The 144,179-nt window shown below is 43.8% G+C and overlaps 2 long non-coding RNA genes across 4 annotated transcripts; both read right to left on the reverse strand.

The window, feature by feature from the left end:
* Positions 1-57,799: 57,799 nt before the first annotated feature.
* LOC123331825 lies at positions 57,800-110,504 on the reverse strand. 2 transcript variants are annotated; one of them, XR_006640633.1, is made up of 3 exons: positions 109,998-110,504; positions 58,369-58,569; positions 57,800-57,955 (listed from the first exon to the last, which is right to left on the reverse strand). It is a non-coding gene; the product is annotated as an uncharacterized LOC123331825 (long non-coding RNA). The 2 variants fall into 2 exon arrangements; XR_006640632.1 differs by lacking the exons at positions 57,800-57,955; positions 58,369-58,569 and adding exons at positions 75,296-76,137; positions 84,340-84,463 and having other exon boundaries at positions 109,998-110,246.
* On the reverse strand, positions 62,276-72,805 carry LOC123331826. 2 transcript variants are annotated; one of them, XR_006548618.2, is made up of 3 exons: positions 72,605-72,805; positions 69,609-69,711; positions 62,276-62,541 (listed from the first exon to the last, which is right to left on the reverse strand). It is a non-coding gene; the product is annotated as an uncharacterized LOC123331826 (long non-coding RNA). The 2 variants fall into 2 exon arrangements; XR_006548619.2 differs by having other exon boundaries at positions 69,599-69,711.
* Positions 110,505-144,179: the final 33,675 nt, after the last annotated feature.

Here is a 144,179-nt window from a genome sequence, read left to right on the forward strand (position 1 = left end):
GGTAGGTTTATGGAGAACGGTGAGTATACAGGGGTGTTTGGCCCAGTGGGGGAGGGCTAGTTAACTATGGTTTCTCATTTCCTTAGCAGTTTGGGAGGCAGGGTTGGCCCCCACATTGACATCCTTTTCCTGAAGCCTGGGACAGGCAGGGTAATGACCATTATACTCACTGAAATGATCCTCTGAGTGTTGCAAATCATATCCTTATAACACTCTTAATGACATTATGATTTATCTACATTTTTCATGTATTCCGGGGAAGGACAAGTCCCCACACCACAACCAGAGAGATATCCCTGCTTGCTGCAACTAGAGAAAGCCTGTGTGAAGTAACAAAGACTCAGCACTGCCAAAAATAAATAAATAAGTAAAACAAAATATACGGCAGAAAAAAGTGACTTGTATCACAATTGGATCATACAAGTCCTCGGAGAGGTGAATGTCTTTGGAGTTATGTCATGAGTCTAAAGGAAGGCTTAGGAGATCCAGTCCATCCTAAAGGAAATCAACCCTGAATATTCATTGGAAGGAGTGATGCTGAGGCTGAAGCCCCAATACTTTGGCCACCTGATGAGAAGAGCTGACTCATTGGAAAAGACCCTGATGCTGGGAAAGACTGAAGGCGGGAGGAGAAGGGGACGACAGAGGATGAGACGGTTGGATGGCATCACTGACTCGATGGACATGAGTTTGAGCAAACTCCAGGAGATTGTGAAGGACAGGGAGGCCTGGTGTCCTGCAGTCCATGGGGTCGCAAGGAGTCAGACACGACTAAGCGACTGAATGACAGCAACAAAGCAGGACTTTCTCATGACACCACATCACAGACAGGGATCATCTGGCCTCCATGCCCATCTGAAGTCAAACTTCATCCAAATGTAACTGTTGGGTCTTTCCCAGAGGAGCATGCAGTACTGATTCCTCTTTGGTCCCTAGTGGATTTGTACTAACAGAAGAATAACTACCTGAGAGTCTCTGCCATGGCCAGGTGTATGAGTGTAGAGGCCAATGGCTTGGGGTATCTGAGGTAGATTAAGGTTTCCAATCAGAGTCTCATCTAGGTGCCGGAACGGAGGTATTCAGTAGATGTGACCAAGCCCATCACGAGATGAATGGATAAAGAAGATGTACTCCATATATACGGGACTTCCCTGGGCTTCCCTCCTGCATCAGAGGTTAAAGCGTCTGCCTGCAACGCAGGAGACCCGGGTTCAATCCCTGGATCGGGAAGATCCCCTAGAGAAGGAAATGACAACTCGCTCCAGTATTCTTGCCTGGAGAATCCCATGGATGGAGAAGCCTGGTAGGCTACAGTCCACAGGGTCACAAAGAGTCGGACACGACTGAACGATTTCACTTCACTTCACTTCACTTCCAATACACAGCTAGTGGTAAAGAATGTGCCTGCCAAGGCAGGAGACAGAAGACACAAGGCTTCGATTTCGGTCCGGGAAGATTCCCTGCAGGATGAAATGGCAACCCACTCCAGTATTCTTGCCTGGAGAATCCCATGGACAGAGGAGCCTGGTGGGCTACAGTCCATGGGGTTGCAGGGGGCTGGACATGACTGGAGTGACTTAGCACACACAGTCCATATATACACATGAATATTACTCAGCCAAGAAAGAGGGAAACTTTCCCATTTGCAGCCACATGGATGGGCTTGGAGGGCATTATACTAAGTGAAATAAGTCAGTCACTCAGTTCAGTCTCTCAGTCGTGTGCGACTCTTTGCCGCCTCATGGACTGCAACATGCCAGGCTTCCCTGTCCATCACCAACTCCCAGAGCTTGCTCAAACTCATGTCCATTGAGTCAGTGATGCCATCCAACCATCCCATCCTTTGTCATCTCCTTCTCCTCCTGCTTTCAATCTTTTCCAGCATCAGGGTCTTTTCCAGTGAGTCAGCTCTTCGCATCAGGTGGCCAAAGCACTGAAGCTTTGGCCTCAGCATCAGTCCTTCCAATGAATATTCAGAACTGATTTCCTTTAGGATGGACTGGTTGGCTCTCCCTGCAGTCCAAGGGGCTCTCAAGCAATAAGTCAGAGAAAGATAAATACTGGATGACATCACTGAATGAAATGATGCCATTTGAAGCCACATGGATGGGCCTGGAGATGATCATAGTAAGTGAAGTAAGTCAGATGGACAAAGACAAATATCATATGATATCACTTATGTGCAGCATCTTAAAAAATGGTTCAAATGAACTCATTTACGAAACAAATGGAGGCACAGATGTAAAAAACAAACCTATGGCTGAGCACCAAAGAATTGATGCTTTTGAGCTGTGATGTTGGAGAAGACTCTTGAGAGTCCCTTGGACTGCAAGGAGATCCAACCAGTCCATCCTAAAGGAGATCAGCCCTGGGTGTTCTTTGGAAGGAATGATGCTAAAGCTGAAACTCCAGGACTTTGGCCACCTCATGCGAAGAGTTGACTCACTGGAAAAGACTCTGATGCTGGGAGGGATTGGGGGCAGGAGGAGAAGGGGACGACAGAGGATGAGATGGCTGGATGGCATCACCGACTCGATGGACGTGAGTCTGAGTGAACTCCGGGAGTTGGTGATGGACAGGGAGGCCTGGAGTGCTGTGATTCATGGGGTCGCAAAGAGTCAGACACGACTGAGCGACTGAACTGAACTGATGGTGACCAGGGGCTCAGGTGGGAGAGGGACAAATTTGGAGATGGGGATTGACATATACACACCACTATATATACAACAGATGATTAATATGTTCTTACTGTATAGCACAGGGAACTCTACTCAATACTCTGTAATGATCTATAAGGGAACACAATCTAAAACAGAGTAGATACATGTATAACTCGGTCACTTTGGTACAGGAGAAAGTAACACAACATTGTAAATCAACTAAATGCCAATAAAATTTTTAAAATAAAAAAGTAAATAATACAAATGAATGAACTAACAAATCAGAAACAGACTCACGGACACAGAGAACAACCTTCGGGTTAGCAAACAGGAAAGGAAGGGAGGGATAAATTAAGAGTTTGGGACTAACATACACACACTCAAACTGAAAGTCAGTTAGTCATGTCTGACTCTTTGCAACTCCATGGACTACGTATTTGCAACTCCATGGACTAAGTCCACAGAATTCTCCAGGCCAGACTACTGGAGTGAGTTGCCATGCCCTCCTCCAGGGAATCGTCCCAACCCAAGGATCAAACCCAGGTTTCCCGCATTGCAGGCGGATTCTTTACCAGTTGAGCCACCAGGGTTACCAGTTGCGCCACCAGGGAAGCCCAAGAATACTGGGGTGGGTAGCCTGTCCCTTCTCCAGGGGATGTTCCTGACCCAGGAATTGAACTGGGGTCTCCTGCATCGCAGGCGGATTCTTTACCAGCTGATCTATCAGGAAAACATACACACACCACTCTGTACAAGACAAATAAATGACAAGGATCTACTATGGAACACAGGGAACTAGAGTCATCGTCCTCTGCTGCTGCTGCTGCTAAGTCGCTTCAGTCGTGTCCGACTCTGTGTGACCCCATAGACGGCAGCCCACCAGGCTCCCCCGTCCCTGGGATTCTCCAGGCAAGAACACTGGAGTGGGGTGCCATTTCCTTCTCCAATGCATGAAAGTGAAAAGTGAAAGTGAAGTTGCTCAGTCATGTCCGACTCTTCTCGACCCCATGGACTGCAGCCTACCAGGCTCCTCCGTCCATGGGATTTTCCAGGCAAGGGTACTGGAGTGGGGTGCCATTGCCTTCTCCGCAGTATCCTGTGAGAAATATTCAATATCCTGCTTTTTTCCATAGTGGAAAAGAACATGGGCAAGCATACCTATCGCTCAATCACTTTGTCGAACATCTGAAACTAAGACAACATTGTGACTCAAGTAGACCTCAATTTAAAACATAAACTATGGAAAAAAAGAAGTCTACCATCTTCGTTGCATCATATTGTTGACGTTGCCGTGATGGTCCGTGGTTCTCAAAGTCCGGCCCTCCACACCTGAAATGATTGTTTAACGTTTTCCAGGTACTGCAGTTACGTTTCTCCTCTCTGAAAGGCGTTTGCTTGGTTCCTGTTGCCTACAAATGTGAGCGTCATTTATCCTGGCCACCAGCCTGTGCTCTGCTGTCTATTCACACGTCCTTCCATGGAGGTTCCCGAAAAGTCTATCTACGCCTCTCCAAGGAGAAGGCTGTTTAGCCTATGTGGGCCTCTCAGCCTGGATTTTCCAACCCTCTGTCATCATTTTTAATCGTGTTTTCCTTTTCATGTTTAAACTTTTTTTATTTTCTTTCTTTCTTTTTTATTATGAAAAGGTGATTAACAAATGTAGAGGAGACTTGGAAAATACAGAACAAGGCTACATATACTTCCAATGCATATTGCAATGTTTTTTAAGTAGATAAATTAAGGGTTTTAATTAGAATTTCAATATCAAACTCTTTAAAATTAACCATGAATATAAAGAGAAGCAGAAGAATACAATAGACCCGGATAAGCGGTACGAACCGATTCAACATAAAGAAGGTTTATACAATTTTCACACAATAACGGGATACAAATTGTATTCAAGTTCCCATAGACAACAAACCTGGACCCACTGGAACATATACAGGGACATAAAACTCAGGGCAAAAATTTCATGGTCTCAAGGTGTTGAAATCATATAGAACCTGTTTTTCTATCAGTATAGAAGCGTGTTATAAATCGATATCAAAAGATGCTGGAAGATAACCCACATATGTTCAAGTACAATGGGACATTTACCATAAGACATCTTTGACACAGCCATCGAAAGCCTCAAGAGTTAAAAGACAGAAGAAAAACCAGAGGGTGATGGCAGAGAAGAAAGCATTGAAATAAGAAGTTGATATCAAAATGAGAAATTAATTTCAAAGCATGCTTTTGGTTCAGTTGACAATGTCTCTTCTCTGGGCTGCTTCTTTAATAACGATCAGGTCTCTACCTTTCAAAAACATTGCATCTGAGAAAGCTGAGATGGACCCAGTGTGAACATGGTCCCACACCAGACCTATTTGAATAACAGCAGCAAAAACCAGGCTTTGTTTTCACCAGCAGAGGGATCCATTCAGAGGGTGCAAAGCTCTGCTTTCCAAATGTAGAAAACCTGGAGCTTAAGGCAAGACTGAAGACCATATAGTATCAGAAATGTAGCAAAGTGCTTCCTCAAATACTTAGGGTCTAGTCATGCTCCTGCAGGGAATGGCCCCACTCCAGCATGTTTAAAGGAAGTTGCTTTGTTTCTATTATACTTTCTAAGTGGGTATAAAATTTACCGAAAGAACCTCAGTAACGTGTGTGCTCAGTTGCAGCCGACTCTTTGCAACCCCATGGATTATAGTCCACCAGGCTCCTCGGTCCCTGGGATTCTCCGGGCAAGAATATTGGAGTAGGTTGCCATTCCCTTCTCCAGGGGATCTTCCCAGACCCAGGGATCAAATCCATATGTCCTGTTACGGCTGCATTGACAGGTTGATTCTTCACCACTGAGCCATCAGGAGAGCCCACTAAAAGGAATTTGCTGTTCAGTCGCTCAGTCGTGTCCGACTCTGCGACCCCATGGACTGCAGCCTGCCAGGCTTCCCTGTCCTTCACCATCTCCCAGAGTTTGCTCAAATTCATGTTGACTGAGTAGGTGATGCCATCCAACCATCTCATCTTCTGTTGTCCCCTTCACCTCCTGCCCTCAATCTTTCCCAGCATCAAGGTCTTTTCCAATGAGTTCTCTTTTCACGTCAGGTGGCCAAAGTGTTGGAGCTTCAGCCTTTCTTAGAACCCAGGCTCTTACAACTCCTGACCTCCTCCAGACTCCTGTTGAAACACTTCTCTCCATGGGATCAGTCCTGCCAGTGGTAACGCACAATCTCCCAAATGCTTTGGTATGAAACTTCACTTTTCGATTTGCTTACATTGCTAAAAGACAAGCTAATGAATTCCTGGTGAGCTGAATTGAATACTTACATAGGAATTTTTATTAGAAGGTTTTACAACAAGATCTACAAATCACTGTTACGATGGGTCATTTGCTGGGGTGCAGAAATAGCTCTTTAATACAGAAATGGATGTTATAATGGTAACTATTCATATGATGCTGAGTGTAATGTTTTATTTCTATATAATCTCTCTCATTGGGATATATTTTACTTGCTTTACAAATATAAAATGAGAAAGTGTGAGAGCCAAAGACCGTCAACTTTTCAAGTCCGTGACCAAGTTCAACGCTGACTCTCTTTTCCGTGGATGATAAACTGGCTAATACCGATTTTCTGAGCTTTAATTCTTCCATCTCTATGATAGCTGAGAAAGCTACTTCTCTCATAGAGATTGGGCTTCCCAGGTGGTTCAGAAGAAAAAGAATCTGCCTGCCAATGTAGAAGACCTGGGTTTGATCCCTTGGGTTGGGAAGACCCCCTTGGAGAATGAAATGGTAACCCACTCCAGTATTCCTGCCTGGGAAATCCCACGGACAAAGGAGCCTGGCAGGCTACCATCCATGGGGTCGCAAAGAGTCAGACATGACCGAGTGACTTGGCATGCACCCACAACCAATATGGTAATGTTTCTTCTGCGTCCCCTTTGGACTCTAACAGCTCTTGTAATTGTTTTCATTTCTTAGGCATCTATTTTTATTAGTTTTCTAATTTTAACTCCATAAACAAACTGTTTAATCACCCTTGCGTATTTTGAAATTTAAATCATAAGCAATTTCCATCAAATCACTGCCTCCTACCTGTAAGAAATAGGTATGACCATCAGTTGGTTATATGGTGGCTCAGATGGTAAAGAATTTGCCTGCAATGCAGAGACCCAGGTTGGATCCCTGGGTCGAGAAGATGCAGTCCATGGATTTGCAAAGAGTTGGGACACCGCTGAGTGACTGCACTTTCATCCTATACCTGCAGACAATATGTAGATGACTTGATCACTGATCTTTTCAGATACCTATTACTTGTGTTGTTGATGTTTCTGTGTGGGTTTCCTGTTTTTTTAATTTATTGATCTCTGCTCTAATTTATATGACTGATTTTCTTTAATTTACTGTAGATCTAAATTCACTTTCTTTCTATGCTTGCCTAAGACACTTAGGTTATGCTTTCTCTCTCTCTCTCCTTATCTAATATGTGCATTTGATATTGTAAAAGCCCCATGAAACCCAGCTTTCACTGCACCATACATGTTTCAATAAGCTGAATTTTTTCCCCATGAGTCATTCAGAACTGTGTTATTTAATCTCCAGTGAATTGAGAATTCTCCATCTATCTTTCTGTCCTCGATTTCTAATTTAGATCCGTGTACGCTAGGAACCTATTTTCTATTTCTACCCTTTCACTCTTGGTATGTCATGTTTTATCACCCAGAATGTGTGCTCAGTTGCATGGGAACCTGAGAAGAATGTGTCTTCTGCTATGGTTGGATGGACTATTCTATAAATGCCACTGAGATCAAGTTGAATGATTCAGCTGTGATGCTGAGTGATGCCCTTACTGATTTTCAGCCTGAGGGATCCATCAGTTATCGATGAAGGTAAGTGGAACTCTACAGCTAGAAAGAGGGACTTTTTCTATTTCCTCTCTCACGTCTATAAGGTTTTACCTCCTATATTGTTATACTCCTGGTGAGTACACATTTCCGATTGATAAATCTCCAAGGAGAACTGTCCACTTTAACATATTTTCACCCTCAATACTTTTTCTTGTCCTGAAATCTGGTCTCTCAAAAATTAATGCATCTTTTGATTTCTTTTTCATTGATTAGTGCAGCCCTGCTTTATCTTCATTTTATCCTATTTCTGATTTTACATTTCAAATGGGTTTCCTTTAGACAATATATATGTGTCCCTTAAAAGAAAATTACATATGCTCTTACAACCTCGTTCTCTTAAACACTATATTTAAAACCTTAACATTTAAAGCAATTACTGATATAGCTGAAATAATATCTAAGATATCTGTGCTGCTTTAGTTGCTAGGTCAGGTCCGACTCTTGAGACCCCATGGACTGTAGTCCGCCAGGCTTGTCTCTGCATGGGATTCTCCAGGCAAGAATATTGGAGTGGGTTGCCATTTCCTTCACTTCATTTATTCTATTTGGGTTTTAAAATATTTCCCTCATTTGCAGCCTTCTGTTTTCATTTGAGGGTTTAAAACCATTTCACTGTCTCTTCTCTCAACATTAAGTTGGATTCTAATATTTCCCCAGGCATTATCAATATGCATTTTTATCTAATATAGCTCTGTCTTCAAATACCACTCTATAGACTCCAAAGACAGCCACAGCAGGGAAGAATTTTATCATATTTATCCTGACGGTTTGCCTACATTAAGAGCCTCTTAATTCAATTCTTTCATTAATTCAATAACATTTAAAGAACACCGTCTCTACTCTAGACATTTTCCTAGGTGTTAGGCAAACACTAGAGGAGGAAAAAAGATTGACAAAGACCTCTGCACTTGTGGGAATTGTTTTTGAGTTACAAGACATGGAGAGTATAACAAATGCATTCTATGATATCTTAAAAAGTTATGAGAGTTGTGGAAATGTATACACGGAGTATGCTGCTGCTGCTAAATCGCTTCAGTTGTGTCCGACTCTGTGCGACCCCATAGACGGCAGCCCACCAGGCTCCCCCGTCCCTGGGATTCTCCAGGCAAGAACACCGGAGTGGGTTGCCATTTCCTTCCCCAATGCATGAAAGCGAAGAGTGAAAGTGAAGTCGCTCAGTTGTGTCCGACTCTTTGAGACCCCATAGACGGCAGCCCACCAGGCTCCTCTGCCCATGGGATTTTCCAGGCAAGAGAGGGACCAGAAACGTAAGGATGGGGGTGGGGGTGTCAGATTTCAAACAGCATGATCAGGATAGGACTCTGAAAACAGGGTGTTTGGGAGTTCCCTGGTGGTCCAGTGGCTAAGACTCTGAGCTTGCAATTTAGGGGGCCCAAGTTCGATCCCCGGTCAGGGAACTCGAGTCTATATGCTGTAACTGAGGGTTCGCGTGTGGCAACTAAGACCCAGAGAAGTCAAATCAAGGCATAATGAAATGCATTTTTTTTTAATGGAAAATGTGATGTTTGATGCGAAACTTGAAGAGATAAGAAAGTTGAGTGTGACTCTGGTTCGAGGGAGACGTTTCAGGGAAAATAAATAGTAAGGACAACATCCAGAGCTGCAAACGTGGCAGGCTTATTTGACCCACAGCTGGGAGGTAAGTGTGGCTGGGACGTGGTGGCCAGTAACAACAGGAATGGGTGAGGTCAGCCCCGTGGTCATTTAGATGGCTTCGGCTCTGACCCTACAGAAAGAGTGATCCACTGCAACACTGTGGAAAAGGAGGGACGCACACGGCTTTTGCTTTCTGAAGAGGAACCCCGGGCACAGGACTGACAAGAGGAAAAGAAACAGTGAAGACAGAGAGGCCAGTTAGTTGGTAGGTTGATCGAGCTGGAGCTGCTGGAGGGATCCACCCACGGGAACCAGGACACAGGCTGCCTTGGTTATGCCTCTGGGGTGCGGCTAAGGGATGCAGCAGGCAAGAGAGACATAGAGATGGACAAAGACCCAAAGGATACTTTGGCTGAGACACTGAAATAATATATGGGATTGCCAGGTGGCCCGGAGGATAAAGAATGTGCCTGCCAATGCAGGAGACACAGGAGACGTGGGTTCAATCCCTGGGTCAGGAAGATCCCTTGGAGGAGGGAATGGCACCACTCCAGTATTCTTGCCTGGAGAATCTCATGGACAGAGGAGCCTGCTAGGCTACAGTCCATAGGGTTGCAAAGAGTAGGGCATGACTTAGTGGCTGAACACACACACACACACACACAGGAAAATAAGAAAGTACAGAGGTATTTGCATCTAGTTCATCAATGATACTGGCCTCTAATTTTTCTTAAGTTCTTTTTTTTTTTTTTTTTTTTGGTGATATGCTTATCTGGTTTTGGCATCACCAGTGGGGAGGATGGGGGAAGGGATAGTCAGGGAGTCTGGGATGCACATGGACACACTGCTGTATTTAACATGGAGAAGCATCAAGAGCCTGCTGGACAGCACAGGGAACTCTGCTCAATACTCTGTAATAACCTTATGGTTCCCAGGGGGAAGGGATAGTCAGGGAGTCTGGGATGGACATGGACTCACTCCTGTATTTAACACAGAGAACCAACAAGGACCTGCTGTACAGCACATCGGACTCTGCTCAATGTCAGGTGGCAGCCTGGGATTAAACCCAGGTCTCCTGCATTATAGGTGGGTTCCTTACCATCTGAGCCACCAGGGAAGCCCACTGGAATGGGTGGGCAGCCCATAAATCCTTGATAAATCAATGTGAAAAAGACTAATTTGGCACAGGTCATTAATGAGGGCTTTATTTAACTTCTATGCAGAGTACATCATGAGAAACGCTGGGCCAAGAAGCACAATCTGTAATCAAGATTGCTGGGAGAAATATCAATAACCTCAGATATGCAGATGACACCACCCTCATGGCAGAAAGTGAAGAGGAACTAAAAAGCCTCTTGATGAAAGTGAAAGAGGAGAGTGAAAAAGTTGGCTTAAAACTCAATATTCAGGAAACTAAGATCATGGGATCTGGTCCCATCACTTCATGGTAAATAGATGGGGAAACAGGGGAAACAGTGTCAGACTATTTTTCTGGGCTCCAAAATCACTGCAGATGGTGACTGCAGCCATGAAATTAAAAGACGCTTACTCCTTGGAAGAAAAGTTATGACCAACCTAGATAGCATATTCAAAAGCAGAGAAATTACTTTTCCAACAAAGGTCCATCTAGTCAAGGCTATGGTTTTTCCAGTGGTCATGTATGGATGTGAAAGTTGAACTGTGAAGAAGGCTGAGCGCCGAAGAATTGATGCTTTTGAACTGTGGTGTTGGAGAAGACTCTTGAGAGTCACTTGGACTGCAAGGAGATCCAACCAGTCCATTCTCAAGGAGATCAGCCCTGGGTGTTCTTTAGAAGGACTGATGCTGAAGCTGAAACTCCAGTACTTTGGCCACCTGATGTGAAGAGTTGACTCACTGGAAGACTTTGATGCTGGGAGGGATTGTGGGCAGGAGAAGAAGGGGACGACAGAGGATGAGATGGCTGGAGGGCATCACCAACTCAATGCACATGAGTTTTCGTGAACTTCGGGAGTTGGTGATGGATAGGGAGGCCTGGCGTGCTGCGATTCATGAGGTCACAAAGAGTCGGACATGACTGAGTGACTGAGCTGAACTGAACTGAACTGTACAATGTAGGCAGTCTGACTCAGTCACCTGAGATTCAGTCACCTGGAACAAGAAGGCATTCCAAGTACTAGGTTGGTAGTGAAATCAGTGCCAAGAAGCAAATGTGTAAGTTAGAACTCACTGGGAACTTGAACGCATGCATGCGTATTAAATTGCCTCAGTTATGTCAGACTCTTTGATGACCCTATGGACTGTAGCCCTCCAGACGCCTCTGTCCATGGAATTCTCCAGGCAAGAACACTGGAGTGGGTAGCCATGCCCTCCTCCAGGGGATCTTCCCCACCCAGAGATCGGACCCTCATTTCTTATGTCTCTTGCATTGGAAGGCAGGTTCTTTACCACTAGCGCCCCCTGGGACTTTCCTGGTGGCTGAGACGGTAAAAGCATCTGCCTACAATGTGGGAGACCAGGGTTCGATCCCTGGGTCGGGAAGATCCCCTGGAGAAGGAAATGGCAACCCACTCCAGTATTCTTGCCTGGCAAATCCCATGGACGGAGGAGCCTGGCGTGCTACAGTCCATGGGGTCACAAAGAGTCGGACACGACTGAGCGACTTCACTTCACTTCCACCTGGGAAGCCCCCAAAATAGAAGCCTAATTGATAACGTGAATGTTACGTCTCTGATCAATGCATACATGAGCTCTTGTGTGTTGTGGGTTAAAGGACCGAGGTTCAGACTTCCCTGGTGGCCCAGGGGTTAAGACTTTGTGCCTTCCAATGGAGGGGGCGCAGGTTTCATCCATGGTCGGGGAGCAAAGATTCCACAGGCCTCAGGGCAATAAAATCTAAAATGTAAAACAGAAGCAATATTGTAACGAATGCAAAAAAGACTTTTAAAATGATGCACACTTTTTTTTTAAATTACTAAAAAAAAACAAGGGACAGTGTGGCTTTTCCTTTCACACGTGCTAGGCTGCTTCATGAGACTGGACCGTGCCTGAAAGTCATGGACCTTACAGATGAGTGGAAGGGAAGTTCCCATGGCAACCAAGGCCAGCACACCAGAGCATGTGCTACAGAGCGATTCGGAGAAAAGCTGCCTGCAGCTGTGAAAAAAAAAAGTCCGAGACGGAAGTAACAGCAATGCGGTCTTTTTTCCAACTGGGTATCCGTCAAGTGTTCTATTCAGGTAGCCACTGATGAACCCCAATCTTGTGCTGCGAGCTGAAAGTTAGAGAGACTGTTAAGTCCGACTCTCTGTGACCCCATGTACTGTAGCCCGTCAGGCTCCTGTGTTCATGGGGTTCTCCAAGCAAGAATACTGGAGTCAGTTGTCATTTCCTTCTCCAGGGGATCTTCCTGACCCGGGGATCGCACCTGGGTGTCCTGAATCGCAGGCAGATTCTTCACCACCGAGCCACCTGGGAAGCCCCAGTTGAGAGGATAGAGCTCCTCTGTTCAACCGCCTATCCATCCATCCATCCATCGATGGACAGTTGGTTTGTTTCCGCCTTCTACCTCTTATGAATAATAATGGGATGCATGCTCCTATGTAAGTTTTACTCTGCGTTTCTCTTGGGCACACACCGGGGGTTAAATTGTTGGCTTAGGTGTAACTGTGTGCTCACCCATTGAGAAAGTCCCAGACTGCCTTCTAACATTGCTGAGACAAGAGTCCAGAGATAAAGAGGTGATTCTGCTGGAAACACGATCAAAACGAGCATCAAGAATTATTAAACGCTTCCAACACTTGAATTATTACCATATGTTTCCTTTTGATTTCTCGTTGATATTCTATAAATCACAAGTAGCCATTGACCCAGATCATCTGGGTGATGTCCTAATTGATCTCCCAGGGATCTGATTTATCTACGAAGCTTAACGGAGCTCCTTCAGTGGGACACAGTGGATGTGTTAATGAGAGTGAGAATACCGTTTTTCTTCTACAATCAAAAAAGGCACACCTCATTACACAGATACAAAGAAAAGATGGTGATGGTTAATCTAATGTGGATAGAAATGAGCTCCAGTAATCATTTCTTATTAAATATATTCAAGTTGAAAGGAGAAGTGTCAATTTAGGCTAAGACGGCATGATATCCAATGAAAGAAATGACTCTATTAAACCGCCTTACTTTCCTGAGGACTGAATGATGAGATAACAGAAAAGGTGCGTATGTGTACTTATGAAAGTGAAAGTGTCCGACTCTTTGCGACTGCATGGACTATACAGTCCATGGAATTCTCCAGGCCAGAATACTGGACTGGGTAGCCGTTCCCTTCTCCAGGGGATCTTGCTGACCCATGGATCGAACCCAGGTCTCCCACATTGCAGGCGAATTGTTTACCAGCTGAGCCACAAGGGAAGCCCATTTATACGTACGGACGCTTCACATTGATGTACGGCAGAAACCAACACAACACTGTAAGGCAATTATCCTCCGATTACAGCTTAAAAAAAAGATAAATCCTAAGGATGTGATGTACAGACTGGTGTCTGTAACTAACAACACTGTATTGTGTATTTGGAAAAGACTCTGGTGCTGGGAGGGATTGGGGGAAGGAGGAGAAAGGGGACGACAGAGGATGAGATGGCTGGATGGCATCACTGACTCGATGGACGTGAGTCTCAGTGAACTCCGGGAGTTGGTGATGGACAGGGAGGCCTGGCGTGCTGCGATTCATGGGGTCTAAAAGAGTCGGACACGACTGAGCAACTGATCTGATCTGAACAGAGTGGACCTTAAAATTTCTCATTATAAGAAAAGATTGTATCTAGGTGAGGTGATGGATGCTAACTAGATTTACTGTGGTCATCATTTTGGATATATACATATATGAAATCAGTATGCTGTACACCTAAAATTAATATTAATACAATATTATATGTCAGTTTTGTTCAGTTCAGTCGCTCAGTCGTGTCTGACTCTTTGCGACCCCATGGACCGCAGCACGCCAGGCCTCCCTGTCCATCACCAACTCCCGGAGTTTCTTCAAACGCATGTTCATCACATCAGTGATGTCATCCAACCATCTCATCCCCTATCTTCCCCTTTTCCTCCCGCCTTCAATCTTTCCCAGCATCAACGTCTTTTCCAATGAGTCATTTCTTGGCATCAGGTGGCCAAAGTAATGGAGTTTCAGTTCAGCATCAGTCCTTCCAATGAATATTCAGGACTGATTTCCTTTAGGATGGACTGGTGGGATCTCCTTACAGTCCAAAGGACTCTCCAGGTCTTCTCCAACACCACAGTTAAAAAGCATCAATTATACGTCATATGGAGAAGGCAATGGCACCCCACTCCAGTACTCTTGCCTGGAAAATCCCATGGATGGAGGATCCTGGCAGGCTGCAGTCCATGGGGTCGCTAAGAGTCGGATACGACTGATCGACTTCACTTTCACTTTTCACTTTCATGCATTGGGGAAGGAAATGGCAACCCACTCCAGTGTTCTTGCCTGGAGAATCCCAGGGTTGGGGGAGCCTGGTGGGCTGCCGTCTATGGGGTCGCACAGAGTCGGACACGACTGAAGTGACTTAGCAGTAGCATACGTCATATATTATGCATCAGTTATAGCTTAATAAAACTAGATTAAAAATGTTGTATATGTCATGTATTATACATCAGTTGGTTCAGATGGAAAAAGCGTCTGTCTACAATTCAGGAAACCAGGGTTCAATCCCTGCATCGGGAAGATCTCCTGGAGAAGGTAATGGCAGCCCAATCTAGTGTTCTTGCCTGGAAAATCCCATAGACGGAGGAGCCTGGTAGGCTGCAGTCCATGGAGTCACAAAGAGTCGGACATGACTGAGCGACTTCACTTATATCTTAATAAAGTCAGATAAAAACAAAAAAAGAGGTTACTTGGTATTAGAAACAGAGAGAAAAGATGTCTGCTACAATGAAAAGATGGACTAGAAACTTGCTACATATATTTTTTTTTAATAATGTGGAGACTTGGAAATAAATAACCAGGAAGAGATGAGCAGGAAAGGGGGGGTGCCCTTTTACAGGATGGGGCCAAGTTCTCCTGACCCTAATAACATGGGTGTTATTAACTGTGGTACCCAATTAACCACACTTGATTATGTCCATAACTGAAGGTGTTCAGAGGGGTGACTCCTGGATCTGTAAGAGTTCTGCGTTTAATTACTCATCTGCCCTTTTTTAAATGAAACAAATTAGCCATTATCTCATCAGAATAGTCAACCAAAAATGTCTATAGAGAGATGATCCTGATTCTTTTCACATCTAAATATATGTGGAAATGGCTAGGTGCATATTTGATGGGCCTTCACAGAATTTCGTGCAGGAGAAAGAACACACCCTTAGCACATGCCACGTGATTCTCTCAGGGTTGGGTCTGTATTTCTGGGAATTTATTGGCTGTGTACTGAGTACTGATGAATTGAGTTCATTAATTCAAGAAATCCGGGCTGACATGGATGGCAGTAAAGACTATGTCATACTCGCCTCTGATTGACATATATCCTTAAACTTTAGACACCAGGCGTTTTGAACGATCAAAAGTGGCTAGTCCTAGAAAATACAAAACGACTTGGGAAAAAAAAACATTTTAATTGAACATGAATTATGATGAGGGAATACGAACGTATGGACAACTAAGCCCACGCGTCTTACAGCCCACGCTCTGCAAGGAGAGAAGACAGCACAGTGAGAAGCCCGTCCATTGCAGCAAGGAGTAGCCCCATGCGCCCCAGCTAGAGAGAGCTCTTGCAAATGCAAAGCCCAGCACAGCCATAAATAAATACACAGACAGAACTCAAATGAAACATTGATGAGGCATGGTGCAGACCAACAGGAGCATAGTATAGGCATAAAAAGACGAAACAACCCAACCAACAAGACAGTGGGTTTGGTTTCGGTATCAACAGATCCATTAAATTACACTGGATATTTATGGTCTCAATATTCCAAATTCTATTAAACGAACATATGTCTCGATTACATTAAAGAAACTAATTGCGATTATATACGCTGTCTACTCTGTCAATATTGAAGGTATACGAGAGTAGCTACATTCTAAGTACAAGAATAGAAAAAAAAAAGTGTCATGCAAATATTAACTACAGTCTACATAGAAGAATAGAAAGAAAATATGCCATGCAAACATTAACCAAGGAATAATTATTCTCATGCTAGACTAGGAAGGCTTCAGGGTAATAAGGAGATTTTATAAAGGATACCGACCCATTCAGTAGAGAGAGCACTATCTTGGAGTGAGTGATTTCAACACAATGGTTACAGATCCTGATAGTAATTAATGGGGGTGGGGCGAATAGCCAGGATAAAGAGCATTTAATTGATAGGTTAACAACATCTGTCAAACTGACTGAACCAAAAATAGAGTATGCATTCTTTTAAGGTATGCTTGTAAAAACCATGTGATTTTTATATATACTAGAAATATACTAGAACATAATTCATGTCAACACACTGACAGCTGATATTCTACAGTCTTGGTAAAATTAGGTTAAACATCAATGAGAAAAGGATGACACATTTGCAATTATTTGAAAATGAAACAGTGCATTTCCAAATAACGTACTGATCAAAGAAGAAATCTCTATGTAAATAAAAATTGGAATATATAATAATAGTAAAACATATAATTAAAACACTATGTATGAAAGCAAATGTTACGGACTTCCAATTGCATGTGTTCAAAATAACTCTGACACTAATGCATACGTCAGAAAAAGAGAGTCTGGAAAATTATCTTGGGGTTAGGCTTGTATGCATGCTGCAAAAGCAAACAAAAACACACCCCCCCCCAAAAAACAGAAAATGTAATCCAAAAGACAGTGAAAGTGAAGTCCCTTAGTTGTGTCCGACTCTCTGCGACCCCATGGACTGCAGCCCGCCAGGCTCCCCTGTCCATGGGATTCTCCAGGCAAGAGTACTGGCGTGGGTTGTTGCCATTTCCTTCTCCAGGGAAGCTGGGTGTCCCACACGGCAGGCAGCTTCTTTACCGTCTGAGCCACCAGGGGAGCCCATTTTTTTGGGAAACAACATGTACTTTACATATCTCTCATGAGGTCACAGCAGAATAAAAGAAAGATGACACCAATTCTAAAGTAAAAACGACCAAAGACAGTCTCTTGTATACACGCTGCTGGCAGGGGTGATATATTCAAAGGCCAGCATGTGCAGATTTATGCTAATTTAATTGAAAGTTTAGATGACATAGACACCTGCATTTTATAAGTTATAAACACAGATCACTGAAGAACAGAAACTCACTGACTGCCATTCCCTTTGCAATGATTTTTTTTTAAATGTTATTTTTAAAACTGCCACAAAAGCAATTCCCAACCCAATGGATAAAGAGTGGTAAATTCTTCTGGCATTTAAGGAAGAAACAAATTTGCAGATAACAGAAAGAGACAAAAAAATACCCCCCCACTTATTTTCTGAGGATGTTAACAAATGTGCTTTCTGCTTATTTTATGAGAACTATACATGATCCTAAAAGCACATCTGAAAATGGCATTAAATAAAATGTCCCTCAAGCATGGAGAGACACATATCGTAGATCAGATATTAGCAAATTAAATCCAGGGGTATTTACAAGCAGAAATGTATCTTATTTAAGTAGGTTTTGTTTGAGGAATGCAAGGCTGATTTATCACTTAAAAACCTTCAATACAATTCTCCACACAACAGAAGCAAAAATACATATAAATAATCTTCTAAAGAGATGGAGATAAAGCATTTGATAATATCAATCGCTCATTTCTAATAAAACTCTTAGCTATGATGATAAGAAAAAAGTTTCATCTGACAAAGGGTATTTCCAACATCTGCATATCTAGAATTATTCCTAATAATTTATTAAAGATTTTCCACAAAAATTTGAAACGGGACAAGGATATTTCTATTTATATCTATACTGAGGTGTTTTTCAATTGGAAGTTTGTAAAGCAAATTTTGAATGCCTACATGCATGCAACCAACTTAATGGGCATGACTTTGAGCAGACTCTGGGAGTTGGTGAAGGACAGGGAAGCCTGGTGTGCTGCAGTCCATGGGGTTGCAAAGAGTCGGACACGACTGAGCGACTGAACAACAACAGGTATAACTTGGACTGCATATACTATTTTAAAAGAAATATATTATTCATAGAGGCCATGAAGAGCTACACAGAGCATATAAAAGAATCTGTAGAGACACCGCTAGAAATAATAAGCTAATCTAGTAAGGTTTCTCAACGGAAAGCACTATAAAAACATCAATTTCTACTCTAAACTGCAAAACACATTGTAAAGAAAAAAAGAATCTAAATTAAGGGAGGAAATTACCCTCTTCATGAATTGAGGTATCTCTCCCCAAAATTTATAGAGTGAGCCTAAACTATTAAAAATGTCAGTTTATTAAATACGTATTGGTAAATTTAGAGCAAAACTCACATGGAAATATAAAGAAAGGTGCATACACAAGGTATCTTGAAACTGCAGGACTGTATTAAAAGATTTGTACAAGCAGCTATGTCTAAGCTATTACAATTCAATGGTGTTTTATGGCCAGAAATGTAAATTAATCGATTGATGAAACAGAGCAGAGAGAAACAGATATGATCTGAGACGTAAGATCTATGATGACTTTGGCAGCCAACTGCAAAGAGGAATATGGCCTTGAAAATAGATGGTAGTTCAACACGGCAGTCTTGTGGGCGAATACGCATCTTTACTAGGATTTTACATCTTTTACATCAATTCAGTCGAGTTGGACTGTCACCCAAAGGCACAATATAAAGTAGGGATGGATTCTGGAGAAAACAGGAAACAGATTTATGACACTGATGAGGTAAAATTCCTGAAACAGAGCGGCCTCGTGATAACCATGATGGGAAATGCTGATAAACCGCATTAAAATAAAATCAAGCTCTTCCATTTATCACACACACACACCACTGCAAGAGTGAAAATGCAGCCCACCAGGTGGGGAGAATACAAGCTTGAACAGATATGTGCAACAAAGGATTCTTCTTTGCTTCCTTCTCTCTACCTGTGTTCTGATCACTCTACAATCTGCTTATCATCTTTTTACCTATTATCTATGGGCTTCCCTGATAGCTCAGCTGGTAAAGAATCTGCCTGCAATGCAGGAGACCCTGGTTCAATCCCTGGGGTGGGAAGATCCCCTGGAGAAGGGATAGGCAACCCACTCCAGTATTCTTGGGCTTCCATGGTGGCTCAGCTCGTAAAGAATCAGCTCACAGTGTGGGAGACTTGGGTTTGATCCCTGGGTTGGGAAGATCCTCTGGAGAAGGGAAAAGCTGCCCACTCCAGTCTGCTGGCCTGGAGAATCCCATGGACTGCACAGGCCACTGGTTTACAGAGTCGGACACAACCGAGTGACTTCACTTTTCTATGTAACACCACCCAGCATCCATCGGTCTATCCATCCATCCATCCCTCCTATGAAAACCTCATGAGAAGACAAAGACGCCAATGGAAGTGTAGAAACTGACATACCAAAAGATACGTATGGATGGGTTGTCCATGTTACTTGTCACCGAGGTAACGGGATTTAGGGGCTTCCCTGGTGGCTCAGTGGTAAAGAATACGTCTGCCAATGTTAAAGATAGGGGTTCCATCCTTGGTCTGGCAAGATCCCGCATGGCATGTAGCAGCTAAGCCTACTGAGCGAAAGTGCAGCAATTGCTGAAGCCCGCAGGCTCTAGAGAACAATAGAAGCCACCGCAATGAGACGCCCCTGCACCCCAACCAGAGAGCAGCCCTCGCTCCCCTCAACTACAGCAAAGCCCCGGCAGCAACAAAGACCTAGCACAGCCAAAAAAAAAGACAACGAAATTTAAAACAAAGTAACAGTACTACACTGTTATGGAGAGCGTGGGGATACAGTGGTAGCCAGTACCAAGTTTTAGGGAGGGTGACGTTGAACTGGAACTATCTTACAAATGTTAATCAAAGAATAACATGGTGCATGGTGAAGTCACAATGTATCGACAATCCTTTTCTTATGCACTGTGATCTAGCAAGGGCAGTTCAGTTCAGTCGCTCAATCGTGTCCGACTCTCTGAGACCCCAAGGACCACAGCATGCCAGGCCTCCCTGTCCATCACCCACTCCTGGAGCTTGCTCAAACTCATGTCCATTGAGTCGGTGATGCCGTCCAACCATCTCATCCTCTGTCTAGCAACCCCACCCTTTAGTATATAGCTCCTAGAAATATATCCATTTGCCGGGAAGCTTCCCTAAGAAGCTTTCCTGGTGGCTCGGTGGTAAAGAATTTGCCTGCCGATGCAGGAGATGCAGGTCTGATCCCGGGTCGCGAGGGTCCCCTGGAGGAGGGCATGGCAACCCACTCCTGTATTCTTGCCTGGAGAATTTGGACAGAGGAGCCTGGTGGGCTACAGTCCGTGGGGTCGCAAAGAGTCGGACACGACTCAAGTGAGAGCACAGAAAATGCAAGCTGCCCGCTCCAGTGCTCCCCGGGGCTTGCCGTGGAGGAGGAAATTTTTGAAGCTGTATCGACTGGATGAGGCCCCTGGGTGACCACGTGGGATGCCAGTGCGCTCATGTGCCATAAAATACCTTAATGGCCTGAAAAAGTTAATGCATCTCTCAAATTGCCTCCAGGAGAAGAAGAGAATCATGGCCTGAAACAATTGGGTTGAACGCAGGACTCCCCTGGCGCCTCCCACACAAGCAGCAGAAACCTCACTGTCACCAGCTCTTTAGGAAATGCCGACGTCCCCAGCCCCCAAGGCTGGTTCAACACGTCAGGCCCACCTCAGGGACCCGTGAGCGGAAATCTGAAAACCTGGCCGAGAGAGAAACTTGGCCACAGTTTCTCTGAAACAAAGAAAACAGAGGTCGACCCGGTTTTCTCACTCCCCTAAATGGACATCAGGCTTCAGATCCATTTCATTCTGAAGACAAAATGAAATGCCGTATTTAAAGGAGGGGGGTTTGCAGGAGAATGGATACATGGTCTATGTACGGCTCAGTCCCTTTGCTGTTTACCTGAAACTATCACAGCATTGTTAATCGGCTATACTGCAAGGCAAACCATTTTTGGTGTTAAATAAATAAAAATAAAATTAAAAAAATTAAAGTGCATACAGAGAACTATGGTCAATATTATATGACAAATCATCATGAAACAATGATTTTAAAAAGAATGTATATATGTGTATAAATGAATCACTTTGCTCTACAGAAGAAATTAATACAACATTGTAAATCAACTGCACTTCAGCAGAACAAATGCAAGTTGTGTTCAACTCTTTGCAACCCGATGGACTGCAGTCCATGAATTCTCCAGGCTAGAATCCTGGAGTGGGTAGCCTTTCCCTTCTCCAGGGGATCTTCCCAACCAAGGGATCGAACCCAGGTCTCCTGCATTGTAGGTGGATTCTTTACCAGCTGAGCCACAAGGGAAGCTTAAGAATACTAGAGTGGGTAGCTTATCCTTTCTCTAGTGGATCTTCCCGGCCCAGGAATTGAACTGGGGTCTCCTGCCTTGCACTAAGATTGTTTACCAGCTGAGTTAGCAGGGAAGCCCAACACTGTCAATCAACTACACATCAATAAAATAAAGATTGATTAAAAAAAAAGTGCTTAGTGACTTCCCTGGTGGCTTTGCCTTCCAATGCAGAAGGTTAGGGTTTGATCCCTTGAGGAGCTAGGATCTCACGTGCCTTATGGCCAAAAAATATAAAATAGAAAGAATATTATAAAAAACTCAACAAAGGCTTAAAAATTTCTTTTAAAAAACATTTAAAAGGTGTAAAGAAGACTGCTTAGCATATAGTTGAGAGTTTCATGAATACCTGCAACTCTTACGAATTCAGAAAGCACTTTTGAGAACTTATGTATGGTCCGCTGTCCATCTTGGAAGACACAGATAGGGGATGTAGCATCTGTTATAGTGCTTCTGAATCAAACAAGATTTTTTAATATAATTCATAGTAGAATTTTAGCTTTTAAAAATTTTAATGGAAGAACAGTTGATTTTCAATGCTGTGTTAGTTTCAGGGCTAAAGAGAAGTGACTCAGTTATATATATACATATATTCATTCTTTTTAGATTCTTTGCTCATATAGGTTATCACAGAATACTGAGTCGAGTTCCCTGTGCTATACAGTAGGTCCTTGTTGCTTATCTATTTTATATTTAGGAATATGTTAATCCCAACCCCCTAATTTTCCCCCCACCCTTTCCCCTGTGGTCACCGTAAGCTTGTTTTCTAGGTCTGTGGCTGCTTCTTTTATAAATAACGTTATCTGTATCACTGTTTTTAGATTCTGCATATAAATGTATACTACAATATTTATCTTCCTCTGCCTTACTTCACTTACTATGATCTTCTCTAGGTCCATCCATGTTGCTGACAATGGCATTATTTCATTCTTCTTTTTATGGCTGAGTAGAAGGAAATGGCGACCTACTCCAGTATTCTTGCCTGGAGAATCCCAGGGACAGGGGAGCCTGGTGGGCTTCTGTCTATGGGGTTGCACAGAGTCGGACACAACTGAAGTGACTTAGCAGCAGCAGCAGCAATATTCCATTGCATACATTTGGAATGTATTTATCTGTTTATCTACATCTTCTTTATCTGTTGATTAACAGTTAGGGATTTAACCACTTCTCGAGGTCGCAGCTCGGGGTGGGGTGGTACTGGCATCTGGTGAGAAGCATCAAGGATGCTATAAAGACTGCACAGTGCAGAGGCCGTACCCTGCAAACAAATGATTCTTCTGCCCAAATAATATTAACAGGGCCACTGTTTAGAAGTCTGATCCTGCAGGTGGCATTACACTCAGTGGTCGTAGAAGCTGCTGAAACACAGCTGGTACAGAGAAGAAAAGGAGACAGTTCTCAAGTAGGTGAAAAAAATCCTTCTTCACAAAGTGATGTCTTCCGCTAGGACTAGCCAAAGAACAAATTTATCATCTCTCCTGAAATAATGTTTGGACAGGAAATGCTAAAAACCAAGTTGATCTTGGGCAATAGCATCAGTGTTTTGAAATCTCATGAGTTAGTGCAAAGAATATGCAGAGGAAGTCAGAAATCCAACATTTCTCTGGAGGTCAACCTGCTCACCAAAGTGTGAAGAGGAGAAAACATTTGCATGCTCCTGCAATTATTGGTTTTCTTAAAGAGTCTGGTTAAATCACTGGGCAACTATTTTAGCTACAGTGCATTTCATTAAAAGACGAGCTTATCAGGGTTGTTCATGAGTAAAGTCATCCAGTGGCATATGTTAGCTTAGGATTCAGTATTAACCTGGCATGTGACCAAAGTCAGCTTCTTAATGTTATGGGTTAAAGCGAGTCTTCCATAAAGATATGCTGAACTCCTAACCGCCAGCACCATGAACCTGACCTTACTTAGAAAACTGGTTTTTGCAGAATCAACTGTGTTAAAATGCGGATATCTGGGTGGGCTTTAAAAACTGATATACGTGGGCTCTTTAGGAAAAGGGGAAACCTGGAACAGCTTTGCAGACGGAGACAAAGTTATATGAATGGAGTGATGCCAAAGAATGCCAAGGATTTCCTACATTTTCCAGCAGAGAGAAAAGTCAAGGAAAGATTCGCCCCAAAGTCTCAGAGGGTTAGAGTTACTTGGAGCATGTTTAGATTTCAGACGGCTGGTTTGCACAACGGTGCTGTTGTGGGCAATCCAATTTGTCATATATTGTTACAGCAGGCCCAGGGAAAATGATGGACTTGAAAAATACGTGCATGCCTGCTAAGGCGCTTCAGTCATGGCTGACTCTTTAAACCTGCATGGACTGTACCCCACCAGGCTCCTCTCTGTCCATGGGATTCCCCAGGTAAGAATGCTCGAGTGGCTTGCCATTTCCTTCTCCAGGGGATCGTCCCCACCCAAATATCAAACCCGTGTCTCTTATGTTTCCTGCGCTGGGAGGTGGGTTCTTTACCACTAGCACCACCTGGGAATTCAAAAAAATACATACATGTGTACGTGTGTGTGTGTGTGTGTGTGTGTGTGTATATAAATATACATATTTTTAATATTATTTATTTCAATATTTTTAAAAGCCAGCGCTGTTTCCTAACTTTAATTTTATTAACACACAGATAGACCTGAGTTCATTAAGTATATTCAAAGTTATATAGAAATTTGGGCAAATACTTAGCTTTAAAATTCTACTTTACACTTCACTTACAGCCATAATATTTTTAAGTAAATAAATTTATATTAAAAAAATAAAGTGAAATAAAACAAAAGCTCTGGTTTTAAAACAACATAGGTATATTGTGACATGGTAATAATTTTATCTGTAACTTCAAGTGGGAGAACGAATATAGAAGCGAAACAGGAAGAGAGGCGTTATCAGATCATGCAACTTGTGGATTTCGGCAAGCAAACAGAATCTTGACAGAACGGTCCATTTTGGATCTGAAAATGTTGGCAACAATGTTCCAATCTCAAATACAAAGTGAAAAGTAAATAATACCAGGAAATCTAATGCAGGATTGGAATGCAGACACTTCTTAAAACTGGAGATTTATTTCTGTCCAAGTGCAAATAAGGATAATCCTTGACAAATTCAGGGCTTCCCTGGTGGCTCAGAGGTTAAAGCGTCTGCCCGCAATGCGGGAGACCTGGGTTCGATCCCTGGGTCGGGAAGGAAATGGCAACCCACTCCAGTACTCTTGCCTGGAGAATCCCATGGACGGAGGAGCCTGGTGGGCTACAGTCCGTGGGGTTGCTGAGAGTCAGACACGACGGAGCGACTTCACTTTGACCAATATATGTTTGTCTTCTGGACTCCTGAGCAAGATTTAAAGAACTGAGAATCAGAACATAAAATAAGAGAAGTTTTCCGACTTCTGGAATCCTCCTGGAAGGTGTGGGCTTCCCCAGTGGCTCAGATAGTAAAGAACCTGCCTGCCAGTGGAGGAGACCTGGGTTTGATCCCTGTGTCGGGAAGATCCCCTGGAGAAGGAAATGGCAACCCACTCCAGCGTTCTTCTCTAGGAAATGCCACGGACAGAGAAGCCTGGCGTGCTGCAGTCCATGGGGTCATCGAGAGTCGGATATGACTGAGCGACCGAACCACAACCCGGAAGGCATAAACCCAGATACACTGTTTGCAAGACCCAACTCTGGTTTAGAAGCAAAAGTGTCCGCAAAGCTAAAAAAATATCTGTTCATAAAAGAATACTACTAAAAGCTAAGCTGTGCCATGCTCAGAAACACAAGCTGTTCACTGTTCAACGTGTGTTAAATCAACGTGTTGCTCTTGCAGTTACTGAAAGCAGAAGAATAAATGAAATGATTTGATTAATTTGAATGTATTTTTTCTACGTTGATAGTGGTGATGCCCCTGTGGAAAAAAATGCAACAAATCAGTATTAATGTAACGGGGAAGCCTGATACAACGGTAGACAGTATTTTAATGAATATTTGCTTTGAACTTCTGATACACTAACAAAATTGACATGAAACACATTTCACTCTAACTTCTTTGTGGTTCCCCAGTTGCTGAGTCATGTCCAACTCTTTGCCACTGCATGACTGCAGTCCCCCAGGCTTCTCTCTCCACGGAATTGTCCAGGCAAGAATACTGGAGTGGGTTGCCATTTCCTCCTCCAGGGGATCTTCCCAACCCATGGATCAAACCTGCATTTCCGATGTAGTGGGTGGATTCTTTATCACTCAGTCACTAGGGAAGCCCCCATGTTAACTTTACCTCCTCTATTTTTTCATATGCTTTGACTCTTATGTAAATATTGTGACATTGTTGATATTAGATGAAATAATGACTATCAGTTCAGTTCAGTTGCTCAGTCGTGTCCGACTCTTTGCGGCCCCATGAATCGCAGCACGCCAGGCCTCCCTGTCCATCACCAACACCGGGAGTTCACTCAGACTCATGTCCATCGAGTCGGCGATGCCATCCAGCCATCTCATCTTCTGTCGTCCCCTTCTCCTCCTGCCCCCAATCCCTCCCAGCATCACAGTCTTTTCCAATGAGTCAACTCTTTGCATGTAAAGTGGTCTAAATAATGGATCCAGATCAAATAGTAATAAAGCAAGTCGATTTCCATCAACATGGATTTCCATCCACATGCTCCCATATTCTCATGGTTCATAGTCTCAGATTTTCTCCTACTCAACAACTGAAAGACCTTTCGCCAGAGTAGGAAATATTAAGAGGTCAGTCGAACAATGATAAGTAATAATAGAATCTCTATCTCACCAAAAGTTACACACGTTAGATGTCCGGTCACAGAATTTGTTGCAAGTACCTCTGAGTATTCATAAATTAATTTCCACAAATGTACAGCAAGTAAAGTATTTGTGATGATTTAACTCTATGAGCCCTCAAGGTACTCAGATATTTGGCCAGTCTTTGTGATGGTTTAACTCTATGCACCCTCAAGGTACTCAGATATTTGGCCAAACACTAGTTTAGAGGTTATTTTAGAGTTTAGAGGTTTAGAAGGTATACTCTGAAAGTGAAAAGTGAAAGTTCAGTTGCTCAGTCGTGTCCGACTCTTTGTGACCCCATGGACTGTAGCCTACCAGCCTCCTCTGTCTATAGCATTTTCCAGGCAAGAATACTGGAGTGGATTGCCATTTCCTTCTCCACAGGATCTTCCCAACCCAGGGATCGAACCCGGGTCTCCCACACTGTAGGCAGACACTTTACTATCTGAGCCACCAGGGAAGACCTTATGATGAGTCCTTAAAGATGAGACTGAGATTTAAATTAGAAGGCTGGGAGTAAAGCATATTGCCCTCCATAGTATGCTGGTGGGTCACATCTTCTCAGGTGAAGTCGTTAAGAGGGGGGAAAAAAAAACCCTAGGCCCCTGATGGAAAAGAGAATTCTGCCACCAGACAGACTTCAGACTTGAACTGAAATATTAACTGTTGGGTCTCTGGACTGCTCGTCTGTCCAGCAGATTTCAATGCATCAATCTCCACAATCACGTAAGCAAACTCCTTAAAATAAATGTATCTCTCTCTATATAGGAAAGCTACAACGAAACCAACAGCCTATCGAAAAGCGGAGACATCACTTTGTTGACAAAGGTCCATATGGCCAAAGACTTATGATTTTTCCAGTAGTCACATATGGACCATAAAGAAGACTGAGCGCCGAAGAATGGATGCTTTTGAACTGTGGTGTTGGAGAAGACTCTTGAGAGTCCCTTGGACTGCACGGAGATCCCACCAGTCCATCCTGAAGGAAATGAACCCTGAGTATTCACTGGAAGGACTGGTGCTGCAGCTGAAGCTCCAATACTCTGGCCACCTGATGCGAAGAACTGACTCACTGGAAAAGATCCTGATGCTGGGAAAGATTGAAGGTGGGAAGAGCAGGGAAGGACAGAGGATGAGACGGCTGGATGGCATCACTGACTCGATGGACATGAGTCTGAGTGAACTCCGGGAGTTGCTGATGGACAGGGAGGCCTTGGCGTGCTGCAGTCCACGGGGTTGCAAAGAGTCAAGAATCACATAGATGCACAGATATTCTGCTTCTCTGGAGAACCCTGACCAATATAGTAGCTAAAAGTCAAATTGTTGGTATGAGACTTGATATATTTACAAGATTTCATTGACATTTCTGATACAGACAGTGCTATTCTACATAATTGGCCCTGAAATCAACAGACACAACCACTGAAGGAAACTCATTTTCCTGAAGTCTCAGATGACTTTGCAGTACTTCATGACATTTTCTTCTCCACATACAGCTTTCATTACAGTTCTTTAGAAATACAAGTAAGCAAACAACGCTCTTTAAATAACCCGAGTGGTGCTTGGAAGTGATGGGAATTTCAAGTTACTGAGTTTATTTCTCCCATATGCTGAGGCTGGCCTGAGGCATGTTATTATGTGCATTCAACAAGCTCTTTATTTTTTCCCTTTTTTTTCAGAGGGTATAAATCCCCCAATGTCTTGACATTTTGGAAGAAAGGGAAGAAGTGGAGGGTGGTGGGGCAGGGAGGAGGGGCTGTTAGAGGAAGTCAAAACGCAGCCTGTATACTCTTGAGAAGATGTCCTCGATGTTCTGAGCTGGAAAGTGTGAATTTTGAATTCAAAGAGGTGACGCGCTTTAGGAAGCTTACTGAACTGTTTACATCAAAGTGGATGCTGAAGAATTGTGACTATATATGCTCAGTCATGTCTGACTCTTTGTGACCCCAGGGACTGTAGCCCACCAGGCTTCACTGACCACTCGATTCTCCAGGCAAGAACACTGGAGTGGGTTGCCATTTCCTTCTCCTGGGGATCTTATTGACTTACGGATTGAACCCACGTCTCCTGTGTCTCCTGCAGTGGCAGGCAGATTCTTTACTACTACATCACCTGGGAAACTCCCAAGAATCATGAGTAGCACTAGGAAAATTTAGTTTGAAGCACTCCACTCAAAAGTCCAGTGCCACATAGAGATAATTAACTATGCATTGCTCTCCACTGGCTTCCCTGTTGACTCAGCTTGGTAAGGATTCTACCAGCAATGTGGGAGACCTGGGTTGGGAAGATACCCTGGAGAAGGGAAAGGCTACACACTCCAGTATTCTGGCCTGGAACGTTCCATGGAGTGTATAGCTCATGGGGTTGCAAAGAGTTGGACACGACTGAATGACTGTGAGTTCACTTCACTTCCTCCAGCTATGCCAGTTGGAAGAGCAGTCACGGGATAGTAATTGCACATCAACGCCCAGGTGGCTTATTTTAATTGCTACATAAGAGACTGGGATACTTTGTAACCTCAGCCCCTTAATGATGGAGACATTGATGATGGTATCTTTACTGTGACCAATGAGGAGTGTCGGGGACTTCCCTGGTGGTCCAGTGGTTAAGAATCCACCGTGCAATGCAGGGGACATGGGTTCGATCCCTGGTCGGGGAACTAAGATCCCACATGCCAGGGAGCGAGTAAGTCCGCACTCTGGAACTACTGATGCCGTGCACAACTCAGGCGTGTCCGACTCTCGATCCCATGGACTAGTCAGTCCATGGAATTCTCCAGGCCAGAATACTGGAGTGGGTAGCCTTCCCTTCTCCAGGGGATCTTCCCAACCCAGGGATCCAACCCAGGTCTCAGCTTCTTTATCAGCTGAGCCAGAAGAGAAGTCCATGTAAACCGAAGCACTTCAAAACAAGGCCAACTTGGAGTAAGTGCTGACGTGATAAACTGAGTCATCAAATCTCTTTTTATTGTCCTTTGCCAGAAACTGGAGTTAAATCAGAATGTCATGCTTTTAGACACTGGTCGGAACTTGCGGCTGGCGGTAGAGACAACAGAAATGGCCAAGGGTCTGTCTCTTCTTACGACTTCATATGTTATTCATTTTATTACAGCAGTAAAAAAACAACGGCAGAAAAAAAGTAGCCGCAATTTTGACGAGATACTGGGATCCTAAAAACTGCGAGGCGTGCTACGGAGAATCATTTTATTTCCCACTCACAAAGGGCATCTTGGAAAGGTGCTTAAAACCATACAAGTGTATCTAAATTCACAAACGTAAAATTAGACGCTATTTCTACTTCCGTGTTCAATGTGTAGAGGGGAAAAAAACACTTGGTGGTAACTGTTATCTGCCTGCCGCTTCCGATCAATATTCTGGGCTCTTTGATTTTTTAATTTTATTTTCTGGCTGTGCTGAATGGCTTATGGGATCGCAGGTCCCTGAGCAGGAATCAAACCCAGGCCCTCGGCTTTGGAAGCTCAGAGTCCTAACGACTGGACCATGGGGAATTCCCGTTACTCTATATTCCTTTACACACATGGCTCATTCCTTTGTTCCTTTTTCTTCCAAGTGGTTGAGAGCTTACAAGTATGATGACCACAAGAGCACGTCCTACCCCATGAAACTTACGCAAAATGCAACGATCTAATCAAATAATCTGATAAAGACATAGCAGAACATGTTTAGCAGTGTTTTCAAAATAATTATCCCTTTGAACATATTCCCAAGACCCATTTCTATATTTATATATGTATTCCAACACATTTTAATCAACTTATTCATTGAAAGTTGTTAGAAATTTCCCCTTTCAGTTATATAAAAATTTCAGTCAAAACTTATTGGGGAAAGAAAAAATCTTTACTCTAACATTCAACACAGCTTTGAATTAAAATAAATAAATAGCTCTTTAGTTATTTAAATCTGCCTGCCTTAAAAATACACTGAATTACAAGTTTCTTTCTATATTAAGTCTGTAAATATCGTACACATGCTTTTTTTTTTTTAAAAACTTCTCACCAAAAATTAATAACATTCATTTATTTTTTAACCTGTTGCTGCATTGTAATAGGACTTCAACTCTGCCTGGAACTTTTATAGAAGTAGGAAGTGTAATAAAACCAATGAAAATGATTTTCCTGAAAATACAACTTAATGAGATTTCAGTGCAAAGTGCAGTCTCTTATAAAAGTACAAGGTGGGAGATTTTAGTAAACTCACTCAGAACCACTTAACTATTAACACTGGTTTCAACACACATGGATGGAGGAGCCTGGTGGGCTACAGTCCATGGGGTCACAAAGAGTCGGACGTGACTGAGCGACTTCACTTTGTTTTCTTTCAACACACACTGTCAAACCAGACAAACTTTTCATTTTGTAGGACAAGCAAGGGAACATTCCATTAACACAACTGTATCTGTTACCTATTGCTAAAAATCAGAGGATGAGATGGTTGGATGGCATCACCGACTCGACGGACTTGAGTCTGAGCAAGCTCTGGGAGTTGGTGATGGAAAGGGAAGTCTGGAGTGCTGCGGTCCATAGGGTCGCAAAGAGTCGGACACGACTGAGCGACTGAACTGAACTGAAAATAGTAATGTTTCCAATATCGAGCATACTGGCCAAGGGATCTTCCAGACCCAGGGACTGAACTCAGGTCTCTTGCGTTATAGGTGGATTCTTTAGGTTCTGAACCACAAACAGTAATGTTTCTGACAATTTAGCGTGCCGGCCAAGGGGACATTCCCCACCCAGGGATAGAACTTGGGTCTCCTGCATTGGAGGCAGATTCTTTACCATCTAAACCACAAATAGCAATGTTTCTTTTATCTAGCATGAAGACAATGAAGGTTTTAATTTTTGGTAGAGATTTAGAATCAGTGAACAGGATTCTTTTCACAAAAGCATATTAAGACAGGAGTGATGTTGTATGTGTGTGTTTATATGTGTCTGCTAAATTGCGTCATTTTTGGGACCCCTTGGATGGTAGCCCACCAGGCTCCCCAGTCCATGGGATTCTCCAGGCAAGAATACTGGAGTGAGTTGCCATTCCCTTCTCCAGTGGATATTCCCAACCCAAGAATCGAACCCACGTCTCCTGCATCTCCTGCATTGGCAGCTGGATTCTGAAGCATTTAATCATAAAGCACAACATTATAATTTTATTTTGTTGAGTGCTTAGCTTATATGCACATCCTTTTAGGTTGTGCTAGAAAAATGTATAGAAAAACAGACACTACTTTCTTTCCAATAAACATTGCATTTCCATTTGCAATCCACCAGGACACAGGTCAGCAAGCCTTTTATTTAAGGGGTCAGCATGCACATAGACACAGTAGTCATCCCAGGACGGTTTCTGGTTGCAGCCCAAGAATGGAAGTCCTAAGGCTTCAGCTCAGGGCAAGGAAGATGCTATGCAAGGTTTGCATTCTGAGTGCCGCAAGGAATTCTGTTCCTAACGGAAACACAAAAACCCCGACTCAGAAATCATGATCGGGTCTTTTCTCCTCTGTCCTCACTTGCAAATTTACACGTGTTTGATAACGCGCTTCTTCTTCAGAGTTCCTCGGACAGCAAGGAGATCAAACCAGTCAACCCTAAAGGAAATCAACCCTGACTGTTCACTGTTAGGACTGAAGCTGAAGCTCCAATACTTTGGCCACCTGATGGGAAGAGCTGACTCCTTGGAAAAGACCCTGATGCTGGGAAAGACTGAAGGCAGGAGGAGAAGGGGACGACAGAGGATGAGACGGTTGGCTGGCATCACCAACTCGATGGACATGAGTTTGTGGAAGCTCTGGGAGATAGTGAAGGACAGGGAGGCCTGGCGTGCTACAGTCCAAGGGGTTGCAAAGACCTGGACTCGATTGAGCGACTGAATAAAAACATTTCTTCTAATGGAAACTTTAATAAATCTCACCACTTTGTCTGCAAAGTGTAAAAGCTGCTTTCAGTAGCTGGCATTTAAGGATGGATGGTGATGTAATAGTCTTCTTTGTTTTTTTTTTTTTTAATTTGGCAAGGGGGCTCAGATTTCCTTTTCTCTCCTACAGCAGGCGTGTATCAAAGAGCCTTTTATTTCCACAGCCAACTTTTGTTGGCGTTATCTCCTTCTTTCCTACCCTTATCTTTTCTTTGCAAACTTTAACCACCAAAATGCAACACATTTTCCTTTTTCAATCCTTGTGTTCACTGCTATCTACCTTAAGTTATCATTTAAGCTTTCTTTCTTTGGATGAGAGTTGAGCTTTAGAAAGAAAGAAGAAAATAGCCCTATCTTACTTCTTTGCTGTGATCTAACTGGGAGACTCTGATATCTCTTGGCATCCGTGACCTTTCAAACCATCTCACCCACACTTATTTACAGTAGACAATCGGTTCTAGAAATAAGTACGATTCTATCCACGAAAGCTTATATACTGATGTCACACCTTACAATCAAGTGTCACGTAATGACCATAGAGCTCGTCCAATGAGTTCCATTAATGCCAAGCTCAACTTCCTTTTTTAGGCAAGAATACAGTGTGGGTTGCCATTTCCTCCTCTGGGGGATCTTCCCAAGCCAGGGATGGAACCCACGTCTCCTGCATTGGCAGATGGGTTGTTTACCACGGAGCCACCAGGGAAGGCCTCAGTGGTGTTTGTTAACTCCATAATGAATGAAAATATAAATGACATATCTCAGCTTTAATTCCCAAATGGCCCTGAACTATTGCCATGACCATTATCACGCTTCTAATGATTGTTTTTCTTACTTAGCAAACCCAGTGTTCTGACTTGCATTGTTCAATAACCGAAATGAAAATGAAGGCTAGATCTGGAATTTGAAAGCAGTTCCATTCCCTCTGTATTTCACAACCAGCCCTCTAAATGCTTAGAGTTCTTTATCCAACACTTGTGTGATTGAAAAGAATTGTAAAAACCGTGACCCCTGACAGTCTTGTGTTTCTGTTCTCATCGTGTTAATCAAATCCCAGTGGAAGCATCTTGTTATCTTCTAAATGCTTTTATTATTTTTTTTAATATTACTGACTAATCAGGTTTAACTGTTAAGAGTCATTTAGTTCAATGTGAAGAGATCTCTTTTATATACATGGCGTGTGTGCTCGGTCACTCAGTCGTGCCCGACTCTTTGCGACCCCACGGACTGTAGCCCACCAGGCTCCTCGTCCAAGGCATGCTCCAGGGAAGAACACTGGAGTGGGTTGCCATTCTCTCCTCCACGGGATATTCCAGATCCAGGGATCAAACCCAGGTCTCTTGCAGCTCCTGCATGACAGGTGAATTCTTTTATAGCTGACTCATCCCCAGGGAAGCCTCTAAGTCAGTTTTTCTTGGCCAATTATATTTATTTGGATTTAGGTGGATTTTTGTTTTTTGTTCTACAAGTGTATCATCTCATTCTGATGAGTTACTCCGTGTTAAACCAACCATCTATTCCTATGTTTAAACCCAACCTAGACACTAATTTTTATACATTGCTGGACTCCACTTAAAATATTTAGCTAAGGATTTTGACACAAAGATTTACTATGGGTATTCATCTACAGCTGCCTTTTATTGTGATGTCTTTTTCATGCTGTGGTAGTATAATACGCGCCTCCTCGAAGGAGTTAGAGAGCATTTTCTCATCTTCTATTTTCTAGATGACTTTACATGCATTCTGTATTTTTATTCCATAAATTTTCATTTCATGTTCCACCTGATAGGCCATGTCTTCTTCAAGTCTTCTTCGGAAACTATTTTTTTTAAACTGCAAATTATATTTGTTAAATATACATAGGCTTATATGCTTAATGTTTTCTTCTTGCATGAGTTTTAGTAATTTGCATCATTAATACTTCTTGGTTGATTCTCCAAGTTGTCAGATGTATTGGTGTGATCTTGTTCATAATATTCACTAATTATTACATCAATATTTATGAAGCCCTTAACAGTGATCCTATTTCACCAATTTTTGTCTGATCTTTTATTTTCCTGACCAGACTGCTAGACACTACATAATTTTGTTGAACTTTCCCAAGACCGGCTTTTGATTTAATTGGTTTCATCCACTGTTTAACAGTTCTGTCTCTCACTGATTTTTTTTTCCCCTCTGGTCTTTATAATTTCTTTCCTTCCATTTATTTGGGATTTAATTTGCTCTTATTTTTATGGCTTTAAAATCAGAAGCTTAGCTATTTTCTCTGAGACCCTTCATTTTTTTTCCTAATGCAAGAACTCCAAGCCCATTTTTTTTCTGCACCTCCTAAATCACGGTGCCTTTTGTTTTCATTTTCATTCAGCTCGAAACAGATTTCGCATTACAAATCCCATCCCAAATACACTCACTTTTATGAGAAAAAGAAAGTGCAGCTCCCTCATAAAATAACAGAAGAATAAAATTTACAAAGGGAAAGAAAATGTCACAGACCACCAGCTCCAATTCTTTCCAAATGTTTCAAAAGGAGTATTTGTTTGGGGGCTTTCCTGATGGCTCAGGTGGTAAAGAATCTGCCTGCCATGCAGGAGACCCTGGTTCAATTCCTGGGTCAGGAAGACTCACTAGAGAAGGGATAGGCTACCCACTCCAGTACTCCTGGGCTTCCCTGGTGGCTCAGCTGGTGAAGGATCCGCCTGGCAATGTGGGAGACCTAGGTTCGATCCCTGGGTTGGGAAGATCCCCTGCAGAAGGGAAAGGCACATGGGCTCAGTAGTTACAGCTCCCAGGCTCTGAAGCACTGGCTAAGAAGCTGTGGTGCATAGGCTCAATTGTCCCAGGGCACGTGGGATCCTCCCAGACCAGGGATCGAACCCGTGTCCCCATCAGCAGGTGGATTCTTAACCACTGGGCGGCCCGTGAAGTCCCTAGCACTAAAGCTTGTGAAAGACAAGGGCAACTGATGACTAGCTTCCAGTCTCCCAATCAGCAGACAGGCAGCGGGTGAAACATTTAATACCCAGGAGCCAACCCCCGCCAAGCGTTCAGAAATTCCTTCGAAAGGAATGGTTTTACCAGGTTATCTTAATTGCGGATCACACCACAGTGAGATAAATTACAGGCTGGTGTTTTGACGTGTAAACCAGGTTTGAGGTTTGCTACTCTCAGAGAAGAAATATTTCTCCCCCTAGGGTCTTTTCCGCTTCCTCGACTCCCCGCAGGTGAGCGCAGAGTAACCCGTTCCAAGAAGGATGGTGATGATTATCCAGTCTGACTGGCTTCCCTGTGCCGTAGAAACAAATGTAAGCAGAGGAAAAACAGAGAACAATGGCCAGTCAGCGTCTCCTTACGCTCTGCTCTCCCCTAATTTACGGAGTCCTGGGTGAAAGACGGATCTGTGAGTCTACGGGGAGGGCGCTTTCTGCAGGGGGCTTCGAGCCATGCTCTTCATCTGCATTTATCCCTCAGGAATTTCTTTTTTTTTTTTTTTAAATCAGAATCTGTGATTTTCAACTATAGTTCAGTGGACATTTTTCCCTAGATCTTTGTATCAAGTTAATGCATGTTTTTTTTTATTATTATTACTAAAATTTTTATTGGAGTATAGTTGATTTACAACCTTATGTATTTTCAAGTATACAGCAAAGTAAATCAGTTATACATATATCCACTTTCTTAGTGGATATATGTATATACACATATATACATATGTATGTATATACATACAGATTTTTAATTTTCTCGTATAGGCCACAACATGGTTCTGAGTGAAGTTCCCCATGCTATACAGTAGGTCCGTATTAATTATCTATTTTATGTAGTAGTGTGTACATATCAGTGTCAATCTTGCAATTAACCTCTCCCCTCCACTTACCTCCAGGTAACCATAAGTTTGTTTTCTATATCAGTAACTCTATCTCTATTTTGTAGATAAGTTCATTTGTCCCCCCCCCGGCTTTTTTTTTAGATTCCACATATAAAGTTAATACATTTTAATAGGGCAACAAAAAAGATACCCTACATTCAACTTGTAGGCATTTAACTAAATGTGGTTGTTCAGTCACTAAGCAGTCTCTGGTTCTTTGAGACCCCATGGACCGCAGCACGCCAGGCTTCTCTGTCCTTCACCATCTCCCGGAGTTCACTCAAACTCATGTCCATCGAGTCAGTGATGCCATCCAAACATCTCATCCTCTGTCGTCCCCTTATCTTCCTGCCCTCAATCTTTCCCAGCATCAGGGTCTTTGCCAATGAGTCAGCTATTCACATCAGGTGGCCCAAGTATTGGAGCTTCAGCTTCAACATCAGTCCTTCCAATGAACATTCAGGACCAATTTCCTTTAGGATGGACTGGTTGGATCTCCTCGCTGTCCAAGAGACTGTCAAGAGTCTTCTCCAGCACCACCATTCAAAAGCATCAGTTCTTTGGCACTCAGCCTTCTTTCTGGTCCAACTCTCCCATCTGTACATGACTACAGGAAAAAATCACAGCTTTGACCATATGGACCTTTGTCAGCTAACTGATGTCTTTGATTTTTAATATACTGTCTAGGTTTGTCATAGCTTTTCTTCCAAAGAGTAAGCATCTTTTAACTGATTTTGCATTTACTTAAATAAGTGTATTTATTCAATTGGATTTATTTCAATCCAAATATTTGGATATATTTCAATCCAAATATTTGGAGTTTTTCAATTCAAAATTTAAATAAATGTATTAATCCATAAATAACTCAATGTTGCCATACTTTCAGCATTAAGAAATAACACACCACATTGCAGATGTCTGAAGACTTGTAATACTTGTTGTATAATAAAGTAATAATTGCTGTATCACATATGTGCCACAGACATCATTTTCAAATTGGCTTAAAATTCCTAATTCTTTTTTAATGTGTTGTTCTTCATACCTTTAAGGGAATTTATTTTTACTATTTATTTCAGCTTCATTTAGGAATAAATGAGAAATAAAATCCTACTTCTATATATAAACTGTACAACATGATCAAATGGTATACGTACACATTCTGAAGTGATTACCACAATTAAGCTAATTAACACATTCAGCACCTCCCTTTGCTACTACTTTTTTCAGTTAAGGGAACTCTTCATCTTGATCTCATGTCCATTTGGGATTAGGAATAGACTGATGATGCCAAATAGAATCTCCACATAAAAATACACATTGCTCATATTTTCAGACACCCTCTCTACCGAGTGCAGTGTAACATGATGATTTTAAAGGAGCGGTCATTTGATAACGAGAAAGAATGAAGCTCAAAAGGTAAGTTCATCTGCACTTGGGGAAACCGGGTAACGTTTGTTGGAGCACAACACATAAATCGCAAAACTTGGTAGAAAACGACACAGCAATTTGGGGTTAGGTATACAGACCCCCAGAGAAGGCGGCTGAAACGGTAAAGAATCTGCCTGCAGTGCAGGAGACCAAGGTTTGATTCCTGGGTGGGGAAGATCCCCTGGAGAAGGGCATGGCAACCCACTCCAGTATTCCTGCCTGGAGAATCCCATGGACAGTGGAGCCTGGAGGGCCACAGGCCATGGGGTGGCAAAGAGTCGGACACGACTGAGCGTCTAAAACACAGACACACATTTAAACAAATACACGTACATGGCTGCTAAGTCTGCTGCTAAGTCGCTTCAGTCGTGTCCAACTGTGTGACCCCAGGGATGGCAGCCCACCAGGCTCCCCTGTCCCCGGGATTCTCCAGGCAGGAACACTGGAGTGGGTTGCCATTTCCTTCTCCAATGCATGAAAGTGAAAAGTAAAAGTGAAGTCGCTCAGTCATGTCCAACTCTTAGCAACCCTATGGGCTGCAGCCCACCAGGCTCCTCCATCCATGGGATTTTCCAGGCAAGAGTACTGGAGTGGGGTGTCATTGCCTTCTCCGACACGTACATGGAAGATCACACAATTGGGATGCATGATAGTGAAAGCTGGAGGCAGTTCAGATGATCATCAACAGATGAGGAATATACCAAATGTGATCCGTACCTTCGATGGAATGCAGGTCACACACAGAAAAGTGGGTCGCTACAAATGTTTTGAAAACACGCGCTGAGTTACATGAGCCAGACACATAAGAGCAAGTCCAGACACACAAGACACGAGGAATAATTGCATTCGTATGGAACGTCCTCCAGAAGGAAACCCACAGGGACAGAACACACACTGCTGATGGCCAGGGGCTGCAGAGGTTATTTTTTCTGCAGTCAGCCACGGTCCCGGAAGATCCCACATACTGTGCAGCAACTAAGCTCGCACACCAGAACGACTGAGTCCGCTTGCTGCAACCACCGAAGCCCGTGTGGCTACAGTCTGTACTCTGCAACGAGAAAAACCACCACAGTGAGAAGCCCAAAGCCTGCACGGCGAGAGAGACCCAGCATGACCAAAAATGAGCGGGTGATGAAAAGAAAAGAAAGTCGTTCAGTTTCCTCTTCGCCAGCTCCAGGCAGACCTTGGTCTGCCGTCCCATGTCCTTGGGTTCGGCGGTCCTACAGCTAAAACAGCAAAGTCCTCACGCGCTCACCAACAATGACAAAGTCAGAACAGAATGGGGAAGACCTCACGGCTTTCTGAATGCAAGCCGGTAACGTCAGGAACGGAGGAATGTTCTACACGAAATGTTACTATACTTTCAAGAAAGGCACAGCCCACCATGTAGAGAGCTTCCCGCTATATTCTGACCTGCCCTGGACTATTATAAGAGCATCCTGAGAGCCATGTTTGTGTCTAAGAGCAGAAGGGGGATGATCTTCTTCATTTCCAATGGCATGCAATCGTGAAGCCAGCTGCCATTCCATCCAAAGTAAAACAGACTTTGTCTCCTACCCTGTTGGTGGGGATGCAAATTAGCGCAGCCACTATGAGCAAGAGTTTGGAGGTTCCTTGAAAAACTAAAAGTAGAACTATCGTACGACTGGGCATCTATCACACAAAACCATCATTCAAAGAGATACATGCATGCCCATGTTCACAGCAGCAGTGTCTACAACAGCCAAGACATGCAAACAACCTAAGTGTCCATCAACAGATGAATGGATAATGCAGACGTGATACAAATATACAATGGAACGTTGGTTTAGTCACTCAGTCATGTCCAACTCTTGCAACCCTGTGGACTGTAGCCAGCCGGGCTCCTCTGTCCATGGGATTCTCCAGGCAAGAATACGGGAGAGGGTTGCCATTTCCCTCTACAACAATGGAATATCACTCATTAAAAAAAAAAAAGAATGAAATAATGCCACTCGCAGGCACCATGGATGGACCTAGAGGTTGTCATTCTAAGCGAAGTAAACCAGACAGGTAAGATCAGTATGATATGATATCACTTATACGTGGAATCTGAAAAGAAATGATTCAAGGAACTCATAGAAGCTGTTTCTCAGACTTACAGAATGATTTCATCGTTGCTGAAGGGGAAGGATGGGGGAAGGGATAGTCAGGGAGTCTGGGATGGACATGGACACACTGCTGTATTTCACATGGAGAACCAACAAGGACCTGCTGGACAGCACAGGGGACTCTGTTCCATGTCATGCGGCAGCCTGGCTGGGAGGGGAGTTTGGGGACAATGGTTACATGTGTATGTATATCCCTGAGTCCCTTTGCTGTCCACCAGGAACTATCATGACATTGTTAATTGACTATATACCACAATACAAAATAAAATTTTAAAAAATTTAACAAAAAGGAGTTTGTGTTATAACATTATGGTGTGATGGTCTCTGAATTGGATTTTGTCAAAATATGCTGTGGATTCTCAGACATTTCAAGATCAAACTGTCTGCAAAAGAATATTGATTTAATGCAAACCAAAGCACTAGTGAACTAAAGCCCAATGGAGTTACACACAATCACGAATCACTTCATCGGAAAGATTCTCAAGTGTTTTTCTGTTACATGTTTTAATAAGAATTCCTCCTTTATCCTTAGGGTTCACTCTCATAAACAGGAGAAACATCTAACATTAAGAACTACGCAAAAATAGTGCAATTTCAAATATTCCTAAATTCCATTTTAATTAAAAGAGTCTCGATTTTGAAATTTTATTTACGATGAAACCATTTGAATACTTTCTCTTGATGAGCCTCTCCAAATGTCTGTTCGGGCAGTGTGTTTGCACTGATTTTCAAATTTTAAAGTTGCTCATTTTGTTGAGGCTGTGAACATTTTGTACTGTGAAAACATTTAATGGTTCTTCAGGCTGCTCCTAAAGCTACTGAAAAGATGGGGAGGAACACGCACAGTGGCGGGACCCTAGGAGATCATAAAGCCTACATTTAATTCTAGAAGATGAAGTTCCATTTTAACATTTGCTCTAATCTACTTTTCTAATTTACGATAAATAATTTCTCCCAGTTAACTGGCCCGCAGTCTCTAAACAAGCTATAAAGCAAATTTGCTACGGGTCCAGAAGGCTCAGAAACACCATCCATGCAAACTGCTATGCATAAGATAAATAAGGTACAACATAGAACACAGCCAATACTTTGTAATAAGTTTAAATGGATTATAAGCTACAGGATACTGAATCACCATGTGGTCCACCTGAAAGGGATATCATATTATGAATCAACGACAACGTTTAAGAAGTCCATAACATCAAAACCAAAGACTCTGTTGGACATCCACATGAAACGGGGCGATGCTTAACCTTTCGGAAAAGGATGTGGATACTGAGGAAGGTCTGGGTTGGAGAGTCTGGGAGCAGGTTTTGGAAGAAGGAGTTGAATGCACAGCGTTAGCAAAGACGTTACCAGGATGGATGTACGAGATTAAGGCAAATGTTACGATTCAGAAGGAGCTGGAGCTATTCCAACATTTTGGGTCTTCCAAGGTGGCCGTAGCGGTAAAGAACCCAGAGGCCAATATGGGAGATGTAGAGGACGCAGGTTCGATCCCTGGTTGGTAAGATGCCCTGGAGGAGGGTATGGCAATCCACTCCAGTATTCCTGCTGGAGAACCCCATGGACGGAGGAGCCTGGCGGGGCTACATTCCATGGGGTCCCAAAGAGGCAGACACAACTAGGCGACTAACATAAGACTAACTTTGGTAAAGAATCTTTCTGCAATGCATGAGATGCAGGTTCGACCCCTGGGTCTGGAAGATCCCCTGGAGGAGCGCATGGCAACCCATTCCAGTATTCTTGCCTGGGGAATCCCAGGGACAGAGGAACCCAGTGGGCGGGCTAAAGTCCATGGGGTTGCAAAGAGTCAGACATGACTGGGCATGCATGCACGCACACACAGAGACAGCATCTTGAGAAGGATAAGGGAAAGCAGAAGCAGGTTCGACTACAAAGAAACCAGGTAAATACACGTTGAGACAGGCTTGTGCAGGTGTTCATTACGATCTATCGAGAGGGTGAAATCCAGGAGAAAATGGAAATGACACAAAAAGAGAGCCCAGATGTCGTTCCCTGATTATCACGAGCATCATCAAGAGTGATTCCTTCAAAGCAGTGAGCAAAACACAGGTGTGGAACAAGGAAGAAGGGCAGATGGTGGGGAAAGAGGTGAGGGCCGATGTGACTGACATTTCTGTGGAACTGGGAAGTCTGGTGTTGGCATGGTCTGGACTTGCTATGAAAGGTGATCTTGTGTGACTGGTGATCTTGTGTGTAAAATGGAAGCTATGACCTGGGGATGTTCATAAACGGAGTGCAAGCTCAGAAAGAAACCAAGGAGCAAGGATGAAAAGAGCAAGTATGCAAGGAATAGAAAAATGATATCGAGAAGGGAGTTCTCTTGTATTGTGGGTAGAAATACAAGTTGGTCCAGCACCTATGTAGCGCACTATGGAGGTTCCTGAAAAAACTAAAATATAGCTACCATATGACTGACCCAGAAGGGCTGCCCAGGTGGTCTTAGTGGTAAAGAACCCACCTGCCAATGCAGGAGACCCAAAAGACATGGGTTCATTCCCTGGGTTGGGAAGATCTCCTGGAGGAGGGCATGGCACCTCACTCCAGTACGCTTGCCTGGAGGATCCCATGGACAGAGGAGCCAAGTGGGCTACAGTCCATGGGACTGTAAAGAGTTGGACATGACGGAATGACTGAGCGTGACCTACCAATTCGACCCTTGGGCATATATATGGAGAAAACTGTAATTCAAAAAAATACATGCACCCCATTGTTTACGGAGGAACTATTTAATAGCCAAGGCATGGAAGCAACTTAAATGTCATTCAACAGATGAATGGATAAAGATGATGTGGTCCATATAGACAATGGAATATGACTCAGCCATGAAAAAGAAAGAAAGAATGCCATCTGCAGGCACGTGGATGGACCCAGAGATTATCATCCCAAGTAAGTCAGAGAAATACAAAAATATATGACATCAGTTATATGTAGAATCTAAACTATGACACAAAGGAACTTATTTACAAAACAGAAAGAGACTCTCAGACATCAGAAATAGAGTTACTGTTGCCAAGAGGCAGAAGAGAAGAGGGAAGGATGAACTTGGGGACTGCAGTAAGCAGAAGCCTACTGATGCATTTAGAATGGATAAACAATAAGGTCCTACTTTACAGCACAGGGAACTATATACAATATCCTCGGATAAACCATAGTGGAGAAGAATATTAAAACAGGAATATGCATATCTGTGTATAACCGACTCATTTTGCTGTATGGCAGAACTCAACGTAGCATAATAAATCAACTATAATGCAGTAAATTAACTTTAAAAAAAGAAAAAAAAATCCCACCAAGGAAAGAGTGAGGCTCATTTGATCCAGTGGCTTTTGTTGAATCCTCTGTAGTCCAGTTTATTATTTTTTCTCTCAAGGCTGATTTCCAATGAAAATTCTTAAATGTAGGGAAAGCAGCGTGGTCGTCTCGCTCCTCGTCAAGCAGAGACGTTCAACCTAAGTCCTTGATTCTGAACAATTAACTCAGGAGGCCTTCATTAATTTAACTTATGAGTGTTTAACATTTCAGTCTCTAAGTCAACGTAAAAATGCAAATTACATCCTAGAAAATTATCTGGCAATTATGCCAAATCATATAACACACATTAGTATCATTTAACCCGTATATTATGAGTGGAGAATTTGCAGTAGGGGAAAAATATATGCGTTATGGACCCAATCTCTCGTGTCCATGCAAGAATCTCCTGCAGTTGATTTTTCACTGGGTCAGAGAAAATGGCGTTCACTGCAGGATTGAAAGCCTGTCAGTTTAATATATCGGAGACCTTGTCTTCAAAAGCAAAATTTGGGGGAGACTATTTAAGCTTAAACTGTACTTTGTGTGTGTGGAAGTGTCTTAGTGGCTCAGATGTGTCTGATTCTCTGCGACCCCATGGACTGTAGCCCACCAGGCTCCTGTGTCCAGGGGATTCTACAGGCAAGGATACTGGAGCGGGTTGCCATGCCCTCCTCCAGGGGATCTCCCCGATCCAGGGATGGAACCCAGGTCTTCTGCATTGCAGGCAGATTCTTTACCATCTGAGTCACCAGGGAAGCCCCAGATGATAATATAAGAGATTAGCAACAAAGCTTCTTTTATGGAGAAATAATTCAATCAGTTGGGCTTCCCAGGCATCCAAGGGGTGAAATCCACCTGCCAAGGCGGGAGACACAAGAGACGTGGGTTTGATCCCTTTCCAGTCCACCTGAAACTTCAACATTGAGTCAGTGATTCTATCCAGCCATCTCATCCTCTGTTGTCTCCTAATTTTGCCTTCAATCCTTCGCCAAATCAGGGTCTTTTCCAATGAGTCGACTCTTCACATCAGGTGGCCAAAGTATTGGAGCTTTAGCATCAGTCCTTCCAATAAACACCCAGGACTGATTTCCTTTAGGATTGACTGGGTTTGATCTTCATACAGGCCAGGGGCCTCTCCAGAGTCTTCAACACCACAGCTCAAAAGCATCAGCCTTCCTCCAGCGCTTCGCCTTCCTTATGGTCCAACTCTCACATATATACGTGACTGCTGGAAAAACCGAAGCTTTGACTAGACGGACTTTTGTCGGTTAAGTAATGTCTCTGCTTTTTAATATGCTGTCTAGGCTGGTCATAGCTTTTCTTCCAAGGGGCAAACTACCTCTTAATTTCATGGCTGCAGTCACCGTCTGCAGTGATTTTGTAGCCCAAGAAAATAAAGTCAATCATTGTTTCCCCATCTATTTGCCATGAAGTGATGGGACCAGATGCCATGATCTTAATTTTATGAACGCTGAGTTTTAAGCCAGCTTTCTTGTGGTATGTGTGTGTGTTAGTCGCTAAGTCATGTCTGACTCTTTGCGACCCCATGGACTGTAGCCCTCCAGGCTCCTCTGTCCATGGGATTCTCCAGGCAGGAATACTGGAGTGGGTTGCCATGCCCTCCTCCAGGTCATTTTCCCAGCTAAGGGATTGAACTCAGGTCTCCTGGATTGTGGCCAGATTCTTTACCATCTGAGCCACCAAAGATAATAATTCCCTAATATGAGTCTACATATTTTATGTAATACTGATGCCTCAGAGTAAATGGTAAATATATACGCTTTCTAGGCGGGTTGACAAGCCTCTCTGAGGTCAGAGAATTCAAGATCAGGTGTCTCTTCTACAGAGTAAACACAAAACTTCAATATCTGGGTTTCCAGCAGGTTACCTGCCTTACTCCTGACTCCACTTCATCATGTTCAAATGCTGCCAACGGTGGCGGAGTATCTGAAGATCTAAAACCTTCAGGAAGAAAACATATTTCAGTCCCTTATTAATGTTCCAAGGTCTGTGTATTTTTCATGCCTGACGCATTTTGAATGTTATGAAATGCAGGTATGAAAGATGGTAGACAAATATATCTCAGGCTATACATCACATTTGGTGGTTCCCGGTGGAAAAACTAGCAGTGTTTCTAGGAAGGTGATGATGTTCATTTTGCAGACATCTTTATGAAAGGGAAAGTGTTAGTCGCTCAGTCGTGTCTGACTCTCTGTGACCCCATGGACTGTAGCCCGCCAGGCTCCTCTGTCCATGGAATTCTCCAGGCCAGAATATGGGAGTGGGTGGCCATGCCCTCCTCCAGGGGATCATCCCCACCCAGGGGCTGAACCCAGGTCTCCCACATGGCAGGCGGAATCTTTACCATCTGAGCCACCAGGGAAGCCCAGCCATTTTTAAACCTACTTCTAATTATATTATTCTTTGGGTTGGCCCTGATGCATGTGTGCAGAATTGCCCAAAGGAAATCTGGCCCAGAGTTTACTTAAGGAAGCTGTATTTTTTTTTCTTTTACATTTGCTTCGCTGGGAATTCTAGAGAAGGAAACCTGTAGATGACTTCTGCTAACAGAAACATGGAGAAGGCAATGGCACCCCACTCGAGTACTCTTGCCTGGAGAATCCCACGGACGGAGGAGCCTGGTGGGCTGCCGCCTATGGGGCCGCACAGAGTTGGACACAACTGAATCAACTTAGGAGCAGCAGCAATAGATACACAGATGGCTTTGAGGTGGTCCTTAACCGTGTTTCTTGGATTTCAAAGGGGTAGCGTCTTACTGAGAAACAGAAATAATGACCATGCTGCAGTACATATGCCTTTTTCAGCATAAAAGTCATCTCCTTTATAAATCTATAGGAAAGAACTTCTCTGGTGGTCCAGTGGTTGAGAATCTGCCTGGCCATGCAGGGGATGGGGGTTTGATTCCCGGTCAGGGAACTAAAATCCTATATGACCCGGGAATAAGTCAGCATCACAACAAAAGATTAGGCATGACTCGTGAAGACGCCAACTGCCGCCACTAAGCCTTCTTTACAAAGCCAAATAAGCAAATTTTTTCAGAAAACAATCTATATAAAAATGAGAAACACACAAGTATGCAGACATGTCCCTATGACAACCTTCTCCTACCCCCAGCAGACCAGAACTTTCAAAGGGGCCAGGTTTGGTGTTCCATGAAATATTTGCTCAAAAACGATTTAAAACAGTGAACAGTATATGACATTTTTAGATACAATATAAAAGTTTATAAAATGTTTAATTGTCTACGATTAGAAAAGTTTTATCGGATGAGCTTCAATATCAAAGTGGTTGAAAGTCCGCAAGCAAAGCAAGTGGCAAACGCGAAAAAAAAAAAAAACAAACCCACAAACATGACTATAAATGCAGGAGATGACCATGTATCATGAAAACAAGAAGGCTGATACTGCAACTTATGGAAACAGACAGTCATTAACTGGTTTATAGGAAACAGGAAGAACGTTTTAAAATATTCAGAATGAATAAATTGTCTCTATGATCACAATTTGAAATCAGTTCGTGTCCACATCACATCTATTTTTAGGATGTGATGAATCTTGTGTTGTATTTTGATGCATTATAGAACAGTTATTTTTTCTTTTTAATGCTCAATAAAGTTGAAATTACCAGTCAATTTGTATAAAGTATATACATCATTGATCAACAACTCTTCCTAACAGTTTTCATGACTGCAATGTGGTGGGTTTACAGCAAGGATGAAAATTCAAATGGGGAGTATGACAAATTTAAACTGTCCCACAACTGTGATCAGAAACAGTTACTCAAAATCCAACTCAAAAGTACCCATGCTCAAGATTGTGCATGCTGGGAGTGACACGGTTCTGTGAAAGGTCACATGGTTAAGAAGGAAAAGAGACCCTGAAAATGGTAACCCATATGTGTTTTACTTAAAATGAAAAATTCACCATAAATATCTGTATCTTTTTCATGTTGAAAAATAGCTATTTCCTGCTGCTGCTGCTGCTGCTGCTGCTGCTAAGTTGCTTCAGTTGTATCCGACTCTGTGCGACCCCTGAGATGGCAGCCCACCAGGCTCCCCCGTCCCTGGGATTCTCCAGGCAAGAGCACTGGAGTGGGTTGCCATTGCCTTCTCCAATGCATGAAAGTGAAAAGTGAAAGTGAAGTCACTCAGTCGTGTCCGACTCTTAGCGACCCCATGGACTGCAGCCCACCAGGCTCCTCTGCCCATGGGATTTGCCAGGCAAGAGTACTGGAGTGGGGTGCCATTGCCTAGTTTATGGTAAAAGTTGTAGCCAAGATAAACACAAAGAGTCAGACATAGCTGAAGTGACTTAGCAGCAGCAGCAGATTTCCAACACAGCTTTTTACTTCTCCCTTACCCCCACTTAAAAATGAAACAGTTGAAAATGCTGGAGAGGGTATGGAAAAATGGGAACCCTCTCACTCTGTTGGTGGCAATTTAATTGGTTGCAGCCAGAATGGAGAACAGTATGGAAGCTCCTCAGAAAGCTAAAAGCACAATTGCCGTATAATCCAGCAATCCCATTCTAGGGTGTATATTCAAGACAAAAGCATAACTAGGAAATGCATGCCCCCCAGTGTTCATCGTAGCACTATTTAAAACAGTCAAGGTGTGGAAGAAACCTAAGCGTCCAGTGACAAAGGAATGGATCAAGATGTGGTGCATATATACAACAGAATATGATTCGGCCGTGAAAAGGGAAGAAACAACACCATTTGCAGGAACATGGATGGGTCTGGAGATGATCATACTAAGTGAAGTGAGTCAGAAACAGAAGCACAAATACTGTATGATATCACTTATACGTGGAACCTAAACTCTGACCACAATGAATGTATGTACAAAACAGAAATAAAGTTGCAATCAGAGAAGAGATTTGTGGTTGCTAAGGAGGCAGGGGGAAGATGGGGCTGGGAGTTTGGGGTCAGCATGTACAATTATAAACAGGGTGGATAAATTATAAACAGGGTGGATAAATTATAAACAGATACAATTATAAACGGTGGATAAACAACAAGTTCCTACGGTGGAGGACAGGCAGCTATATTAAACATCCTGGGATAAACCATCATGGGAAATAACACGGAAAAGAATATTTCTATAACTGATTCACTGTGCCGTAACATAGAAAATGTGTGCTTAGCTGCTCAGTCACATCCAATGTTTTTTTGACCCATGGCTCTTCTGTCCATAGGATTCTCCAAGCAAGAATGCTGGAGTGGGTTGTCATCCCCTTCTCCAAGGAATTTTCCTGACCCAGCGACTGATCAGGTCTCCTGTACTACACGTGGATTCTTTACCATCTGAGCCACCAGGGAAGCCATTGTAAATCAACTATACTGCGAGTGAACAAAAATAATGTTTTTTTTAAACTTACTAGTTGAACATCATCATAATAAGCAAAGCTGTTCAAAGTTATATTTTCAGAAAAGCAAAAAAATCCTTAGTAACAACAACAAAAAAATGTTGAGGTAGAAAGAAAATATCACTTAACTGACTTTGCTTTCTGTGAAGATAAAGCAACAAAAACTCCCTTATGGTCTGTTGAAGAAGCTGAAGACCCCAAGTTGATAAGGAGCCAGTTCACCATACTATGCACTTGTGCTGGGTTATTTAATATTTTGAGTTCATTTTATTTAACACATAAACACTATGAATGGGAGACAGTAATTACCTCTGAGTCTTCAGAGCTAGCAGTCACAATGGTCCTCTGATTTCAGTAGGATGATCTTCCAAATATTTCACTGTCACTCGGTAATGAAACATGAACTCTCCGAACTTCTCATTGAAAAAAAAAAAAAGAAAATACTGAAAGGCTCCCTATTTCCAGATGTTCAAGCTGGTTTTAGAAAAGGCAAAGGAACCAGAGATCAAATTGCCAACATCCACTGGATCACTGAAAAAGCAAGAGAGTTCCAGAAAAACATCTACTTCTGCTTTATTGACTATGCCAAAGCCTTTGACTGTGTGGATCACAATAAACTGTGGAAAATTCTGAAAGAGATGGGAATACCAGACCACCTGACCTGCCTCTTGAGAAACCTATATGCAGGTCAGGAAGCAACAGTTACATCTGGGCATGGAACAAGAGACTGGTTCCAAATAGGAAAAGGAGTACGTTAAGGCTGTATATTGTCACCCTGCTTATTTAACTTATATCCAGAGTACATCATGAGAAACGGTGGGCTGGAGGAAACACAAGCTGGAATTAAGATTGTGGGAAGAAATATCAATAACCTCAAATATGCAGATGACACCACCCTGATGGCAGAAAGTGAAGAGGAACTAAAGAGCCTCTTGATGAAAGTGAAAGAGGAGAGTGAAGAAGTTGGCTTAAAGCTCAACATTCAGAAAACTCAGATCATGGCGTTCAGTCCCATCACTTCATGGCAAATAGATGGAGAAATAGTGGTAACAGTAGCAGACTTTTTTGGGGGGGCTGCAAAATCACCGCAGATGGTGACTGCAGCCATGAAATTAAAAAATGCTTACTCCTTGGAAGGAAAGTTATGACCAACCTAGATAGCATACTGAAAAGCAGAGACATCACTTTGCCAACAAAGGTCTGTCTAGTCAAGGCTATGGTTTCTCCAGTGGTCATGTATGGATGTGAGAGTTGGACTGTGAAGAAAGCTGGGCACTGAAGAATTGATGCTTTTGAACTGTGGTGTTGGAGAAGACTCTTTGAGAGTCCCTTGGACTGCAAGGAGATCCAACCAGTCCATCCTAAAGGGGATCAGTCCTAGGTGTTCATTGGAAGGACTGATGTTGAAGCTGAAACTCTAATACTTTGGCCACCTGATGCAAAGAGCTGACTCAATGGAAAAGACCCTGATGCTGGGAAAGATTGGGGGCGGGAGGAGAAGGGGACGACAGAGGATGAGATGGTTGGATGGCATCACCAACTCGATGGACATGAGTTTGAGCAAGCTCTGGGAGATGGTGATGGACAGGGAGGCCTGGCGTGCTGCAGTCCATGGGGTCACAAAGAGCTGAACATGACTTAGTGCCTGGACAAAAGCAACAACAAATACAAAAGACTTCATTTACGCACCACCGCACTGGTTTCCTTGGTCATTTTGATAACAGTGTGAAAACTCCTTCATCAAGTTGCAAATAATGCAACCTGTTTCTGTTTAAATCTTTTTAAATGTCATCACTCTGATGTATTCTGCCACATAGTCTGAAGTGGTAGAAACCAACCATACTATGTTTTTTAAGAATGAATGACTCAGCACATTTCTGCTTTTTATTTTCTCAAAGCCTTCTTTCAAAATAGTATATGATCTTGCGGGGGTAAGCAAAAATAAATTGAGGTCCCCTGACGACTGGGGCAAGCTTTCCTTCTTTATAAATAGGATTATGTTTCACTGTTGGTGGCTTATAACAAAACTCACTTCTTCAAAGCTGCCTCTATTTATGTCAAAACAACTGTTCTCATACAAGACAAAATGTGAACATCTGAATAAATGCTAAGAGTTCAGATCAGACTCCTTTAAAGGCAAGATGGGTTTTCTGCCCCTGTTGTATCTCAGCATCTCACACAACACAATCTTTGAAGATCCATCTCTTTTATAATTAAATTGTGCCCTTAAAACTTCCTATTCCTAGGCTTCATCTTTATCTAATTTCAGAGCAGTTTTGGCAAAAGCACACATCTGATCATAAAGAACACTTTAACACAGACTTACTGACTGAGAGAGCAACTTATGGTTCCCAGGGGGGAAGGATGGGGGAAGGGATAGTTAGGGAGTCTGGGATGGACATGGATACACTGGTGTATTTAACATGGAGAACCAGCAAGGACCTGCTGGACAGCACAGGGAACTCTGCTCAATACTCTGTAATGACCTTATGGTTCCCAGGGGGAAGGATGGGGGAGGGATAGTTAGGGAGTCTGGGATGGACATGGACACACTGCTGTATTTAACATGGAGAACCCGCAACGACCTGCTGGACAGCACAGGGAACTCTGCTCCATACTCTGTAATAACCTTATGGTTCGCAGGGGGAAGGACAGGGGAAGGGATAGTTAGGGAGTCTGGGATGGACATGGACACACTGCTGTGTTTAACATGGAGAACCAGCAAGGACCTGCTGGACAGCACAGGGAGCTCTGCTCCATGTCATGCGGTAGCCTGGATGGGAGGGGAGTCTGGGGGAGAAGGGATACGTGTGTATGGATGGCTGAATCCCTTTGCTGTCCACCTGAAGTCATCACAACTTTGTTAATTGGCTACACTCCAAGAGAGAGAAAACAGCTCAATAAAATAAATGTAAAAAACCATAAAGGATCATGGGAAACGTAGAACACTTTGAATGGCACGGCAAACGTGAAAATTCCTTGAAGAGTTACAACTTGCGTTCGGCACTAATAGTATTAATTATGCTTTCAAGTACCGTGCTTTCTCTGGAGCAGCATTTTCGCCTTGGGTGGTTATCAGCTAAAGACTTTACAGGCGATAAACCATTCTTGAGAATATTCCCAGGTGAGTTTGCTCTGGGGGCCCAGATTCTTATGTTAGTGTCTCATGAAAGCTCCCACAAATTCTTTATCCACAGAGAGTGTCTGTCCTTGCGTATGCAGACAGAGGGGTAGAGTCTAGTCCATGGAGGGCATCCTTCTATGTCATTTCACGACATTCTCACTTGCACTTTTCTCTCTGTGTCCGCCTGAGTGTGGGCTTCCCCGGTGGCTCAGCTGGTAAAGAATCTGCCTGCCATGAGGGAGACCTGGGTTCGATCCCTGGGTTGCCAAGATCCCCTGGAGAAGGTACAGGCTGCTGCTGCTGCTGCTGCTGCTAAGTCACTTCAGTTGTGTCCGACTCTGTGCGACCCCATAGATGGCAGCCCACCAGGCTCCCCCGTCCCTGGGATTCTCCAGGCGAGAACACTGGAGTGGGTTGCCATTTCCTTCTCCAATGCATGAAAGTGAAAAGTGAAAGTGAAGTCACTCAGTCATGTCCGACTCTTCACGACTCCATGGACTGCAGCCTACCAGGCTCCTCCCATTCATGGGATTTTCCAGGCAAGAGTACTGGAGTGGGGTGCCATTGCTTTCTCTGGAAATTGACTTTATAGGTAGATAATGTTCAAGCTGGCTTTAGAAAAGGCAGAGGAACCACAGATCAAATTGCCAACATCTGCTGGATCATCAAAAAAGCAAGAGAGTTCCAGAAAAACATCTATTTCTGCTTTATTGACTATGCCAGAATCTTTGACTGTGTGGATCACAATAAACTGTGGAAAATTCTGAAAGAGATGGGAATAACAGACCACCTGACCTGCCTCTTGAGAAATTTTTTTTTTAATTTAATTTTATTTTTAAACCTCAAACACTGTATTAGTTTTGCCAAACATCAAAATGACTCCGCCACAGGTATACATGTGCTCCCCATCCTGAACCCTCCTCCCTCCTCCCTCCCCATTCCATCCCTCTGGGTTGTCCCAGTGCACCAGCCCCAAGCATCCAGTATCGTGCATCGAACCTGGACTGGCAACTCGATTCATTCATGATATTACACATGTTTCAATGCCATTCTCCCAAATTTTCCCACCCTCTCCCTCTCCCACAGAGTCCATAAGACTGTTCTATACATCAGTGTCTCTTTTGCTGTCTTGTACACAGGGTTATTGTTACCATCTTTCTAAATTCCATATATATGCATTAGTATACTGTATTGGTGTTTTTCTTTCTGGCTTACTTCACTGTATATAATAGGCTCCAGTTTCATCCACCTCATTAGAACTGATTCAAATGTATTCTTTTTAATGGCTGAGTAATACTCCATTGTGTATATGTACCATAGCTTTCTTATCCATTCATCTGCTGATGGACATCTAGGTTGCTTCCATGTCCTGGCTATTATAAACAGTGCTGCGATGAACATTGGGGTACACGTGTCTCTTTCCCTTCTGGTTTCTTCAGTGTGTATGCCCAGCAGTGGGATTGCTGGATCATAACACACAGAAATCCCTTGCATTCCTATACACTAATAATGAGAAAACAGAAAGAGAAATTAAGGAAACAATTCCATTCACCATTGCAACAGAAAGAATAAAATACTTAGGAATATATCTACCTAAAGAAACTAAAGACCTATATATAGAAAACTATAAAACACTGGTGAAAGAAATCAAAGAGGACACTAAGAGATGGAGAAATATACCATGTTCATGGATTGGAAGAATCAATATAGTGAAAATGAGTATACTACCCAAAGCAATCTATAGATTCAATGCAATCCCTATCAAGCTACCAACGGTATTCTTCACAGAGCTAGAACAAATAATTTCACAATTTGTATGGAAATACAAAAAACCTCGAATAGCCAAGCGATCTTGAGAAAGAAGAATGGAACTGGAGGAATCAACCTACCAGACTTCAGGCTCTACTACAAAGCCACAGTCATCAAGACAGTATGGTACTGGCACAAAGACAGAAATATAGATCAATGGAACAAAATAGAAAGCCCAGAGATAAATCCATGCACATATGGACACCTTATCTTTGACAAAGGAGGCAAGAATATACAATGGATTAAAGACAATCTCTTTAACAAGTGGTGCTGGGAAATCTGGTCAACCACTTGTAAAAGAATGAAACTAGAACACTTTCTAACACCATACACAGAAATAAACTCAAAATGGATTAAAGACCTAAATGTAAGACCAGAAACTGTAAAACTCCTAGAGGAGAACATAGGCAAAACACTCTCCGACATACATCACAGCAGGATCCTCTATGACCCACCTCTTGAGAAATTTGTATGCAGGTCAGGAAGCAACAGTTAGAACTGGACATGGAACAACAGACTGGTTCCAAACAGGAAAAGGAGTACGTCAAGGCTGTATATTGTCACCCTGCTTATTCAACTTCTATGCAGAGTACACCATGAGAAACGCTGGACTGGAAGAACCACAAACTGGAATCAGATTGCCGGGAGAAATATCAATAACCTCAGATATGCAGATGACACCACTCTTATGGCAGAAAGTGAAGAGGAACTCAAAAGCCTCTTGAGGAAAGTGAAAGAGGAGAGTGAAAAAGTTGGCTTAAAACTCAACATTCAGAAAATGAAGATCATGGTGTCCGGTCCCATCACTTCATGGGAAATAGATGGGGAAACAGTGGAAACAGTGTCAGACTTTATTTTTCTGGGGTCCAAAATCACTACAGATGGTGACTGCAGCCATGAAATTAAAAGACGCTTACTCCTTGGAAGGAAAGTTATGACCAACCTAGATAGCAGATTCAAAAGCAGAGACATCACTCTGCCAAGAAAGGTTCGTCTAGTCAAGGCTATGGTTTTTCCTGTGGTCATGTATGGATGTGAGAGTTGGACTGTGAAGAAGGCTGAGCGCCAAAGAATTGATGCTTTTGAACTGTGGTGTTGGAGAAGACTCTTGAGAGTCCCTTGGACTGCAAGGAGATCCAACCAGTCCATTCTGAAGGAGATCAGCCCTGGGATTTCTTTGGAGGGAATGATGCTAAAGCTGAAACTCCAGTACTTTGGCCACCTCATGCGAAGAGTTGACTCATTGGAAAAGACCCTGATGCTGGGAGGGATTGGGGGCAGGAGGAGAAGGGGACGCCAGAGGATGAGATGGCTGGATGGCATCACTGACTCGATGGATGTGAATGTGGGTGAACTCTGGGAGTTGGTGATGGACAGGGAGGCCTGGCGTGCTGCGATTCATGGGGTCGCAGAGTCAGACACGACTGAGTGACTGAACTGAACTGAATAAATAGAGGACGCATAGATATGTAGAGAGGTAATAGATGGAGAACAGGCAGAAGATAGACAGGGGAAGATAGACAGGGATGTTTAGATCATCTAGCATTTACTTTTGTGCTGACCTGAAGGTCCAAGCACCCATTTCTTCAGAAGAAACCAGTCTGTTCCTCTGAACATTGTTATTTCATAAACATTTGAAGCCCTACATTTCTTCCATATCCAGCTGCCTTGTAGCCTCTTCTTAAGAACCTCTCTGGTGCTTCTCAAGTGCTCCTTTTAATTTCACACACACGCGCACGCACACACATGTATCACTGAAGCGGTAGCAGCAACAGAAGCAGGTGCCCGGACAGACGCTTAGCAGGACGTGTTTCTCCACGCCCCGGACTCCAGAGGGGGCAGCGACATGCAATCCTGGTTTGCTTTCCAGCTCCGCGGACAAAGAGGAAAACGTGTGTGTGCCCAAAGCAAAAGGTAGGAGGCATGCCCTTCCCTGGGTGCAGAAACTCCACACCATGTACTGGGAAAGCAGCCTCTCTGGGAGAAAGGAAGTTAGCAAGCGAGCACATCCATCATGTAACAAAGAAGTGCTACTCATACAGAGAGGAATATTACTCAGCCAGCAAAACGAATGAACTCATGCCAGTTGCAGCAACATGGATGGACCTCGAGACGATCACACTAGCTGAACTGAGTCAGAAAGAGCAATGCAAATGCTATATCAGACCGCTGATACGTGGAATCGAATATAGGGCACAAAGGAACTGATCTACGAGACAGAAAACAGACTCACAGACACAGGGGACAGACTCGTGATTGCCGTGGGGGAGGGACGGGGTGGGAGGCTGGGATTAGTAGAGGCAGACTAGTGTATATACAGGATGGACAAATGACAACTTTCCACTGTAATGTACAGGGAACTATATTCAATATCCTGTAATAAGCCGTCACGGAAGACAATACGAAAAATATTTATATATATAAAACTGAATCACTTTGCTGTACAGCAGAAAGTCACACAACCTTGTAGATCGACTATACGTCAATTAAGCAATGCTAAAACATGAAACATGGCCTCACCAACTCGATGGGATGTGAGTTTGAGCAAGCTCCGGGAGTTGGTGAAGGACAGGGAAGCCTGGCGTGCTGCAGTCCACGGGGTCACAAAGAATCAGACACGACGGAGCGACTGAACTGGACTGCAAATGTGAAAAGATAGCAAGAACATCCATCGCAGCTAGCCTGCGATGGTGGAGGAGCCATCTCTAGATGGCCATAGAGACCGTGCACCCATTAAGTTTGAAGAGTTTAATGTAAAGCGATCTTAAAATAGTTAGATGGCCTCCCCCTTGATTCCAAGTTTTCAAAGAAAGCAGAGAGGAGACCAGAGCTCCTAGGAGAAGCCAGGATTTATGGCTTTCAGAGTAAAGGTCATACTGGCTGAGGACTGACATTCTTGAAGAACAGACCACGCACTCTGCAGTCTGTAGCTAGTGAGCCCCTTGTGGACAGAGGAAAGAAATATGCAAAGAAATATGGCAACAGGCAGTGAACAACTTCTGTGTCCCGTCTCTATCAGAATGTAGGTATTTTTCAGTCTTCTTCTGAATGCGTTTCTCTTTCATCACCAATCTCTTTTTATCCCTTCAATTTTCTGCAGTCTCCCTGTTGCTGCTACACATTTGTATACATTTACATAATTGAGACTACTTGAAATGCTCTGTAGCAGACTTTTTCACTTATAAATCACATCACACAACGCTCCTTTAATTGATTTCTTGTTGTTCAGCCGCTCAGTCGTGTCCAGCTCTTTGCGACCCCGCGGACTGCAGCACGTCAGGCTTCCCTGTCCTTCACCATTTCCCCGAGTTTGCTCAAATTCGTGTCTGTTGAGATTTATGATTGGACACTGAGATTATGTGGAGCAGGTCTGCATTCAAAATGCTGTGAACCCTCTACAGTAAAGAACACTTGGCTCTTGGGCACATTTCTAACGATAAGTTCCTAGGCGTGGAATAAGAGAATTTTACAAAAGTAATCATTTCTGCATGCCTTCATTATCATGAATTTCTCTCAAAAATATCGGTGATAGCAACACATATTACATTCACAGTGATACAGTCTTTTGGTTCACTTTTTTGTTTGCAAATATAGCAACTGACATTATCAACGGTTACACTTAAAAATTTATTTTTTTTTAAAGCATCAGCGATGGACTCTCAGGTTCATCAGACAGAAGGAGACAGCATTTGATACATATATGAGCACCATGCAACACCACTATATTTCTGAACCAGTAGCTGTACAAAACAAAATTATTTTCACCATGTTGACAAGCTTAAAACTAACAGGCACTTGAAGGTAGAAGGAAGCTGCTGACGTTATTAATTAATGTCAAGTTTGACCTTAAGTCCTTAGTCTCAGGTGATCAACATGAAATTTGGGGACCTTGACAACCTCCCCACCTTGGGTGTGAATTTCTATGCAACAGTTCTTCCGGTTTAAAACTGTGTCTCCAACTTAATTTCTTATAAAGGGTCAAACTGGTGTTTGTTTCGTATCCTTGGGGCTGTGTAAAAATCTCATGTTTTATTTACAGTGAAGACACAATACTATTTTTATATATTTTTTCTCCTTGTACCAGTGACCTGTCTCCAGTGAACCATGCTTAGCCACAGTCATTTTGCTAAACATCAGCCCCGCTCCACCCAATCCAATTTAATCCCAGAGATAAATCCCTGCACCAGTGAAAAAGCTGGCTATGTATCATTGCACACATTTCTTCTACATACAGACATAAAGCATACAGTGCTGAATATTCATTGGATGGACTGATGCTGAAGTTCCAATACTTAAGCTACCTGATGTAAAGAACTGACTTATAGGAAAAGACCCTGATGCTGGGAAAGGTTGAAGGCAGGAGGAGAGGGGGTGACAGAGGATGAGACGGTTGGATGGCATCACCGACTCGATGGACACGAGTTTGAGCAACTCAGGGAGTTGGTGATGGACAGGGAGGCCTGGCGTGCTGCAGTCCCTGGGGGTCGCAAAGAGTCTGACACGACTCAACAACAGCATCATCAGGACACGTCTGATCTAGTGGAGAGATGAATGGTATACCATTAACTGTCTAGAGCAGAGATTCTTAACAGGTGCCACTTTGGTCCCAGAGCGTGGAGTACATTTAGCAACATGGGGGTGCAGTTTAGGTTATCCCAACTGACGATGCTCCTGGTGTCAGGGGGGAAAGAGGTCAGAGATGCTGCTAAATATACCCAATCATGTGCAACCCCCCAACACAGCATAGAATTATCCAGCATCAAACACCACCCCTGTTACAGACCACAAACCCTGCTTTAGCACTAAAGCAAAATAAGACATGTGCAAAACGCGCTTATAAACACCATATGTCTGTGAGCGTAAAAGAGGTGCAAAGGTCTGGGAGATTTCGAAAGACAGAGAGGGTGAATGAATAGACAGGAAATCGAACTGTAGCTGGATCTTCTTACGTTTGGGTACTCAAATGAGCAGTCTGCGTTTCATGAAAAGACGAGCACTGAAGGTAAAGAAAACCAGATTCAGGGGTCCTGGGGTTCAATGGACCGGGCTTACGTTTGCAGGAGTGCGCGGCCAGTGGTGCGCGGTCGCGGATGGACACCAACTTCCTGGCAGAGTCGATAAGTGGATGGAATCTTGTGATCAATGCAAAGCTACGGATGTTAAGAGGGCGTTGCATGAGCCCCCGGAAAACGAACAGCCACCGGCAGGCAGACAATGAACCTCGGTCATATTCCAGCTTTTCCCTAGGCAAACAGCTATTTGTAAGGGCAGGAGTGGAGTTAGCACGCTGTCTTAGGGGCTCCGTAAGAACCTAGAGGGGACGGGTGGGGAGGGAGATGGGAGGGAGGCTCAAGACGGGGGCGGGGCGTCTACGGCTGATTCATGTTGATATTTGGCAGAAAACCACAGAATCTGTAAAGCAATTATCCTTTAATTAAACAAAATTCGTAAAATCAGATTAAACAAAACAAAACAAAACAGTGTTTTAGAATGAATTAAACCTGAACTAGAGGCAGCAAGGGCTTCACTGGTAGTTCAGCTGGTAAACAATCACAGAGGCAGTGAAATCTTTCAAATGGTGCCCCTTATCCAAGGCGGGGTACACAGTCCACCCCAGTGGTCTACTGGCTAAGACTCTGTGCTCTCAGTGGCAAGGGGCCCTGGGTTCGATGCTGAGCCAGAGAACCATGACCCCATATGCCCCAAATAAGACCCAGCGCAGCCAATTAAATAAATATTTTCCTGAAAGAGCAAGAGTGCAGTCCAGTGGTTAGACGTCTTGCAAAGAAGCAGGTTTTCACGTTTCACTTTTCCCTGACAACATGGGTAGAATATCTCTTTTGCACAAGCATGGTTGAATCTATGTAGATTTCCTTCCTTCACCTTGCGTACACATTTCGAATTCTTGGTATGTATGATTGCTATGGGCTCAGTGGTAAAGAATTTGCCTGCAATGCAGGGAATACAGGTTTGATCCCTGGGCTTGGAAGATCCCTTGGAGATAGGAATGGCTAACCACTGCAGTAAATGTGCCTGGAGAATCCCATGGACAGAGGAGCCTGGTGGACTACAGTCCACAAAAAATTGGACGCGACTGAGTGACTAATATTGTTACTTGTTTTTTCTTCAAGTATAAAACTGAGCTGCTGAGTGTCTACATGCACACACACACACAACACACACACACACAACACACACACACACAACACACACACACACACAACACAAACACACACAACACACACACACAAGAAAGTTATACCAAAACAATGCTCTTCCCCTCAACTACATAAAATTGAAAGACAGACCAATGTCATATGATATCATTTATATGTGGAAACTGAAAAAATATATACAAACCAACTTTTATTTACAAAACACAAGCAGACTCGGAGACATAGAAAATAAACTTATGGTTACCAAAGAGGGGTGCTTGGGACAAATTAGGAGTTCTGGATTGAGACATATAGACAGCTACATTTGAAACAGATAACCAACAAGGACCCTCCATAAGCACTGGAATTACATTCAATAACCTATAATGGTATAGGATATAAAACAAAGAATATGTACATCTTGCTTTTGTTTAGTCACTTCAGTTGTGTCCAACTCTTTGTGACCCCATGGACTGTAGCCCACCAGGCTCCTCTGTCCATGAGATTCTCCAGGTAGGAATACCCAAGTGGGTTGCCATTTCTTTCTCCAGGGCATCTTCACAACCCCCGAAGGATCAGACCTGAGTCTCCTGCATTGCAGACAGATTCTTGACCATCTGAGCCACCAGGGAAGCCCCAAGGACTGCTGTTACCATCTATGAGATCATCTCATTTTCTGCCCCAAATGGGCTGCAAGGACGCATTCCTTTCAAAGCCAACACTTCAAAGACAATAAACCCTGTAAGTCTTTGTCATGGACACAGCCTACACTCAGCAGACATAGATGCTCAGTTGCTTGGAAGAGGTCGGATCCAAAAAAATTAACCAAAACACTACCTATCTCCTTCTCAAATCTCAGATTGTCGGCACAAGAGACTCTTTCCTAGTTTCATATGTGGATTTATACGCAAAACCCGGAATATATTTTGCTTAATGAGCTGATACGCTTAAGTGATCCTGAGCCTAATGTTTTCAATACCACGGTGAAGAGCTTCATAAAGTTACACGTTAACATTGTCTCCTACACATGCCTGCTTATTAAGCCCTGTTCCCTAGCCTCCAGTGGGTCCAAACGTGACTGTTTACACGAGAAAACAGAGTTCCTTGCTTAGGAAGGAACACAGGGCCTGTTCCTCCTTGTGGCTTTCACTTCTCTATCACTGTTGCTAAGTAATAAGGCATGCTGTTTATAGAGCACCTAACAGGCCATTCTGTCACTGTATTTGCAAAAAAGAATTTGCTTTGTCGCTCAGTCGCTAGGTCGTCTCCGACTCTTGGCTACCCTATGGGCTGCAGCACGCCAGGCCTCCCTGTCTTTCACTATCTCCCAGAGTTTGCTCAAATCAAGCCCAGTGAGTCTCTAGATGTTCATAATTTTATAGGATGCTGTGTGATGGTTACAACTCAGTGGGTGCAATGAAAGCATTTTGCCGTGTGTCTTACGCATCCAAGAGTAGGGATGCAGGAGCCCTCAGGCCTGATTTAAAGATGTCTGTGGCAATGGCACCCCACTCCAGTCCTCTTGCCTGGAAAATCCCATGGACGGAGGAGCCTGGTGGGCTGCAGTCCATGGGGTCGCTAGGAGTCGGACACAACTGAGCGACTTCACTTTCACTTTTCACTTTCATGCATTGGAGAAGGCAATGGCACCCCACTCCAGTGTTCTTGCCTGGAGAATCCCAGGGACGGGGGAGCCTGGCGGGCTGCCGTCTATGGGGTCGCACAGAGTCGGACACCACTGAAGCGACTTAGCAGCAGTAGCAGCAGCTACGTTCATACCAGATTCTGGAATTGAGCTTTTAAGGTTTACGGACACAGTAGATCTGCTTTGAAAAAAAATAATAAATTGAAGTAGAGCTGTTTACAATATTTCAGGTGAGCCAGCACGATGTTTAAGTGATATATATATATATGTTCTTTTTCTGATTATTTTCCATTATAGTTTATTACAGTATGTTGAATATAGTTCTTTTCGCTATGTAGGAAGTCCTTAGTTTTTATACAGTAGGATCTATCTGCTCATCCCAGACTCGTCCCCCACTGGTAAGCGACAATCTGTTCTCAACATCTGTGAGTCTGTATCTGTTTTGGTATAGTCACTAGTTTTTTTTGCCAGTGATTCAGTTGAGTTCAAGTGAATTTGAGTGAACTCTGGGAGTTGTTGATGGACAGAGAGGCCTGGCGTGCTACGATTCATGGGGTCGCAAAGAGTCGGACACGACTGAGCGACTGAACTGAACTGAAGTTACTGTAAGTTACTCTTTTTGTTCTTCCTATTCAAACTGGGTTTCACTCTTGTTTTTTTCATTCCGTTTCCTTCTTCCTGCCCTAAGTGGTGAAGACAGAGCACAGGACTGCGTTTACTCCAACTATTTTTTCCTGATTTAACATCTCAGTATGATTCAGCAGTTCAGACAAGAAAAGAGGGGTGAATAAAAAGAAAAACACACAGTCAACAATGGTTTTTACAGGTTGTGGACAGGAGCATGAAATACAATGAAACAGATTCCCTCACAGAGGTAGCTTTTTGAGATTCCAGTTCTGTATCATCCAGAAGTGGCATAAATCCTGTAGGAAACACTGCCTGACTGAGTTTGTAGTTAATGTTTTTAGAAGAAACTGCTAGATCCAGTTCTCTAAAATGTTCTCATTAGTGGATAATGTGAGGGGATAAAAAAGAAAAAAAAAGCCTTCAAACCAAAACCAGAAATACTTGCATCTTTATTGCTGATTAACTATCTTTAGCAATTATACAGGACAATAAAATTCAATTTGGACCACTAATAAGTCTAGGTAGAATTTAATTGGGAGACAAACTAAATTTCAGATTATTGTTGCCGTCTACAGTATGGGCTGTTTCTGTCCTTAATTGTGCCCATCTTTGCATGAAATGTTTCCTTGGTATCTCCAAACAGTATGTGCGCTTAAAAACGGTCCTTTTGTTCCAGTTTAAATGCAGCACGGCTTCTATTTTTTTTAAGAACAGAAAAATAAACAAGCATAGGTTTTTATATGCACAGAACAAAAGACTCACATATTGGCAAATGTCACTTCTCTAAATGAAAATATACGCCTAGAAATTTAAGATTTATTCTAATAATTACTTATAATCGTATTAATGTAAGCAATTTTTATGAAGGAGGTATAATATAGAAAAATAAATTACACTGTGAAGTTGAATTTGTAGCTTTCTTATCTGTGCTATAAAAATGTTTTCCAGGGTACTTTCCTGGTGGTCTAGTGGTTAAGACGAAGTCCTTCCACTGTAAAGGGCATGGGGTTGATTCCTGGTCAGGGAACTCAGATTCCACATGGTATGTACCTTTGTCATCAAAAAGTAAGTGTTCCAAGTGATCATATGGCATTTTTTTTTTGGGGGGGTGTATTTTTGACTCAGTTTCTGTGTCAAATTAGTGAAGGCTTTCAGAAGTATAAGTGTGTGGAACCAAATGATATCTATATGTGTGTTACGTTTATTTGTTAGAAATAACACTGCTTCTCCAATCAAGAGTATCAATTTGCTCTGTTCCTAAATAGATACCAGGCCATCAGACATGAAGACTCAGAGGCATGTTTTCTATTCCCAAGTGCCTTCACACTTTTCCCAGCTTAGCACAAGAAGACTCTTCCTTCCAAAATCGGGCGCCCCCGGGCATTAATGCGTTTTGGCTGTGGGTTAGTCACTAAGTCATGTCCAACTCTTTGCAACGGCATAGACTGCTGTTCACCAGGCTCCCCTGTTCTTTACCGTCTCCCAGAGTGTGCTCCAAGACAGTTCCTTGCAGCTCTGAATTCACATTCTCGTGTCCCTGATGCTTAAGAAGCTAAGAGGCGGAAGATCGACATGTAGGTGGATTGTTCCTTGTGCTAAGCCTGGAGAAGTGTGAAGACACGTGGGAACAGAACACTGCTATCCTGACACACTTGGAGAATATCAATGTCTTTAAAACCTGTTACCACGTTCAAAAATGATAGCTTTTCTTGAAAAAAAAAAAAAAAATAACAGAAAAGGATGCCTGTGCTCCGAACTTCATAGTGGCACTATTTACATTAGCCAGGGAAGCAACCTCAATGTCCATCAACGGAGGAATGGATAAACAGGAGATATGTATACACAAGGGAACATTACTCGGCTATGAAAGGAATGAAATAATGCCCTTTGCAGCAACACGCGTGGACTGAAAGATACTAAGATACCACTTACTATCTTAGTATATTTAGATTGTATATAGATTGTATTTAGATTGTATATAGTATCTTAGTATATTTAGATATTTAGATTGGCCACTTAGATTAGATACTTATATTATCCACTTAGATATTTACATTATCATACTAAGATTCTATTCATATGTGGACAGGTCACTCTACTCACTATTCTGGGATAACTTCTGATGAGAGAATCTGAAAAGGAATGAATACATGTATACCTGAATCTCCCTGCTGTACAGCTGAAACTAACACAACATTTTAACTCAGCTATACACCCATAAAATAAAAAATGAAAAATACAACAAACGATAACCTTTCCCTACGCAGGGTTACTAGGATGAACGATGAGGCCTTTCTGTGTTTGAAAATCTATCAATATCAATATAATCTATTAATTCCTATGCAAGCAGAAAGCCACGGGATTATATCAAGAGACATGGGAAATTCACTCGAAATTAGTTAGGCAGCTCAAAGCAGAAAGGTAACAAGAAGATAATACAAAACAAACAAAAAATAAACTCACATTAAAAAAAGCATCTTCTAAAATCAATACCAGGATCAGATTTAAAAACCAGACAGATATACTGTCTCTCTCCATTATGCCCAACGATTTTTTTAAAAGATTTCTTGAAAATGCAATGAGGGGAGTAAATGAAAATGTGTTATCAGTATTGGAAAAGAACAAACAAAATGTGACTCTTTAGCTCATAGCATGAATGTGTACCTAAGAGGGTGTATTAAAATCCTATTAAGAGGAAAAAGGCAATTTGCTTACAATGCAGAATAGGAAATAAATTAAAAAAATTTTTTTAGCTTTTGTCCTATACTAGCAATAAAAGCCTATAAAGAAATATGGACAGATTCTATTCAAAATCCAATAAGTATATAAAATATTTACAGTGCATTTAATAAAGAAAGGTGCTGTGAAGAAACAGATCAAATCTCATTAAAGGAAACAAAACAGAATTTGGGCCAATGACAGGACATGCTATCTTTTCATATGCTTAAATTTCATCTTTTGTAAACACCAACACAGATTAAAAGGCTTAAAAAGTAAACCATCTAAATGGGAGCTGGGTCGGGAGGATCCCCTGGAGACGAGAATGGCAACCCCACTCCAATATTCTTGCCTGAAAAATCCCATGGACAGAGGAGCCTGGTGGGCTACAGTCCAAGGGGTTGCAAAGAGTCGGACACAACTGAGCAACTGAGCAAGCACCCAAATTAATACAGAAATCAGCTGCAATTCAAGTCAGATTCCTAACAAGCCGTTTTGTGTTTTGCACTGTCGAGAGTGGTCTTTGAAATCCTCATAAGAAAGGTGTCTTTCCAATGACAGTTGAGAAATGAAATTTAAGCATCGATACCCAGGGTATATGTTCCTGTGTATCACACACAACGTAAACCCACTCTAGTCCAAAGCATCCCTTTGCTGACAAAGGTCCGTCTGGTCAAGGCTATGGTTTTCCCAGTGGTCATGTATGGATGTCACAGCTGGACCATAAAGAAAGCTGAGCACAGAAGAATTGATGCTTTGGAACTGTGGTGTTGGAGAAGACTCTTGAGAGTCACTTGGACTGCAAGGAGATCCAACCAGTTTATTCTAAAGGAGATCAGTCCCAGGTGTTCTTTGGAAGGACTGATGTTGAAGCTGAAACTCCAATACTATGGCCATCTGATGTGAAGAACTGACTCATTGGAAAAGACCCTGATGCTGGGAAAGATTGAGGGCAGGAGGAGAAGGGGACGACAGAGGATGAGATGGCTGGATGGCATCACCGACTCGATGGACATGAGTTTGAGCAAGCTCCTGGAGATGGTGATGGACAGGGAAGCCTGGTGTGCTGCAGTCCATGGGGTCGCAAAGAGTTAAATGTGATTTAGTAAGAACCCAATACTTAGGTTATAGTTCTTGGGAGAAGGTAGCAGTAGAAAGTGAAAGTGACCCAGGCTGCCACACTGCAGAAACCCACCTCTTTTTTTCCCCCACACTCTGGGTCTGGGGACTGCTTTGCATTATAATTCCTGATTATGGCTCCCCTCCCCACAATGTGCATTAACTGGATTTTTTTTTTTTTTTGGTGGCATCTCGTGGTTTATGGGATCTTAGTTGTCAAACCTGCATTGGGGGCCGTGGAAGCACAGACTCTTGAGCACTGGACCTCCAGGAAAGCCCTACACTAACTTTCTAGTGTGGTCTCTACCATTATTTTTTCCTGGGTAAAAAACTCTAGCAGACTCTAGCAGAGTATTTTCTGCTAATAATAGGCCTATAACTAATAACTAGATAAAGGTCAATTTTAGCTCATTAAATTATGCTATATGGTAGATAAGGCATCGTCAATCAGAAGTGTGGAATTTGAAGTTTGTCACAGTGTGTTTGGCAGTCACCTCTGTGGTTTGGTCTTCCCTGGTGGCTTAGATGGTAAAGTGTCTGCCTACCATGCGGGAGACCTGGGTTCAGTCCCTGGGCCTGGAAGATCTTCTGGAGAAGGAAATGGAAACCCACTCCAGTATCCTTGCCTGGAGAGATTCCATGGACAGAGGAGCCTGGTGGGCTACAGTCCGTGGGGTCGCAAGGAGTCGGACACGGCTGAGCGACTTCACTTTCACTTTTCTGTGGTTTGGGTAGGGAGTGAGTGGTGAGAGAGAGATGGGGAGGAAAGAGACAGAGAGACAAGAGAGAGGAGACAGAGACAGAGATGCAGAGAGAGAGACAGACAGACGAGAGAGAGAGAGAGACAAGAGAGATAGACAGAGAGGAGACAGAGATGCAGAGAGAAGAAAGAGACAAAGAAGAGAGGGAGACAGAGAGACAGAGAGACAAGAGACAGACAGATGAGAGAGACAGAGAGAGACAGAGAGGAGAGGGGGAGACAGAGAGACAAGAGACAGATGAGAGAGACAGAGACAGAGAGACAGAAAGGCAGAGAGAGACAGAGAGATAGACAGAGAGGGGACAGAGACAGAGATGCAGAGAGAAGAAAGAGACAAAGAAGAGAGGGAGACAGAGAGACAAGAGACAGACAGATGAGACAGACAGAGAGATGAGAGACAGAGAGGAGAGAGAGACAGAGAGAGACAGAGAGAGAGAGACAGAGAGGAGAGACAGACAGAGATGAGAGAGGTAGAGACAGAGAGACAAAGAGGAGAGAGAAACAAAGAGACAGAGAGGAGTGAGAGATGAGAGAGACAAAGAGAGAGAGAGACAGAAAGGCAGGCAGAGGCAGAGATGAGAGAGGCAGATGAGAGATAGAAAGTTAACAGAGATAGAGAGATGAGAGGCAGAGAGAGACAGAGAGATGAAAGAGACAGACAAAGAGGAGAGACACAAAGAGGCAGAGAGAGAGAGAGACGAGAGAGACAGAGAGACAGAGAGGAGAGAGAGACAGAGACAGAGAGACAGAGAGACGAGAGAGACAGAGACAGAGGAGAGAGACAGAGATAGACAGACAGAGAGATGAGAGACACAGAGAGAGACACAGAGACAGAGATGACAGAGAGAGACAGAGAGACGACAGAGACAGAGAGACAGAGACAGACAGAGGCAGACAGAAGAGAGAGACAGAGAGACAGAGACAGACAGAGGCAGACAGAAGAGAGAGACAGAGAGACAGAGACAGACAGAGGCAGACAGAAGAGAGAGACAGATAGAGACACAGAAAGACAGAGATGAGAGGCAGAGACAGAGAGACACAGAGAGAGACAGAGAGACGAGACAGAGACAGAGACAGAGATGAGAGACAGACAGAAGAGACAGAGAGAGAGAGATGAGAGAGACAGAGAGATGAGAGACAGAGACAAAGAGACAGAGAGACAGAGATGAGAAAGGCAGAGAAGAGACAGAGAGACACAGAGAGAGACAGAGAGACAGAGAGAGAGACATAGAGGGGGAACGAGAGCGAGCCTCCTGGGGCTTCCTGTAAGGACGCGAGTTCTATGGGATCAAGCCCCCCCTCTCTGACCCTCTCACTTCCCAGATGAACACCCTAGGATCTCCCCCGGGGGACTCGGCCCTCCCAGGCAGGGGGCCCGGGTTCAGAGCCGGATCAGGCAGCCAGACCCCACAGGCCACCACGAGCACTGTGTGGTTAACAGCTAAAGACTCTGTGTGCCTCGACTGCAAGGTCAAAGATCCCGTGAGCAGCAAGGAAGACTTGGTGCAGCCAAATAAACGTTACAGAAGAAAAGATGAACACTGGGGCTTAGGGCTTCCACCTGAGAATCTGGGGTGGGGGGGCACGTGTATTCAGTCCATGGCAGCAAACCATGTTCAAGGCAAGATGACCAATTTTCCTTATGTAGAGACACCAGTAAGCCTTTCCCACGGATGTACTCGCAAAGGGTACCCACCAGGGTGGGTGCAAATGTCCAAGACGGACAACGAACAGCCTATATGATGAAAATATATATCTATGCTGTTGGTGGAAATTGTGTTATTATTTTCGGTTTTACTGTTATTGGTCCTCTAAATCCAGATGTGATTATAGTCAGAAGTAGAGCTTAATATTTAAAAAAAAAAAAATGTCAGTATAAAGAGGGAGGGCTTCCCCAGTGGGTGAGCGGTAAAGAATCAGCTTGCAATGAAGGAGGGAGATATGAGTTCCATCCCTGGGCCGTGAAGATCCCCCAGAGGAGGGCATGACAACCCACTCCAGTATTCTTGCCTGGAGAATCCCACGGACAAAGGAGCCTGGCAGGTTACAGTCCATGGGGTCACAAGAGAGTCCAGCACAACTTACAGACTGAACAGCAAGGACACAACCTGTTTAATCAAGAAACTAAGACAGTGTCTCCTCATTTCCAAGAGTCAGCTTTGAGAGGTTCCTTTGCTTCTGCTCCTGCTAAGTCGCTTCAATCGTGTCTGACTCTGTGAGACCCTCCAGATGGCAGCCCACCAGGCTCACCCGTCCCTGGGATTCTCCAGACAAGAACACTGGAGTGGGTTGCCATTTCCTTCTCCAATGCAGGAAAGTGAAAAGTGAAAGTGAAGTCGCTCAGTCGTGTCTGACTCAGAGCGACCCCATGGACTGCAGCCCACCAGGTTCCTCCATCCATGGGATTTTCCAGGCAAGAGTACTGGAGTGGGGTGCCATTGCCTTCTCCAGAGAGGTTCCCTTGGACGTCACTTACCGCATCAGCAATGTATCACTACCTACCTAAGAGTTAAATGAAAAAAAAAAAAAAAAAAAAAAAAAAAGCTTGATTAAAAATGTAATTACTGGGATGGATGAAAGGCTATTTGCAGCTGAATGAGCACCTCAAGATGAAAAAAAGAATCCACTTCTTTTCAAAAGAAAGCAGAGCCTTTCATCCCCAGCAGTGATGAAGTGGGCTGTTCAAGAGAAAAATAAAAGAACTCCAGATTAAGAGCAAGAGCGGCCTGATCTGGTTTCTTGAGAAACTCCAACCTCAAAACGAACACAGCCAATGCCATTTGGCGATAAAACCTTGGTTTTCTTTCCTCAGACGTCTACTATTTGACAACATCAAGAGGATCTGTCTCCCAGATCTAAGTGCTCACCAGCGAAAGCTCTTTGAACACGGCAAGACAAATCCCCACCTATTTAATGCCTTTTCATCAAGTCGTTTTCTTTTTTTGTGCCCTGAATTGTAACTGCCGGGGGGACAAAGACGAATTTCAGCACTGGTTTCTTACACATGATTTTTTCCGGGGTGTGGTTAACCGGAATTGTGGCCGATCAGGTTTATGGACCAGTGAGTAATATCTGATTGCTGATGCAACCTGCGCATTAGAGGGGAAAGGACAGCAAGCTTTTCCTGCATTTATACTGTTGTTGTTTGATCTCACCACTTCTCACCGACAGCGGTTGACACGTAAGCACAGCGCTGCTGTGTCTCCAGGATCCACCTCTCTGCACGTTTCCATGTGGACACCGTAGAGCTTCTGGAGTTCTAATCTACCTGCCAACGCAGGAGACGGGGGTTCAATCCCTGGGATGGAAGATCCTCTGGAGGAGGAAATGGCAACCCACTGCAGTCTTCTTGCCTGAGGAATCCCACGGACAGAGGTAGCCTGGTGGGCTACAGACCATGGGGTCGCACAGAGTTGGACATGACTGAAGCAACTGGCTACACACACAGGTAAAACTTGCCTGGGAGACTTCCCCTGGCACTCCAGGGGCTAAGTATCTGCCCGCCACCGCAGGGGACAAGGTTCAATCCCTGGTCGGGGAAGATTCCACCCGCAACTGGAGGAAAGTCTGTGTGATATTGGAGAAGACTCGTGAGAGTCCCTTGGACTGCAAGGAGAGCCAACCAATCCATTCTGAAGGAGATCAGTCCTGGGTGTTCATTGGAAGGACTAACGCTGAAGCTGAAACTCCAGTACTTTGGCCACCTGATGCAAAGAGCTGACTCATTGGAAAAGACCCTGATGCTGGGAAAGGTTGAGGACAGGAGGAGAGGGGGACGACAGAGAATGAGATGGTTGGATGGCATCACCAACTCAATGGACATGAGTTTGTGCAGGCTCTGGGAGTTGTTAACATCCACCTTTTGCTCCACTTGAGTTTTGTACTGACCTTGTGCATATTATAAACAGAAAATTATCAAAAAATGAAGCACCGTGAAACTCTGAGTGAAGAAGAATTTTTTGGTGAACTTTTGCATGCTTTCTCTGCCTGTCTGAGTAACAAGTAGAGTGGTGTCTCAGAAGATGAGAGCCCTTCAGAACATAGTTTCTGATTCAGACGATGCGGGTGTTAGTCCAACAAAAAGACAGAAACCGTTAGTGATGGATTCTGATATGGAAAGTGATCGAGAAACAGAGGTTGATGGAGAAGGCTTTACAGGTGTGCCAGCTATGATTACTGAATGTGATAACAAGTGTTACTGAAATAACAATTAATTTATGGCCAGCCAAAAGAAACAATTGCCTGCCACAGACTTTAGTTTCTGCCTAAACACCCTAGTCAATAATGAGTTGACAGACATAAATGCTCTGTAAAAAGTAATAAAAGTGAGTGGATTCGTTTGAGGAAATATGCATTTAAATAATGTGATTTTATGATATCAGAAAAGCGAGCTTCATTTTCATGAAGTGTGATAATAAAACAGCTGCCAGGGAGGAAACTGAAGTGAAAGCCGCACAGTCGTGTCTGACTCTTTGGGACCCCGTGGGCTATACAGTCCGTGGAATTCTCCCAGCCAGGATACTGGAGTGGGTAGCCTTTCCCTTCTCCAGGGAATCTTCCCAACCCAGGAATCAAACCCAGGTCTCCTGCATTGCAGGTGGATTCTTTACCAGCTGAGCCACCAGGGAAGTCCAAGAATCCTGGAGTGGGTAGTCTATCCCTTCTCCATCCGATCTTCCCGACCCAGGAATTGAATCGGGGTTTCCCGCATTGCAGGTGGATTCTTTACCAGCTGAGCCACCAGGGCAGCCCCCAGGCAGGAAGCAGTCTTTTCCTTTTTGGAGATGGAGTACTCATGTATGTCGGGAATGAGGTGCTATGACGTATTTACTTGACTTGGTTATGATGATGTTTCTGTCATAGACCATACCACACATCCATGTGTTTACACATGAATACTCTGTTTTTAGCCCGGAAGTGGTTCTCCCTCCAGTGGGCATTTCTTATTTTCTGTAGACATTTTCCCATGGGGCAGGGGCCCCATTCTACAGGTTTCCACTTGCCAGAGGCCACCAAGCATACTGACCCCTCTACAATGCCCAGAACAGCCCCACAGAACAGATTCAACCTTTATCTTATCTACCCATCCACCCACCTATCCATCGATCACCCATCATCTTACATCATCTGTCTCTCTAGGGCAGTAGTTTGCAACCAGGCAAAATGTTCCTTCCCTAGACGCGCTGGGTGATGCCTACGGACGTTTTTATTGTCATAGCTGGGAGGATCTATCGGCATCTAGTGGACAGAGACCAGGGATGCTGATACATGCCCCACAGCACACACGACGCTTCACGTAGCCCCACATATGACAGCAAAGACTTTAGCACTCTACTTCTCTCTCTGTCTGGAGATCTATGTGTGTATCTGCTATGGCTCTGTCTCTATTATCTATTATAATTCTATTATCATTTATCTGTTATCTATCACCTGGTAGCTCAGATGGTAACGAGTCTGCCTGCAATACAGGAGACACATGTTCGATCTCCGGGTCAGGAAGATCCCTTGGAGAGGGGAATGGCAACCCACTCCAGTACTCTTGCCTGGAAAATCCCATGGATGGAGGAGCCTGGTAGGCTGCAGTCCATGGGGTCACTAAGAGTCGGACACAACTGAGCGACTTCACTTTCACTTTTCACTTGCATGCATTGGAGAAGGAAAGGGCAACCCACTCCAGTGTTCTTGCCCGGAGAATCCCAGGGACAGGGGAGCCTGGTGGGCTGCCGTCTCTGGGGTCCCACAGAGTCAGACACGACTGAAGTGACTTAGCAGCAGCAGCAGCATGTATCTGTTTATCTGTCTATGTTCTATCTAATAATCAATCCACATACACATGTATGTATGCAGTAGCAATTATGGGGGAATGCTAACTTAGTCTAGAAACTATATGATGCCTATTCAATGCAGTATTCCTTTGAGGTTTATCCGACTTTTAAATTTTAAGCAATTAATAAGGAAATACTTGGCTCCAGAAAAAAACAAAACAAAACAAAAAAACACTTATAAAGCAACTTAGGTGGCCACTGAGAGACGAATGGATAAAGATGTAATGACATGCTGCTGCTGCTAAGTCACTTCAGTCGTGTCCAACTCTGTGTAATGACATGCACACACATAAGGAATGGAATATTGCTCAACTATAAAAAAGGATGAAATAATACCATTTTCAGCAACATGGATGGCCCGAGAGATGGTCACACAAAGTGAAGTCAGAAAGTGAAAGCCAAATATCGTAGGATGTTTCTTAGATGTGGAATCTAAAATACAACATAAATGAACTTATGTACAAAATGGAAGCAGACTCAGAGACCCAGACAACAGACTCGTGCTTGCCAAGGGTGGGGGCAGGGGTGTTGAGGAGGTATGGGGTGGGAGTTTGCAATTAGCAGATTGCAAATTATAATATGTAGGATGCGTAAAACATCCAAGTCCCACAGTAGAGCACAGGGAACTATATTCCATACCCTGTGATTCAACCATCAAAGAAAAGAATATGAAAAAACAATGTGTACATGTGTATAACTGAATCACTTTTGCGGTACAGCAGAAACTAACACAACATTCAAAAAATCAACAGTAACTTTTAAAAAAGAAACACTTATAAAAAATATATGCCATGACGACAGAGTGTAAATACAGACAGCAGGAATAAGTGTCCGCTGTCTCAGGAAAATCAGATTATTTGGGATAGCTGGCATGCTGAGCAAATAGGACGCACCCCAGCAGCTCTGGATCTGGGGCAAACACCATTAAATAATCACAAAATTAAATAACTGCCACCTTGGTTTCTGCAAGTCAGAACATAGAACCAAGGTCCTGTAAGAACTCCATATATATTTCAATCAAAATGTGCCAGAAATAGGACCGTGGGAACACTACCAGGCTTCACCTTGAACAGCCCTGCAGCGCACGGAGCAGGAAAAGAAATAACTGGTATTGATTGGACTTTGGAAAAGCAATCTCTGCTTTTTTTTTTTGAGCACAGCTGAACCCAATTGAAGATATCTGATCGTTTCAGGAGACAGAAGAATACAGGAAAGATTTCTCTTACAAAAATAAAAAAAAAATTACAAAAGATCTAAACGTATTCAGAACCATAACTTAAAGCATAGATGAAAGCCTGTTTCTACTAGTACAGAAAAGAAATCGTAATTTAGAACAATTCTGTACGTTATATTGCTAAGCTAATAACTGGATGCCCTTAAGAGAAGGGTCCTAAAACAACTGAGAGAGGTGCCTCAAGTTCCCAAGATTAGGGACCTTCCCTGGTGGTCCAGTGGTGAAGAATCTGCCTTCCAGTGCAGAGGGCATAGGTTCGATCCCTGGGTGGGCAACAGAGACCTCACATGATGCAGAGCACCTAAGATCCTGTGCCAGGACTACTGAGCTTGTGCTTTGGAGCACCTGTGCCACAACCAGAGAGGAACGTGTGACCCCCAAAGGAAGTGCCAGCACAGTGAAATAAATAGATCAAATACATTAAAATAAATTAAAAATTGGAGAAGGAAATGGCAACCCACTCCAGTGTTCTTGCCTGGAGAATCCCAGGGACAGGGGAGCCTGGTGGGCTGCTGTCTAAGGGGTCACACAGAGTCAAACTCGACTGAAATGACTTGGCAGCAGCAGGTGAAAAATTAGTGGATTTTACATATTTTTATATTTCTCTGAAAACATTTAAAGAAACATTTTCCTCCATGTCTCACTTTGCTTACGAGCAATAGATTTTAACCCATTTTAATTTCAATTTGTTTCAGTTCAAAATACCTTTAAAATTTCCCTAAGGACATTCTCTTTTGATCAAAATGAACTCAGAAGTGTGTTAGCTCCTAAATATGTGGAGAGTTTCTTCAAATCAACTTCTCATTTAATCCCACTGTGATCTAGAATTAGGATGAAAGGCAAGAAAATATTTGGTTCAAGCAAACAAACAGAAAACCCCAGCAGAAGCAAAGAATGCTATTTAAAACTTGAAGAGAGATTAGGAGAGAAATATAGAGAACATATATTCCAATTTTTGAAAAACGCCTGGCAAACTTTCAGGAGATAGTCTTATCACGACTATGAAAAACCTTGAGCTTGATAATAGTATAAATAAATTACACTGCAGCAGTTTGTGGATGATCTCCAGAAAGTGATGAGAAGTGTATTTTACAGCTTGTTATCAAGCTGCTGGAAAATCCTTAGGGTTGCAAAGAAAAGGTATTTTTCTCTGCTTTTCCCCCATTTCACATGACTATCCACGGCTTGCATCAATCCATAAAAGGCATGATCACTCCATAAAGTTTTAGCTTGCTTGGAGCGATATTTTACCTTTTTGAGAAAGCCGAAATAACCAGCCAAATTACAATGAAAATCAAACCAACAAAGGGTAAAAAACCTGCCTTTCATTTCTCAAAAGCATGAGAGTAAAGTGCTCATTTCACTGCTCGTTAAATCTGGTTCATAGATGTGTGCCATGAAGGAAAAAGGAGTTTAGTAGCATCTGGCGAGAACAGAGCGTAGCCGGGGCATTGCATGTCATTCCACTTACACATTTCAAGATGACCACAGAGAAACCATCTAGTCAAAGCGAGGATTCTTCCGGGAGTCACGTGTGGATGTGCGAGTTGGATCATAAAGTAGACTGAGTGCCAAAGAATTGATGCTTTTGAACTGTGGTGTTGGAGAAGACTCTTGAGAGTCCCTTGGACTGCAAGGAGATCCAACCAGTCCATCCTAAAGGAGATCAGTCTTGAATATTCATTGGAGGGACTGAGGCTGAAACTCCAATCCTTTGGCCACCTGATGAAGAGCTAACTCATTGGAAAAGACCCTGATGCTGGCAAAGATTGAAGGCAGGAGGAGAAGGGGACGACAGAGGATGAGCTGGTTGGATGGCATCACCGACTCGATGGACATGAGTTTGAGCAAACCCTGCCAGTTGGTGAAGGACAGGGAGGCCCTTTTATGCAAAGAGTCAAACATCGCTTAGTGCCTGAAGAGCAACAAGGAATAACCATTTCGAGTCCAGCCAAAAGCTACTGAAGGTGTTAAAACGACTGGTAGCTGTATTGACAGAGAAACTGAGAGAAGTTCCATCCAAGGACAGACTGTGTGGTTGTGAAAACTGTCCTTGAGGAGAGGGAACGGTTTGGGGAGGCTGATTTCTGGAGTCCGTTTCTAAGGCAGATCCCCGTAGCATCCATTTCCCTCCAGCTGTGATCATGAGAAATAAGTAGTCCAGAATAGAGTGAAGCCAGCCAGAAAGACGAAAACAAATATCGTCTATGAACACAGGTGTCCGGAATCTAGAAAAACGGTACAGATGAAGCTATTTGCAGGGCAGAAGTAGAGACGAAGGCATAGAGAACGGAGTTGTGGACCGAGTGGGAGAAGGAGCGGGTCGGATGGATTAAGAGTGTGGCACTGACCTATGTAAACCACGGGGCGTAAAACGTGGCTTTGAGCTGCTTTTTCCTTCTGCGGCTGGACGCTTCTCCCGTGATCGTGATTCAGTTCCTTTTTTGACCTTTGGCGTGAAAACCTTGTACAAGGAAGATAGATGCAAACCTACTCTGACAACTTCAGCGCCACACGCTCTGCATCTGTGGAAGGTTTTTGCATCCTCGCCCCACGCCTGCTCGCTTTTGAAGGCAGCAACAGGGCAGTTGAAATGAAACCCAGGGCTAGAGACAGTGTCGGTCTGCAACAGTCCCTGAAAGGCAGCAAGATTATCCATTTTGGGTCAAGGCGTTGTAAATATAAGCAGTCTCTTAAGAGTGATTGTGCTGTGCTTAGTCACTCAGTCGTGTCCGACTCTTTGAGACCCCATGGACTGTAGCCCGCCAGGCTAATCTGTCCGTGGGATTCTCCAGGCAGCGATACTGGAGTGGGTTGCCATGCCCTCCTCCAGCGGATCCTTCCAACCCAGGGATCGAACTCGGGTCTCCCACACTGTAGGTGGATTCTTTAACGTTTGAGCCACCAGGGACGACCCTTAGAGACTGGGACACTCAAATAAATGAAGCTGTGCTGAGGAGTCAATCGTGATGTCAGCTTCAATGAGCCCTTTAATTTCTTCCTGTATGTAATAATGTGTGTATCACTAAATCTATGAGGTCCAAGGTGAAACTGGCCGAATACCTCATTTACTTTGACGCGGACGCTTATTGCTTTACTCTACGTGTACTGTAGAGCAGGAAATGGCAACCCACTCCAGTGTGTTTTGCCTGGAAAATATCATGGACAGAGGAGCCTGGTGGGCTACAGTCCAAAGGGTTGCCAAGAGTTGGACACGACTGAGCGACTGAGGCGCAAACGTTCACCAATATTCAAAACATTAGGACGTTTAGTCAATTATGAAAACATTGGGGTCATTACTTATAATGAATGGATAAATGTTCCTAGGTGAAAACAGCGTGAAATCTGGGTTGGGACTCATGGCATATATAATATTATGGCATGAATCACTACGATACAGGCAGTGTTGGAAGTGTTAGTCACTCATTGGTGTCTGACTGTGTGACCCCATGGACTGTAGCCCGCCAGGCTCTTCTGTCCACAGGATTCTTCAGGCAAGGATACTGGAGTGGGTTGCCATTTCCTTCTCCAGGGGATCTTCCCAACCCTGGGATCGAACTTCAGTCTGCTGCATTGCAGGCAGATTCTTTACCATCTGAGCCACCAGGGCTCATCCTATGATACAATGTATGTCTAAAATATATGTATTTCTTTGGAAGGGATGATGCTAAAGCTGAAACTCCAGTACTTTGGCCACCTCATGTGAGGAGTTGACTCATTGGAAAAGACCCTGATGCTGGGAGGGATTGGGGGCAGGAGGAGAAGGGGACGACAGAGGATGAGATGGCTGGATGGCATCACCAACTCGATGGACATGAGTCTGAATGAACTCCGGGAGTTGGTGATGGACAGGGGGGCCTGACGTGCTGCGATTCATGGGGTCACAAAGAGTTGGACATGACTGAGTGACTGAACTGAACTGAAATGATGGGAAAGTAAATGGCAACCCACTCCAGTATTCTTGCCTTGGAAAAATTCCATGGACAGAGGAACCTTGCGAGCTACAGTCCACAAAGTTGCCAAGACTGAGACACCAGTGAGCAACTAAATCATGACAACCACGTGTATTACTGTGATACAACATACACCTAAAGAGGTTCAAGTCATCTTCTTTGTCTAAAATTGGATCAAGAATACTAGCGTAATTCCTGGCAAAAATTGATTGTTTCTTTTCATATGAAATAGAACGTTTGCTGCTCAGCCACTCAGTCCTGTCCAACTCTTTGCCACCCTTTGGATGGTAGCCCACCAGGCTCCTCTGTCCATAAATATTTTCCAGGTGAAAATACTGGAGTGGGTTGCCGTTTCCTCCTTCATGGTACACATATAGTAAAGCAGTATGTGTCCACAGGGAAAGTAAATGAGGTATCTGGCAGTCCAGTTTCACCTTGATAAATTTAACACATCAACTCTTTCCTGTTTATATACAAGAACCACTCATTATCATGGGCTTACTCAGTGGCTCAGTGATAAAGAATCTGCTTGCGATGCAGAAAACGCAGGAGGCAGGGGTTCCATCCCTCGGTTGGGAAGATACCCTGGAGAAGGGAATGGTGACCCACTCCAGAATTTTTGCCTGGAGAATCCCATGGACAGAGGAGGCTGATGGGCTGTGGTCCAAAGGGTCACGAAGAGTTTATCAAGACTGAAGTGACTTAGCATGCACACACACAAGCACACACATTCAAGCTACTAGTAATATTCCTATTTGTAGATGAGGAACTTGAATCTTACAGCTTAACATTTTCATCTAGCTGCTGCTGCTGGACTACAGCCCACCAGGCTCCTCCATCCACGGGATTTTCCAGGCAAGAGTACTGGAGTGGGGTGCTATTGCCTTCTCCGTTTCATCTAGCTAGTAAGTGATATCTCAGTGTGGGAGTTCTTACCGAGAATTCTGTGCTTTGACGAGAATTACATACTGAGTTACATATTAAATGACAGAGTTAATGATACATTTTTAAAAGTCATTATGCTAACAATGAAATGATGCTTTTGAACTGTGGTGTTGGAGAAGACTCTTGAAGAGTCCCTTGGACGGCAAGGAGATCCAACCAGTCCATCCTACGGGAAATCAGTCCTGAATATTCATTGGCAGGACTGCTGTTGAAGCTCAAACTCCAATCCCGTGGCCTCCTGATGCAAAGAGCTGATTCATTTGAAAAGACCCTGATGCTGGCAAAGATTGAAGGCAGGAGGAGAAGGGGATGACAGAGGATGAGACGGTCGGATGGCATCACCAGTCCAATGGACATGAGTGTGAGTAAACTCTGGGAGTTGGTGATGGACAGGGAGGCCTGGTATGCTGCAGTCCATGGGGTCACAAAGAGTCAGACACGACTGAGAGACTGAGCTGAACTGACTGAATGCTAACTGTGGATCTTGCGGTCGTTAGAACTTCTCCGTGGGAACTATACTTTTAATAAACTGGTACTCTTAGACAATGTGATTTAAGAAGCTAATCCAGGCCTCCCCTGGTGGCTCAGGGGTAAAGAATCTTCCAGCAAATCCTGCAACTAGAGAGCAGCTCCCACGTAGCAACAAAGACCCAGTGTTAAGAAAAGCTAATCCAATCAATCCTAACAATTAAAAAAAAAAAAAAAGATGCAATCCTCTTTCTACTATCATGGAAGGGAATTCCACTGTCTTCCCAACTTAAGACACCAACAACTCAAAAACTTCAGCAAAGGAAAAGATTGGAATTGAGTCCATGACTATCTGCCCTCCAGTGGACACGGCTGGCCGTCGGCAGTGCGGAAGTCTTAGGTTCTACCCGAGCCATTTTCAGCCACACAGCAATTCTTGGCCAACGTTCCAGAGTCCAGTTTTCTGACAAAGTTCAGGAATAACCGGTCATTTTCCCCTTTGTATTCACTTTATGTTCAGTGCCATTTTACTATGTAGGGTTCACTGGTAGCTCAGGGGGTAAAGAATCTGCCAGCAAATGCTGGAGGCCGTGATTGGATCCCTGGGGTCAGGAAGATCCCCTAGAGAAGGGCACGGCATCCACTCCAGTATTCTTGGTGCCGCCCTGGCGGCTCAGTCAGCAAAGAATCTGCCTCCCATGCAAGAGACTCGGGTTCGGTCCTTGGGTGGGGAAGATCCCCTGGAGAAGGAAATGGCAACCCACTCCAGTATTCTTGCCTGGAAAAATCCCATGGACACGGGAGCCTGGTGCGCTATGGTCCATGCGGTCGGTCGCAAGAGTCGGACATGCCTTTGAGAGTAAACCAGCAGCACCAGCACCAGCATTCTTGCCTGAGGAATCTCACGGACAGAGGAGCCTGGTGGGCTACAGTCCACACGGTCCCAAGAGTCTGACACGACTGAGCAACTTTCACTTCAAGCCTTGTCATAGATAGTGGGTGGGAAATGCAATCTTTACAGGGAGCTTAAAATCAACCTCTTACAAGAGCAAACTGAACAAACTGGAACATCACATGGTCATGATCTTTACCACTGTGTCTTAAAGGCCATGGCCATCAAGTCCCAAGCACCGTGCAAGGCAGGGTTTAAGGAAAGCGTCGTACAGAAGAATTCCAAAGGGGAATGATATTCCAAAACACAAGCTGAGTCTTCTAAAAATCATGTCAACACTCCCAGATCACATTTCTTCTGACAACCGTGTTTTTCTTTTCTCTCTGTCTCACTTGCTTTCTCTGCCTGCTTCCTTGCATCTTTCAAAGACTCTCTCTTGATCTTTACTAAATAGAGCACTTAGCCATCTTTCCTAAATAGAGGACTTAGCGACATTCTCTGTGATTGCTGGCCTCATCCTTTACAGACTCTGCTCGGAACACCTACCCATCAGTCACAGAAAGGGGGCTTGGCCCTTCCCTGGTGGTTCAGCGGCTAAGATTGTACACTCCCAGCACAGGGGGCCCAGGTTCGCTCCCTTGTTGGAGAACTAGATCCTACACCCTGCAATTAAAGCTTCTACATGCTGCAACGAAGACCCAGCTCAGCCAAATAAATATAAAAAAAGAAAAGAAAATGGGGGTGCTGGGCAAGCCAGTTCTTTCCTCCATGGACATAATCCAAGCTGCATGAGACACAGAGTCAACACAGTCTGCCCTGAGACATCTCTAACGTAGCTATCCCTTCATCCTCCAGTGCAGCAGCGTTGGGGTGTTCTTATGAACTGATTAGGGTTTCTGGGTCAGGAAGAGCCCCTGGAGGAGAAAATGGCAAACCGCTCCAGTATCCTTGCCTGGAGAATCCCATGGACAGAGGAGCCTGGCGGGATACAGTCCCAAAGAGCTGGACACGACTGAGATGACTTAGCATGCACGGATGCGAGCACGACTTCACAATTCAGACTCTGGCATCTAGCGGGCTTCTGCTGGACCACCATGCAAGTTCCTTGAACACCCAAGTGCGTTCCCTTTCATGTTTTACTGGAGGAAGCGAAGCCCACTCTCCATACGTCCTTCCTATTTACCCACTGTCCCCTTTGTGAGCCAGGACCCTCTTCAGAAGACATTACCTATAGTCACCATTGGTCCTGAGGCTCCTCTTGGCGGCAACAATCTCTCAGAGCTTCCTTTGTTTTTGGAGATCTTGAGACTAAAGAAGGACCTGGCAAATATTGTGTAGAATGTCTGTTCCTACTGGGATGTATCAGGTTATTCTCATGACTAGATTGGGTTATAGCTTTTTTTTTTTTTTTGGAAGGAAGACTTCAAAGGCACCACATTCTGTCAAGGGAATATATGAGTTATAGGTCTTGCACTGGGGATACTGACAGACTGAGGTCTTAGCTCATAAGTTTCCTAGCTCTGAAGTTACTTCCTAACCGCTTTCCTTGTTTTAACCACTGGAAGAGACTCACTCGCCACAGCCTGTCATTAAGGAGTTAGAAATTCTATACCACATCCTCAAGTGGAGAGTCATTTTGTGCCTCTGTGTTTGAGCTTCACTAATCATATGATGAGATGAGATGGTTGGATGGCATCACCAACTCGATGGACATGAGTTTAAGCAAGCTCTGGGAGTTGGTGATGGACAGGGCAGCCTGACCTGCTGCAGTGCATGGGGTCGTAAAGAGTTGGACATGACTGAGCGACTGAACAACAATCATATATTTATATGTCTTACACTTGGGTAACACCTACTGCCATATGTCAACTCAGAAAAAAGTATTCAGTACACGCCTGCATTCCTTATTCCAGTCACATTGTCTCTGTGGAAGAGATAACACGTTTAAAACCAGAGTTCTAGAGACTTCCCTGGAGATTTGAGGGTTAGGACTTTGCCTTTCAGTAGATGGGGGTTTGGGGTCAATCCCTGGTTGGGGAACCTAAGATCTCACATGGCTGGAGGCCAGAAAACCAGAACACAAGACAGGAGCAACGTTGTAACAGATTCAATAAAGACTTTAAAAATGGTTCACATCAAAAGAAAAAAAATCTTAAAAAAAACGTGTGTGTGCTCAGTCGCTCAGTCGTGTCAAACTCTTTGCAACTCCATGGACCGGAGCGCACCAGGCTCCTCTGTCCATGGGATTCTCCAGGCAAGAATACTGGGGTGGGTTGCCATGCCCTCTTCCAGGGGATCTTCCCGACCCAGGGATCGAACATATGTCTCCTGTGTCTCCTGCATTGACAGGCGGGCTCTTTACCACTAGCACCACCAGAGAAGCCCAGATACACACTAGAAATTCTGAAGACACTGTAACAAGGGCACCGAGCATCCTGAAACCATACAAGATTAGAGGGGAGGGGAGATGTGATTCTTGGCTAGATGGTAAATATACGTGAGATCCAGAGTTACTAGAGGGACCATCCCATCAGTGTCCCAAACGATCTTGTCTTTAAAAAGTCTCAGTTATCTTTCCACCCTCCTGGTGCTGTTGCTTTCTGTAGGCACCATGTTTAGAATCACCAGATCACACACACACACACACACACAAAATCATCATAAAAATCAGTAAACTTTGAAACTGTACACAATAGGAACCTGACCTACAAAGTCAGAAATGCTACCTGTCAATAATCAGAAAGAATCCTACTAATAAGCTGGAAAATCTAGACTGTGTGGAAATCTTGCATGTTTTTTTTTTGTTAATCATATACACATCTTTGATTCAGGAAATCAGCCCTGAATATTCACGGGAAAGACTGATGCTGAAGCTCCAATCCTTTGGCCACCTGATGCAAAGAGCCGACTCATTAGAAAAGACCCTGATGCTGGGAAAGATTGAGGGCGGGAGGAGAAGGGGACGACAGAGGATGGGATGGTTGGATGGCATCACCCACTCAATGGACATGAATTTGAGCAAGCTCCAGGAGACAGTGATGGACAGGGAGGCCTGGCATGCTGCAGTCCATGGGGTTACAGAGTCCGATGTGACTGAGTTACTCAAATGATACCCATCTTTTATTGCCATTAATAACATTACTGGACATCCCCTGGTGGGTCCAGTGATTGAGAATTCACCTGCCAGGGCAGGGGACACAGGTTCAGTCCCTGGCGTGGGAAGATCACACATGCTGAGAAGCAACTAAGCCCGTGTACCACAATTACTAAAGCTTTACTCTACATCCCGGGAACCACTACAAGAGAAGCCTCTGAAATGAGAAGCCTACATATCGCCAACTAGAGAATAGCCCCTGCTCTCCACAACTAGAGCAAGTCCACACACAGCAATGAAGACCCACAGCAGCAAAAAAAATTTTTTTTAATAAATTAATTTCAAAAATAACCTTGCTATACAGAAAAGGATCAGTGCTTTTCCAAACAAACGAGGAATCTGCTTTCTCCTATGAAACACGGCTGCCTGAAAGAACAATGCTAATAATTAGACATTTTTGAAATAGATTTCATGGCAGTCATTTGTATAATAAATGACTTCCCTGGCTGTTGAAAAAATTACATTAAGCAGTTCAATAAGCTAAAATGCCAAGGAATTTTGCAAATATTTAATTTGTGCCTTGTATCTGCCAAACACTGGGTTAACACCTCAGAGACCAAAAAAAAAAAAAAAAAAAGCAATAATCTAGCCTAGGGGACTTCCCTGGAGACAGTGGATAAAACTCCATGCTCCCAATGCAGGCGGCTGGGGTTCGATCCGTGATCAAGGAAATAGATCCTACAGGCTGCAAGTAAGACCCAGCACGGTCAAATAAATAGATAAAAATATTAACTTAAAACAAAATAACCTATCCTATTTTATTCTAAGATGGCTTCTGATGTTCTCCGAATTTTTGTCATCAATGAGAATTAATGCTCAACTTTTGCCCAACAGAGCCTATGAAGCCAGTCTTCAAGAGTGTACCACGTCATATGGAGGGAGCTGAAATTCATGGGAAGTTTAATTGCCTGTTTTCCAAAGAATACATTGCTCTTGGGGCAGGATCACTCTCACTTAGGTGGGAAGGAAAACAGAGTGGAATGTAATCTCTGAAGGACTTCCCTGGGGGCTCAGAGGGTAAAGAATCTGCCTGCAATGCAGGAGACCCGGGTTGGATACCTGGGTCAAGAGGAAGGCATGGCAACCCCCTCCAGGATTCTTGCCTGGAGAATCCCATGGACAGAGGAGCCTGGTGGGCTACAGTCCCTGGGGTCACAAACGTTCTTGTCCCAAGAGTACCCGAGGTTAGAGGACTGAAGATGGTCACTTGCGTGGCCCGAGGGACCTGGAGGCATGGCTATAGTCCTGCAGCCACTGGCTGTCCCAGTGTTTCATTCTTATGGGAAAGAAGGTCACTGGCAAGTGGGCTTCCTTCCTGACCTGGCACGTGGGAATGTCTGAGTTAAGTGGCAAACAGAGGAAGATGGACAGAAACGGAGACTGAGAGACAGAGGGTGAGAAGGGAGAGGTTAACATTTTACTCACGGTTCCCTTTTTTTTTTTTTGCCACCTGGAAAGAGCTTCCAGCTATCTCGGGACATTCACATTAAGAACATGAGTGTAATGGTCCTGATGAATCTATTTGCAGGGCTGCAGTGGAGAGACAGACCTGGGGGCACAGCGGGGGAACGAGAGGGTGGGACAAATTGAGAGAGTAGCATGGACATCTGTACACGGACTGTGTGTGAAATAGACAGCTAGTGGGAAGCTGCTCTGTAGCACAGGGTTCTCAGCTCGGTGCTCTGTGATGACCTAGAGGGCTGGATGGGGGTGGGCGGGAGGCTCAAGACAGAGGAGATGTATGTATACATATTAGAAGCAGACACATCACTTTGCCAACAAAGGTCCGTCTAGTCAAGGCTATGGTTTTCCCAGTAGACATATGTGGGTGTGCGAGTTGGACTATAAAGAAAGCTGAGCGCCGAAGAATTGATGCTTTTGGACTATGGTGTTAGAGAAGACTCTTGAGAGTCCCTTGGACTGCAAGGAGATCCAACCAGTCCATCCTTAAGGGACATCAATCCTGGGTGTTCTTTGAAAGGACTGATGTTGAAGCTGAAACTCCAATCCTTTGGCCACCTGATGCGAAGAGCTGACTCATTTGAAAAGACCCTGATGCTGGGAAAGATTGAGGGCAGGAGGAGAAGGGGATGACAGAGGATGAGACGGTTGGATGGCATCACCGACTCAATGGACATGGGTTTGGGTGGACTCCGGGAGTTGGTGATAGACAGGGAGGCCTGGCGTGCTGCAGTCCGTGGGGTCGCAAAGAGTCGGACACGACTGAGCGACTAAACTGAACTGAACTGATGGCTGATTCATGATGTTGGACAGCATAAACCAACACCACATTGTAAAGCAATTATCCTCCCATTAAAAATAAAAAAAAAAATTTTTAATTTAACTTTAAAGACACTGGCATGGACTTCCCTGCTGGTCCACTGGCTAAGAATTGATGCGGGCGACAATCATTTTGATCCCTCATCCAGGAAGATTCCATGTGCCATGGACAACTAAGCCCGTGTGTCATGACTACTGAGTCTGTGCTCTAGAGCCCATAGTCTGCAACAAGCGAGGCTACACAATGAGAAGCCAGGCCACCAGTTAGAGCAGAGCCCCCATTTGCTGGAACCAGAAAAAAACAAACAAACACCTGCACCGCAGTGAAGACCCAACACAACCAAAATTAACAGAAATTGCTTAAAAAAGAAGCAATGACATGTACCTTAGCACTCAAACTATGAAATACTTAAGGATGGATCTAGAAAAATAGATCAAGATGTATATGAGGAAAACTACAAAATTACACAGGAAGAAAACCAAAGAGCTAAATGCATGGACAAATGTCCCATGTTCGTGGCTAGAATGTCTGAACACTGCCAAGATGTCCGTTCTTTCTACCTTGGTCTACAGTTCTAAAGCAATCCCAGGCAAAATTTCAACAAGTCCTACTTTATGGACATCAATTTTGTTGTTGTTGTTCAGTCACAAAGTCGTGTCCAAGTCTGCGATCCCATAGACCACAGCCTGCCAGGCTTCCCTGCCCTTCACTATCTCTTGGAGTTTTCTCAAACTCATGTCCATTGAGTCAGTGATGCCATCCAACCATCTCATCCTCTGTCCTCCCCTTCTCCTCCTGCCTTCAACCTTTCCCAGCATCAGGGTCTTTTCCAATGAGTCAGCTCTTCATATCAGGTGGCCAAAAGATTGGAGCTTCAGCTTCAGCATCAGTCTTTCCAATGAACACCCAGGACTGATTTCCTTTAGGATGGACTGGTTGGGATTTCCTTGCAATCCAAGGGACTCTCAAGAGTCTTCTCAAGTACCACGGTATCAACAAAAGCATTGTTGATGACGCTAAAGTTTATATGACTGAGAAATAAAATATATCCACATCTCCCCCCAGACTTTCTCCCAGATAATTCCAAATCCAGAATCGGATTTGACTTTTTTCTTTCCTTCTTTTTCTTCCTTCCCCTGCCTCCTTTTCGCCCTCTAAACAAGCAACATTTTGTTTCTTTTTTGGGGGGCACAAAACCCTCTTCCCCTAAATATATCCATGGATTTCTCTGATACTTAATTCCAGAGTCTGCCTCCCAGAACTCACATACTCACAGAGAACTCCTGTGTGTCTTGTAATAACACTTAAGCATCTACAAATCTCTACACCAGGGCTTGGCAAACTATTTGTAGGAAGGATCAGGTATTACCAGTACATCTTTTACGCTTCACGGGTAAGGCCGTCTGTGTCAATTTGTTGAAAGTTTTTAGCACTTTTTTGAGGTCAAACTTACATGCCATACAATTCACCCATTCTCAGATATGGTTCAGTGCTTTTTTAAAGTTAATCTGTATCACTGTCCAGTCTTCACTATTTAAATCCAGTTGACTTCCCTGGTGGCTCAGACAGTAAAGCGTCTGCCTACAAAGCGGGAGACCCGGGTTCAAATCCTGGGTCAGGAAGATTCCCTGGAGAAGGAAATGGTAACCCACTCCAGTATTCTTGCTTGGAAAATCCCATGGACCGAGAAGCCTGGTAGGCTACAGGCCATGGGGTCGCAGAGTCAGACATGACTGAGCGACTTCACTTTCACTTTTCACATTTACATCCCTTTAAAAAGTCCTCTTGTGCCCATATTCAGGCAATTGCACTTCCAACTCAGGCAACTGGTATTTTCTAGGGGAAAAAAAAAAATGCCTTTGCCTACATGTCAAATGAATGGAATCATATGCCTTTTTTTTTTTTTTTTTTGCTTAGGATACTGTTTTTATGGTTCATTCAGCTGTAACATGTCCCTGTGACTTGCTCCTTTCTTTGTGGAATAGGATTTATTTAGATGGATATACCACAGTGTATGTATCTATTCATGCAGTGATGGGCATTTGGGACTTTTTTTGAGGTTCTAGCTGTCAAGAAGAATGCTTTGAACATTGGTCAAAAAGTATAAATGGGCAGTTAGGAGAAGGCAATGGCACCCCCACTCCAGTACTCTTGCCTGGAAAGTCCCATGGACGGAGGAGCCTGGAGGGCTCCAGTCTGTGGGGTCGCGAACAGTCAGACACAACTGAGACACCTCACTTTCACTTTTCACTTTCATGCATTGAAGGAAATGGCAACCCACTCCAGTGTTCTTGCCTGGAGAATCCCAGGGACGGGGGAGCGTGGTGGGCTGCCGTCTATGGGGTCGCACAGAGTCGGACACGGCTGAAGTGACTTAGCAGCAGCAGCAGGCGATGAGTAAGTTCCAGGGAACTGATGCCCAGGGCGGGGCTGAGAGTAACCAACACTGTATTGTATTACTTGAAAGCTACTACAGAGTTGCTGTTGTTCAACTGCCAGTCTTCCCTGTCCTTCACCATCATCCGGGGCTATCTTTAAAAAAAATAAATGGAGGTGGTGGAGGGCTTAGATAATGCTATGATGCAAATCCTCTTACAACATGTAAATGTATCAAATCATTAAACTGTGCAACTTAACCTTACATAATGTGGCACGTCGGACATATCACAAAAGTTAACGCTCATGTGTCAACGCACACATCCATGGACAATGCATCCATGAATGAGTGTGGCTCTGTTCCAATAAAACTTTATTTGCAATAGCGAGACGGGGGCCATATTTGTCCAAAGGGCCGTAACTGTCTGGCCCCTAGCTGTTACCCATTCTTGAGTGCCTGGAAATAGGAAGCCTTACAGCCATGCCATATGCATTTATCTGTTAATGCCTCTCTCTTCACACAACCTTGAACCGTGTTGGGGCAAGATAATGTTTTGCTGGATACTTTTCTAATGCCTTGCAGGTTCCTAACACAACAGGCACAGAATAAATAGCATGCTTGAGTTTGCTCAGTTGTGTCCGACTCTTTGTGACCCCATGGACTGTAGCCCGCCAGGCTCCTCTGTCCATGGGGATCCTTCAGGCAAGAATACTGGAGGGGAACACTGGAGGGGAATACTGAAGGGAATGGGTTGCCATTCCCTTCTCCAGGGGATCTTCCCAACTCAAGGATCTAACCCAGGTCTCCCTCATTACAGGGAGGTTCTCTACTGCCTGAGCCACCAGGGAAGCCCCAATAACTGAATAAGTCATACACATTAAGCCCAAGAAATGGAACTATGCCTAATTATCAGAATTTGATTCAACGCTCATGACGGCAATACTCTGAAGATAAAACAATCGACAACACAATAGGATTCTTCTTTTTGAGCTATATTTTTTTCACAAGGATTCAGAGTCATTCAATACGATTCAGTTGGTGAATTATGTCTCTCTCTCCAATGTAGAGGTTTTCTTCTTTTTGTTCAGTGGCTAAGTCATGTCAGACTCTTTGCAACCCCATGGATTGTGGCAGCCAAACTCTTAAATTTTCCAATTACTCTAAGGCATTCTAGAAAATCATTTGCATGTTCAGAACATCATCAGAAAAGAAATACTGTTAAAACTATCTTGATGTTTACAAGGAATAGATGACAGGAATGCCACTGGGTTTAAATGACATTTTCCCTGGAACTTATGAGATGATGAAGGCAATGAATTTAAGCATCAACTGTCATTATTAACATTCCCTTCATCTCTAATATGGTTAATTTAGGGACGTTGTACAGCGACGTATTCCCAAGCCAAAACAATTTCTTTTGAAGAATATATTCCAAATACCAGATGCATAATTCTTTTTTGGAAATATACTCCTGACAAAGCAATGGAATGCTCTTGCCATTCTGAATAGCTTTTGAAACCCCAGCTCAGACCTTAAAAGGACTGACTCATGGCTCAGAAAAACGCAATAAAACTGAATTGAATTAACAAAATGATACCCAGAAGGGAAAATAAGGCTGCCTGCAAATAACTATATGTTACACAGTGGGTGATTCTTGGTCAAGAAGTGTAATTTATACTCTGTATTGACTTGCTTTTATGGCGTTTTTTAAAGTTCAAGGTTACAGGCAGATTCCTACATAAGCAGCCCAAATTCTCCATCCTTTCTAATCCATGCTATCGTACTAATAATTCATGGCAATATTTGGAATGAAGGTCTTTATTTTGAGGTATGAATAGGTTGATGACATAATTTAGCAGTCATTCGGGGACAGGTCTGTGGGTGGAAGGAATGAGTAATAATTGTATGGAGCACTTATCATAATTTAGCATTTGCAAGAATGAAGGTTTACTGTTAAGTAAAACCAACCTGTCCTCAGTTTAGAAAGCTATGAATATGATAATAAACTGGTATTACATAAAATAACGCATGCGTGCTCAGCTGTGTCTCTTTGTCAACTCATGGACTGTAGCTCTCCAAGCTCCTGTGTCCATGGGATTTTTCAGGCAAGAGTGCTGGAGTGGGTTGCCATTTCCTCCTCCAAGGGAATCTTCCCAACCCAGGGATCAAACCCGGGTTGTGTCAATTGCATCGCAGGCGAATTCTTTACCCACTGAGCCACTGGGGAAGCCCACATAAAATAATGCCTCCAGAATAGCGCCGAGAAGTTTAGGGAAAAGCAACAAAAAAACAAAAAGGGCGTTTGGGGAAGAACAGATACGTGTACAGGTGTGGTTGAGTCCCTTCACTGGTCAGCTGAAACCATCACAACCTTGCTAACCAGCTGTGGCTTAGTCGCTTGGTTGTGTCTGACTCTTTGCGACCCCGTGGACTGGAGCCCACCAGGCTACTCTGCCCATGGGATTCTCCAGGCTAGGACACTGTAATGGTTTGCCGTTTCCTCCTCCAGGGATTAAACCTGCATCTCCAGCGTTGCTGGCGTGTTCTTTACCGCTGAGACAGCTGGGCTTCTCACTATGCGGCTATACCCCCACATAAAATAAAAAATTAAAACGGAAATAAGACACCTGTGAAGGGCTGCCTATCAACTGTTCAGAGATAATGAAACAACGTGTTTACAAATTGAGTCAACAAACCAAAAAAAAGGAAAACCACTGATCAGCTTCAAAGTGCCAGGAGAATTGCCAATCCCACTCCTGGGCATATATCCGGAGAAAACCATGACCTGGAAGAATGCATGCACCCCAGCACTGTTTACAATACCCTAGATATGGAAGCAACTCAACGTCCATCAACTGAGGAATGGATAAAGATGTGGTTCAGTTCAGTTCAGTTCAGTTCAGCCGCTCAGTCGTGTCCGACTCTTTGCAACCCCATGGACTGCAGCATGCCAGGCCTCCCTGTCCATCACCAACTCCCGGACTTTACTCAGACTCATGTCCATCGAGTTGGTGATGCCATCCAGCCATCTCATCCTCTGTCATCCCCTTCTCCTCCCACCTTCAGTCTTTCCCAGCATCAGGGTCTTTTCCAATGAGTCAGTTCTTCGCATCAGGTGGCCAAAGTATTGGAGTTTCAGCTTCAGCATCAGTCCTTCCAATGAATATTCAGGACTGATCTCCTTTAGGATGGACTGGTTGGAACTCCTTGCAGTCCAAGGGACTCTCAAGAGTCTTCTCCAACACCACACAGTTCAAAAGCGTCAATTCTACGTGTATACAATGGGATATCACTCAGCCACAAAAATGAAATAATGTCATTTGAAGCTACACAGATGGACCCAGAGATGGTCACACCAAGCGATGTCAGACAGAAAGACAAATGTCATATGATACCACTTATACGTGGAATCTAAGTGATACACTTGGACTCGTTTACCAAACAGAAATAGAGTCACAGGCATAGAAAACAAATGTCTGGTTACCAGGGGGATAGGGGTGGGGAGGGGAGGGATAAATTGGGAGACTGGAGTTGGCATACACATGCTTCAGTCATGCCCAACTCTTTGCGACCCCATGGACTGCAGCACCCCCGGCCTCCCTGTCCATCACCAACTCCCGGAGCTTGCTCGAACTCATGTCCATCACGTCGGTGATGCCATCCAACCATCTCATCCTGTGTCGCCCCCTTCTCCTCTTGCCCTCAATCTTCCCAACATCAAGGTCTCTTCCAATAAGTTCAAATGTACACATTTCCTTCTTAAATTACAAGCATTGTTTGGGACCAGTATATATGGGCAACTAACTCGGTGTCGGATATGGGGTTGGAAGTTAATATCCAACGCAATGCAGGCAAACAAGAACCTGGACCGTTGAGCTCACATTTTTCTTCCAGGCCGGCAGTTCTTATCAGAGCTACTTCATTGGAATTGCTAATCTAATTATTATTATTGTTGTTGTTCAGTCACTCAGTTGTGTCCGACTCTTTGCGACCCCATGGGCTGTAGCCCACCAGGCTCCCCTGCCCATGGGATTTCCCAGGCAAGGATACTGGATCGGGTTGCTACTCCCTTCTCTATTGCTGCTATTATAATATATAAGACAGACAACTAGTAAGGACCTCCTTCCTGTACAGTGCAGGGAACTCTACTGTATACTCTGTAATGACCTATATGGGAAATGAATCTGGAAAAGAGGGAATAAATGTATATAGATATACAAAATGGATTCACTTTGCTGTATAGCTGAAACTAACACTATGTTGTAAATCAACTATCCTCCAATAAATATTAAAAAAAATAAAAATAAAGAAGAGATAGGCCTTTTGGGAGGAGAAAAATTACAGCATCACAGCTACCAGAGGTGCGCTATCTCGTTCTATGAGGACACCGTTTATTAGAGTGAAACGCAGAGAAAATGCCGTGTGCAAACGTGGGTTTCAAGTGCACTCGTGAGTTGAAGAGTGCTCTGTGGCAAGAATAACGGTGACAATCTTTATTTGAACAGTTACGACGGCTCTTTGAGACCGACATAATCCGCCCCCTGCCGTCTGTTCCTCTCGAATGGCCAGATTCATCACTTCCCGAAAAAAAGCCACAGAGAAGATATTTCTTCAATGAATCCTCAGTTCAAAAAAAAACAAAAAAAAACAAAAAAAAAACACAAAGAAAACCGTTGATAAACTTTAAAGGGCGCGGGGCTTTGACAAGCGTGGAATTTTCTTTATTTGTGGGTCAGATGATTCCTTTGGCGAGGCACCATGATTCACCCTGTATGAAGTACAGAAACGTGCACGCATTTCTACACAATCGTCTCCTGTCAGAATGGGGAATGGTGTCTAATTTCACAGGATCTCTAGTTTCCGCTAAGAAGGTTCTCAAAAGAGCTCACGGGCAGTGACCTCAATCAATATGATCTCAACAGGCGGCCTGGCCATCAGTCACAGGCATCTGATAAGAGCAGTTGGCCAGAGGATGATCATCAGAGAGAAGGAAGCTATAAAGAGATGAAATGCCTGAGTCACTCCAGAGGGGAGAATTAACTGCCCAAGACAATGTCATCTCATAGTTGATCTAGACTTCATTTACGTTCCTCAGGCGGACTGGAGGGTTCCTATATAAGAAGAGAAGATAAAATACCCTCGCTTTTTTTTTATTGTCTCATATCTTTCTATTATTATGCTACCTGAGTAAATCTTCTTACCAAGTGGCAGGCTTCATATTATTTCTACCGCATACGGTATTTTATGCTTCTGTTTATGCTATCATGACTTCACAATGTCTTGCATGATAGTGCAACGTGTGAGCTCAATTTAAAAGGCAGTATATGTGCAGCTCAGACGACTCAAGATCAAAAAGCAACTCTGTTAAACATTGGGGCTTCCCTCAGAGCTCAGTTGGTAAAGAATCTGCCTGCAATGCAGGAGACCCCGGCTTGATTCCTGGGTCGGGAAGAGCCGCTGGAGAAGGGATAGGCTACCCACTCCAGGATTCCTGGGCTTCCCTGGTGGTGGGTAAAAGACCTAAAGATACGTTTCTCCAAAGAAGACATACAGATGGGCAACAGGTACATGAAAAGATGCTTCGCATCACTAGTTATTTGAGAAATGCAAATCAAAACAACAATGAGGTTATCACCTCCCACAGGTCAGAATGGCCATCATCCAAAAATCTACAAACAATAAATGCTGGAGAGGGTGTGGAGAAAAGGGAAGCCTCCTACACCGTTGGTGGGCAAGTGAACTGAGGCAGCCGCTATGGAGCACAGCACGGAGGTTCCTTTAAAAACCCAGCTGGCATGTGATTCAACAATCCACTCCTGGACGTATATCCAGACAATAATATAAGCCAAAATGATACAGGCACCCCATGTCCATAGCAGCACTATTCACAATAGCCAGGACGTGGGAACAACCTGAATGTCTACTGACCGATGAATGTCCAAAGAAGACGTGCTACATGTACACGCTGGGATACTACTCGGCCATAAACAAGACTGAGATATTGCCATCTGCAACACCATGGACTTCAAGACTGTCACACTGAGTGAACTCAGTCACACAGAGATAGACAAGTATGTAATACCGCCTATAGGTGAATGGCAACCCACTCCAGTTCTCGTGCCTGGAAAATCCCGCGGCGGAGGAGCCCGGTAGGCTGCAGTCCATGGGGTCGCTAAGAGTTGGATACGACTGAGCGACTGAATAGAACTGATTATAATACTCAAATCTGGAACTTCCCTCGTGGCCCAAGGGCTGAGACCCTGAGCGCCCAATACATGGGACCCGGGCTCCATCCCTGCTCAGGGAAATAGATCCCAGATGACGCAACTAAGAGTGTGCATGTCACAACAGAATCAAATAAATAAATGCCAAAATAGCAGCCTCTGAACTGTGTCTACAGTTACCACTGGGTCCAAGTTAACTCCTTAGGTTTTATAAATGGCACCAAGGTTAAGTAAAGGGTATAGTTCAAGAAAGCTCAGTGAAAGCAAACTCCTATTACCCCGTTTCCCATCAAAAATCCACACAATAAAAAAAAAAGAAACAAAAACAATTTAAAAAGTCTCTTTAGAAAACAGAGTGACCTACGCTTGGTGCAATTTCTGAGATCTGTTTATCTTTGCAAACATCCGTGTTTTCTATCTTGGCACCAATACCGGGCTGATAATTTAAGTTAAACCATGGCTGAGGACTGGGAATTCAAGTCTATTTAAAACACTATGTCTTCTGTACACCAAACATCCTGACACTAGCTGGTTAACTGGTTTTCTTACCAGTCTGAACAGCATACAGGTTACTAACATCGTGACCTAACCAAAAAAGCAAAACAAATAAAAGTTTAAAAAAAAAAAAAAACCCAAAGCACCACAACAGAAGGTTTTAAATTAGGAGGGAAAAAAAAAATCAAGAAACTGTAAACTCCCATTCCATCAAGGAAAGCCAAATCATTTTACCATGCAAAGTGGATCTAAACAGGGAATGCGAACCGCTTGTTTTCAGGAAGAGCAATGAAGCTCTTTAAATTCAGATTTATGGAATTGTGTAGAAAATACATCCTTGCCTTCATCTCATGTGACGGCAATCACCATTTTTCATGGTAAAAAAAAAAATATATATATATATAGTTGTGATCTGTCTTAATTCAACACAGAGATGGCGGGAAGGTATTCAGCCTCTGGATACTTCCAAAAGTGTGAATGGCCACTTCCTGTTACACACGTTTGATGGAAATCAGTAGAGCTTGGATAAGATGAGAAAAGGAAATAGAATGAAGTTGCACCAGACACACTTTTGACCTTGGGATGCCCAGGGTCCTCAACATTTCCAGCGTTCATCCGTTATTATAAACACTAGTCACCGTTCCATATTTTCATCCAAAGATAAAAAGTCAGCATTTTTCCCTTTCACGCTGAACACATTACTGCATGTTTGTTTTTTTTTTCCCCTGTGCTTTTAGAATTTCACTCCTGTGCATGACTGTAATTTTTATTCCTCAAGAGACAAAGAATGAGTTAATTGCATACTCAGCTTTTTTTTTTTTTCTACACTTGAGACTCAGTCAAGGAATACGTATATTAAAGTATCCAGTAAGGTAAATAAAGTATCCAATAATGTCAAAAACCCTGGAAGACCTTTGGCAACAATTTCTGCTCCTGAGGAACACTGGAGAGGTAAGCAGTCTGCTGTTTGAGAACTTTATCCTGACCAGGATAAAGAGAACCTCAGAAGGCGAGTATGGTTTTCCCAGTAGTTATACAAGGATGTGAGAGTTGGACTATAAAGAAAGCTGAGCGCCGAAGAATGGATGCTTTTGAACTGTGGTGTTGGAGAGGACGCTTGAGAATCCCTTGGACTGCAAGGAGATCCAATCAGTCCATTCTAAAGGAAATCAGTCCTAAATAATCATTGGAAGGACTGATGCTGAAGCTGAAGCTCCAATACTTTGGCCACCTGATGTGAAGAACGGACTCACTGGGAAAGACTCTGATGCTGGGAAAGATTGAAGGCAGGAGGAGAAGGGGACGACTGAGGATGAGACGGTTGGATGGCATCACCAACTCGATGGACATGAGTTTGAGTAAACTCTGGGAGCTGGTGATGGACAGGGAGGCCTGGCGTGCTGCGGTCCGTGGGGTTACAAAGAGTTGGACACGACTGAGCAACTGAACAACAATCAGGCAGAATTTAAGGCATATTCACAGAGTAGCAACCCCAATAAATTGAACATCAATAACAGAATTTATCAAGCCTCCAACATTGTACAGATATGATTGAAAGGAATGTGTTCATTAGAACGGGAGGTATTATGCCTTAGTGAATTTAATGCTATAAAATATAAGGAGAAATTGAAGATTCTAAGCTCTCACACAATGATGAGAGAATCTGAGAGGTGGTGAATTCACCTTTCTCCTACCTGCTTATCTATTTAGATTCTGACTCTGCTATTTTCTACTCCTATTTATTAGAGGACACTGTGGGTCTTAACTCAGACATGAGATATTTTAAAGCCATTCAAAACTGAGGGCTTCCCTGGTGGCTCAGTGGTAAAGAATCCGTCTGCCATGCAGGAGACATGGGTTTGATCCCTGGGTCAGGAAGATCCCCTGGAGAAGGAAATAGCAACCCACTCCAGTATTCTTGCCTGGAGAATCCCATGGACAGAGGAGCCTGGAGGGTTACAGTCCATGGAGTCATGACTGAGCGACGTTCATTTTTCATTGCAAGAACAACCTGGAGAGTCATAAAGCAATGATACAATTGCCCTTTTTCTGACGTAGCCAGCTTCCTGAAAGGAAAATGTTAGTCGCTCAGTCGTATCCGACTCTTGGGGCCCCATGGACTGCAGCCCACCAGGCTCCTTTGTCCATAGAATTCTCCAGGCAAGAATACTGGAGTGGGTTGTCATTCCCTTCTCCAGGGAGCCAATTCTTAGGCATTTCTAATTCTCCTCTCTTTGTCAGATGGTTTCGGTCAAGCTCTGTTTCTGTCTTGGGAGATAAGGTTATGCTAACAAGCAGTTCTGTTAATCTCGTGGCCACTAAAATTTCCTGTGGAATTAAAGGGAACACAGTTTCCGTGGAGGATAGCATTTTGACGTGCAATTTAGGAGACAACGTTCTCTGCTTCTACACACTGGGGATTTTTTTTTTATCAAATGGCTTCTTTCTTTCTACAAATTTAGATTTTTCTTTGAGCAAAACTTCATAAAATAAAGTCTATTTTATGGAAAAATGGACTTCTGATTGTGAAAAGTCTCAACCTCTATGGAAGCTAAATTTTTTAAAGATACTTTTATTTTTTGACTGCGCTACATGGCACTTGGGAATCTTAAGTTCACTAACAGAAATGGAACCCGAGCCCTTCAGGAAGTTTAAGTGTTAGTCACTCAGTTGGGTCCGACTCTCTGCGACCTCATGGACTGTAGCCCGCCAGGCTCCTCTGTCCATGGGATTCTCCAGGCAAGAATACTGGAGTGGGCTGCCGTTCCCTTCTCCAGGGGATCTTCCCGACACAGGGATTGAACCCAGGTCCCTGTGCAGGCAGATTCTTTACTGTCTGAGCCACGATGGAAGCCTGAGCCCCTTGGAATCACCACTGCTCAATCTGTGTGTGATGTACGTATCCTGCTGCTGCTAAGTCGATTCAGTCACGTCCGACTCTATGTGACCCCATAGACGGCAGCCCACCAGGCTCCCCCATCCCTGGGATTCTCCAGGCAAGAACACTGGAGTGGGTTGCCATTTCCTTATCCAATGTATGAAAGTGAAAAGTGAAAGGGAAGTCGCTCAGTCGTGTCTGACTCTTAGCGACCCCATGGACTGCAGCCTACCAGGCTCCTCCATCCATGGGATTTTCCAGGCAAGAGTACTGGAGTGGGGTGCCATTGCCTTCTCCAGGGCATATCCTAGGAAACTGCAAACAGAGTCTTAACCACTGGACCACCTGCAAAGCCCCTAGCATACTTCTAAGATGGGTTCTTTATCTTGAGTTCATGGCTACCAAAGACCACACTCGCTGTCCCCGCTAAATTCCAGCAGAGAAATCTTTATCTTCTTATAAACCCGAATAGTTTTTGCTGGAGGCAGCTGCAAGAATTCACAGAGAATCAAACACAAGAAGAAGACTACTTAAAAGGAAGACGCAATGCATTACCCAAGGACAGCAACCACTAGCTCCTTGAACTGAACCGTCATCACCGAAATTTTCTCCCCTTTCTAATTGACAGGAAGTTTCATTATCTGAAAACACTCTGTTTGGAAGGCGGGCTGTACTGTATTATCAGTTAAAGGGACTGATGGAAAGCTGAACCGGCCTATAACATGCAAATGGCTAAAAACTTGTTTTTTATAGAAAATTGTTCTGTGCAAACTAAATTTAATTTCCCTAGATCAACACAGGATGGATTTTTGCCTTCTCAGAGGCTTGTGATGACCCCCACCGTCTTTTGAGTCAGGGCTTCAGCCATTTATTTCTCCATCACTTCCTTTCTCAGCAGCCAGATTTCACAGGAAAAGAGTTAATGTTCCCTGAATTCAAAAACGAGACTCTGAAAGCATCCATCAGAGTTTTGGTGGGGGCCGGGGTGAGGGATAACATGAATGAGCTAAACTGCCAGTCATTCCAGACGACGCTCCATGGGTCAGAGTTCGTCTAGTCCCTCAGTCGTGTCCACCTCTTTGCGACCCCATGGACTGTAGCCCACCAGGCCCCTCTGTCCATGGGATTCTACAGGCAAGAATACTGGAGTGGGTGGCCATGCCCTCCTCAGGGGATCTTCCCGACCCAAGGATCGAACCCTGGTCTCATGCAATGGCAGGTGGGTTCTTTATGACTAAGGCACCAGGGAAGCCCAGAGTTATTAACACAAATTAAATGCAGAACATTCTAGTAGATGGAAGGTTAAGGTTACCCTCTCCTTTCAACTGAGAGCCGAAGAATTGATGCTTTTGAACTATGGTGTTGGAGAAGACTCTTGAGAGTCCCTTGGACTGCAAGGAGATCCAACCAGTCCATCCTAAAGGAGATCAGTCCTGAATCTTCATTGGAATGACAGATGCTGACGCTGAAACTCCAATACTTTGGCCACCTCATGCGAAGAGTTGACTCATTGGAAAAGACCCTGATGCTGGGAAAAATTGAAGGCGGGAGGAGAAGGGGACGACAGAGGATGAGATGGCTGGATGGCATCACTGGCTCGATGGATATGAGTCTGAGTGAACTCTGGGAGTTGGTGATGGACAGGGAGGCCTGGCGAGCTGCAGTCCAAGGGGTCACAGAGCTGGACACGACTTAGGGACCAAACAACACAAGTTCTTTCAATAATGGATTTCTGTCATCGGTGGGAGGTACGCACTCATTCCCATCTTTCCAAGTTCCTTTATGTATTCTGCTTTGTTAAACGTTTAAACATTTCAGACCTTCCCCCAAGACACTTTGCAGGATTTATGTTCCTGTCCGTCCCAAAATAATAAAGTTACTTTCAAACATTTTTTAGGAGATTTGGTTGAATGCTTTTATTTCATTTGTTTGTTTTTTTGGTGATTCAGCTTCTCTGCAGTAGCGTTGAAACAAAGTCTCAGCTTCTGATTTCAATTGTCAATTTTTCTTCCCACCCCAGGATGAGAAGCAAGACATTAATGGGAAAAAATACATATAAATAATGCCAAAGACGCAGTCATGGTTTCCAGGGTACCAAGCAACTATTGCATCTAAAGTTTTGAGAAGTCCAGAGAATGTCCTGACCAAGGGCTCTTGGGTTTATTAGGGGACAGGGTTATAGGTGAAGGCCAGGGTTCCCTGTAAATGCAGAAAGAGAGATGTTCCCAGCATCGCTTTTCTTTTTTTTAATTTATTATTATTTTTAATCAAAGGATAATGGTTTTACAGAATTTTGCTGTTTTCTGTCAAACCTCAACATGAATCAGCCATAGGTATACATATCTCCCCTCCCTTTTGAACCTCCCTCCCCATCCCACCCCTCTAGGTTGACACAGAGCCCCTGTTTGAGTTCCCTGAGACACAGAGCAAATTCCCATTGGCTGTCTATGTTACATATGGTGATGGAAGTTTCCAGGTTGCTCTTTCCATACATCTCACCCTCTCCTTCCCTCTCCCCAGGTCCATTAGTCTATTATCCTACCAAGCATAGCTTTTTTAAAAAAAATTATTTTAATATTTTTTGTAATGGGGTGAGGGAGGGAAAAGAGAAAGACAAACAGCACATCACTCATGTGCAGAATCCAAAATATGACACAAATCAACTTATTTCCAAAATACAAAGACTGAAACGTAGAGAACAGGCTTCACGGTCACTAGAGGATAAAGGGCAGGGCAGGGGTAAACCAGGAGCTTGGAATTTATAAATATAAAACTACTACATATAATAGTAATTTATATAGTCATGTAATACTACATAATAATAATGTAATATCATATATAATAATATAGAATCAACAAGGAGTTACTCTGTAGCACAGGAAACTCTACTCAGGATCTTGTAATAGCCTATAAAGGATGAGAATTTTAAAAAAGAATATATTTGCGTATATACACATATGTGTGTATATAACAGAATCACTTTGCTGTACACTGGAAACACAACATTGTAAACCAACTGTAATTTTTTTTTAAAAAGATACATGTACCTCAATGTTTATAGCAGTGCCGTTTACAGTAGGCAAGGCAGGGAATATATGTATTAATATACCTGCAATTCATTCATGTGGATATCAAAAGGAAGGAGACATAAATAATAGTATGCTTATGGCTGCCTCCTGCTGGTATGTGGCAAAAACTAACACAAGATCGCAAAGCAATTATCCTCCCATTAAAAATATTTTAAAAATTTGAAGTATTTTTTTTTGAGGTGGGCCATTTTTAAAGTCCTGATTAAATCTTGTATAACACGGCTTCTGTTTTCTCTTTTGGTTTATGGCTGCACAGCATGTGGCATCTTAGCTCCCCAACCAGGGATTGAACCTTCAACGTCTGAATTGGAAACTGAAAATCACCCAGTTGTGTCCAACTTGCCGCGACCCCATGGACTGCCCAGTGGATGGAATTCTCAAGGCTCCCCCCCGACCCGGGGATCAGACCCAGGTCTCCCACAGTCTTTACCAGCTGAGCTACAAGGGAAGCCATCTGAATTGGAAGGTGCACTCGTAAGCACTGGACCACCACGGGAGACCCCTGAGCATGGCTTTTAAACTCTTCTCTGCCTGTTACTCTGGATAATAACCATTGTCCTGCATGGCACCCTATGCTAGGAGTACCAAAATGTCTAGAATGGAGGAAAACACTTGCTCTTTGTCCAGCCGTCCTCCTCATCTTCCTGTCCAAGCTGGCCGCTCTGCTGAGAAGAGAACCTCAGGAGAGTCGCCTGTTTAAAGTGTGGTCATTTGCTGACTTGTCAGGTGAAATCCAAGGGGAGGACCCCCGCTGTTGAATTGACACCCGATGAAAAGGGTCAACTGGTCTACAGGAAGCTCTTCTACAATCCAGCAATTGACCTGGTGGGTCACACTAGGGTTTGACCTTCTGTTTCTCCTCATGTTACAGGAGGGTTGGGACTAACAGGAGCCTGAAACTGGGAGAAGAAACCAAGAGGTGTCTCTCTTTCTCTTTGCTGCCCCAGCGTGGACGTTGGTTCTGGTGGGTCTGGCTTCCTCGGACACGTCTATCACGCAACTCACATACACCAGGAGAGCCAGCCAACAGTTTCCTTGAGCCCCTCCTTCGGGTGTGTCCTTGTCCTGGGAATGGCAGCATTTCCCTGTGGATGTTGGCCCACACTTCCGTGATCTCAAATCAGTGCTTTCAGCTATGGAGCATCTCTCTGATCAGTACGTTTTTTTAAAACTCAAAACTCCCTCTACTGAAATCCCCGATGGCTCAGCAGGTAAAGAAACAGCTTACCAAAGCAGGAGACTGAGGACATGTTGGTGTGATCCCAGGGTTGGAAAGATCTCCTGGAGAAGGGAATGGCAACCCATGCCAGTATTCTTTCCTGAAGAATCCCAAGGACAGAGGAGCCTGGCAGGATACAGTCCACAGGGTTGCAAAGACTTGGACACCACTTGGCGCTCATGCAGCTATAGAAACGCATAGTGGGGATTTTCAAATCCTGGACTTTTACTGATGCCTTGAGAGGTAAGTTTCCAATAGAACTGCTGTACGTGCTTCAAGAAGTATTGTGCTTGTTGGTAAGTATGTCAGTAAGATTTTTTATATACACACACATATAGCCTGTATAAATTGCATGTACATATATATATATCTATCTGCTGCTGCTGCTGCCAAGTCGCTTCAGTCGTGTCCGACTCTGTGCGACCCCATAGACGGCAGCCCACCAGGCTCCCCCGTCCCTGGGATTCTCCAGGCAAGAACACTGGAGTGGGTTGCCATTTCCTTCTCCAATGCAGGAAAGTGAAAAGTCAAAGTGAAGTCGCTCAGTCGTGTCCGACCCTCAGTGACCCCATGGACTGCAGCCCACCAGGCTCCTCCGTCCATGGGATTTTCCAGGCAAGAGTGCTGGACTGGGGTGCCATTGCCTTCTCAGCGTATACTCGCTAGTATATATAAAATGGATAACCAACAAGGACCAACTGTACAGTATAGGGAACTATACTCAACGTAATAACCTATACAGGAAAAGACTATGAAAATAATACATACCTGTATATGTGTAAGTGACTCAGCTATACGCCTGAACCTAATACAACACTGTCAATCAACTATACTTCAAATTAAAAAAAAGAAAAAGGATATACAAGCCCCCATACATAGCAGCACTATTTATAATACCAAGACATGGAAAGAACGTATGTGTCTATCAACAGAAGATGCGGCATATATACACAATAGAGTACTACCCTGCCAAAAAGAATGAAGTAACACCATTTGCAGCAACGTAGATAGCCCTAGAGATTATCATACTAAGTGAAGTAAGTCAGAGAAAGACAAACATCATGATATCACTTACATGTGAAACCTTCTTTCAAATGTGATACAGGAGAACTTATTTACAAAACAGAAATAGACTCACAGACTTAGAAAACAATCTTACCGTTACCAAAGGGAAAAGGAAGGATGGGGAATAAATTAGGAGCTTGGGATTAACGTGTACACAGTGCTGCTGCTGCTGCTGCTGCTAAGTCGATTCAGTCGTGTCCGACTCTGTGCGACCCCAGAGACGGCAGCCCACCAGGCTCCCCCGTCCCTGGGATTCTCCAGGCAAGAACACTGGAGTGGGTTGCCATTTCCTTCTCCAATGCATGAAAGTGAAAAGGGAAAGGGAAGTCATGTCCGACTCTTAGCGACCCCATGGACTGCAGCCTACCAGGCTCCTCCATTCATGGGATTTTCCAGGCAAGAGTACTGGAGTGGGGTGCCATTGCCTTGTCCGAATGTACGCACTACTATATATAAATTAGGTAATCAACAAGCATCTGTTATACAGCACAAGTAACTATAATATACTGTAATAACCTATATGGGAAGAGAATCTGAAAAAGAATAGTTCCATGTGTGTGTATGACTCATTCACTCGGCTGTACACTTAAAACTAAGACAACATTGTAAATCAACTATACTTCAGATTTTTTCTTAAAAGATGCATGCACTTCAATGTCCACAGCAGCACTATTGAGAGTAGGCAAGACGTGGAAAGAAAGTGCCTGTCTTATCAAGAGAAGAATGGATCGAGACGTGGTGCGTGTATGCCATGGAGACTACTCAGTCGTGAAAAACAAAATTTTGCCACTTTCAGCAGCCTGCGTCTACTTGGGGGCCATTATGCTTATGAAGTAAGTCCAAGAGAAAGACAAATACTGTATATGATAGTGCGTAAATGTGGAACCTAAAAAATTCAACAAGCTAGTGAATTTCACAAAAAAAGGAGCAGACTTCACAGATACAGAGAAACTACTGGATCCCAGTATGGAGAGGGAGGGAGCAGGCAATAGACGGGTGGGGATTATGAGATACAGACTAATGCATATGAAATAAATAAGCTACAAGGCTACATTGTATGGCACAGGGGATGTAGCTGATATTTTACATTCAATATAAATTACTATATTACTATTTAGTAACATATACTTACTGTATATACTTACAAGTATAATATATACTTACTATATACTACTATACACATTACTATAGTATACATCATATATACGTATATATACATACATATGCTGCCAAGTCGCTTCAGTCGTCTCCGACTCTGTGCGACCCCATGGACTGCAGCCTACCAGGCTTCTCCGTCCATTGGATTCTCCAGGCAAGAACACTGGAGTGGGTTGCCATTTCCTTCTCCAATACATACATATACATGTATACATACATACACATACACACGTGCACATACATATATACATATACATATATGTATATATACATATACTTAGCATACATTACTACAAATATAGATTGATATTAACTATAAATATATTAAATCTTTGAATCACCATGTCATCCACGTGACACATATTGATAATATTGTAAATCAATTTATAAATTTTTTTTTTTTTTAACGAAAAAAGTAAACCAAGAAAGGGTCACATTACAAAGCTGAGAATTCACAGTATGGATATTGTTCACAGATTTCAAGTTTGCATGGACTTACATCCAGATGAGTAGGAAAAGAAACCGATTAAATACAAATATTTGAAAAACCTCTTAATGAGTACAGTGCAATAGATACATGAGAGTCAATATTGGTAAATTTGTCTAGAGCGATATAGAAAGCCAATAAAACTGAGCTGAATCAACAGAACTAAATCAAGACTATTTATGCTTATACCAGTTTGCTGCTCCTGCTGCTGCTAAGTCACTTCAGACGTGTCCGACTCTGTGCGACCCCATAGACGGCGGCCCACAAAACTAAAAGGAACAAAGTTGAAGGTTCTCAGTTAATTTTAAGACTTACTTTGGGGATTTCTCTGGTGGTGCAGTGGCTAAGAATCCACTTGCCAATGCAGGGGACACAGGTTTGATCCCCGGTCCAAAGATTCCACATGTGTTGGAACAAGGAAGGCCACATCACACAGCTCCTGGTGCCCGCGCTTCGCAGCAGGAGAAGTCACTGCCATGAGAAGGCTGCACACCACCACGACAGAGTCGTGTGTATGCTTGTACTCTGTTCTCTACAACTCCCCACTGCCCGCCACTGGAGAAAGACCACATGCAGAAGTAAAGACCCAGCCCCGCCAAAAACAAATTTGTACAGAGACTTAGAGTAATCAGGGTGTCTGCACAGAGCGCTCAGGGAGGGAGCCACCCCGTTCATGGGCTCACTCCTTTTCCACCAAGGCACTGAGCCAGGTTCACGGAGAAACATCCTTTATGAAAATACAAATAGATAAAACATTTATACATATGTAAAGTCACTTAATGTATGTTTGTATCTTCACTAAGAAGTATCCACGAACATGAATGAATGAATGAGGTTTTCACCCATTCCATTTCATCAATGGAAATCTCCTGTTGCAGGACCAGGGCTGGAAAAATGTTGAAGGATGCGTGCTCTCTCTGATCGAGACCTGTTGTTCCAGAAAGGGACTCGAACACCCAACCCAGGAGCCTCTGCTGGGGACCCAGGGGCAAGACCAGACCCCTGGGGTCGGGGGAGAGCCACTTGGAGAAGACTGGTGGGGGAGGGTTAATGCAGAAGGCATGCTCACCTTGGTGTTGGTGCTGAACTTGGCATCCTGACATAGTGACCAGATTCAGTGTTCAATACACTTTCTGTGGAGACTTGCCTGGTGGCTCAGGGGTAGAGAATCTGGCTGCAATGCAGGAGGCCCTGGGTTCAATCCCTGAGCTGGGAAGACTCCCTGGAGAAGGGAAAGACTACCCACTCCAGTATTCTTGCCTGGAGAATCTCATGGACAGAGGAGCCTGGCGGGCAACAGTTCGTGGGGTTGCAAAGAGTCAGACACGACTTAGGGACTAAATAACAATACTTTTTGTGGCAAAGCAACAGTTGCTCAAAGCTGAAATCAAAATCTGCTTTTTTTTTTGTCGTGTAGAAGAAGAGGGACCCTCATCTTCCATTTCTTTTTGTGGAACAGTTTTAGGTTCAGAGCAACACTGAGAGGAAGCTATAAAGATTTCCCATATAACCACATCTGCCCCCACACAAGCACAGTCTCTCCCCATTATCAACATCAGATGAAACATTTATTACAATTGATGAGCCTACATTAACATGCTATCATAACCTAGAGTCCACAGTTTACATTAGGCTTTGCTCTTAATGTTGTCCATTCTACGGGTTTAGACAAATTTATAACAGCATGTATTTGCACCCGTAGTATTGGGCAGACCTTGTCGTGAGAAGCCATGAACAGCTGTTATAGAGGAGATGTAAGTGGAAAGGATAAAATATCCTGCTGACAGGTCTAAGGGCTTCCCTGGTGGCTCAGCTGGTAAAGAATCCCCTGCAATGTGGGAGGCCTGGGTTCGATTCCCTGGGTTGGGAAGATCCCCTGGAGAAGGGACGGGGTACCCACTCCAGTATTCTGGCCAGGAGAGTTCCATGGACTGTATAGTTCATGGGCTTGCAAAGAGTCGGACACCACTGAGCGACTGAAATGAACTGAATATATATATATGGACTCTGTTCAGTTCAGTCGCTCAGTCATGTCCGACTCTTTGCGACCCCATGAATCACAGCACACCAGGCTTCCCTGTCCATCACCAACTCCCGGAGTTTAGTCAAACTCATGTCCATCGAGTTGATGATGCCATCCAGCCATCTCATCCTCTGTCGTCCCCTTCTCCTCCTGCCCCCAATCCCTCCCAGCATCAGTCTTTTCTAATGAGTCAACTCTTCGCATGAGGTGGCCAAAGTACTGGAGTTTCAGCTTCAGCATCATTCCTTCCAAAGAACACCCAGGACCGATCTCCTTCAGAATGGACTGGTTGGATCTCCTTGCAGTCCAAGGGACTCTCAAGAGTCTTCTCCAACACCACAGTTCAAAAGCATCAATTCTTCGGTGCTCAGCTTTCTTCACAGTCCAACTCTCACATCCATACATGACCACTGGAAAAACCATAGCCTTGACTAGATGGACCTTTGTTGGCAAAGTAATGTCTCTGATTTTGAATATGCTATCTAGGTTGGTCATAACTTTCCTTCCAAGGAGTAAGCGTCTTTTAATTTCATGGCTGCAGTCACCATCTGCAGTGATTTTGGAGCCCCCAAAAATAAAGTCTGACACTGTTTCCACTGTTTCTCCATCTATTTCCCATGAAGTGATGGGACCAGATGCCATGATCTTAGAAAGATGTTATTGATGAACCTATTTGCAGGGCAGCAGCGGAGATGCAGACTTAGAGATCAGACTTGTAGACACAGCAGGAGGAGGAGAGGGTGGGACGTGGGGAGAAAGTTGCATGTAAACATACAGACCAACATCTGCAAAATAGACAGCCAGGGGGGAGTTTGCTGTGTGACAGAGGAAACTCAACCCTGGGCTCCGTGACCACCTAGAGAGGTGAGGTGGGGTGGGAGGAGGGAGGGGGTTCAAGAGGAAGGGGAACATGTATATACCTATGTCTGATTCATGTGGATGCATGGCAGAGACCAACACATTAATGTCAAACCATTAATCTCCAATTACAACACAAGTGAATTAATAAAATGATGGTGAAACAAGGCAGGCATGTGAAAGAGGTCACTACAAAAAAAAAAAACTTTTATATTTGCTCCAATATTTTGAAAATTTAAAATAATCTTCATTACATTTACCCAAACACACACCTCTCTAATTTCATCACTTCTGTTTATAATGAGACCACCCCCATCTTCTAGAGAAGGAAACAGCAACCCACTCCAGGATTCTTGCCTGGAAAATTCCTCAGATAGAGGAACCTGGTGGAGGCTACAGTCCACAGGGTTGCAAGTAGTCAGCCACGACAGAGTACCCCATGTTGGTCAAAGCTTTTAAAATTATGTAATGGTCTTTTCTATTTCTGCATTTTTCTAACATCCATTTAATAATCAACCGCTATGTCCTATTTCTTACCCAAATGTAACACATGCTTTCTTTATCATCTTTTATATTCTTATGATCCCCCCTGCTGCTGCTGCTAAGTCGCTTCAGTTGTGTCCGAGTCTGTGTGACCCCATAGATGGCAGCCCACCAGGCTCCCCCGTCCCTGGGATTCTCCAGGCAAGAACACTGGAGTGGGTTGCCATTTCCTTCTCCAATGAATGAAAGTGAAAAGTGAAAGTGAAGTTGCTCAGTCGTGTCTGACTCCTAGAGACCCCATGGACTGCAGCTTACCGGGCTCCTCCATCCATGGGATTTTCCAGGCAAGAGTACTGGAGTGGGGTGCCATTGCCTTCTCTGTATGATCTCCCCTAGTTTTCTTCTAATAGTAAATGTGTATTTAGACTCCTCTCTTATAATCACTGCTGCTCCTTGAAATTAAAATACAGGGAGGACTGCACTGCGTTTGCCCAAAGTGCCAAGACAATCTCATGTATTCAAGAATTTTTCCACCCAGAGCAAGAGGTTCAGACTTAAACTAGCCTGTGGCCTTTGCATGGCCCAGCTCCAAAATGCTAACTCGAAGCAATTTCTTCCTCTCCAGTATCTTTTAAACATCCAACCCGAGGGAAAAATTATTAGGAGAGGGGAAAAAAAAAAATACCAGAGATTTGTAAGAAGCTGTGACTTCATAGCCACATCCTCTTGTGTTCCAAGAATCTCACTGGCTGAAAAATATGGAAACAGATCATGGGGGACTAAAAAACGAAGAGAACACAGCACACAGCTCTACACCATAAAATACGTCACAATGGCATAAAAGGGCCATTCAGATAACCCTAAAAGGAAAATTTCCCCACGGATTTTCAGGAAAAAGGTCAAAATTGGGTTCTCTGTCTTTTGTATTTTTGTATGTTTTTTTCTGGAGTAAATATGCCTCTTTTTTTTTTTTAACCTTACATACGGTTCCCTGGGTTGGGGAGATCCCCTGGAGGAGGAAATGGCAACCCACTCCAGTATTCTTACTGGCTTCTCTGGTGGCTCAGATGGTAAAGAATCTGCCTCCAATGCAGAAGACCCAAGTTTGATCCCTGTGTCAGGTAGATGCCCTGGAGAAGGGAAGGGAAACCCACTCCAGTATTCTTGCCTGGGGAATCCCATGGACAGGGGAGCCTGGTGGGCTACTGTCCATGGGGTTGCAAAGAGTCGGTCACGACTGAGTGACTGAACAGATAGATATATCACCATATATATATAAATAGAGTAAGTCTAATAGCATATACATATTTAAATTCAAAACCAATCACAGATTCTAAGATGAAATAAAGGAAAAAGGGGCTTCCACGTTTTTTCCATTCCACAGCTTATTGCATTTATACACTTGGCTTCTCTAGAATGAGTTATTGAATCTCAAATAAACTGTCTCGAGACTCAACGATTGAGCCTCGGGTCAGAAGTACCCTTCCTCCACCAGCATTTTCCATTTTCAGTCTAGGAGTTCTTGTTTCAGCTTTTATTAACTTGGAGACGGCTGCAGCAAATGAATGTAATTTGGCCACAAGTTAGTATGAAACGAGCCGATCCTTTCGACACCGAGAACCAGCTGCTAATCCAAGGAGTTGATGAGCTCCTGCTAATTCTTATGGCTGCCTTCTCAGGAGCGTCAGAAGCAAGATTTTATTTTAAATCCAATTCCCCCACCATCGGAGAGGTAAACTTGGGGAGAAACCAACTCAGCTTGTAAAAGAAGTTAAATAATAATAATAATAACAACATCTGAGCACTCCAGCCAGAGGGGAGAAAAAGAGATGAGAGAGAAGAGAATTAGCAAGCAGCAGTCTCCAGGAGATAGAAAGAGGGGTGTGTGTGTGCTCAGGCGTGTCCGACTCTCTGCGACCCCATGGACTGTAGCCCACCAGGCTCCTCTGTCCATGGGATTCCCCAGGCAAGAATACTGGAGTGGGTTGCCATGCCCTCCTCCAGGGGATCTTCCTGGACCCAGGGCTCCAACCTGTGTCTCCTGCATCTCCTGCGTTGGCAGGCAGGTTCTCTACCCGCTGAACCATCTACTTGTATTTATAAAGAGTGGTCTGGTGGCCCACTCCAAACCTGTGTGAGGAATTGGGGGTGGGGGGTGGGGTCGTCACTGGCAACCAGTTCAAATCGGTTCTGAGACTTTCTATCTGAAACACCAGCAGCCCCCAAGGGTTAAGGTCTCAGCCCTTCCAGTGTCTCCCTAGCCCCCACCACCATTCAGACGCCAACCTGATGTTCAAGCTGTTACCTGGGCTTTTTCAAGCACCTGCCTGAAGGTGACACCCCCCACCCTCCAGCCCAAGCCCGCCCCAGCGGAGGTCACAGAACTCACGGAAACTTTTCACTCGGTTGCGGACCCATCTGGGCCACAAGGAAGGAGAAAACTCACCGGGTTAGGAGAAAGGATGCTCGGGGAAGGTCTGACAGCGTCTACGAGCCCCTTCCAAGCCTCCCTGGGATCTCAGACCCGGAAGCTCCCCACTTCCCTTGCCTTTCCGGCTTTAAGGAGGCTTTTCTGCCCTGCTGTGATCAATGCAGTTATTAACCAATGGGGGTCGTGTGGCCTCTCCCCTCCCCCGAGGCCCAGGGGGTGGGGTTGCAAGGCCCAAGTCTCCGGCCACCTGGGTGGTTGCCCTGGCAACCAACCCCCATTCCCCCCCAGGTGATGTTGGGTGAATCCTGAAGGCACCTCATTAAGATAACAAAAGACACCTGAAGAGTCAAGCGCTGAAAAGTCTAAGGGCTTTTGTTAGGAAGCGGAAACTAAGATGAAGACCAAATATGTACTCCTTGTTTTAAAAGACAGAATCACAGTATTTTTGCTCTGGATCCTCCTCTTCCAAAGCTCATAAGGTCGCATTCAGGCAAAAGGTATTTATTAAAAAGCCTGGGGCTTCCCTGGTGGCTCAGTGGTCAAGAACCTGCCTGTGAACCCGCCCTTATGGCAGAAAGCAAAGAGGAACTAAAGAGCCTCTTGATGAAGGTGAAAGAGGAGAGTGAAAAAAGTTGGTTTAAAACTCAACATTCAAAAACTAAACATCATGGCATTGGGTCCCATCCCTTCACAGCAAATAGATGGGGAAACAATGGAAACAGTGACAGACTTTATTTTGGCGGGGCTCCAAAATCACTGCAGGTGGTGACTGAAGCCATGAAATTAAAAGACGCTTGCTCCTTGGGAGAAAAGCTATGACCAACCTAGACAGCATATTAAAAAGCAGAGATGTTACTTTGCCGACATTTTGACTAGTCTGTCTAGTCAAAGCGACGGTTTTTCCAGTAGTCATGTATGGGTGTGAGAGGTGGACCGTAAAGAAAACTGAGTACCAAAGAATTGATGCTTTTGAACTGTAAAAGGATTCCCAGTAAAAGTCTCCTTAGCTTTCCTATATCTATAGTCTCTGCAGTCAATGAGTGAACATCATTTAACCGTGTTTGCATGGGGTCCTGTCTGGGAGTGGGCATGGCAACCCCCCCAGTATTCTTGCCTGGAGAATCCCAGGGACAGTGGAGCCTGGTGGGCTACAGTCCATGGGGTCGCAAAGAGTTGGACCTGATTGAAGCTGCTAAGCACGCACGCACACGTGGGGTCCTGTATGTATCTTTCCATACCGAGTTTAGTTTTTCATCATATATTGTATTTAAAAACTGTTGCCTGCCATTTCAGTAAACAAAGAATGTCTCATGCCATCTGCATAAACATAGGAAATTCTGGCCATCAAGCCATCAGCCTCTGCAGAGACCCCTGACTGTGCACCCCAGGGGATTCAGGAAAGGAGAACAACAAGGTTTTGTTTGCTTGTGCTCAATCTGTGATTCCACGGACTGCAGCCTGCCAGGCTCCTCTGTCGATGGAATTTTCCAGGCAACAATACTGGAGTGAGTTACCATTTCCTCCTCCAGGGGATCTTCACAACCCAGGCATTTAATCCGCGTCTCTTACGTCTCCTGAACATTGGCAGGCACAGAGGTTATCATATAAAGCCAAAAACCATTTTGAAAGCATGTTAATAATAAATTGTAACTGATATTTGACATGGTGTTACAATGTGTGCATACACATCAGGTTAAATGTTTCATTAGCGAAAGTGCTAAAGTAGATGAAAAGTTTAGGTCAAGGGATACTCACGGGACCACAGGAAGATTTGCTCCAGACTGCAAGCCCCCGTTTGCTCCAGATATTACTTGAAAACTGCCAAATACAGAACGAAGCTTCCGTGTTACCCAGCACAACACAGTCCGTGGGGTCGTAAAGAGGTGCACATGACTGAGCGACTTTCACTTTCCTTTTCACTATCAGAACACGGAGACCTGCAATATCACAAAAACTGACTTCTGTACTTCCCCGGTGGCTCAGTCCATAAAGGATTCACCTGCAGTGCGGGAGACCCGGGTTCGATCCATGGTTTGGGAAGATATCCTGGAGAAGGGAACGGCTACCCACTCCAGTATTCTTGCCTGGAGAATCCCACGGACAGAGGAGCCTGGCGGGCTGCAGTCCATGGGGTCGCAAAGAGTCAGACACGACTGAGCAACTAAGCAGACAAGTGCACCCTGTGAGATCAAAGTCAACATTATTTTAGTTTTTTCTTTATCCGAGGACTCTCTCTCCCTCTCTTGCTACATTTGTCATTAATCAAATGACAATATATGTCTGCATCTTTTTCTCCACGCACCATTATTTTCCATTGAACTCTGTATTTCTTTTTGCAATCGTACCACATTGCTGAATTATGGCAATCATTCCCAGAGATATAACTTCTCCACACTTTTTTTTTAATTCTCAAGATTGTCTTATCAATTTTTCATCCTTCCATTATATAGTTTATCATCCACATCGATTTCTACAGAAACCCTGCTGTAACGTTGATTTTGTCTCTGTTGAATCTGGAGATAAATTTAAGGCAATCTGACATCTTGATACAACAGACATTTTAATATGTAGACTAAAACTCAGGGAGACCAATGCATCTTTAATACACTTAACAAATCATTCCATGCCTTAACGTTTTTGTTTGTTTTTATAACTTTAGGAAGGACAGATTTATTGCTTTAGATTTCATGTGTTAAAATCATGCATGCATGGTTTTTACAATTACCTATGAAATTTTAGGCGTGTGGACTAGCACAGAACATCTATTCATCTCTGCAAAAGTTTTTATTCTGAAATTATAGTATATCATTTGTCATATCTGTCTCTTTACTTGAGTTTTAGTAAGACATTCATTTTGAACTTGCAGCAGTTGATAAAAACGCTGTTTCATTCACTTTTGAAAAAAAAAAAAACTTAAGGACGGAAGTGATACATCCACTTTTATGCCTGCATTTGAGCTGCATATTTCCCTGTCATGTAACTGAGGCTTCAAAGTAAAACTCACAAAATAGAGAATAGATTAGTGGAATCTACCAACGGCACAAGATTATAAACGGAATAAATTGTTCTTGACGAAGAGGCAGAATACAGATGCAAGAATCTACCAGGGTGATGAACGCAGAGTCTGTCGCGCAGAGGGAAGTATGTCAGGAGAAAAACAAGTACTGTGTAGCAATGCATATATATGGAATCTAGAAAAATGATCCCGATGAACCCAGTGGCAGGACAGGAACAGAGAAACAGATGTGTGGACACGGTGGGGAAGGGAGAGGGTGGGATGAATTTAGAGAGCAGCATTCACAGATACACACATCCATGGGTAAAACAGACAGCCAGTGGGAAACGGCTGTATAACCCAGGGAGCTCAGCTCGGGGCTCTGCGATGACCTAGAGGGGTGGGTTGCAGAGAGGGAGGCTCAAGAGGGAGGGGACACGTGTATATATAAGGTGGCTCAGACGGTAAAGAATTCACCTACAATGCGGGAGACCTGGGCTCCATCCCTAGGTCGGGAAGATCCACTGGAGAAGGGAAAGGCTAACCACTCCTGTATTCTGGCCTGGAGAATTCCATGGACTGTATATAGTCCGTGGGGTCGCGAAGAGTCGGACACCACTGAGCGACTTTCACTTTATGACTTATTCCAGTAGTCATGTATGGATGTGAGAGTTGGACTCTAAAGAAAGCTGAGCTCTGAAGAATTGATGTTTTTGAACTGTGGTGTTGGAGAAGACTCTTGAGAGTCCTTTGGACTGCAAGGAGATCCAACCAGTCTGTCCTAAAGGAGATCAGTCCTGAATATTCATTGGAAGCACTGATGCTGAAGCTGAAACTCCAATACTTTGCCCACCTGATGCAAACAGCTGACTCATTGGAAAAGACCCTGATGTTGGGAAAGATTGAAGATGGGAGGAGAAGGGGACAGCAGAAGATGAGATGGCTGGATGGCATCACCGACTCGATGGACATGAGTTTGAGAAAACTCTGGGAGTTGGTGACGGACAGGGAGGCCTGGCGTGCTGCAGTCCATGGGGTCGCAAAGAGTAGGACACGACTGAGCGACTGAATTGAACTGAACTTAGAAGTGTAGAACAAATGACACTGGATGTTGTTATTTTAAGTTAAGGCCTTCTTCCCTGGTGGTTCAGATGGTGAAGAATCTGCCCGTAAATGCTCAGTTTTATGTTGGAATTATATAGTGACAAAAAACTGATGGATTCTTATAAACCCAAAGCAGAATCGGAAGGTATCATGAGAAGCCAGGTGGACACCGGAACCTAATTTTATGCCGGACTTCCATGGAGGAAAAGTACCGCTTTCTGAAAATTAGCTCCTTCTGCTGAGTTTCTCGGACTTGCCTCGGGTCAATTTGGAACGAGAAATTTATTTTTATGAACTTCTAAGCAGAGACTGGCCATTTGCTGACATCTTCACTAACTTATTAATCCATGTTTCTTCCCTTCAAATAATTGAAGGATTACAGCAAGAATTTCTAACAGACGTGGAGAATTTCGGGGTTAAAAAAAAATGTCTTGCCTCTTTCAAAAGACTCCCAATGTTACTTTCTTCTGCACGTTGATTTAAAAAGTCCACCTTTCAGGTAATAACATCAATAACATGGAGAAAATGTATGCGCGATGCATTTTTGTCAAGTTTTTTACGCACAAGAGACCCTCCAATTTGGCGTGTAAGTATATGTCATTGTACGCCATTTCACGTTGTATAGTCTTTCCCTCCGGACTGATGTATCATCACTGCAAATTATTCAGCTAATTTGTTTGGAATCCACATACATTCATGTAAATGCGAGCCGTTTGGTAATTAAGTAAATAATTTTAACTTAAAATACTAAGGCCTGAAGCTTCTTATCGACTTTGTAGATGTTGGACTAATGGGTAACTGCCATGAAACTTTTATGGTTCTTTTTCAGGAAATACACCATCTGGCACTTTATACCACGTGGTAAGTTTTCTTCCCCTTTATGCTTTTTTTTTCTGTAATGTTTCTGACAAAATATTATGTCTTCTGTGCCTTGCTTTTTACTCTCAAAACAGCTACACCATGCATTTTTTCTTTTTTTCTCTCTCCTCACTCCCCTGGGCTGGGAACGTTAGTCCCTGTTCAATCTGGCATTTAATTTTCCTCCTCTAAACTTTATTACCCCAGGGTCGATTAGGTAAGTTCCTAGAGAAGTCTGAGTGCCAGCTTGTAAATAAGTTTAGAGCCTGTTAAAGTAAGTTGATATTGAAGTGTTCTTGTTCCCAGGCTGGAATTTCACCATGGAAAATAGTTCGTATTTCTATAATGTGTTTATTTTCCCTAATTTGATCTTTATCATGTTTTTATATTACGGGAGCAATATACGTTCACTGCAGAAAAATAAAATGTTTATTTTTTGTCTTATATTTTCACATGCACAATCTAAGTGAAATATAATTAAGGTCATATAGGGTAAACATGTAATCTGATTTTGCACACTTTGTACTCCTGTGCCATCTATGTCTATCAGTAAATATGCAGACTATTATTCATTAGTATAATCTTGCATAAATATCCCTCAATTTATTAAACTGAGGCTTCATTTCAGGAGAGCTTATGTTACCCCTGGTCTTGAATATTAAAGTTACCCTGAGATAATGTACTTGCTATCTGAAGTGGTGGACACGTTTACTATTTCCATGAAAATAATTTTTTTTTACCTTGTTTTATATGGAGAAGAGCTGAGTAACAATGCTGAGATAGTTTCAGGTGGACAGCAAAGAGACTCAGCCAAACATATATGTATCCATTCTCCCCCAAACTCCCCTCCCACCCAGGCTGCCACGTGACACTGAGCAGAGTTCCCTGTCCTTCAAAGAATTCTTGAAACGTACACTAAAAAAAAAACAAACAAGTCACCAAAGAAAACATGGACACATTTAACTATACTAAAATCAACAACAGTCTTAAACAAAAGATATCATGAAACAAAGGAAAATACAGCCCTACACACGAGGTGATATTTGAAAACAGGCTTAAAATGACAAAATAAATACTTGACTTCTGTAATACAGCAATATGGTAAAGGTTAAATTAGAATGAACACATGACAGAAATATACAAAATATTTTCCAGCCTCTTATTCTGGAATGATTACTAGACCACTTTGATATCAGCTTACCTGCTACACACACAAAGGTTTAGAAGATTAAAATATTTAAGAAAGGTGTAATAGTATTTATAGCATTACTTTTAATTTTTCTCATGCTGACTTTTATAACTGTAAATAATAAATTTAAAATATTATGGTCAACTCAATTATTTTACCCGTTACGCAAACTTCAGGTTTCTTAACCACTGCTTTGAATAAATACTTTTACATGTCTATCATTTCCACCTAAAGGAGATCAGTCCTGAATATTCATTGGAAGGACTGATGTAGAAGCTGAAACTCCAATCTTTGGCCACCTGATGCGAAGAGCTGACTCATTGGAAAAGATCCTGATGCTGGGAGGGATTGGGGGCAGGAGGAAAAGGGGACGACAGAGGATGACATGGCTGGATGGCATCACTGACTCGATGGACAGGAGTTTGAGCAAACTCTGGGAGATGGTGATGGACAGGGAGGCCTGACGTGCTGCAGTCCATGGGGTCGCAAAGAGTTGGACACAACTGAGTGACTGAACTGAACGGATCATTTCACTGTGTTCTATAAATACATGTCAGTCTCTCTCTCTTTCTTTTTTTTTTTTGGATGTGTTTTGTAGCAAGGGAGATCTTATGTCCTCAACCAGGAATTGATCCCAGGCACTTAGCAGTGAAATCTGAGTCCTAGTAACAGAACCTCCAGGGAATTTCTTGTTTCTTTTCCTTTTTTTTTTTTGAGGATTTTATGGAAGGGTGCTCTTGATTTAAGATTGAATCACTACTTGAAATTCTCTTAACACAAACTAAAATTTAAATGTCTTGCTTATTAGTGGAAATATGTTATCATTTGAAAGTTATATTTTTTTCTTCCATGTAGCCTCCTCCGCCCTGTTCTTTTTTTGTAAATGACCGGCAAGCAACCCTTGGCTTGCCAGTTTCATCTGTGCATGCAAGCATGCTAAGTCTCTTCAGTCCTGTGTGATTCTTTGCGATGCTATGGACCAGAGCCCACCAGGCTCCGTTGTCCATGGGGATTCTCCAGGCAAGAACACTGGAGTGGGTTGCCATGCCCTCCTCCAGGGCGACGGCCTGACCCAGGCATCGAACCCGCGTCTCCTGTGTCTCCTGCATGGGCGGGCGGATTCTTTACTGCTGAGCCGTATAACGGTTATACCTTGAATACAGTAATTGCTTCTTAAGTACTTTCTAATGCTGGATTCTGTGCACTGTGATTTGCAAATGATCGCATTTTCTACAAGGGCTTATACAAGTGTTAGTTCCTCTATCTCACTCACTAGTCAGTCTCTCCTTTCGATTATAAAATTATACTTTTTAACATGGATGGACCTAGAGACAATCATAGTGAGTGGAGTAAGTCAGACAGAGAAGAATAAATATCACAAGATATCACTTACAGGTGAAATCTAGAATACGACACAAATCAACCTATTTACGAAACACAGACAGACTCACGGACACAGCGGAACGAGCCTGTGGTTACCAAAGGTGAAAGGAGGGAAAACGGATAAAATAAGAGTTTGGGGTTTGCAGATATAAACCGCTACATATAAAATAGATGAACGACCAAGATGTACTATATAGCCCCAGGAATTCTGCTTAATATTTTTAATAACCTATATGGGAAAGGAATCTGTAATAGAATACATATAAATATATATAATTAAATACATATATATGGTGGTGGTGGTTTGATCACTTGGTCGTGTCCTGCCAGGCTCCTCTGTCCATGGGATTCTTCAGGCAAGAAGACTGGAGTGGCTTGTTATTTCCTTCTCCTGGGGATCATCCCAACCCTGGGAGCAAACCCAGGTCTGTTACATCTCCTGCCCAACTATACTTCAATGTAAAAACTAATTTATTAAGAAAATTATAATCTGTATCCAGAACTTTATCCTCCTAGCCGCCACACGTGGCATATTTGGAAATCTGCTCAGGGAAGCTTGAAAAAATGAAAGTGTTAGTCACTCAGTCGTGTCTGATTTATTGCAACCCCATGGACAGTATAGTCCACCAGGCTCCTCTGTCCATGGGATTCTCCAGGCAAGAATACTGGAGTGGGTTGCATCTCCTTCTTCAGGGCATCTTCCTGTCCTAGGGATCGAACCCAGGTTGCCCACATTGCAGTCAAATTTCACACTGTCTGAGCCACCAGGAAAATTTCTCTGTACCACTTCCCAGATACAATATCTATATTTGCATGCATTTGCCCATACTCACGGAGAAGGCAATGGCACCCCACTCCAGTACTCTTGCCTGGAAAATCCCATGGGCGGAGGAGCCTGGTAGGCTGCAGTCCATGGGGTCGCTAGGAGTCGGACATGACTGAGCGACTTCACGTTCATTTTTCACTTTCATGCATTGGAGAAGGAAATGGCAACCCACTCCAATGTTCTTGCCTGGAGAATCCCAGGGACGGGGGAGCCTGGTGGGCTGCCATCTATGGGGTCACACAGAGTCGGACACGACTGAAGTGACTTAGCAGCAGCAGCCCATACTCACTACACATCTTGAATAAATCCGACAATCACTGCAGTTAGGTAATCCAGTGATGTCAGTGAAATACTGGAAAAGTCATTTTCATTCATTTCTGGGCATGAGAAAACCAGAAGGATGTAACCAGTGCGTTACGAATTCATCTGGAAAACACCAAAACAGGAAACTCTTGGATTTCCCTCTTGCTCAGTTTTCCATTTTCTGGTGGTTGGAAATAGATGCAACCCTTTATTAAAAGGTTATGTACAGTTCAAGTGGTCTGTTTTTTATTATAGTTGCCTTACTACAGACATAGAATTACTAATATTGTGAATTCCCTGTACACAATGGATGCTTATAAATGAAGGGTGTGCATTTTTGTTAAGTATTTTTACCCTTTTTTTCAGGCCCGATTAGCTTCCCACTTCACTCACAGTCTTCTTAAATGCTTCTTAAGTTTTTGCAACAGCTAACATGGGGAATACCTATGTATGTTACAAATTGCCATCACCCATAAATGTGTTTAATGCCAACAAGTTTCCAGAAATGTTCTCTGCCTTGAATAAAGAAATGCTTTCACAGTTTTGCTCTAGCATTCAGATCCTTGTCGCTCTTTCCTAGCTTTCTTGTTTTATTCCTTTTTTTTTTTTTTTTGGTGCTCATAAACTGTTTGTGGTTCACTTGCTAAGTTATGTCCGACTCTGTGACCCCATGGACTGCAGCACACCAGGCCTCCCTGTCCTTCACCATCTCCCGGAGTTTACTCAAACTCAAGTCCATCAAGTCAGTGATGCCATGCAAGCATCTCGTCCTCTGTCGTCCCCTTCTCTTCCTTTACAGAATCCAATATTTACACTGCCAGCCTTGTCTATGGCGGCCCTGTGCGATGCGGATAATTAAGGCCACAATGTCATATGTTATATGATTCATTCGCACCATGCTAAAGTTTTCTCATTGGTTAAGGACTGGAGAAGGCAATGGCACCCCACTCCAGCACTCTTGCCTGGAAGATCACATGGATGGAGGAGCCTGGTAGGCTGCAGTCCATGGGGTCGCTAAGAGTTGGACGTGACTGAGTGACTTCACTTTCACTTTTCACTTTTATGCATTGGAGAAGGAAATAGCAACCCATTCCAGTGTTCTTGCCTAGAGAATCCCAGGGATGGGGGAGCCTGGTGGGCTGCCGCCTAAGGGGTCTCACAGAGTTTGACACGACTGAAGTGACTTAGCAGCAGCAGCAGCATGGCCAGGCTCACAGCCTTTCCAGAGACAGAGACAGATGGACAGTGAATCAGAGAGACAGACAGAGACAGAGACAGACAGAGAGTCAGAGACAGAGAGACAGAGACAGACAGTTAGAGAGACAGAGAGAGAGAAAGACAGAGAAAGAGAGAGACAGAGAAAGACAGACAGAGACACAGAGAGAGAGAGATGCAGAGAGAGACAGAAAGACAAGAGAGACATACAGAGAGAAAGACAGAGAGAAAGATAAAGGCACAGAGAGGGACAGAGAGGCACAGAGAAGGACAGAAAGACACAGAGACAGACAGACAGACAGAGAGACAGAGAGAAAGACAGACAGAGACAGAGAGACGAGAGACATACAGAGAAAAAGACAGAGAGAGAGATAGAGGCACAGAGAGGGACAGAGAGAGAGACACAGACACAGAGAGGGAGAAAGACAGACAGAGATAGACAGACACAGAGAGACAGAGATAGACAGAGACAGACAGTCAGAGACACAGAGAAAGACAGAGGGAGAGATAGAGACACAGAGAGGTTCAGAGAGACACACACAGAGACAGAGAGACAGACAGACAGTCAGAGAGACAGAGAAAGAGAAAGACAGAGACAGAGAGAGACAGAGAGACAAGAGATATAGAGACAGAGACACAGAGACAGAGACACAGGAGAGACAGACAGAGGGAGACAGACAGAGACAGAGAGAGACAGACAGAGACAGAGAGAGACTCAGAGAGAGACAGAGAGAGGCAGAGAGCAAGAGAGACGTACAGAGAGAAAGACAGAGAGAGAGATAGAGGCACAGAGAGGGACAGAGAGAGAGACACAGAGACAGAGACATAGACAGAGACACACACACACACACAGAGGCACAGAGAGAGGGCCAGAGAGACACATCTGGACAGGAGGGGAGGAATCGGGAGTGATTCAGGCGGTGCGCGTCATCATCTGCTGACCTCCTCTTCCACCCGAGGATTAAGGACCAGTGAATACAGAGGAGACCCATTCCCGTCTGTAGGGACTTTTCGGCATCGTGCATAACTGAATGCACGTCTCTGGGCATGCCTCTCACTAGGTAATCCCCCTGAACAAATCACTGTAGGAAAACAGTAAGGGCTATAAAAAAAGGGGGCGCAGGGTATCACAGCTCTCCAAGCTTAAGATTTTAAAGCAAATACAACAGCGAGATGGTCTGTTTAAATCTCTGGGATTTCAGAGGTCTGAATATACATGAACAATGGGCAGTATTTAGCACAGAGTTTAGTGATTAATTTTCATGGCACTGAAATTAGAATGCTGCATTTCTGCTCAGATTCTCTGCAGCCATATGAAGGCATACTGTTACTATTTCCACGGCCTAAAAAATTCTTGGATGGCCCTGGGCACTCAGTGGTAAAGAATGTCCCTACCAATGCAGGAGATGAGGGTTTGATCTCTGGGTTGGGACGATCCCCTGGAGGAGTGCACGGCAACCCACTCCAGTATTCTAGCCTGGAGAATCCCGTGGGCAGAGGAGCCTGGTGAGCTACAATCCATGGGGCTGCAAAAGAGTCAGACACAACTTAGCGACTGAACAGCAACAACAAAATAATTCTTATCAATAAAGAAACTGAAATAGGATTTTGAAGTCTTACAGATAGATTTTTAAATTCTTTGTACAATTTTTAATTTAAAAATGTACTCTATGTCCAAGACATGGCCTCCAGGTTGGTTCCTCCAAAAAAGTAGATTTTAACAAGGGGAAAAATATCCCTTTCACTTTATCTGAAGTCATCTTTTATTTTTACCTATTTTTCATACAGAAATGCTAGTTTAAACCATATTGTGTTTGCAAAATATTGTATGCTGCTGCTGCTGCTGCTGCTAAGTCACTTCAGTCGTGTCCGACTCTGTGCAACCACATAGATGGCAGCCCACCAGGCTCCCCTGTTCATCAATACCATCTCTCTAGATTCCATATTTGTGTGTTAATATATGATATTTCGGAGAAGGCAATGGCACCCCACTCCAGTACTCTTGCCTGGAAAATGAACGTATCTGCAGGGAAACAGTAGAGACACAGACATAGGGAACAGATTTTGGACCCAAGTGGAGGAAGGACAGAGAAGGACAAAGTGAAAAAGTAGTACGGAAACCCTTATATACGGCCATGAAAGAAATAGCCGGTAGGAATTTGCTGTGTGACTCAGGAACTCAAACTGCAGATGACTGACAATGTAGAGGGGGTGGGAAGGGGTGGCATGGGAGGGCAAGACAGGTTCAAGAGGGTGGGGACACGTATACCTATGGTCCACCCATGCTGACGTATGGCAGAAACCAACGCAATCCTTTACAGCAACCATCCTCGGGTCATAACTCAATAAATGAGAAAATCACACACCAAAAATAGCATTCCAGAAACGACTCTTCCCAAAGATCAGTGATGAGAAGTGTCAATTGCTTAATTCCATTAAGATCACGTGTAAAACCCCAGAGCCACTGGATGGGAAGTCCAGTTCCGTTCAGTTCAGTCACTCAGTCGTGTCCAACTCTTTGTCACCCCATGAATCGCAGCACGCCAGGCCTCCCTGTCCATCACCAACTCCCGGAGTTCACTCAGACTCACGTCCATCGAGTCGGTGATGCCATCCAGCCATCTCATCCTCTGTCGTCCCCTTCTCCTCCTGCCTCCAATCCCTCCCAGCATCAGAGTCTTTTCCAATGAGTCAACTCTTTGCATCAGGTGGCCAGACTACTGGAGTTTCAGCTTTAGCATCATTCCTTCCAAAGAACACCCAGGGCTGATCTCCTTTAGAATGGACTGGTTGGATCTCCTTGCAGTCCAAGGGACTCTCAGGAGTCTTCTCCAACAGTTCTCAGCAATTATTCCAATCCAGCTTTATCTGGTGAAATAACATGCTTGACTATGTACTGATCATATACATAAGATAGATGAAAAGTACATAATATACAATCACAATCACTTTAATTAAGCTTTACCTCTGTTAAACTCTTTAGTGCATCAAAAACAGAAGGTTAGTTGATAATCAACTTTTTATAAAAGAGATCAAAAGATCTCTTGGAGATCGAAGGGCAGGCAGTGGTGCCCACTAAAACGTCATTGGTTTAAACATACTTGGAATTATTTTGAAGATGTGTGGGTGCCAAGTGTGTGCTAAGTAGCTTCAGTTGTGTCCGACTCTGTGTGACCCCATGGACGGTAGCCCTCCAGGCTCCTCTGTCCATGGGATTCTCTGGGCAAGAACTCCATGTAAAACAGCACTGGAGTGTGCTTCCCTCTCAGCTTACAAGGCTCTGGATAATTATGCTAAGAAAAATGAGCTAAACCATTCAGTTCAGTTCATTCGCTCATTCGTGTCCGACTCTTTGAGACCGCATGAATCGCAGCACGCCAGGCCTCCCTGTCCATCACCAACTCCCGGAGTTCACTCAGATTCACATCCATCGAGTCGGTGATGCCATCTCATCCTCTGTCGTCCCCTTCTCCTCCTGCCCCCAATCCCTCCCAGCATCAGAGTCTTTTCCAATGAGTCAACTCTTCGCATGAGGTGGCCAAAGTACTGGAGTTTCAGCTTTAGCATCATTCCCTCCAAAGAAATCCCAGGGCTGATCTCCTTCAGAATGGACTGGTTGGATCTCCTTGCAGTCCAAGGAACTCTCAAGAGTGTTCTCCAACACCATTAGCCGATTCCAAATAAGATGGTTAAATTATGCCGAAAAAATAGACTAGAAGAGATCCCAATTGGTACTACTTCTAGGTCCATTTTATTTTGATATGATTTCTCAGCACAGTGTATTGTGAAACTCAAGTTACACTGTAAATAAATACAAATTTTCTGGTGCACCCAGAAAATGGATTTCTGGCTGCACTCTTCAGGGACCCCCAGCTAGTGTGTGTTCCATGTGCTGGGCTGGGCTTAGTCGCTCAGTCGTGTCTGACTCTGTGCCACCCTGTGGACTGCAGCCCGCCAGGCTCCTCTGTCATCCGGGATCCTCCAGGCAAGAATACTGGAGTGGGTTGCCATGCCCTCCTCCTAAGTTTCATACATATATAAATATATATATATATATTTTTCCCCCCCAAGGATAATGGTTTTCTTCTGCTCAGAGAATCTTTAGTTATTATTCACTTTTTACAGTTAACAGTGTATAACAAATTGGTTTCTTTTCCTCAGAAAGCCTAATTTCATTTAGAAAACAGCAAGACAAATACTATTATTCATAAAGGAGAAAAAAATGAAATCGTCTCAATGATATCTATCCTTTTTATAGCCTTTTTTCCTCCTTAAATTTTTAAAATTTATTTTTGGTGGTTTAGTTGCTAAGTCACGTCCAAGTCCTGCAACTTCATGGACTGTATTCCTCTGTCCATGGGATTCCCAGGCAAGAATACCGGAGTGGGTTGCCACTTCCTTCTCCAGGGGATCTTCCCCACCCAGGGATGGAACCCAGGTCTCATGCATTGCAGGCAGATTCTCTACCGACTGAGTTGGAGAATAATTGCTTTCCAGTGTTGTGCTGGTTTCAGTCAAAGTGGATCAGCCATAAATATACATATAACATCCTGTTTTTAAAATAAACAGTACTTAACAGGGTATCTCTGTAAAGTCTTTCTTCAGTTTGTTACAATATTGCTTCTGTTTTATGTTTTGGTTTTAAGAGTGTCAATTCCTAGGCAGGTTGATAAGAAATCCGGGGTCCCTGAGGAGGAGAGAGGGGTTTGGAATTCTCAAGGAGGAGGAAAGGACAGATGTCTTTTTTTTTGCTTTTCCCCCTCTACATTCCTTAGTCTTAGTCACATAAAATGTTTTTTTCTTTAAGTCTGATGGTTTATGCAGGTCAGGAAGCAACAGTTAGAACTGGACATGGAACAACAGACTGGTTCCAAATAGGAAAAGGAGGACGTCAAGGCTGTATATTGTCACTCTGCTTATTTAACTTACATGCTGAGTACATCATGAGAAATGCTGGGCTGGAAGAAGCACAAGCTGGAATCAAGATTTCTGGGAGAAATATCAATAACCTCAGATATGCGGATGACACCACCCTTATGGCAGAAAGTGAAGAGGAACTAAAAAGCCTCGTGATGAAAGTGGAAGAGGAGAGTGAAAAAGTTGGCTTAAAGCTCAACATTCAGAAACTGAAGATCATGGCATCCAGGCCCATCACTTCATGGGAAATAGATGGGGAAACAGTGGAAACAGTGTCAGACTTTATTTTTTGGGCTCCAAAATCACTGCAGATGGTGACTGCAGCCATGAAATTAAAAGACGCTTACTCCTTGGAAGGAAAGTTATGACCAACCTAGATAGCATATTCAAAAGCAGAGACATTACTTTGCCAACAAAGATCCGTCTAGTCGAGGCTATGGCTTTTCCTGTGGTCATGTATGGATGTGAGAGTTGGACTGTGAAGAAAGCTGAGCGCCGAAGAATTGATGCTTTTGTTTTATTTATTTATTTTTTTAAGTTTATAATATTGTATTGGTTTTGCCATATATCAACATGAATCCGCCACAGATATACAGGTGTTCCCCATCCAGAACCCTCCTCCCTCCTCCCTCCCCGTATGGGGAGGGAGAATTGATGCTTTTGAACTGTGGTGTTGGAGAAGACTCTTGAGAGTCCTTTGGATTGCAAGGAGATCCAACCAGTCCATTCTGAAGGAGATCAGCCCTGGGATTTCACTGAAAGGACTGATGCTAAAGCTGAAACTCCAGGACTTTGGCCACCTCATGCAAAGAGTTGACTCATTGGAAAAGACTCTGATGCTGGGAAGGATTGGGGGTGGGAGGAGAAGGGGACGACAGAGGATGAGATGGCTGGATGGCATCACCGACTCGATGGATGTGAGTCTGAGTGAACTCTGGGAGTTGGTGATGGACAGGGAGGCCTGGCGTGCTGCGATTCATGGGGTCGCAAAGAGTCAGACAGGACTGAGAGACTGAACTGAACTGAACTGAAGGATTATATAACAACAATGTATCCTGCTTCAGGACAGTTTCTCCTTCCTGAAAACCTTCTGACTAATCCTGATATCTCAGAATGTGTATTATGGGAGTGGGTCTGGTTGAGATCTTTCTATTGCTAAGTTCTAATCCTGTCATCTTAAAATGTAAACCGTGGGAGTGAGTCTGGTAAAATCTTTACAACCTGAGACATTCCTTTGATTTATTGTAGTAACTAATTCGAAAAGTATATAACGCCCTTGCTAACACTAGCAAGGGAGTGCACTCTCCTTCCCTCTTCTGATGTCCATGTCAGAAGGTTCCTGTCCCTTTTTATACTTTAAGAAAAGTCTGCTACACAGAAGCTCTTGAGTGATCAAGCTGGGTCCCTGGTCCCGGAGCTAAATCTTCTTCTTCAGAGATCACAGATCCAACGTCCGCTGTAAGCCATCAGTTTCTTGGCTGGAAGGCATGTGCTATCTTAGCTCCCCGACCAGGGATTGAACTCACACCCCTTGCATTGGAAGGTGAAGTCTTAACCACTGAACCACCAGGGGAATCCTCCGTGACATCTGTCCTCAATACCTTACATAGTCCACGATACCTTACATAGTCCACGATACCACATTTTAATGGTAGCTTGAGGAATTCCTCTACTGTATGCATCCTCAGGATTAACCTTAGGATGTAGGGAAGTCTTAGCGGCTACATAGCATCCTTTCCAAACTCAGTATGGACTATGGCAAGAAGCAATCGTGTACCTTTTTGGAAAGACCAGATTCCTCCTCGTTTTGGAATGGTCAACGTTTCTGAAATCTATGCCATATGAGGACTTCTGCGGTGTGTGTGTTCCACTGCTCAGTCGTGTCCGACGCTTTGCGACCCCATGGACTGTGGCCCGCCAGGCTCCTCTGTCCACAGGATTCTCCTGGCAGGAACACTGGAGTGTGTTACCATGCCCTCGTCCAGGGGATCTTCCTGAGTCAGGGATTGAACCCACATCTCTTGCATCTCCTCCACTTTAGGCAGATTCTTTACCACTGTGTCACCTGGGAAGCCCCTAAAGACTTCTGGTATGCATGATTTATATAGGTATATATATATTTATGTATCAGAAAAGAACTCTCCACTACACACAAGAATGGGAATGGAAATGTCCCCCCCCCCCTTTTTTTTTCTTTTCAAAATAGACCTGCAGGAACATCATGTGAACTTTGTGAATACAAAGTAAGTTTCTTGCTTCTGGAGAAATTTTAGAAATCAACTCCATCAAGCCTCTGTATTTACTAGGAAGGAAGAGTGACACACAAAGTTTTCAAGGAAGGACATTCATGTTTTCCAAAGGAGAAGGGCATGGCAACCCGCTCCAGTATTCCTGCCTGGAGAATCCCATGGACAGAGGAGCCTGGTGGGCTACAGTCCACGGGGTCGCAAAGAGTCAGACATGACTGAACGACTGAACTGACTGAGTAATCCCACAGCTGGCTTACAGGTCTCCGCTTGGACTTTGCCACAAGACAAATTTCACGGTGACATTTTTCACTAAATATGGATGGACTGCAGCAAATCAGTCGTGCTGGGTTTTGGGGCGTCATCATGTTAATCTGAGAAAGTTGTCATGACTAATGGTGTAACCGGGTATAATGGGGATTTAAGTTACATTAAATGATAACCCACAAGGCAAGGCAAAAGTGCTTTCCTCACAAGTCAGTGTCTTTTGCAGAAAATATATCCAATAATTTTGCACCAAGACTATTTTAAGTGAGTTATACACATACACACACACATGCATAACGTAAGCAGGTAGAACTTGTTCAGTTGTTGATTGGGTAGATAGTAGCATAGATAGAGATGATAGATAGATGAAAGATAAATGGATAGATATATAGACAGAGTGAATAGATAGGTAGATAGGTAAATAGGTAGATGACACAGATAGCTAGATGATAAATAGATTATATAGGTAGGTAGATAGATGATACGGAGAAGGCAACGGCAACCCACTCCAGTACTCTTGCCTGGAAAATCCCAGGCAGGAGGAGCCTGGTAGGCTGCAGTCCATGTGGTTGCTAAGAGTCGCACATGACCGAGCGACTTCACTTTCCCTTTTCCCTTTCATGCATTAGAGAAGGAAATGGCAGCCCACTCCAGTGCTCTTGCCTGGAGAATCCCAGGGACGGGGGAGCCTGGTGGGCTGCCGTCTATGGGGTCGCACAGAGTCGGACACGACTGAAGCGACTGAGCAGCAGCAGCAGCAGCAACACAGATATAATAGATCAATGATACATGATAGAAAACAATATGATGGGAAAGACTGGAAACTTCAAGAACGTTAGTGAGACCAAGGGAGCATTTCATGCAAAGATGGGCTAGATAAAGGACAGACATGGTATGGACCTAACAGAAGCAGGAGATATTAAGAAGAGGTGGCAAGAATACACAGAACAACCACACAGAAAAGACCTTAATTGAGGTTAATTGTGGAAAATTACATCGACCTTCCATTAATATTTTGTCAAAGGATGTAAAAATAACAGCATAGAGAATATACCCCATATTTTTATGATACTTTAAATGGAGTATAATCTCTAGAAACAGTGAATCTGTTGTACAACGGAAACTAATTTCACATTTTAAATCAACTCTTCTTCAGTGTTAACAGATAAATATATAAATAAAAACAAGTGAAAGGGAAAGAAAAATGCATATAAAAATAACAGTCTGGGTGAAGAACAGGATATACGTTTTTTCTTTAATAATTGAATGTTGATATCCCAGCGTTACGGAATAGGACGTTCTGAGCCCACACTGTATATCATCTCTTTTTACCTATCTGTCTACCCATCCATCCTTCTATTTATCTAGCTATCCATCCTTTGGCATTGCCTTTCTTTGGGACTGGAATGAACCCTGACATTTTCCAGTCCGGTGGCCGCTGCTGAGTTCCCCAGATTTGCTGACACATTGAGTGCAGCACTTTCACAGCATCGTCCAGTGAATCCTGGTGGTTTCCGTCTCTGAGAAGTCGTTTCTGAGAGCCGTGATTTCACCTGACACCAGAGGAAATAAGCCCCTTCGAGAAATCACGTGTGAGAGAGAGAAACGTTGGCGAGGGCATCTTGGCAATGTTCTGTAGGGGCAGTCTACCTGATCTCTACTTGTAACTGAGAGTCCTCACAGTGCTTCTCCATGAAGGTCTTTTAGGCAGCTGCAAAGCTGTGTGATTTCATCCGATTCTGGCTTTCCACCCTCAGTCATTTCCCAAGTCTGCTGCATTATGTCACCCAATGGGAAGAGCCAACCCATTGGAAAAGACCCCGATGCTGGGAAAGATTGAGGGCAGGAGGGGAAGGGGACAACAGAGGATGAGATGGTTGGATGGCATCATCGACTCAATGGACATGAGTCTGAGCAAGCTCCGGGAGTTGGTGATGGACAGGGAGGCCTGGCATGCTGCAGTCCATGGGGTCGTGTCCATGGCACACGACTGAAGGCCTGAACAACACAATACATTTACTCCTCAAAAGGGCCATATTATGAGCCATCTCAAAACAGAGTGGCTTTTCAAAGAGGTCATCTATACCCGCTCAGAGTCTGTGGATCAGCTGCCCTCCACACCAAGACACAGGTGGTTTTCCACATGCCTCCAAGCACCTCCGATGCTGCTTGAAACAGCGAAATATCCATGGAATGTTCTTTTCCTAATGGTGCCAGAATGAAAGGAGAGAGAGAATCCCTTGCCATAAATGCCTTTCCAGGAAACGGACCGGTGTCACATTGACTAACATTCCCTTGGCCAGAGCCAGTTGCAGGGACAAATTCAACATCAGACAATGTGTATCAACATCAGGAAAATATCTAAGCAAGGACGTCCCCGGTGGTCCAGTGGCTAAAACTCTGCACTCCCAATGCAGGGGTCCCCGGCTCAATCCCTGGTCAGGGAGCTAGAACCCAGATGCCACAGGTAACAGTTAGCATGCCAAAACTGAAAGAACGTGGATGCTCCTACTGAGACTAGGTGAAGGCAAATAAATAATTGTTTAAAAAAGAAAAAGACTAAACATTTCCCGCGTCAGTTCAGTTCAGTTCAATTCAGTTGCTCAGTCATGTCCGACTCTTTGAGACCCCATGGACTGTAGCCCCGCCAGGCTCCTCTGTCCATGGGATTCTCCAGGCAAGAACACTGGAGTGGGCTGCCATTTCCTTCTCCAGGGGGAAGCATGTATATGTATATATAAAGGGCATATATATTTATACAGAAAAATACATAAACATATGCATATACATATATATGTATACATCCATATATTTATATATAATACACATTTTATATTCATTTTACAAAATAAACATTGCTATCTATATTTCATCAATTCTTCCATAAAATATGAGACTTCAGATAACTGCTCATTGGAGGAGGTAGCTTAACAGGTGGCGCTAGCGGTAAAGAATCCGCCTACGATGCAGGAGACGTAAGAGATACAGGTTTCATCCCCGGGTCGGGAAGATCCCCTGGGGAAGGAAATGGCAACCTTCTCCAATATTCTTGCCTGGAGAATCCCATGGACAGAGGAGCCTGGTGGGGCTACAGTCCACGGTGTTGCAAAGAGTTGGACACGCTTGAGGTGACTTAACACTCACGCGCACACACACACACACACACACAATACCAGTTAAGAGACACTCCTCCAGAACATTTCCTAAATAAGAAGTTGGCTTTAAAATGACATGCAGGAGCATTGCAAAGAGTTGGACATGCCTGAACCAACTTCACACACACACACACACACACAGACACACACACACTACCATTTAAGAACGACTTCTCCAGAACATTTCCTAAATAAGAGGTTGGTTTTAAAATGACATGCAGGAGCATTAAACCATACAGCCCTGTTTTAAAAGCTAAGCCTCTGGTTGCTTTAGAGCTTAACAATGTTTACTCTTACAGAACATGGGATGACAAAAGCAAAACCTTTTTTAAAGGTTATGAAATAGTTTCATTTAAAACAGCAGTCGGCGATGCCAGCCTTGAGGAGACAGCCTCCTTACACAGAAACAGTGCTCAACAAGCTTGCCTTTGGCTCCTTGGCCAGGGCAGGGGTAAGCCCAGAAGACATTAACCCTGCTAGCAATCCTAAACTGTGTCCCTATTTGCCTTATATGGATATTGCCAAAAATCCATTCTATGTGATCGTGCAAATCACCAACACTGGATGGAAGGCGTTCGTGAATGTATGAGCTTTGTCTTGAGTTTAGCAACTCTCTGCAAAAGCCAGTGGGAAAATGTGTGATGCTTTTTAATTCTGCATGCAGGATCATCATCTTAAACATGTTCCATTATCATAACCATTTAAAGATTCTTAACAATAGAGGCATTGGAAGGACGGATGCTGAAGCCGAAGCTCCAATCCTTTGGCCACCTGATGCGAAGAACTGACTCATTAGAAAAGACCCTGATGCTGTGAAAGATTGAAGGCGGGAGGAGACGGGGATGACATAGGATGAGATGGTTGGATGGCATCACTGACTCGATGGACATGAGTTTGAGCAAACTCTAGGAGTTGGTGATGGACAGGGAGACCTGGCGAGCTGCAGTCCATGGGGCCGCAAAGAGTCGGACACGACTGAGCGACTGAACAACAATAGAGGCGGTTTGCAGGGCTAGCGGGAATTGAGAGGTGGGGAGCTGGAAAGATCAGGGATTATTCAGAATATCACACTCAATGGAATCTTTTCTGAATTGTCCAGTTCAGTTCAGAAGCTCAGTTGTGTCCAGGTCTTCTGAATTGTAAAGGAAATGAGTATGTGCATATTTGAGACTCCCCAGGAACCATTATACATCCCTCAACAATCAGTGTTTGAATGATAAAGTCCCCGTACTTCTCTGCAGTTAGAAGCCCTGGAGCCATAGGAAGACTCACCGTTTTTCAGTCATTAAGTTAATGTCAGACTCTTAGTGACCCCATGGACTGCAGCACACCAGACTTCCCTGTCCTTCACCATCACCCGGAATTTACTCAAACTCATGTCCATCGAGCTGGTGGTGCCATCCAACCATCTCATCCTCTGTCGTCCCCTTCTGCTCCGGCCTTCAATCTCTCCCAGCATCAGGGTCTTTTCCAATGAGTCAGTTCTTCGCATCAGGTGGCCCAAGTATTGGAGCTTCAGTTTGAGCATCAGTCCTTCCAATGAACACCCCGGGCTGATCTCCTTTATAATGGACTGGTTGGATCTCCTTGCAGTCCAAGGGACTCTCAAGAGTCTTCTCCAGCACCACAAGGAAAAGTGGCCCCCGTTGACCACATGTACAGAAATGCCCAGGCAGCAATGCAGATACACGGCAGTCAAAAGTCTATTAACTAATTTTTAAATTTCTAAAAAATAAAGAAATCCTTTCCTTCCACATTCTTTCCCCTTTAACAGAAACGTCTCCCCTGGCCTCATTCATCCCCAAAATATATTCAAGGCACTGATGTTCTAAATGGGCTTCCCAGGGGGCACAGTGATAAAGAATCTGCCCGCCAATGCAGGAGACACAGGAGATCTAGGTTTGATGTCTGTTATAATTCTGAATGCTCTAATGTTATAATCCTAAAAATTGTAGACATCAAAGGGAGAAGTGCGGAGAATCTTTCGGAAACGCTTTCCTTACCACGCGCTCTCCATGTCGAGTGAAAGAACTCCAACACGAGTATAAAAACTATCTTTCTGAACGAAATTCTGAGCAGAGTTGATCTTATCGTGTGCTTTTCATGAGCTCTCATCCAATTTAAAGTTGGAGAGAAAAACGGTATCCTGCAGATCAAGACAGAGACCCCCTAAGTCTTTTACGTGCTCTGATTTCTGAACATCATTCCCATGAATATCCAATGAAAAGCAGTGTGAAAAATGTTATCCAAACTTGTATTTTTATTATTATTATTTCTTGTGTGTTTGTATATTGTGAGCAAGAGCTGTTTACAGTCATCCCATACCTCTGAGCCCCTTTCCAGTGTCTCGGAAAATACACATTTTTCACTTGTGTGGCATCCTGATTATTTTTTCCTGATGTGTTGCAGGAAAAAAAAATACATGTAGTGTTCTGTGTGGGCAAGACCTTTTTTTCTGCCAAATGTGTTTTTTTGGGGAGGGGGGTGGGAGGGGGTGGTCAGAGTCCAGGTCATTTATTTATGGATGAAAATAGATACATTTTATGAAAAGAAGCCATTTTAAAAGAACGTACAAAATCGACTTTGGAAAATGGGACCTAATTTTTTTTTTTTTTGGAATGTTGTATTTTATTTATTATTTTAAAAATGTTATTTCTTTTACACTGGAGGATCATTGATTTGCAATTGTTGTGTTAGCTTCTGCTGTACATCAATGTGAATCAGTCATAGGTAAACATATGTCCCCTCGCTCTCCAGTCTCCCTCCCAGCCCCAGCTCATTCCTCCAGGTCATCACGGAGCACCGAGCTGAGCTCCCTGTATTAAATACAGAAGCTACCCCCTGCCGTCTATTTCACAGATGGTAGCGTACACATCAATGCTACTCTCTCCATTTGTGGGATCTAATTATTTTCAAATAAGAGATTGCAAAGCCATAGTACGAGATTCGCCCTAATAATTATCAATTCAGAAGGTAATTGTTTTATTTTTTAAAGATTATTTTTTGATGTGGACCATTTTTTAAAGTCTTTATTGAATTCGTTACACTATCAGTTCGGTTTTATGTTCTGGTTTTCTGACCGCCGGGAATGCGGGATATCGACTCCCTGACCAGGCATCGAACCCACGCCCTTTGCATTGGAAGGCAAAGTCTGAACCACTGGACTGCCAGGAAAGTCCCTTATTTTATTTTATGTATTATTCATGATTAGTTTAAGAAGAAAGTATCCAGCAGATGAGTCAGAGGAACACATAGAGATGAAAAATTATTTTAAAAGAAAAAAAAGTTAGTTATATCTGGTTAAAAATGACTGCAGAGCTGAATTAAATGTATTCAGGTTGTTGTAATCTCTTGAGCTTCCCTGATAGCTCAGTTGGTAAAGAATCTGCCTGCAATGCAGAAGACCCCTGTTCAATTCCTGGGTCTGGAAGATCCCCTGGAGAAGGGATAGGCTACTCACTCCAATATTCTTGGGCTTTCTGGTGGCTCAGCTGGTAAAGAATCTGCCCGCAATGCGGGAGACCTGGGTTCAGTCCCTGGGTTGGGAAGATCCCCTGGAGAAGGGAAAGGAAACCCACTCCAGTATTCCAGCCTGGATAATTCCAAGGACTCTACAGTCCACGGGGTCGCAAAGAGTTGGACACGACTGAGCGACTTTCACTTTCACTTAATCTTTCAATTTGTGCTTCAAAACACCTGTTTCCTGTCCCTTCTGTATTTCCCTCTTCTCTTTTTGTGCTTAGTTGTTCAGTTGTGTCCGACTCTTTGTGACCCCATAGACTACAAAGTCCATGGAATTCTCCAGGCCAGAACACTGGAGTGGGTTGCCATTCCCTTCTCCAGGGGATCTTCCCGACCCAGGGATCGAACCCAGGTCTCCTGCAGTGCAGTCAGATTCTTTACCGACTGAGCCACCAGGGAAGCCCCTTCTCTTTCTAATTAACTTTTCATTTTTGTTTTGGCTGAGCCATGGCTTGTCGGATCTCAGTTCCCTCACCAGGGGCTGAATCCATGCCCCCGTGTGATGGAAGTTCCGAGTCCTGACCACTGTCCTAACCACTGGACCACCAAGGAAGTTCCTATTTTCCTTCTTTCCTTAGAATAAAAGTAGGAGGTCCAGTTAGTCAAAGGTGTCTGTTCAGGACTCCTGACCAAACAGGACATTTGAAGGAGTCTGTATATCCCATTCTTCTTGCTGCTTCTAGAATGTCATTTCCAGAAACTTATATTAAACCACCTACTGCAATATTTGTATTTCTTCCCCCTCACCATCTACTAGCCTGTGAGGTCTCCGAGTGCAAAGTATGGGTTTCCTTATTCTCAGTACCCCCTAAACAGCGTGGAAAACATGAAGTACTTGATAAGTCAGATAAACCGCAGGGTCCACCTTAACCTTCCTCTCTTTTGCTATGCGCTCATTTACTGCCAGCAAAGTGAATGATGCAAAGGGAACACAGGCGCTAATGTTAATTACAAGGGGATTTTTCTCATGTGCTCAGTATACAGGGCGATGATTGTTCCGGGTGTAGAGTTGGAGCAAGCTCTAGGAGATGGCATTGGACAGGGAAGCCTGGCATGCTGCGGTCCATGGAGTCACAGAGTCGAACACGACTGAGTAACTGAAAAAACATACAAGCCGGCTAGGAGAGCTCTCCAGCAGCAGAGCAAAACGCTTCAGTGTATCACAAGGTTCTTAAAAAGCATCCTGCCACCTGTCACTAGTTCTCTGAGGCCAAAGGAGATGCAGAGATGAGGAAGTGAGGTGCTGAAAGAAACGGAACTGTTATGGAGAAAAACACTGCCTTTCGTGGGAGAGCTCTCCCAGCTGGCTTGTGTGTCCTCTCGGTACTTTTATGAGCTTCCCTGGTGGCTCAGATGGTAAAGAATCTGCCTGCAATGCAGGAGACAGGGGTTCCATCCCTAGGTGGGGAAGACCCCCCCTTGGAGAAGGGCATGGCAACCCACTCCAGTATTCTTGCCTGGAGAATCCCATGGACAGAGGAGCCTGGCAGGCTTACAGTCCGTGGGGTCGCAAAGAGTCGGACACGACTGAACGACTAACACTTTTACACTTTCTGTACTTTTATAAATAATAAAAAAGCATGAACACCTTTTGTAGTAATTGTGCATCATTTTGTTATATTTGTGTGAAACAGATGAAGCCAAAGAAAAAGCCAAAAAGGACTCTTTTGTATATTTTATGTCATTATCTAATGTTAGCTTACTTTGAAAATTTTTAAAATTAATAAATTTCTATTCATCTATCCATCCATCCACCCATCATCAATTATGCATAATATCTATCTACCCCATCTATCAATTATCTATCTGTTCATTCATCAGCCACCTATGTAGTAAACTATCCATCTATCTATCCATCAATTATCTACCTATCTACCTATTGGCTATCGGTCAGCTCTCTATCTATCCATTCATTCATAAATCATCATCTATATATTCATCTATCAAACTAGGCATCAATTACCTATCATTTACCTATTCATCAATCACCATCTACCGTTCCATCAAATATCTGTCTACTTACATATGTATACCTGCTGTTGTTCAGTCATGAAGTTGTGTCTGATTCTTTATGACCCCATTAACTGCAGCAGGCCAGTCTTCCTTATCTTCCACTGTCTCCTGGACTTGCTCAAGTCTGTGTTCATTAAGTTGGTGATGCTATCTAACCATCCTATCTGTGCCTACCTACCACCGATCTGTCCACCCACCCATCTGTATTTCTACCATCTTGTAAACGAACATTAAACACTTTCCCAAAGAAAAAATATCTTGTTGTAGAACAAAACACTAAATTCAATAAATGGTTAACTTTAAATAGAATGTGTTTATTTTCTATAAACAAAATGTTAAATAAATGTTTATTTTTGTGTGGCAAGTGAAAGTGAAGTCGCTCTTCACTGACTCTTTGTGACCCCATGGACTGTAGCCTACCAGGCTTCTCCATCCATGGAATTTTCCAGGCAAGAGAATTGGAGTGAGTTGCCACTTCCTTCTCCAGGGGATCTTCCCGACTCAGGGATCGAACCTGGGTCTCCTGCATTGCAGGCAGACGCTTTATCATCTGAGCCACCAGGGAAGCCCACTGTTACTATTTTGACATAATTTACTAGGATTACAAACAAAATATCAATACATTTGAACCTCTAGTAAGTATTCGTCTTTATTTCTCCCTAACTAGAATTGCCTTTCAACGTGTAAAGTGAAGTGAAATTGAAAGTTGCTCAGTCATGTCTGACTCTTTGAGACCCCATTGACTACACAGTCCATGGAATTCTCCAGGCCAGAAAACTGGAGTGGGTAGCCTTTCCCTTCTCCAGGGCATCTTCCCGACCCAGGAATCGCCTGCATCGCAGGTGGCTTCTTTACCAACTGAGCTGTCAGGGAAGCCTCGATGTGTACCATGAATATTTAATGTGTAAACTGAAAGAGTGTTTTGACCCTACAACACTGATTTCACTGTAGACCCCAGTTTTGAAACCATATTCTTATTTGACAAAGTAACTTGCAGAATATGACCCAGCACAGCCAGAAATCAATACATAAAACTGTTGGATAATACATATCCATTGATTTTTAAAAAAAAATTTTTATTCCCTTATTTTTGTCTGTGCTGGGTTCCCATTGCTGTTCAAGCTTTTCTCTAGTCGAGACGAGCCAGGGCTATTCTCTAGTTGTGATGCAGGGTCTTCTCACTCTGGTGGCCTCCCTTGTTGCCGAGCACGGGCTCTAGGGTGGGAGGGCTTCAGTATTTGCGGTCCCTGGGCTCTAGAGCTCAGTAGCTGTGGTGCTTGGGCTTAGTTGCTCTGTGATATGTGGTATCTTCCCAGATCAGGGATCAAACTCATGCCTCCTTCACTGACACGCAGAATCTTTACCACCGAGTCAGTAGGGAAGCCCTATCCCTTGTTCTTGAACTCTCATGTCTGAAGATTCCTTTCAGGTTTTTCAACCTATATGTACACTTAATAAAAACCTAGAGAGAGCGGGACTTCCATGGTGGTCCAGTGGCTCCTAGTGAGCTCCTAGTACAGGGGACCCTGGTTCGATCCTCGGTCAGGTAACTATTATTAGATCCCTCAAGCTACAACTGAGAGTTTACATGCCAAAACTGACCAAAAAACAAAACAAAACAAAACATCCTGAGTGCCTCAAGACTTAGTGTAGCCAAATCATTGCACAAGATATATATATATTAAAAAAAGGAGTGCACAACAGCTTTTGAGACTTCTGACTACATTTTCCTGGCGGTGTTTCATGTCCAGAATCACACTGCCTCTGTTGAACAGTAAATCAGATTGAAAACCCTAGGGATGATCTGAAGTGACTGCCAAGGGTGAGTTGAACATCACCAGTGAGGCTGAGGGTACAAAGTGAGAGATGAGCAACTCAGGAACAGGTGTGTGTGTTGGGAGGCATGGGGCTGCAGGGGCAAGCCAACACACCCTGGGTGTTCAGTTCTGTCGGTGTTCCATGAAAAGTCTAACAGTAACTGAGATGAATTTCCAGGTGAGTGAAGAGTGGGCCTTTACAGTACACAGAGTATTTTCCTGCTATTTAAAATGATGCCAGATGACAGAGTAAGGTGAAGCCTTCTTTTCTCCTCCCTCCCTCCCTCCCTTGCTTCCTTCCATCCATTCACCCATCATCCATCTACCCATCCATCATTCATCCATCAGTCATCCATTCATCATCCATCCATCCTTCCATCCATCATCCATCATCCATCCATCATCCATCTATCATCCATCCATCCATCCATTCATCTATCCTTCCATCCATCATCCATCATCTTTCTATCCATTCATCCATCATTCATCATCCATCCTTCCTTCCATCCATCCATCCATCATCCATCCATCAATCATCCATCCATCCATCCTTCCATCTACCCATCCATCATTCATCCATCAGTCATCCATTCATCATTCATCCATCCTTCCATCCATCATCCAACCATCATCCATCCATCCATCCTTGAATCCATCCATCCCTCCATCCATCATCCATCATCCATCCTTCCATCCATTCATCCATCTTCCATCCTTCCTTCCATCCATCCATCATCCATCTATCATTCATTCATCAATCATCCATTCATCAATCATCCATCCTTCCATCCATCATCCATCCATCCATCCATCCTTCCTTCCATCCATCCATCCATCATCCATCCATCAATCATCCATTCATCATCCATCCATCTGTCCTTCCATCCATCATCCATCCATTCATCCATCATCTCCATTCATCCATCATCCATCCACTCATCCATCATCCAACCACCCATCCACACATCCATCCATCCATCATCCAACCATCCTTCCATCCACCCATACTTCCATCCATTATCTATCATCCTTCCATTCATCCATCCATCATCCCTCCATCATCCTTCCATCCCTCCATCATCCTTCTATCCCTCAATCATCTTTCCATCCATCTGTCATCTTTCCATCCTTCCTTCTCTCTGTCCATCCATCCTTCCATTCATTATCTATCATCCTTCCATTCATCCATCCATCATCCCTCCAGCATCCTTCCATCCCTCCATCATCCTTCCATCCCTCCCTCCATCTGTCCGTCCTTTTGTCTTGCATTGTTCCTTCCTCCCTTCCTCTTTCACAACTGGCTATCCAGTAACCCAACATGAATAAACAGACAACAAGCCCCACAAAGAATGCTTTTTATTCCAAAATATTTCTCTGTAATCACTGGTGCAGTTTCCCCTAGTTAACCCATTTTTTCCCCCTGACAAATCTTCTTGTTTGTCTATGAAACAACAGTAATTACTTGATCTATGGAGATCTTCTTGTGAACAACATATTGCAAATGTGGATTCCCAGGGAGAGAAGGCAAGAAGCCTGGCTGATAAGCATATATGTACCATCTTACACCTCCAAATTATGGTGAAATATGGCAACATTTTACTTGTCTTGAGGGATACATTTGTTTGGCTAAGGTAATTAAGCTGGCCTCTCCGAGCATCTGGCGTCATGAAAGGAATGAGAGATGACTCATTTGAAACATCCAGGTATCTGAAAAAACAAATTCTCTTTTTCTGAGTGCCCAAATTTTGTGGAGATCATTATTATGGTTTTGCACAGTGTATCAGAAGCTAAATTCTGAGCAAAATGGCTCAACTGTGGAACATTTGTTAACAGAAAGCATTGATTAGTTAGGCTTTTATTCATATTCCTTGGCATGCTAAATTAAAAAAACATTTATTTGTTCTTTTATCTATGGTTGGGCTTCCCTGGTGGCTCAGATGGTAAAGAATCTGCCTGCAATGTTGGAGACCTGGGTTTGATCCTTGGGTTGGGAAGATCCCTTGGAGGAGGGCATGGCAACCCACTCCAGTATTCTCGCCTGGAGAATCCCATGGACAGAGGAGCCTGGCAGGCTACAGTCTATGGTGTCGCAAACAGTCAGACATGACTGAGTGACTAAACACATATATGGTTACATCAGAGTCTTAGTTGAGGCATGCTGGCTTCTTTCTAGTCCCCAACATCAGCAAGCCTTCAGTTTTCCCTCTGGGCTGCTTTAAGAACGAGCACAGACCATCCGTCATCACTCAATGTGAGTGTGTGTACACACACATTAAATTAGAGTTTTGATAAAATCCCGTTAGTATAATGCACACGTTCACTGCCCTTGGAATTTTCCCCTGAATAAAGTGGGTGGGGATTTCCCCACTATCTTACATAAACAGGGATGGATGTCACTTACTTCCAGGATAAGACAGATGTGAGAGAAAATTAGCAGTGACAGGGTCTTGAAGGACCAGTAAGAAGAAGGTTTACAGACAGTTTATGATACGCTACTGTCTGCTGGCTGTAGGATGCCGGAACCCACAGCTTACTCATCTACTTAGTACATGGCAGGAGCAAACACCCCGAGGTGTGTCTCATACGAAGCAGAAGATGTGTTTATAGCATCCAGTACTGTTGTATAGCTGCTCAGTTGTGTCTGACTCTTTGTGACCCCATGGACTGTAGCCCGCCAGGCTCCTCTGTCCTTGGGACTCTCCAGGCAAGAATACTGGAGTGGGTTGCCATTTCCTTCTCCAGGGGACCTTCCTGACCCGGGGGTCAAACTCGTGCCTCTTTCATCTCCTTCACTGGCAGGCGGGTTCTTCACCATTAAGCCACCTGGGAAATCCACAGTGTCCAGTGACTTTTGCCAAATGATAAGTCATGGTTCCTCTTTTAAGTTTTATAATATTTCATTGAAATGCATGGTGGTGGACTTCCCTGGTGGTCCAGGGGTTAAGCGTCTGCCTTGCAACACCAGGAACATGGGTTCAATCCCTGGTCTGGGAAGATCCCACATGCCACGGAGCGAGTAAGCCCAGGCACCACAGCTACTGAAGCCCGAGTTCTAGACCCTGCAAACCACGACAAAAGAAGCCACAGCAATGAGAAGCCCAAACGCCACAACTAGAGAGCCTCCCCTGCTCACGGCAACTGGAGAAGAGTCTGCCTGGCAATGAAGACAGAGCACGGCCATCAGATAAATACTCTTAAATTAAAATAGGGAAGCAGAAGATATGTTTCACAGAGCCCAGTAATCTTTGCCAAATGGTAATACACAGCTCCTAATAGAACTGGGTTTTCCAGTGGTCCTGTATGGATGTGAGCACTGGACTATAAAGGAATTGAGCACCAAATAATTGATGCTTTTGAACTGTGGTGCTGGAGAAGACTCTTGAGAGCCCCTTGGACTGCAAGGTGATCCAACCAGTCCAGCCTAAAGGAAATCAGTCCTGAATGTTCATTGGAAGGGCTGATGCTGAAGATGAAACTCCAGTCCTTTGGTCATCTGATGTGAAGAGCTAACTCATTTGAAAAGACCCTGATGCTGGGAAAGATTGAAGGTAGGAGGAGAAGGGGGCGACAGAGGATGAGATGGTTGGATGGCATCACTGACTCAATGGACATGAGTTTGGGTCAACTCCGGGAGTTGGTGATGCACAGGGAGGCCTGGCGTGCTGCAGTCGATGGGGTCACAAAGAGTCGGATACAACTGAGCAACTGAACTGAACTGAACTAAATAGTACTCAGCTATACAAAAGAACTCATTTCACTCAGTTCTAATGAGGTCGATGAACCTAGAGCCTATTATACAGAGTGAAAGTGTTAATTGCTCGGTCATGTCCCGTTCTTTGCCATCCTGTTGACTGTAGCCCACCAGGCTCCTCTGTCTGGGGATTCTCCAGGCAAGAATAGTGCAGCGGGTAGCTGTTCCCTTCTCCAGGGGGTCTTCCCGACCCAGGAATTGCACCCAGGTCTCTTGCACTGCAGGCAGATTCTTTACCACGTGAGCCACCAGGGAAGCCCATACGGAGAAAAGTAAGTCAGGAAAACAAAGACAAATATCGTACATTAATGCATATATATGGAATCTGGAAGGATGGTACTCATGATAGTACATGCAGGGCAGCAAAGGAGACATTTTGCACACCGTGGGGGAAAGAGAGGGCGGGATGATTTGGGAGAATAGCGTTGAAGCATCCACATTACCATATGTAAAACAGACAGCTGGTGGGAGTTCCGTGTACGACGCAGGAAACCCAAAGCCAGAGCTCTGGACGTGTGTGACACGCAGTGGGAGGTGGGAGAGAGGTTCAAGAGGGAGGGGACCCTAACCTTAAACAATGACAATATTGCAATTATCTTCTAATTAAAAAAATAAACGGTTCCTATTTCAAGCTATATAATAGTTTATTAACATACAGGATGGCCCCTGAACTCTGACATAGCAGTTTTTCATTTCCACTGGAAGTTTTACGATTGCGATTGCTCGGTTAGGAATACCTTTGTAACTTTCAACCACCTTTTTCACTCCCCTCCTCCCCCGCCTCCCGCTGCCTAAAGCCATTTGAAATATGAAACTGAGACATAGTGTGAAATAAAAGACCGATGGAGAGGGTTCCCCAAGCTCTCTGCCACCCTGGAGAACGGTGAGGAGGCAGAAAGGACGTGATTTGTGGTCCAGACGTATTTCCCAGGATGCCCACAGCTTGAACATCTAAACAGGAGATGGATACATCTAAACAGGGCCGGGGTCTTGACTGGGGCGCATCAACGAGGGTGTCTCCAGTCCCTGTTTTTCCCGCCGCTGTGCTTTAGGTTCTGGTCTTATATGATGCCCGCCCTCCCCTCCCACTTCCCCCTCCCACTCCCCCCCACTCCAGGAACTCTTTCTTCTTGGAAAACAGTCAAGAGGCGAGGCGGTTCAATGGATGTTGTCATCGCACCCAACCGAGCAATCTCTCTGAATTCAGAGCATCCCCTGTGCTGGCTGGAAACACCTGGTGTGTTTTCCAGGCAAAAAAAAAAAAAGAAACGGGGCTGACACGGAGAGGGAGCGAACGTGATGCCCGTGGTCGAAGGCGCCTTGACGGCCACGAGCTCCATCAGCAGCGCTGCCTGGGATGGTGAGTGACCGGGAGTATTAATAGTTTGCAGCCCTGTACGCTGCCTCAGGCAGGAATGCTGGTCTCCGAGAGAAGCGGGGGTCGGGGGGTGGGGAGCGAAAAATAAAGGGGCAGAAGACCCCATCGCCAGCCGCGGCAAGGCCTCGGGAAGAAAAGGATGTTTTTCTTAACAAGTTATGTTTCTATTGTTCTCAACTGCAAATCTCACCACACTGCTAAGATTTTTTTTTCCTTTCCTCTGTCTTCCAAGGTCATGAAGAGGATTTAACATAGTTATTTTTTTAATTATCAAAATTTTTTTTACTGAAGTGCAATGCAGTTATAATGTGATAGTTTCAAGTGTGCAGCAAAGTGATTCAATTATATGTGTATACACACACACACACACACACACACACACACACGGTCAGTTGCTCAGTCCTGAAGGGCTCTTTCTGACCCCATGGACTGTAGCCCCCCAGACTCCTCTGTCCATGGGATGCTCCAGGCAAGAAGATTAGAGTGGGTTGCCACTTTCTGCTCCAAATGGAGGAAATAGCCTTGTTTTTTCTTTCCAAAAGCCGTGTGTGTGCCTTTTTTTTTTAATAATGGAAAGTTGAATGAGGGTTTTCACTAACAGCGCTTTCACACTGATGGCAATAACATTGGTTTAATGTGAACACTGGAGAAGGGAAGGGCAACCCACTCCGGTATCCTAGCCTGAAGCATCACATGGACACAGGAGTCTGGGGGGCTACAGTCCACGGGGTCACGAAGAGTTGGACACGACTGAGCGACTGACTATATATATATATGTAGAGAGAGAGAGAGCTGGCAAAAAGTTCTGTAAGATATTATGGAAAAACCAAAATGAACTTTTGGACCTATATATATCATATATATCTCTCTCTCTCTCACATATATATATATTGGATTACTTTCCATTACAGATCATTATAGATACTGAGTTTCCTGTGCTAGAGAGTAGGGCCTTGTTGTTTATCTATTTGATATACAGTATTGTGTATCTCCTCGGAGAAGGCAATGGCACCCCACTCCAGTACTCTTGCCTGGAAAATCCCATGGACGGAGGAGCCTGGTAGGCTGCAGTCCATGGGGTCGCTAAGAGTCAGACACGACTGAGCGACTTCCCTTTCACTTTTCACTTTCATGCATTGGAGAAGGAAATGGCAACCCACTCCAGTGTTCTTGCCTGGAGAATCCCAGGGACGGGGGAGCCTCGTGGGCTGCCGTCTATGGGGTCGCACAGAGTTGGACATGACTGAAGCGACTTAGC

The sequence above is a fragment of the Bubalus bubalis genome, chromosome X, assembly GCF_019923935.1.
Source record: "Bubalus bubalis isolate 160015118507 breed Murrah chromosome X, NDDB_SH_1, whole genome shotgun sequence".
NCBI lineage: Eukaryota > Metazoa > Chordata > Mammalia > Artiodactyla > Bovidae > Bubalus > Bubalus bubalis.